The following is a 144179-nucleotide window of genomic DNA, read 5'->3' as shown; positions in this document are numbered from 1 at the left end:
GTTCACTATTTGAGAAGAGATAGGCATAAGTATACCTGCAGTGTCCAAGTCGTAGACGTGTAATAATATTTTGGCATCTTCTACTTCTGGCTGTGGACTTCCATGAAAAAATATCACTTTTGATGGTTCTGAGTTTCGAACTAGAGTCATTCCACTCCCGATTCCACGCACTTAACACCTTATTTTTGAAATAAACTTTTAGATTGCCTGCGATACTCTGACACTCTGTTTCTGATGCGTCACTGGTGATAGCGTTACGCGCACTAGTATCTGCTTCTTTATTCTTTTCTATGCCTATATAAGATGGTATCCATAGGAAGTGGACTCTTCTGAAAGTTTTTTGAGCTTTCATTAATTCGGCCCTGATAATTTTCTCAATGGGATGTTTAGGGTATACATTTTGCATAGTTTTGACTGCGCTGAGAGAGTCAGAAAAGACTAGACAACGAAAACAATCATATTGGTTGGAGTTATATTTTTTTGGGGGATTCAGATTAGTTTACTGTAGGCATATTACATCAGGAGATTGTTCACCAATTAGATGATGGAGCATAGCAAGGCGATGGAAAAAACCGTCAATATTTGGTTTAACTGAGATGTGTCACTTTTCGCTTCTGATGCCTCACTGTTAATATAATTATGTATTTTTTCTTATGGACGTGAATTTACGTTTTATGGATCTTTCCTTTAAATGGAGATACACTTGACTGAGCATATGAGACAAAGCTTGTAGATCTGTGGTATATTCTTGAATTGTGGTTATAGGATCTGTTGACCCCGTGATATTCATTAGGAGCATGTTAAGTTGATCAATATTTAGAGGGAAAGATCGAGGGTGATTTTCTATGAAGTTTTTAGTAGGGTCAAGTAAGAGAGAAAATAAGCATTCAGAAATGCTTGCTGAACTAACTTTAGCTTTTTTAGACTTTGCTTTGACTTTAGGTGGTGGAAAAATGTTACATTCTTTTGAAGATGGATTTGCTTTAGGTGAAATAATTTCATCAAAGTTTCTTTTTGATTGATTAATTATGTGACTGTCATTATTTGATGCATCTACTTTGTTCGGTATCTCCGGGATATTATAAATAGACATTTGTTCACACTGAGAAGGGTTTATGTCATTGGATGCTTGCAAGGATATATTTGTTGCGCTTGATACCGATGCTTCATTGTTTTGGTTGGGGTTTAGTTAAGCTAGTGGTTCGGAGCACTGTGAAGCGATTTGCCTTGGCTTCTTGCATCTCAAGCAAACTAAACTGTCTTAAGAAATAATTATTCTATATATTGTGTTGTCAAAAACAAGAGTAAATGACTCTGGTAGTGTTAGATTGTGAGGACTGATATAGATTTGTCTTCGAAAACTAAGGATGTGATTGTACTCAGGCATAGAAGTACTTATTTTGAGAAAGGTCATGGGGGAGACAGGAACTATGCCGATTTTTTGTAACTCATTGATTAGCAAGTCGTGCGGTATTGAAGGACATACGCCGGAGAGCACAAGTCGTTCTACTGGTGTAACTAACCTTCTTGCTTTGACAATTTTACCTTGTATTTCTATTTGACCATGATTATTCATAAAATCTTCCACTATTTGTTTATTGGACAAATACATACATATGCGATTATAAGATAATCTAGAAGAGAAGATTATATTTTTCGGTTGAATTATATTTCCAAGTGGGAAAAGGTAGTCTTAAAGTTTAGTGTTTTCTAAGGCACTACAGATAATTGCTTGGGACTTTAAAGGAAATTACACTCTCAACGCTGCCGAAGAGTATGACTGTGATGTGTTTATTTGATTTTGATGGTCTTGTATTGTAGAACTGTTGTGTGATTCCATGTTTGAATTCATTTCAATAAACGTTTGTGAAAATTAAGTCCGACCCTGTACACCTGATAAAACAGGTATATCGGTCTTTACTAAAAGCGGTTATTTGCTGGTAAAACTGGATTTGTTTATTGACAACAATAACAAATAATTGCAATTTGCTGACTTTAATGCTAATTTAACTGGATATTATGTAAAGAGTCTGTAAACTTACAGTTTATTTCAATATATCACTACGATTCACAATTTATAACTTACATTAAGTTTTGTTAATCCTATCCTATCCTGCTGCGACCGTTTAAGAAATCGGTCGCAGGAGACTTTCCTTCCATTCCGCTGGTAAAATATACTACACCGGTATTTATTATATGGACGAATAATTTTAGGAGCCATTTGTGTAGTGTTGTTTCTCCATATTTTAGCAGTTTATTGTAAATCTTATCAGGACCAGGTGCTTTTCTGTTTTTTAATTTTTTTATTCGTTCTTGTAGCTATTTTTTTGGTATTAGTACTCTATCGTGCGTTTCGTTAATGATTTTTTCTCTGTTCTCTTCTTTTCCTTCTCCATATAATTTCGTGAAACCCTCAGTCCATTGTTTCTCCGTAATGTTGTCTATGCGTACAAATTCATTCATTTCTGTTTTTTGTATCCTTATCATCTTCCACGCCTTTTTCTGGGATCCATAGAGGTCGTATTCCATATCTTTGGTAAATTTCTCCCAGTGTTCTTTTTTGATGTTATCTATTTCTTGGTTTACTCTATTCCTGATTCTCACGTAGTCTTCTCATATCTCCGGTGTCTTCACTACTCTGTATGTTAGGAAAGCTTGTTTCTTTTCATTTGGTAGTGCTTTTACCCTTTCGTCGTACCATGGTGTTTTATATTTCCGTTTATTTCTGTTAACTTTTCTTTTACCTAAAGCTTCTTCCGCTGTTTGTAGGATACACTTTTTATTAATTTTCCAGGTTTCTTCTATATTCTTTTTAGTCTCTAGGTTATGGCTATTTAGCTTTTCTGTTAGTCTGTGTTTATACAAGTTTTCTGTCACTTCGTCTTCTAAGCTTTCTATGTTTAACTTTTCTTCTACTATTTTACTTATTTTTCCTAGTACCAGGCCATGGTCGGATCCTATATTGGCAGAAGATAGAGTGCGCACATCTATTATATTCTTGGGCTGTATTTGTCTGTTTGGTATACTGTAGTCAATCATAGAGTTACGTCCTCTTGTATCTGACATGTGGTCAGATACAAGAGGACCACCTATATCTGGGTGGTCAAAGTATGTGTTGTTAATTCGGAGGTTATTCATTAAACAAAGTTCTAGAATTCTTTCTCCGTTGTCGTTGAGCGTTTCTTGTTGTAGCATAATATTTATTATCAATCTGTTCAAAACAATATGTTTTGAACGTTTAAGTTTAGACTATATATCCCGAAGCGTAACAAAAAAACAAACTTCAAAATCCATAAACAATAAATAGAGATACAGTTAATAGCTTCTTCCTTCTCCATCCCTCTCACTAGTTTCAAAGTTGACCAATTTTGAGGACCACATTTTTGAAGCTATGTGAACAATTCCATTAAAATGCAATCTTTTTCGAATTTTTCACATTAAGACTTTAAAGTATGTTCTTTTAGACGACCCTACTAAGGTCTCTTAATTGTTATAAACAAAGCTGCTATCAATTTATAAAAAAAGGCACTAACGTCCTCCCAAAGTGTCCTAGGTCAACTTTTTATTCTCTTAAATTTGGAAAAAAAATTAGACTACATAAATATGAAAAAACTAGTTTTTTGTAGTAAATAGTTAAAAAGATATTCTAGTTGTTTATAAGCAAACAATAGACATGTTTTTGCCAAATTATTTTGCAATAATTAAAATAATTTTTCCACATTTTTTTTAAATAAAAATAATAGAATAAATCTTTTTCTTTTAAAAGCTACCCGTATAATTTAATATAACTGTATAATTTTTTGACTTATATTGTTGGAAAAAAATTTATTTAGAATAAACAAATTAAATAACTTTTAAACTATTTGACCGATTGACTTGAAATTTTAATCATATTTTAAGCACTAGAAGACCCAACATTGTATGTAATTTAATGGTTATAAGTTTATTTTTAAAAAAGTTAATAATATTTATAACAAACCAAAATTTTTGACTCATTTTTCAATTGTCTAAACAATAAATAAGGACAGGATCATTTAAAAAACGCAATTTTAAACGTTTTTATATGACTTATAACTTTCTTTCTCTCAAATTTATTTCAAGTCCTTTACTTTTTGCTGATAGACGAAAAAAGCGAAAAATTACCGTTTTTTAACTTTAATTTGTTAATAACTAATTGAGTCCAAAAAATCCACTGCAGGAAACATATAGATTCTTGTTATAGAGGTTCATTCTACTTAAAACAACTGTCGTTTACCTAGCCGAACGAGTGTCACAAAAAAAAGCTTATTTCCCTGGGATAGTTTGCGAATAATACATTTCTTTATTTAAAAAGTGTTTCGCAGTATATCGCCGTATATAATATTTTGTATTTTTGAGTATTTGTTTTTGTATTTTTGAGTTATTTTTTGTATTTTCGAGTGATAAAGTAATACAAATATGTTATTAATATTTGTATGTAGGACTGTTGATACACATCCGTATAATTACAGAAGACTAATGGTATGTGTATGTACCACCACTCCCACCAATACCGTAACATTTTCATTAACATTTTTTTGATAAAGCAGAGTATATTTGTGTATATAAAAATAAAAAACCACAAAAATATGTTTTTAAAACCCGCTAAAAATACCGTCTTGAGAGGGTTAAGTAAAGTTATATTAAGGAAATGTAACATTACATTAAAGTCACTTAACTTTTTCTAACTTGAGTTTTTCTTACTTTTATTTCCTTAACTTTTCCTTACGTATTTCCTTATTTTATAATTAATTCCTACTTTCATAATTTCTTTCTTCAACGGTACCCTCAACTATTTACAAAAACTACTTAACAAAAACGTCAAGATCGCCATATGAGGTAAGTGGTGGTAGTTAAAATTAGTCTATGAGAGGATCCTTAAGGAAAGACTCATAGAATTCCTAGACGCTAACCTCGCAAGTCCAGATTACCAATTCGGATTTAGGGCTGGACACTCCACGCAAAACGCATTGGTAGAAGCAAAAACCTTCATCTCACAATTACTTAATGCAGTGATTCTCAACCTGTGGGGCGCGCCTCCCTAGGAGGTCGCGGTATTATTAATGGGGGGCGTGAGGACCAATTTACTAAAATCAAAGCAAAACAAAATTCTTACAAAATAAAAAATAAAATACACATGAACACTGATATAACAGGTATAATTATAAAGAGCACTGAACACTAAATTATGAACAAGCTTAATAATAAATCGAAAAGTTTATCGAAACGGAGTGTAATATTAGAAATAGACGTCCTCAGTTCTTTTTCTATACTTTTCCACTAAATTTAAGCACTTCCTGCAGTGGTCCTTTTTTGGAACGAAAAATCCAAGATTATAATCATTAAAAACCTGTCTGTATTTTTCCAAACTGACAGGATTATTTGGATTTTTTTCTACAAACATTCTGTACATTATAGAAATGTTTAAGGACGAATCTAAATATTTTTTGGATCTACTTTTTCTACAGTAGTGTGACTCCATGGCAGAAAATGAATTTATATGCATTCTGATCATTTTTTCCGTTGACAAAAGCTTATTACCAGGAGTATGTTTGCCTCTTTTGTCAGATTCGACTAATACATTATTCTGATTCTTTTTTAATGCTGTTCTAATAGATCTCTCAGTAGCGTTTAATGTTTTAAGAAAAAAGTCTCTACAGACTAGTCTTTTTTCACCACCTACCAAAAAGTAATATAAGTTTGTGAACTGCCTTTTAGAGTTCATAACAGTAGTTCTTTTCTTTGGCTGCTGCTCAATTAGTTTACTTAAAAATTGCCTCTGACTGTCTATATTCTCGAGAGATCTATATTCTAAATATATTTACCGCATGCTCGTCATCTTTATTATCGAGTAAAATATTTGTATCGATGTCGTCAGGTTCAATACTTGTAATTAGATAATCCTCCTGGCCAAGTTCCTCCTCTGTAAAACTACCTATGGCAGACTCCTAAAAAAGTAGGTATCTATAGGCACATTGATTTCAACTTCACCTTGAGTTATAACTTAGAAGTAGTGGTAAAATTACCTTACCTTTCCTTCGATTTGAACTGGTAGCTGTGTAATGTCAACTGCTACGTTTTCCATTTCGTTTAGTTGGGCTTGTAAGACAGATTTTAAGGAAATGTTATGTTCTCCTCTCTCTGACAAAGGAACGTCCAGTGTGTGTGTAGAACATTCCAGATTTTCCAAGGAAGTCTAAAAAATAGCAGTCGCAAATTAATTATTAAAAAATCTACATTAGATGAAAAAAAGTGTGAAAATTGTATCATCTTACAACATTTTCTTGGCTGCTACTATTAATCTGTTGTAAAGTCTGAAATTGTACAGTATTTCTTTCAGCTGAAACATCGGCATCATTTGATTTTGTTTTATCTAATTCAACATTTTTAGTGTCTACACAATCATTATCCGTTGAATTTTCACATGATTTCTACAAAATGATAATTAATTTACTTATTTTATTTAACAATATTCGGAATTAGGAAACTTTTTAATAGGTACTCACTTTCTTTCTACAAAGTTGAAGCATAACCTCTGATCTTCTTTTCACCCCACCATGAATTGGTTGGTATCTTTTCTTTCTTACTAATATGAATTAATACGTAAAGGTATTAAAAAGTAATATTTTTTATGGCCACTAAATAGTATAAAACAAACAATAAAACACGAAATAAAATCAACACATTTGTACACTGGACAAAATCAACCGTTAGATACGTCGACTTAACAAGATTATAATATTGTTGCACGAGGTTGCCGTGTCAGTTACAATGACACAATGACGCATCGATACATACGCCACTTTGGTTTTGAAAGGAACCTTGAGTTATCACTAGACTGAAATGGCGTATGTATATGTGTCATTTTGGTTTTGAAAATCACCATTCGTTTTGCTATACGCCAAATGAGAATTGAGGTTTAAAATCATTTTCTTAACTAAATTCAATTGCGTCGTTCTGGCATTGCGAAGAAAATGTAAAATCATGTAAACATGCAACAAAACCCCAAACTAGCCAAATTTGCAGATACGCCACTTTGGCTTTGTACCGACGATATGTAGACCATTTTCTTCAATTATTAATTGACATCTGATGTGATAAATTTTTAAAAGGATATTAAAAATAGATTTAATTTATATTTAAATGGGAATAAGCCACAATTAAAGGTTAAAATACGTTTATTGACGTTTTAATTTCCACTTCGGAAATCGTTCTCAAAATACAAACATTAGTAAATTAAATATATAATAGATTTTTTTATACATATATTTTAACATAAAATTCATTTTAATTAATATACATATATTTGTGTGTAGTTATTTAAATAAAACGGAAAGCATGTTTTTCTACCTTTATTATTCTGGGATAAGTTTTGAACAACAACATAAAATTCTTAGTGCGCTAAAATTAAATGAAATGTAATTTACTGATACTAATACATACTAAGCTTACCTAATATTACAAAATTGACAAAAAAAATCATTTGAAAGTCATGAAAGTGAGCACAAAATAAGTATATATTTCGTCGGTCAAACAGCTAGTGCACATATCTGCCATGTGTTGTTTGCATGCGTAATGGTTGCATTTTACACAAGCTTTTCTTGTAGATTTGTTGCAGGCTTGAGGACAAAATATGACAACGTCCTACGTAATTTTCTGATTTTGCCGGTGAAGCAGGAGGGGCTTCAATTCCAAGAAGAGCACGCGCGCGTCTTCTTAGTTCTACTGACACGAAGGTGTTAGTTGACCTCGCCTCTATCTGAGGCTTGATCAATTCCCAAGCAAATTGCTCAATAAACTCACTTCTCTTGACTTTGGTTTCAAAGGGATGATTTCCTTTATATACGCAAGGAGCGTTTATACCCGATATATTCAAAAGGTCGAAAAATATTACCATTGGCCAACGACACGTGTTTCTTGCAATATTGTAGTTTACACATAACTGATCGACACAATCTACACCAATTTTAGTTTTGTTATATTGGGTGACGATATCAGTTTTTTTGGAATCGCCTGTTTTTGGATCAATGGCATTATCGTGGTGCATTGAAGATACCAAAATAACAGACTTGTTTCTTTTGGGACAATAGGACACCAACGTCATATCCTCCTGAAAACCAAAGATAGAGGTTTTCTTTTCTCTTTTTTTATTATGCAAGAACTCAGCGGAGATCTCACGCTTATTCTTGCGCATTGTACCGAGATAAGTTAATTTTTTTTGATGTAGCAATTTTCTTGTCAATGGAATACTGGTGAACCAATTATCGCCTGCAATATTACGATGAGTTCCCTCTATTGGCTGCACCAATCGTAGTACAATATCTTTAGCAGTATTGCTAACCTTATACGGGCCATCAGGTTGAGTTCCGACATATGTTTCGAGATTGAAAGTGTAAAAGGTTTTTGCATCAACCAGCGCAAACATCTTTATTCCATACTTCGCTGGTTTATTAGGTATATATTGCTTGAATGAGCAGCGTACTTTAAAAGCCAATAGTTGCTCGTCAACAGTCAAGTACGCACTAGGGATGAAATTATTTTGAAAATTAGCCAAGAAAATTTCGAAAACATTTCTAATCGGTGCTAATTTGTCTAATTCCCTTCTTTCTGTTCGTGTATTGATATCATCAAATCTTAAACAACGGAGTAGAAATCTAAACCATTTTTCGCTCATAGCGAGGTAACATGATTCGACTCCATTGCCTTTGGAATTATCCCATACTTTGCGAGCGTTTTTTCTTGAACTTCTCAGTGTTCCTATTAAAAACAAAATTCCTATCAAAGCTCTTATCTCCGTTTCATCAGTTAATCTAACATCCTGTTCCCTACAAAATCGTTATTTTATGTTCTGAATATATATATATATATATATATATATATATATATATATATATATATATATATATATATATATATATATATATATATTCGTTGAACAAACTATTATTCGAATGATTGCGTCAGACAAAAAAAGTTTAAGACAGTCAATTGCAAACATTGCATTGAGGGCATCACGTTTTGGTCCGGGTAAGTATGTTAAAAGATTATGAGAACGCGTTCGCACTTGTACATTACCACAATCCTTTCTCCACTTTGTCGTCATATCCTTACCTTTGTAAAATTTGCCATCACCAATTTGTTTATCGTCGCTTTGTGATTCATCTTCATCTGATGTGAGTTCTAGTTCTAAGTCAGTCTCATGATCACTTCTTTCCACTATATTTTCATTTTCTTCCTCTTCATCTTCCCCCTTTTCATCTACTGGGCTCTCGTCTCCACTTGATTCCTCTTCAAACCATCTTAACCATACAGCTGAGTCTGTGCTTCTCTGTGTACGCCTTTTCTTAGAGTCAGACATGTTTCTTCGAAACAAAGAAGAAAAATACTATAAAATTATGTATCAAAATAATGCATACATTTGTGCAAAAACACAAAATTGCATATTTGACAAATATGAATACATTTCTGAGAAGTACAATTCAAGAAAAAACAACACTTACCTAATTTATGACAAGTTTGTTATATAAAAACACTACGTAGGTACTCGAAAAATAATTTCACACTGTTAGGCGTGTGGTCTACAATCGTAGACCAATCGTGTTTACACGTGTTTAAAGATTAGCACTTCACTAGCTCGCTGCAACGGACATACTGAACTTATGATTACGATGTTATTAATAGCTACTGAGCGGCACAGCCTCATAGTATATCCCAACTCAAGACAATCGTCGTTCAAACAGATGTGGTCTACAGTCGTAGACCACGCGCCTATCGTAGGGTTAAAGGGTTTTAAGTAATACTTTATTCGATTTTTTTAGTGACTAATATATTTTATGGGCCGAGGAATTGTAAATTGGTACTATTATCCAAATCTCCTTTTTATATGTTTAAAAACCGTAAACAAATTAATTACGTTTTATATTTCCCAAGAAATTCCAATAAATGCCCAAGGCGATCGTGAAAAATAGTTTCTCCTTTTGGGGCGATACGATGCAGAGTGCACAAACGGAACACTCTGCCAGCGATAAATAAAACTTACGGGTCTACGTGTCTTACATTTTTATTTCTTTATTTGCGATGAACTATAAAAAGGCTCTTAATGAATATTGTATATAAGTATCCGAAATGAATTGCTTGGTTCTTTTTAATGAACAAGCAATGAAAAGGATTTAACTAACGGAGAACGGAAATTTTAATAGAGCAAAAAGTGTATAAACCTAAGACCCGGTTTAAAATGTCGATCGTTTGTTTCAAATGGGGTTTTGGTTTTTTATGTTGAGAATAGATTACTCTAAAAGGTATAGTTTTTCTTTTATATAATAGAATAATGTGTTTTGTTTTGTTTTGTAGTTAGTTATACAATAAAACCGTTATCATTCTAAATACGTTACTATCGACGTTAAAAACTACATTATTTAATAAAATTATAATATTGAGTTAATTTTAGTTAAAAAATTTGGCGGCTTTTAAATGAAACCATTTATTAAATTTTAAAATAAATCCCAAAATTTTGTCGTATTCATGTTGATGATGAAATATTGAACTTATTTCATAATGCCAACATTGACCAAGAAACAAATTCAAGATAACATCGCCAACATCAACGCGGCGAGCATGAGACTTTTGTGGGTCCTTTTATTCCACTCCTCTGCATTCCGTATGCATACGGTACACTATCAGTAAAAGAAATGAACTTCGGTATAAATGCTTTATTCTCTCATTTTATTAGTAACAATAAGGATCTACATTTTAGTATTCATTGAAGTTACTGTATACAAAATAATCTGTCCTTGTTGACAGGCAAGTACAAAATTCTATTAAAAAAAAATTTAGCTTGTGGTCTGCGGGCTTTTTCCGGTGCTGTCCTGGGTTATCTACAGCTCAAGATCTTCTTCGTGAGGCGTCAGTTGGTAGTTTTCATTTGTTGTCTCTGGAACTGTTGTTTGTGAAACTGCTGGGTTTTAAAAGGATGGATCCATCTGGAGAACTGCTATTACATATATTATATTTCCTTTATTTCTAGGAACTGGTACCTATTACATATTTCCTTTATTTTTGGGCAACTGCTACTATATATTATTTCCTTTATTTCTGGGGAACTGTTACTATATATTATTTCTGGGAACGAAACATCGTAATATCAGGGCCACGCCCTTCTCCTGGGTGCCTAAAAGAAAAATTGAGGTGTAGATAACCCGCAGCATAAATTTATGAAGGGCCCCCACCACCCAAGCCAATAAAATTCTAATACCCCCTGTCAGCAGTACAAAAAATCCTACATGTGACTTCTGAACTAAAAGTTAGAACCCAAATGTTTTATTTTAAAACTCCCCTTAATAACTATTAGAAACTACAATTTATTAAATAAATAAAAATAAATTAATTTAATCCCAAATATTTATAAATTAACAAATTTTAAATTAAAACATGAAACTTGAAAATAATTATTATTTAACATAACTGCTGATATATGAATTAAATAGCATTCACGGAAAATAAATACCCCAAAAACATTTTCATTTCCTTATTGATGCATAAAATTTACAATACAAATAAGTACAAATATAGGTCTGCAAATTCGAGTTAGCCAGTTAATAAAAATGTGAACAGAAAACTAAGCAATTAAATAAAAAAACTTAAAAACTAGGAACGTATTTTCGTTACACCTACTTGGCGACTGGAATCGATAGAAAATGACACTCAATGGGACCAGCGTGGTATTTATAACAGCAAAAGAAATTACCTGAAGGTCAGTATTTTTTTAATAAAACAAATAAAGAAGATAAAGAAGACGAAGAAAATATGGAAAGAAGAAGAAAAAATAATTGAAATTAAAAGTGAAATTAATAGCCATGGAGGAAGAAAGAGAACAAAAACAAAACGGAATAATATATCGGAAGAAGATTCAAAATTCTTATATAACAGTATCCTCAGGAGATTGCAGAAAAAAAAAAATAAACAAAAAGAAAAAAGATTAATCACCACTAACTAGATTTAAAAGGCATTACTCATTTGCAGCACTATCAAGTGAATGAGAAAAAAAATGTAAATATATTCACCAATAAATTATTAGTAAATACAAGAAAAAATATAGTATAGTATAAATTGCAATAATAAAAACCCAAAAACCCCAAAATATTAAAAAAATATTCACTACATAAGTACATGTATTTATCAGTAACCTAACGTAATATAGCATTACCATACAATAAAAAAAATATTTTCACCGTGCACTAAAGCAACACGACTCTAAAATGAAAATTTGACCATCTGCACAATCTAAGGGAAAAATTCCTAGATAATATTTAAATAGGTAAGTGCTCTTCTTACTGTATTTAAAAAACAGGCCGTCCATAGACTAAAGCCTCAGGGAAACATAAATGATACATCCAGTATCCATTTATGCGATAGAGTAGCATTATTGCTTACTCTCAAGTGTAAATTAATGTTCCTAACAAGGATACATCAAGTTGAAGTGTCTAACGACCACTTCTTATAATAAAGACTGTCACAATCGTCACAAGTCTAAGGATTCTCTACAGATATCGTAAAATTTACTCATTCTAACTGAACTGGTAAAGGTAAGCATATATATAAAAACTGATACCCATTATAATACCAGTACAGAATAGTGCATGAAATTTATAAATTTACCACTTATTTCTAAGCAAGTCAAAAATTGAGATAACTAACACTAAACACGTGAGAGAACAAAAACAATAATGAATTTAACAAATTAACGATTTAGAAAACCTCGCTTTGAAATCTATGTCTTGATGAATATGTTTTGTTGTTTAAGAAAAATATAGTCTTGGTGTCCAGATGGAAAGCAAACAAAGTGGATAAAGCTCATAAATATAAGACACAAAACCAGTATCAACAAGAAGCCAGGCGCCAGCATTTAGATGAAAATGAAAAAGTAGTAAGCGAGATTACAAGTATACAAAAAATTCGCAAGAAAAAAAAAATAAAGCATATTAATTCCTGAAAGGAGTGATCGTGATTACACAAGAAGAAAACTATAGCATAATGCACTGAAAATCCAAAAGAATAATACGCAAGTGGGTGTATGGTTTTAGCAAAAACCAACAAAAATGACTCCAAAACGCCATGAAATTACACTCAGAGATCTCAATCGAGTATAGCATAATAACATTTGAGTTTCAGACAGAAAGAGGGAGATAATTTTACGCAAAAATACATCACAGGCCTAAGCACAGTGAGAAAAAATATATAGTGGACAAATCAACCACTAAAAATAAAGCGAGTTAAACGTAACCGCTAAAAAAAACGTAAAATATATAATAAAATGGCCAAAAATGAAAAAAAAACTAAAGCATAATAGCATGGAAGCTATACATACATGTACTAAGCAAAGCTATTCAAGTGTAAACTGAACATCAAAGTACTAAGCGAAAACTACAAGAACAAGCAACTACGAGAACAAATCAAACTAAATACAAATTTATAATTTCAAGCAAGATTGATGAAATCAAAAAAACAAAGAGTAATTGGCAAAATGTTAATCCGCACAAAAAATTAAGTTACTGAACTATCATCATCAGAGTTGGTAACATCTAACTTGATATCTCTCACATAAAAGTTTCCAAGATCTACACCATTAACATCTTTAAGGTTGTAGACTAATGGAGAAATAACTTTATTGATAATACATGGTACAAATTTCGGAGCTAACTTAGCTGAGAAATTATCAACAGCTTTCGACTGAACAAAATTCTTTTTCCAAACCCTATCACCTACATGAAATTGTACATCCCTTTTCCGGAGATTGTAACGTTTAGAATTTGCAACATGAGCCTGACGTAACCTTTTCTGGACCATTGAAAAGAGAGGGGATAACTCGTCGGCAGGCCTAGGAGTAAATAACTCGTTGTTAATTTTTAACGCATTACTCGCTCTTTCCTCAATGATGCCAGAAAAGGATCCGTCAGTTGGGATGTTTCTGGCGAAAGTCAGAAAAGAAGGAGAAAACTTTGTAACTTCGTGTTTGGCAAGACGGATTGCCTGGGCTATTTTGAAGATTTCTGTATCCCATTCTTTATGATCATCATGAATAAAAGAACGAATAGCTGTAACAATGGTTTTATTTAGCCTTTCAGTAGGATTTCTCTCAGGAAAGTATCTAGCGTTATACCATATCTTTTGAACATTATATTTGGACATGAAGTCTTTAAAGTCTTTGGAAATAAATTGTGGACCATTGTCAACTGCAAAAATCTAAGGGACGCCAAAAATGAGAAAAACTTGGTTTTCTATGAACTTGACAATACCCTTAGATGTTGCTGAAGACATGGGATGTACAAATATAAACTTGGTAAACCAATCTACAACCACTAGAAGGTAACGGTTACCATTTTTTGACCTTGGGTATGGTCCTAACAAGTCAGCAGACAAAAATTGAAACGGGAAATTAATATCTCGATATTTTCCAATCTTCCCTGCAGGCGATAGATTAGAAGACTTTGAACGGCAACATATTTTGCATTTAGAAATATACCTAATGACATAAGCTCTCATTTTAGGCCAATAGTAAAGCTCAGAAACTCTAGCTAAGGTTTTAGAAATGCCTAAGTGTGCAGCTGTAGGCTCATCATGATACATTCTGAGAATATCTTGTCTGTGAGATGTGGGAACAAAAATTTTCCATTCCGGAGAAGCGTCTGAGAACTTAGAGTTTGAAAAAACATGTTTGTAAATAACATTACCTTGCACTTGAAACGAAGGATACGAGTCGGGATTACTAATAATTTTATTTAATAATGAACTATACCAAGCATCTGCTTTTAAGTTATTTAAATTAAGAATTGCAATATTTGAATACGTTTCAGGAATCCTTGATAATGAATCAGCCACTACATTTAATGATCCACTACGATGAACCACATCGAACTTATGTGACGACAATTTCATAACCCACCTAGCCAATCGTGGAGAGGGGTTTTTCATTGTAAAAAGCCACTGTAGAGAACTGTGGTCTGAAATCACAGTAAATTCAGTACCTTCGATATAACCTCTGAATTTTTCAATCGATAAAAGAATTGCAAGGAGTTCTTTTTCGGTAGTGCTGTACTTACGCTGACACTTGTTCAATGTTTTGCTAAAATAAGCAATTGGATGTTCAAATCCATCTTCTTTTTGAAAAAGCACGCCTCCAACACCTAAATCACTAGCATCACAAGCTAGGAAAAATTTCTTGCTAAAGTCTGGGCTTGCAAGGATCGGAGCAGTGGTTAGAAGATCTTTAACCTTAGTAAAAGCTTCATCAGCTTGACTATTCCACGAAATGGGTTGACCTTTCTTTTTACCTTTTAAAAGATCTGAAATCGGAGCACAAACTGTACTAAAGTTGGGAAGAAAACGACGATAATAACCAATCAAACCAATGAGACGACGGATTTGAGTAGAAGTTTTTGGAACGGGATACTCGAGAATGGATTGGACTTTCTCTGGATCAGTTCGAAGACCATTTTCATCAACTATAAAGCCAAGAAATTTCAATGAGGATCTACAAAACTGGGATTTTTCAAAATTAATAGTCAAATTGGCAGACTTGAGTTGCCTAAAAAGGGACGAAAGAACCTCCATGTGGGTTTTGAAATCTGGAGTGACCACTATAATGTCATCAATGTAATAGAATACATAAGGATCCAATTTTGGACCTATAACATTGTCCATTAACCTACACATGGCTTGGGCACTATTGTTTAGACCAAAAGGGAGTACATTAAAACAGAATACCCCGCGATTTGGAACAGCAAAAGCAGTCTTAATTTTAGAAGATTCATCTAAAGGGATTTGATAAAAAGCATGACGTAAATCAATTGAAGAAATGTACTTTGCATCTCTAACTTTAGAAATAATAGAGTTAATGAGAGGCATCGGATAGCTATCTGGAACTGTAACCGAATTCAACTTTCTACCATCAAAACAAATTCTATGCGTGTTGTCCTTTTTCTTAACAAGGCACAAAGGATTCAGCCAAGGAGTGGGAATATTTAAAGGTTGAACGACTTGAAGTTGTATCAACTCGTCTATACCAGCATTCAAGATTTTCATCATTGCCGGAGACAATGGGTACTGACGTTGTTTAATGGGTTTTGCATCACCTGTGTCAATATGATGTGTATAGAGACTGGTGCGCCCAATTGAATCCGTAGGGGCTATTTCTTTATAAAGCTGCACCATAGAATCAAGCTGTGCTGATTGCAACGGAGAAAGACTCATCCTATCTATTATAGTATTTACTACACAAGTCGAAAGTTCAGATGAATTAAATGAAAATTTTGCAAAATCAATCTTAAGTTCAAATTTCGAAATAAAATCCATGCCTAAAATTAGCTTATGGGAAATAGAAGGGACAACTAAAAATTTTAAAGTGTGGACAGTACCTAACAAATTCACTGGTAACTCTACAAAACCAATTGTATTCTGAATACTACCATCAGCAGTAGTCAACTGAATGCAAATATCATAATTTAATTGCAAGTTAAATTTTTTAAGTAAATACAAACAAGGAAAACCAATAATAGAAGCATTGCTACCACTGTCTATCAGTGCTGAAATATTTTCATCATGGATAGCGACCGTAATGTAAGGACGGTTATCAGATTCATGGACATCCAATAATGGGTAAGCATGTATATGCTTTGAAAAATTTTCTGCGTCAGAAAACTGTAGCCCTAAAATTTCATTAGAATTTTTATTAACCGAAGGAGCAATTGGAATTGGAGAAAAAGAAGAAGAAGACGAAGAGACAGAGGCATGAGAAATTGAGCCTTTTTTATTGAATATTGTTTCAGAATTTGAAAGAGGGCAAGAAGAAGAACAAATAGAGGACGATGATGATGACTCATCAAAGTTTATTTCACAAGTCGCGAGAGGAAAAGAAGAAGGAGAAGACGATGATGATGATGACTTGATAGGGTTCATTTTCAAAGACGAAAGAGGATGGGAAGAAGAAGAAAATTTAGAGGACCGACTATGGCTAAAGCAAATTGATTTTCCATTTGCAGAAAATCTATCACCATAAATATCGTCATAAAAATTATTTTCCATATTATTTCGAAATTGAGAAGCCCTAGGCGAGTACTTATTTTTGTAAAGATGACAATTTCCACCATAAACTGAATTTTGGGAAGTCAAGTTATTAGAAAACCTACCAGAACGCTAAGTATTTCTATTGCTAAAGTTAACAATAGCACATTTACCTTGTGATTTTTCTGCATCGGGAAAATTAGAAAAAGTAGAATTCTCACAATCAGACATAAAATAACTTAAATTTGAACTACCACACGAGTACGGCGTATAAATACTATTAGAAGTATAATTTTCATTAATATTATTTGACTTTTCACAGTTTGAAAAATTATGTTGCGCAACCTTAAGAGTTCGACTCGAGCAGCCGAACAGTACGGACGTGAGAGAGAAGCGTGCTTAGGTGGGGGCGACTGACCTATTGTCAACGGAGCTTCTCAGCTCCCGGTGGGTAAGACACCGAGTGTGGCATAGGCACTTGTCCTACATATTAGCGAAAAGCGGATGCGAGGTTGTTACTAGTTAAACCGTCGAGGAGCTGTTTTTATAGGCTCCTCGCGGAGGCTATAATAGCTTCGCGTTTGCGAAGAATTCGGGATCACCTCAGTGTGTCGTCAGGGATGACACTGTAAGGCCTTGACATTTGACAAGGTCGGACAGAAACGGCCCCTGCTCCTGAGGTGTGAGAAACAGGAAGAGGATCCCTCACTGTGAATACAGGGAGTGAACTACCGCGAGGTACCTGGGACGGCACCCAGTAAGCCGTACTGACAGCGGTCAGTCGGTGGAAAAAAAAACAGAGTCGTCTAAGTAGAATTTTCTTATATCTTATGAACTATTTGTTCACTGCCTTACGGCAATATGAGTGATATTCCCCCCGCAGAAAGTGTTGTCACGCAGGTGACAACACAAGAAGAAGAAGAGAATGATTTAGCCGAATCATCAAACCCCTCTGTTGACAGCTCGATCGAGCTATATAATAAATTTATTAAATCGACTAATCCCGCGATCGACGACATAGAAATCGTAATATCTGACGATGACTCCTATCTGCCCGAGTCGGAGGAAGAAAAAAGCGAAATCGACACCGATGACGATATCAATACGATGGACGCCATCGACGAAGAGCCGAGCCCAGCTGCAGAATCGCGCGAAGCCCCACCCCCAACTGTAGTAGAGACACAACCCGCCGTGGACAACGTCTCCAAAAATGAAGCCGAGCCCGAAATCGGCAAGAAAATGAAAAGGCTAAGGCCCAAAGAAGACTCTTCGGAAGACGAAGAAGTAAAGAAAAAGGCCAGAGAAATGGCGGAAAGGGAAAAGGCCAATGAGCTTTTAAGGTCGGTCAATGTACTGACGGAACAGATCAAATCCCTTAAAGAAGAAAGCCGTATCCGCGAGGAAAAGGCAAATAAACAAATCCAAGACCTTCTCGCTCAGATGACTGAGCTGAGAAACGAAAACAAAGAAAAGGACAAGGAGATACAAAAACTTGTACAACATATAATGGCATTAACAGCAGTCAAGGAGAAAGAAGAGTCAATAATGGAAATCGACCCGTGGAAAGCCTCCCTCGATAATGACGTTGTAAAGCTAGTGGAACTAGGAATCGGTTCACCTCCCCCCGTAAAGCCATCCGGTAGCAAAGGCAAGCCTAAAGAGCCGGAAAGAATCATAACAACCAAAGAACCTGCAGGTTGGACACAAGTACAAAACCAAAAAGGAAAAAAGACAGGCACCACTACTAAGAAATCAGACAGTAGTGTGAAAACAAAAATAAGCGTCGCCGAAAAGCAGACGCAGATAATAAATCAGCGGAAAGAAATCGAATTTAACAAGGCTGCGAAAGAGGCTCATGAAAGAAGCCAGAAAAAGAAAACTGCCCAAAATAACTTGAGCAAAAATAGCCAAGTTGAAAAAGAAAACGACGTACCAAAAGACTCACCGCAAACAAGCGAGGAGCCTATAGTAAAAGAGCCGAAACCACCGGCGATAATCCTAAAAACTGTAGGAGAACACCAAAAAATCCTGCAGAGAGCAGCCAACCAAGGCATAATATCAGTCAATAAGTTTGCACGATCAGGCAGATCGATTGTTATTAACACAAAAACCAGAAAAGATTACCTAGGAATGGTACACATCCTAGAAGAACACAGTCCAAAAGTAGAATTCATCGCATATCCCATAGATAGCGATAAACTAAAAAGAGTCATTATAAAAGGGCTATCTGCTACTACTAGCACAGTAGCAATTAAAGACGAACTATACAATAAAGGAATAGAAGCAACAAGGGTGATCAATATGATCTCCAAAAAAGCTGATAAAAAAGTACTGCCACATTTTATCGTCACCCTCAAAGAGGAAGACGTTGCAAAAATTAAAAAAATATCTGATATATGCTACATGCGCATCTATGTGGAGGATGAATTAAAAATCACAAAAGACACCCTACAGTGTTATAACTGTCAAGGGTTCTATCACAGCTCAAAGGCTTGCCATTGCGGATCCAGATGTGTAAAATGCGGAGAAAACCACATCAGTAACGACTGTGAAAAAAGCCGGGAAACCGACCCCAAATGTGCAAACTGTGGTGAAGCGCACACAGCAAATTATAGAGGATGCTCTAAGGCCCCCAAAAAGAAAACAGCTGCCCCAACAAGACCGGTAGGAAGACCCATAAACAGCGCTCCAATCAACAAAGGAGTCAGCTACGCACAGGCAGCGAAAAAATCCGCTGAAACCACCTCAGAATCTCCAGCACAACCACAAGAAGTGTCGGTACAGGACGCAGCTACCCTCATCGCAAACTTCCATACAGAGTATAATAACAAAATGATGGAAATGATGTCCATGATGGACAAAGCAACAAAAATGATGACTGCATTTGGAGAAGCCGTCCGAAAATGTTAGCAAACCAAAACGAAGATCTACGCATTGGGTCATGGAATTCCGGCGGAATATTCAAAAAGATCAACCTTCTGGATGATATAATAAACAGATTAGAGCTCGATATCGTAGCCCTTCAAGAAACCAAACTAGTGGAAAGGAAAAAAACAAAATTTCCAGGCTACGATATCTATAGAACGGATCATAGAGCATTATCAGGAGGAACAGCTATATTAGTCAAAAGGGGACTCAAACACGAGCACATCCCAACACCAGACGGACTGGTGACAATGGAAGCCACAATTATTCGACTTAAGGCCAACAACGAAACACTAAAAATAGTGTCAGCTTACGTTAGACCACATGATCCCATTTTCAACGAAGATCTGAGCCTAATACTGAACTCAGAAGAGCCAACTATAATTATTGGAGACCTAAATGCCAGATCTCCCAATTGGTTTGACATTGAGTTCGAATAGGGGCAACCCTATCCGAAGTCGGGACCCTGGAGGCGGGTGTGCCTCAGGGAGCGGTGCTGTCGCCGTACCTGTACACCATCTATACGGCCGACACGCCAAAAGAGCCAGGCTCTCTGTTGAGTCTTTACGCTGACGACACAGCAATAGCTGTTAGCTGGAGAAACCCGGATCATGCAGCTAATCATCTGCAAAGAGCACTAAACAGATTCCAAAGATGGTGCATAAAATGGAAAATAGCCCTAAATCCAGATAAAACACAGGCTGTAATGTTTAGTCACAGAAGAAGTGTACCAAATTGCGAAATTACAATCGAAAACACCCCAGTAGACTGGACCAACCAGGCTAAATACCTAGGGGTACATCTAGATAAGAAGCTAACGTTCACTGAGCACATCAATCAGCAAATACGCAAAGCCAAAGCGTTGAAAAGTCAGCTCTCAACACTTATTGGAAGGAAAAGTAAACTACGATTTAAAACCAAAATCAGGGTTGCGAATAGTATTATCCTGCCAGTCCTAACATATGCATCCGCTGCGTGGGGACACACCTGTAAAACAAACAGGAAAAAGATACAGACTACTCAAAATCAAATAGTCAGAGATGCCCTTAAGATACCAAGGTACGTACCCTTGAGATATGTATATAGAGACTCAGGACAAACAAGAATCCTACGCACGCTAGACGAGAGAGCATATGAAATTTTTAACGGACTAAGAAACCACCCCAGCAGAATGTTAAGAGAGCTGAGTAACTACAATGAAAACACAAGGACGGTACACAGAAGACCAAAACAACAGATAGCTCGATATAGGGAGAACCCGAACGAATAAATAAAGAATGAGATGGTTGCAAGAAGAACGAACAAAGAAATGCAGTTAATCAGAAAACACACCAAAAAAAACTCTGGCGAGAGGGTACGCTTTTCTTTTTTAGGTTTTTAGGTTTTTAGGTAATTATAAGTCCAATATACACCGGGGTGTGTGAGAGCATTATACACTTGGGAATGCACACCCCAATACACGCACACAAATAGGATTAAGGAAAAAAGGAAAGAATTGTTGCCCAGGCATTTTATAGTCCCGACGCCACAAGGAAGTCCACAAAAAAAAAAACAAAAAAAAAACAAAAAAAAAAACAAAAAAAAAAAAAAACAAACAAAAGAAAAAAAAAAAAAAAAAGTGTTTTCTGATTAAATAACGTAAATTCATATTGATACATTCATACTTTTCATTAAACCGTTTAACGTAAATTTACCTTATATAGCAAATATAGAAGGGGCCCGCCAGGCCTTCTATATACCGCTCCGCGGACTAGGCCCTTAAGGCAGATCGAAATGAAAGATCTACTCGCGAAATCCGAGCACTGAGGTCATGTGCGGCATGCATGGGCTTGGTGGCCGGACCCCTCTCGGGTGCTCAGCCGGCGAGGAAAACAAAATTTATTTTGCCAAATCGGCGGCTGAGTGACCGAGCACACACTCTTTTCCGGACATAGAGTCGTCAGCTCAGGCTGATGGCTCTATGGTCGGAACACACGCTCTTTTTTCTTTTTTTAGGGACTCAAGTCCCGACGTAAAGCTAGAGTAAAATCAATTGAGTCAGTAAAGTAAATAGGGAGAAAAGCCTAGATGTGGCTACCCCTACAGTTAGGTGGCATAACCACATTCACTAAAAACCGAGGATGTCCTATTACCCAGGGCATCTTAAGTAAATTTCAGATCATAAGCCTCCTCACGTAAGTCACACGATGAGGAGGGGTGGTGGAAAAGTCTGGGGGTCAGATAGGTACCACTTCGACTAGCGAGGTGTGACCGGTTTGATCTTCGGACATGTGGATCCCATTCTTACATTGGTATACACATGTTCCTAGGGGCAGGGTTGATCACTGCGTGTGTGTGTGTGTGTGTGTGTTGCGCAACCTTACTACATATATCAGGGATTTGGCCATTAACGCAAAAGTTATTTTTATTTGAAAAATCATAATTGCAATTATTATTGCCTGACAAATCAGTACAAATATCATCGGAATTTTCCGGAATACCAAAATTAGCATGGGTCTTCAATTTCGGGACGTTCCTGGAGCGTTGATGTTTGCCCCAGGCGCACGTTTTTTGAACATTTCGGGCAGCTATTAATGGAGACTTCGCTTCTACCACACCCAACACAAAACAAATTTTTTGGCCGTCTACACTGGTGGAATGAATGACCCTGTAACCTACAATTCCAGCATACTAACCTGGAATTTCTCGACTCTGTTGTTCTATTCTGCAAACCTGCATTTGCAGCTGGTTTTAATGTGATTGCTAACGCACCCTCAATTTTTCTACAAAGCGAAGCTAACTCCCCTACAAAGCGAACTTCATGCAAAACTAATGCTTTTACAAAATCAGGCAACAACCCCCGCCTAATTTCTGCCACCATCTCTTCCTCCGGAATTGGTCTGGGAAGACGATGAAACAATGACTCAAAATTTGAAATAAATTGCGAAACAGGCTCTCTAAACTGTTGCTTTGTCGACCGGATTTTGTCCCAAAGATTCCTCTCATAATCCACAGGGAGGTACGTCTCCTTCAAGTCACTGACTAAATCAGCCCATGATGTGAAAGACTGGCGTACAAAATGATTGTGCCACCAGGTAAACGCTGGACCCTCAAAAAGGTATGATGACGACAAAAACAAATCCTGATCCGTGCAATTTCGCGAAATCTTTAATGTTTCCAATTTTTTGAGGAAACCAACTAGATTCTCCTTACCGGTAAACTTCTGTAGATCCCACTTGTAAACAGGAATTGATTTTGGGATTCCTACCTGTGGCAATCTAACAGGCGAAGCAATTGGTGTTGAGGCTGGTGCCTCTGCAATATAATCCTGCTGAGGTGTTATTTTCTCCTCTAATACCCCTTCCAACATTGACAACTTCGTCGTAAGTTCCTTTTTGTCCTCTTGCTCCTGCTCCGTATTTGTTTCCATACGTCGCAGACGGTTGGCAACATGACTTAGGCGATCAATAAGTGCCTTATACTGTGTCGACTTGCGGCTACCAATGAAACCTTCAACAATCTCAGCAATATTTTTGACAGACTCTGAAGTTTGTTTGAGATTTTCAGCAAAATCCATGTCCACGTTAATGGAAGAAGTGCTTCGATTTGAAGACTCCTGTGTTAGAAGACCACGTAATAGTTGTCTTCTCTCATCAACCGTTTTGGGAACATTTTGACCTCTAATTTCAATCTCGTAAGACAATTCACTGGCTTTAAGATGGTTCGGGTTAAAAGGCAAAGGCATTGTGGAAAATGTGTTGAAGAAAAACAATCAATCAGCAAAAGAAAATCCCACCTTAGCGGCAAAAAAAAACAACGACTAATTTAACCCTAATAATACAAACACGTATGTTTATGATCAAGATATTAAAGTAAATGAATTACTGAGTTAATATCAATTATTAAAAATTAAAATACTTTAAATTTATGCAATTTAGTTATATCAGCGAGAGACAAATTACTGACTATGAATTAATACCTTATCAAGCAAAATAAAATGATAGGTTATAAAACAGATATACCAAAATTCACCCAATACTAACAGTGCACCACATACCAAAGAAAACAGAGAGTAGAACCTAAGTTGGGGCGCCAATTTTGTCGTATTCATGTTGATGATGAAATATTGAACTTATTTCATAATGCCAACATTGACCAAGAAACAAATTCAAGATAACATCGCCAACATCAACGCGGCGAGCATGAGACTTTTGTGGGTCCTTTTATTCCACTCCTCTGCATTCCCTATGCATACGGTACACTATCAGTAAAAGAAATGAACTTCGGTATAAATGCCTTATTCTCTCAATTTATTAGTAACAATAAGGATCTACATTTTAGTATTTATTGAAGTTACTGTATACAAAATAATCTGTCCTTGTTGACAGGCAAGTACAAAATTCTATTAAAAAAAAACTTAGCTTGTGGTCTGCGGGCTTCTTCCGGTGCTGTCCTGGGTTATCTACAGCTCAAGATCTTCTTCGTGAGGCGTCAGTTGGTATTTTTCATTTGTTGTCTCTGGAACTGTTGTTTGTGAAACTGCTGGGTTTTAAAAGGATGGATCCATCTGGAGAACTGCTATTACATATATTATATTTCCTTTATTTCTGGGAACTGGTACCTATTACATATTTCCTTTATTTTTGGGCAACTGCTACTATATATTATTTCCTTTATTTCTGGGGAACTGTTACTATATATTATTTCTGGGAACGAAACATCGTAATATCAGGGCCACGCCCTTCTCCTGGGTGCCTAAAAGAGAAATTGAGGTGTAGATAACCCGCAGCATAAATTTATGAAGGGCCCCCACCACCCAAGCCAATAAAATTCTAATACCCCCTGTCAGCAGTACAAATAATCCTACATGTGACTTCTAAACTAAAAGTTAGAACCCAAATGTTTTATTTTAAAACTCCCCTTAATAACTATTAGAAACTACAATTTAATAAATAAATAAAAATAAATTAATTTAATCCCAAATATTTATAAATTAACAAATTTTAAATTAAAACATGAAACTTGAAAATAATTATTATTTAACATAACTGCTGATATATGAATTAAATAGCATTCACGGAAAATAAATACCCCAAAAACATTTTCATTACCTTATTGATGCATAAAATTTACAATACAAATAAGTACAAATATAGGTCTGCAAATTCGAGTTAGCCAGTTAATAAAAATGTGAACAGAAAACTAAGCAATTAAATAAAAAAACTTAAAAACTAGGAACGTATTTTCGTTACACCTACTTGGCGACTGGAATCGATAGAAAATGACACTCAATGGGACCAGCGTGGTATTTATAACAGCAAAAGAAATTACCTGAAGGTCAGTATTAGCTGATAAGGAAGCAGAAATTTCTATTGAGACTGCCAAACTTTGAATGTTTTAAAATTACAAAAAAAATTAACGACTTGATAAATAATTTTGCTTCGGAATAAAATATCGTATAAGAATGACTATTTTACTTGAAATAATGTAGGGATTCAAAATGAAAATGGCAATAGTATTTTCTCAATAAATACTATTCGGGATATTGGAAATACCTTTTGAAATCCGAATCGGGTCTCACTATGTGCATTATAAAATTGAAAATGTATTATACCGGGCGGACACAAAATGTAGATGGACCAACTAACAAATATTTTCTAAAATGAAAATAAACACGGCTAAATGAGAGGACCTCTAATGCAATGTGGGTATTTGAAAATTGATTCTAAAAAGTAGCGGATTTGCACGCTACAATTTCAAACGTTTTTGCTAGGTAGAAATATGCAAATTTTGTGAAGAAATATACTTTCTGTATTTTTACTGAATCGGTTAATCGTCAAACCACCTATAGGAAATTAAATGATAAATTTCTAAACTGTTAAATTCCTGCTTTCCTAATTATTGTACAATAAAATTCATAAGAATTTGTAGAGGACTGAAATCTATATTTGAAAACAAATGTTAAATAAAATTGTTCTAGGACATATTCCACCAAACTTTTGCAAAAATATAGTACAGTTGCCAGATTATTGTTATAAAAGTAAGGCCACACGTAGTACATAATATGCAGCGATGCCAAGAGATCAGAATAATTAATAAGTAAGGCATTTTTAAAATGTCAACTATTTAAGAATACAATACACTAGTCAATTGGATTTTTAAAATGAAGAATATAATCGCATTTTCAAAATTTCTTTTTTCAGTTTTCAATAATGTGGAAAACGAAATACATTTAATCCATAATATTATGAAAGATCACATAAAAATGTATAGTTTTAAATACATTTTAAAACTCTAATAGTGAGGCACTAAATAAATCAATAACTTTTATTATAGCATTTTTCATATAAAAATCCTTGCACATCATTCAAGATTTGGTAACAGCGTTGCCAAAACATCAGAATAGTTAGTAAATGAGGTATTTTAAAACGTTAACCTTTTGTCAAACTATTATATTAACAGTAAATACACTTAGTTATAAGACTACTGTAACACAATAAAATACATAAAAAAACCCACTAGGAAACTAAGTTCCTGTAGCTGGCTGTATACCATGTATCACAAAAAAATTTTTATTTCAAAATTTTTAGTAAAAGTATAAATAAAACACCCAAACGGGCTATAACACAAATACAGAACGTTTTCGGAATATAAATTCCATCATCATCATCAGTGTAACAAAGTGCCCATGCTGTGAGCCACTAAAATATAAAGGTTTTTACCCATATATTTTAGTGGCTCACGGCATGTGCACTTTGTTACACTGATGATGATGATGGAATTTATATTCCGAAAACGTTCTGTATTTGTGTTATAGCCCGTTTGTGTGTTGTGTCGATGTGAGTGTCCAAGCCTTTTTCCACTCTTCATTGTTTGTAATGCGTGTAATATTTCTTCTTTTGTAATATATGGACCTATTTCTTCTGACGTAAGTTCTATGTTCTCCGTATCTCCTCTTTCATCATCGAACAATTCGTCGATATATTATGCCCATCTTGGTACTTTCTCGTCCGTATGTGTTATAGCAGTCCCGTGTCTATCCCGTTTGAGGTAAGAAACCTTAACTTCCAAGATTTCTTTGACTTTAAAAATTTCGGGTCAAACTCCTATAATACTAACAAAATTCCCTTACGTCACATTTGTTGTCTGCGCTATTTAAGAACAGAAGTCACAATAAAAATGTTTTACAAAAAAAATTTTGATGAAGAGTTCTCCGAGGTTGATTGCATTTCAGCCACAAAATATCAAGATTTACAAAAAATGTGTCATGACATGACTACACCAAAAAGTTATCATAACTTTTTTAATTCTATAAAGGTAAATAAAACTGTTACAGATAATCTCCCAGAACCTCATTTCAGCGAAGATTCGGAAGAAGATTAGTTTTGTGTTGTTGAGAAAATTAAATTTTAGGATTACTGTGTTTTTGCTAATATGTTTAGGTGCTTTTTTTATTTGTTTGTGGATAATAACCGCTTACTTTGGCAATAAAATGTACTGCTATTCATTTTTTTCATTTCGCCTAAGTGCAAAGCAATAAAAAAATATTCAATACCTACTTAACGAATGTGACTAGTTTAACAAAAATATTTTTTGAAATTTACTTTGATAAAACGCTTTAATACCCTACGGCCAATTTAAGCTTTTTATAAAAAAATAATTAAGACTTTTGAAAGTTATGATTTTTCATGACATTGTAAAACCTTAAAAATCCATTACCGTGTACCGACGGTATGTTTTTTTTCTATTGTTATAGGCACATGCTTGTTATATGCCTCCTTAAATAATAAATTTGTAGTTTTTTTCTCACCTTTTTTAAATCTAACGAGTCAACGAAACTGTCTACAGTTAGTTTGTTATTCTGAGTATTAGTTTTGGTGTTAACTAGTATGGAACTAAATTAGCTACCAAAATTAAGAAACGTGGAGCTCTGCATTTCTGTAACTAAATTTAATGTCTTCTCTCTACTTTCCGAATTAGTTGAGTCCAATCATGTGAATGTTCTATTGGCCTAGTAAATTGTTTTTTCTTTTATTTTTCTATTGGACTATGATCCGTATTGCATTTTATATGTGTACAGACTTATTCCATATACATATGAATGTGTGCCATATATGCTAGAATCAGAATATTTTATCCTTATTCCTTTCGTTCGCAAATTTCTTAATACTTTGGCTGTAAACCAAAAGCCTAAACTGGCCTAAACTTTTCTTAATGTTAAGGCTGTGAAATATTTTTTTGTACATTAAACTATGAATAGTGAAGTTTTCTTCTTATAAGCTGCATTAATAACGTGAATGTGTAGAGTGAAGCTAAATTTTTGATCAATTACTGCCTTCTTTTATAGTGATTTTCATATAGGCATATACATAAAATATGATTCCTTGTCCTCGTTTTGCCACCATCTAATAATTTCTTTCTATTTACGAAGATACCGTGTACCCTTTTAGTAGTTGTCTTGTTTATTTTTTCTATCTAGATACATTCGTTATATCTGCCCCTTTCACTTGATATGTCGCATGTTAGAATTAGATCAGTTGTTTATTTTTTATACAGCCAGAGGCCTTCTTTCAGTCAATAAATCAAAACTTGTATTTTAATATATATATATCTATATATATATATATATATATATATATATATATATATATATATAAATTATAGTAAATCTATTTTTATCTATTGTGCCCTATGATATCTCGTATGTCGCTATAAGTTCATTAATAATAAAGATTGTAGTACCCTTTTGGTAGTCACCTTGTTTGTTTTCTCTCTCTGAATATATTCGTCATATCTTCCCCTTTTATTTATTACACCTTTAATATGTCGCGTGTTTATCACTCGATCAGTTGTTTATTTTGCATTTAGCCAAACGCCTTTTTAAGTCAATAAATTACAATTTGTCTTATAGTAAATCTATTTTTATTAATAGTGCCTAATGATATTTTGTATATCTCTACGTACGTTCATTATATGATGATACTATGTAATGCCGTTTTAGTAGTCTTGTTAGTTTTTTTCTGGTAACTACACGTTCATTAATAATGAAGACACTATGTAGTGTCCTTTTGGTAGTCGTCTTGTTTGTTTTTTCTATCTTAATATATTCGTGATATTCTTTCCTTTAATATCACGTATCACACGCTCCAATCGAACCAATAACAAAGAAGATGCCCTCTTAGCAATGTCGCAATGTGTGCTTTTTCTATCTCAACAGATTCACTATCCACTTTTCTGTCCAATAATGTATCATACATCACGATCTGACGAACTATTCTACCCTCACAACAAAACTCTCAAAATGAGTAGAATGAACCTTAGTATTTTCTTATGGCATTTTACATTGTAAATGAAGCAGAAAGGGTATAGTAGCATTTTTAAAGGTATAGCTTTTACTTAATTTTACTTAATTTTATTCAATTGTTAGGTATTTCATTCTACCTAATTCTGTTTACCTTGATTTAAATTTATTTAATTTTATTTGCCTTTATTTAATTCTATTTAATATTATTTAGTTTTAATTTTAATTTATTTTGGAAACCGGTTGCCGTTTATCAAACGTTATTTTATTTTTAAAGTAAGTGCGGGTTTATCTTACCCAATGACATAAATAAATATATACATCATACGTCATTGAATTACGTCATACAATTACAGTAACCTACATTTTTAGCAATTTTTGAAAAAGTTAATTACTGTGAAGAAGTAAAATTTAGATATAACTAAGGATATAATTCTGGACAATAATACTATAGAAAAGGTTGAGCATTATAAATATCTAAAATCGAATTAACAAAGCTTAACTTAGTTGACTTAAATAGAAGAGGTTCGTTAGCATGGGCAGCATTCGGAAGATTACAATTTTTATCATAGTTTTTTATCATATCGTATTTAAATCAAAGTTACCAAATGCTTTAAAGACAAAAACTTTCGATCAGTATGTGCTGCCGGTACTGACATATGGGCTTTTAATAACAACATAGTCCACGAACTCGAAGTGACTCAGAGAGCTACGGAACGGAGAATGCTCAACATTAAGCTCAGTGATCGTAAGTCCAATGAAGAAATAAGAAGACGGACAAAAGTTACAGACGTAATCAGAAAGATTATCGTGTTAAAATGGAACTGAGCAGCACACATAGAAAAAATGGAGGACGAACGTTGGACGAAGCGAACTATTGACTGGAAACCAGAAGCAAACAAGAGAAGTAGAGGTAGACCGCAAACCAGATGGACTAATGACATCAAGCGAATGGCTGGTTAAAAACTCCTCACTTATTAACTATTTTAATGTTTTGTCAACGCTGTACGTTTTTGACGTCGTAAATCGTGAATGACGTAAAATGATTTTTGTATGAAAAATGCTGTACTATGTAAAACAAAGCAACGTATTTCCTAATATGCAATAAAGTAATACCTTATTTATAAAGGAATTTAGGATCTGTCAGGAAAAGAAATTGCACCTACATGTATAACGCAATCACAGTATCCACAATGTTATATGCAAGCGAGACATGAGTTATAAATATAAGACACACCAATACCATAACTGCAGCGGAAATAAAGCAACTGAGACAAATAGCTGGAAAGATGGAGCTGAATAGAAAAACAACGAAAATATCAGAAAGGGGTAAAAAATGCAGAAATAGAGACAACTAAAAAAAATTGAATTGGTATGTTCACCTTACTAAAATGGACGAGAATAGATTAGTAAAACAGTTATAGCGACCAAAAGATAGAAAAGAAGAAGAAGATGTACGTTTAAAAAGAATAAATTCAGGAAATCCTGGTAAATGGAATTTACAGAGGGAAAACATTGCAACAGATAAAGGCAATAGCAACAGATTGGTAACAGCAACATCCGATTCTCTTATTTGAGATTATTAATGCGACAAGAAGAAAAAATTATAATATTTTCTGAGAAATCTAGAAATAATAGTTTTCTATGTTAATAATAAATACGTAAATTACGGCTTATATCAGCATTACAAAACATTAGTATCGAATATTTATTTTTAAAACATGACCATCCGTTCTGTTTCTACGACGACGGTTTTGAGTTAGATATTGTGAAGGTTGAGGGGATTATTTCTAAAAGCAAAAACATGTTGTTTCGATTTGAATATTTTAGATCCCAAGAAAAACGAAATATATTTAAATTTTCAAGAACACTAGCCTAATATCGATTTGGCATAAAATTCCGGAAAATGTAAAGCGGTAAAAAAATATATAATACTTAACAGTTGTAAAAAATCTGTAACAGATTTAAAACTTAATTTATAAAGAAAAAGTAAATTTTTTAATATAAATACAGGATGAAATTTGTAGAGAACAAATTTCTTAAATCAAATGGTGTGTATTAACTTTTCATTACTCGCACCTCAAAAAATTATGCCATCACTAACGTTTTAGATTTTATCTAACATATGGGTATAGGTCAAATAAATGAGTCATAAGTACTTATTGGTTAAGTTTATTGGCTATTAACTTAAAATTAGATTTTTTTCCTTTTCTAGGCAGTGGTGGCAAGTAAAATTTGTTAACCAAGTGTGCTCTTTACATATCGGCAACTTACAGTTAGTACAATAATGTTTTGTAAACCTGTTCTTACTTACAGGGCAAAAAGAAGATCTTGGTTTTATAGTTGGAGTTGCCCCTTGAGAAATTGATGGCTTTTCTCCGGTTATATTTTGGATCCTGAGTCTCAACTGAGAAGACAGATTTGGGATATTGGAACGTCGTTGAAGATGGGGCATTAAAAGTTGCTTGCCAAGCTCCGCAATGTTCTTCGAAATGTTACAATATTAGTGTTATTGTTATAAATTATTTAGCTGTTTCTAGTTAAAATATTTAGTAGGCCACAAAAAACAGTAAACGTCCAGCGATTGCTAAATCGAGTCACCGAGTATTCTGCCTTCATTTCTTCAACAATATCCACTCCGCCTTTTGTGAGGTTTTAATCAGTAATAATCTCTGGCTTCATGGTATGTTCTTTGGTATTTTCATCAATGAAACCATCGCTGTGTAGTGTTGAAAGTAGTAGTACATTTTTATTTATTTTTGGTACATATGATACAAGTACACACTTGTTTCCATCATCACCATATGCAAACATTCTACTACATAAAGGTCTTTCTTTTACGTTTGTCAACTCAGGGGGAATTTGTTGTTTGTTTTTACGAAAAGTACCTATGGTTGTCAAGCAATAATCGTTCAATAAAGAGTTGGCTAAGGGTACAGAGAAAAAGTAATTATTCATTACAGGTTGTTTGCCGGAGTAAATTTAGAGCAAGTATAAAACACTCTCATCATATCCAGTTTTTGATTTGTATATTTTACAATATTATTCATAACAATATTACAAGCTTTGGTCTTAATTTTGGGAGAGTGTTTCTTATGTTTTAACCATGGTGTTTTATGTTTGCCTTAAAATCTTGGATAACCATCATCTTGGCCGCTTTATTTCATGATATCTTCAGGATCACTGTCCTTATCAGAATTCAGTGGTTCCACATCGCTGTCTATCTCTTCATATCATTTTAGTAACTTGTTTTCGATGTTGTTATCCATATTTACCTGCAATAAACCAAAATAGCGCTTATAATAACGGATATTGAACAATCTATAGGTATTTCACTAAACGTCTTACCTTTTATGACATTATGAATATTATAATTTTTCTTAAGTGATCTCTCTAAATATCAATACACGCCAACACTTGCTTAGTTAGATTTCTTCTAAGGCTCCGACGAACGCGATCGCTCGCGTGTTCGGCAACGGCAGATTTGTCGATATGTCCTAAACGACAATGGCTTTTATGTTCATTTGTTGAACATGCCTTGGGAAGCGGAGAACATCGAATACTGTTTGAAGAAACGCAGATGCTGGACAAAACTTCACAGTACTACCCGCGGTTGTATCGGGAAGCGGTGAAAATATATAAGCACCCAAATAATTTTAATCGGATAAAAGAGGGACTGAAACTTAACAAGACATGGATACCAATATTAAAATCCACAAACACCCTTCCCGCCAAACACGAAAAAAGAAAAGCTACTACAAACGACGACACGCCCCCTCCAGCCGAAACCAGTGGAGGGGAGGCGAGTGGGAAATATAAATATTGCCTCCGTAATAGGCAAATCAAATGCACCGGGGCCCGACAATATTGCCAGAAACTGCGTGCAACATCTCCCGCTGAGCGTCACTCTATACCTGACGAACATAGTCAATGCCACTCTCAAACTCTGCTACTTCCCAAAAACCTTAGAAAGTAGCCAATACATTTATGCTTTTGAAAAAAGGCAAGCCACGTACCGATCCACACTCTTATAGGCCGATATCTCTCCTTAACGTCCTGGCGAAAGTCTCCGAGAGAATTCTCAAAGAAAGACTCGTAGACTTCACCACAGAACACAATATCATCCCACCTTACCAATTCCGCTTTAGAGAAGGGTACTCAAGCAAAACGGCATTGACAGAAATCGTCACACACTTAACACAAAGTCTGAACGACGGCAAAGTTTCACTAGGTATCTTCCTCAAGGAGTACCTCAGGGTTCCGTGTTGGCACCAATACTCTACTCAATTTACAATAGCGACTTCCCTAATCCTAGATACAATAATACAACTACTCTACTATACGCAGACGATACAGCACTTCTTACAACAATAATAAACGTCGATTCTACACTTAGGTCAGCTCAAAATCATCTGCTCCTTGTTGAACAATGGTGTCAGAGATGGAGAGTCACATCTAACCCAAACAAAACACAGATGATCCTTTTCAGACACCCATATCGCAGTTAATACATCACACCTATCATCACCGAAAGGCACAATCTAAGTTTGTGGGGAGAACGACTCTGACTCCGATACCAGATCGAATATCTCGGTGTGCTGTTTACACAAACATTACGCTGGAGTGACGATATTGACAGAACCTGTAATAAGATTAGGAGCCGACTCGGACTTCTTAACGCTGTTAGTGGCAAATTCGGCCGCACACACTCACGTACACTTATCCATACATACAAAACATTCATCAGACCGGTCATCGCGTACAAATCTTGTATTTGTGCTGTGATGCCCAAACATCTCAACAATAGGCTACTAACACTGGAAAGGAGAATCTTACGTAAACTAAACAGAAAATGATACGACTATACTTCCGCACTCATTCATCGCCTGTCGAACATCCAGCTAATCAATGAGAGGCTTTCCTCTCTGAGCAGGGGTTATACAATTCGCACCATCCGGGGCCAAAACGTCAGAGCCCAAAGCATCCTTAAAACTACCTGCTTATCCCTCGGCAATGTATTCAGAAGAAAACCTAAACCCAAACTCCCATTCCTACCCGCCATTCTGCTGGAACTCGCCAGCAACGAGCTCCCTGATGAATACATTGATATACAGGAGGCAACTCCCCTCTTTTACCGTCGCTTATTATAATACTAAATGTTCACTTCGAACTGTCACCGACGGGGGGGGGGGGGATCGGTTTTCTGTGGTTCCGATCCCATTGCACAACGATACCCCGTCGGCTTTTTGAGGTACCAGTCCACAGCTGCCCTCACGCGTCGCGATATTCATACAAAATTTTATAAATTAATAAACTATAATTCATTTTCATATACTTAATAATTCTGTTTTAGATCAAAACATAATTCTAAAAAGAACCGTTCACTTACATACCTTTCGCCCCCGATTGTCCAGGACTAGATGAGAGCAGCAACCTCCAACAAACAACACACAGCACACCAGTCGACACAACCAAAATCCAGTGCCATACACCCAATACAAAGGAAAACACGTCCTGAAGAGGCAAAAGCCTAAAACAGGACAGCTCAGCCATCCAAACACAAGAAAAACACCCAAAAACCCACACGACCAACACTACAATGGTACAACGCACCGTCATTTTCAGTTTACAAGCGAAGCAGTAACATCTCCAGGAGATGCCAACCCCTAGTGTTGGCGAAACGGCGGGAACTAATCTCACAAGACAACGACCTAACAGCCCGAAGAAATAGTTTAATAAATCTAGATTTATCCGGTTAGTTGATTCTTACATTATTTTTGGAACCACTTTATTGGCTACTTTTTCTTTTACCATTACAAAAATAAAGTTTAAAATATCCCCATCGATCGTATATGGGCTACAAAAATTATTTGAGGGTAAAGGTCAAAATTTCAAGTTTTTTGAATTTTTCTCGAAAGCGTTAGGTTAAAAAAAACCTTAAACCCATATTGTAAATCTTAATTCTGTACAAAAATGGTCTTAACGATTTTTTCCTAAGAGATGCCATTCCTGAGATATCACGATTCTAAGGGTCACATTATACATAATATGCACACATTTCCATGCTACCTGTAAGTACTTCACTAACTGTCATGACAATTATAGGATAATTTAATTTACTGGGTTAACTATTGTTTTGATTTCTTTAGATATTTTAATTAGACACATACTCCTAAAAGTCTACTTTAATAGTCAAGTCGTCTTCGATTTCTTCTTCTTCCTCTTGCTGGATATTCATAAATTGTTCAAGTGTGGCTGAGTCATTGGTCTCTTCAAATCTCCCACAAGTTCTGTTCTTATAAACTCCTTTGCAATGGACACCATCCGAAAGTATTTTACCCATAATTGTGCGGTTGGCTCTAGTTTCTGATATTTAAATATTTTTTTATTAAAACGGATCAAGTAATTCTACTATCAACCACAACTGTTTAATCTTCACTTAAAAATTTATTGCACATAAAACAAAAATGAGCTTCCTGGACCATGTTCCTCTAGTTCGCCAATAGGCAAATGAACTATGTATCTTCCACAGACGTCTGTAGTTTTATCCACAATATCATAAAAGTAATTATCACGTATGACTTCACGTATTATTTGTATCATTGTTGTTTTATATATATATATATATATATATATATATATATATATATATATATATTATATATATATATATATATATATATATATATATATATATATATATATATATATGTATTTATAAATTTCCGAGGTCAGATGAATGAAAATTACTTAGTTCTCGGGAAGAACCGCGTTGAGAATTTATTACTCGACGTTTCGGCACCCATTTTGGAGCCATTATCAAGAGTGATACGGTTCCATTCAAGTTCGGGGTCTCAATCTGCCTACTCCCCTCACTCGAGACGTACCAGTATCGTGTTCTGTATAAATACCAGAACTGTCTCTTGGTACTGAAGTCTCAATCTGCCTACTCCTCAGTGACGAGTGACAACCGGTCTTACCCTGTGTGGCTGCTTTTATACTCGCTGTATGCGCGGGAACGGTATGCGCTGACGTGGTCTGAACTGACGTGGGCTGAATCTTATTTCTCTTTGCCTCCAAAATTTTTTTCAATCAATAACTGTGAATCTCTCTTCTTCTGCTTTACAGAATGTTCTCGATGTTCAATTTTTTTGATATATAAAATGTGGTATTTAACACGAACAACAATACATTCATATCATAACAGAAAACGACTACCCTTTGCTGATGATTCTACCATGTCTTTACTCCTAACAACGTTTCCTTACTTGCTAGTATTGCGATCAAAGAAAAACTCGTCCACGTTTTCCCGGAATGTCTCTGCTCCTCTGCCAAATTTTGTTCTAGTTTCCTTTTACTGCTTCGTACCGTACTCGTTCCGGCTTTCTCCTGATGCAATTTTTCAACTTTTTGAAGCACTTAACACAATAATGGATACTTTAGACTCAAGGATTTATATTATCTCTCGACTTGGCCTATTACTCGTTCCACGATTTGTTTAATGATGCCTTGTAATTTTTCAAACACAAACTGGCTTTTTCCTTTTTTTAGTACACTGCACTCCAAACTGGACTTTTCCTTTCGATCGAACAAAACACACTGCCACACTCTCCCTATTCATCCTTCGACTTCCAAATCGTTCCCCCACAATAAATTTTCCATCCAATCAAAACCAAGTTTCAATCATGTTGCATTATTTACCCAAAACTACCTCTCTCCTTAATCTAAACAAATTTTCAAATTTACGTATCTTGTTGTCTTTATGGAGTTCCAAGAAAGAAATAAAATTCCGTATCCTTATTCTATTTTAAACAAATAATCAAATTTTTATCTATTTTTGAGAATCTTAATACAAAGAATGGATGAGTTTAAGGGAGGCCTATGTCCAGCAGTGGCCGTGATAAATGAAAGCTGGATGGTGAACACAAAGGTAGATTTAAACTTTCTACTATGTACCGTACGGGCTAATGAGTTTCCTACCTGCATATCTCGAAAACTTAATTGTCTTTAATTGTTTACTTGAAATACATTGTTCATGGGGCTAGTAAACAATTCTGCGAAACACTCTCGTAAAACTAGCTATAATTCTTTTTACAAATTTGTCATATACAGGGCGTTAAAAATTTATATGCTCGTGGTTGAGAAACATTAAATTTTTTATTTTAGTTGAAATTTTAAATAGGAATATAGTTTTTATTTCTTATGTCAAATAGGAAAATTAATATATCTGTTAACATTTTGTTCTGATTTGTTCAAATTATACTCGCCTGTTTTACTATTTATTATTTAAATTGTGCTTGTTTTTTATAAATAGGCAACAATCACTTTATTAAATCAAGTTTATGTAGCATGGTAATTAAATGTGCAAATATTTACATTAATATTTGATTGAAACTCAATTATATTTTACCTATTATATTATTATGTTTTGCATTGAAGCGATAAATTACTTGTCATTACTGATAAATTAGTATTGACCGGTAATTAAAATTTGAAGCCAAAAACTATAATTTAGTTCTTCATAAAATTAAAAAATATATGTGGAAGCGTATTACGTGCAGCCATCTACATTTGTGTACTGCAAACGTAGAGAAAAATCGATATTAATGTAGGTTACTTCTCATGAGAAGTACAAACTTATATTTAAAAGAACCAACAGATTACAGCCATAATGAAACTAGTAGCATGTAATAATGTATGGAAACAAGTAACTCCCATTTTCTATTAAAGAACGATTTTTACATGCCATGTTTTGCTATTATGCTATATGGCTGCTAAATCTAGGCCGTGTGAGTAGCCTGTAATTCCTTTTTATTAAGCGCCAAACTAATACACAACAACATAATTAGTTTTCCTTTTTTAAATATTTTCCAATAAGTCAAACCGTCAAATCAAATATGAAATGTAATTCTTAATAGAATTAATTGCGACTCTTAAAAAAAAAGTTTCAGAACTTTTCCAGATCATGTTATACACCTAGACCTAAACCAAGCAGACAGCAGGCAGCAGGGAAACGGGATTAACTCAAATGCAGATTAAAAAACTATGTGTTAATTGTATGTAAAAGGGGACAAGTCAATGTAGATGAATTTGTATGTTAGGTTGATTGTTTCAAAAGAGGCTCTTACAAAATAGTGCATAAAGTTTGGTGTAAAAAGGGATATGTTATTATATTGCTTATATCAGTATTCCTCTTAGTGATTAATGAGACAACTTGACTTGTCCACAAGGATCTAGGTACACCCCAGTAATATCTGCCTGAAAACTTCGTGCAAGCGCAGATTGGCATTTGGTGTAGTGTACTAAACATTGTGCGGAACAGTAGAAGACACAATAATAACATAATCTTTTTTTTTGCTTTAAATTTTTTTTTTTAACTACTAGAATATGAATGTAATATCTATGATTGTGTCCAAAATTATTGTTACGTTACTCAAGAAAGTAATGCAATAATAAAAGTTCTGTAACGACTATTTATAGCCCAGATCACGTTAATCCTGCGACCGACCTGAAAATAGTGAAAAGATTATCTTCAAAGTTTGGGACAGAAAATAAAAATCCAGGGGACAGTGTGCGGTTTGAGTCGGGTAAAAAGGTGTTTGATAAGCAAATTGCAACATTTACTAGAATAAGTCTTTGTACGAGCCAGAAATCTGATTAAACCTTTTTTTGAGGTAGCTAGTAAGCACAAGAACTAATTATTTGAGTTCTTGAGTTAGTTCTTGAAAAGAACTAATTATTTTTTAAACTATCTACAGAAAAAGCCACCTTTATTGACCATAGTTAAAATATGATCTGTTGTGTTTATAGTGAGAAAAATTGTGATTTGCTAATATTCCTGTTTAACCAATATATTGTGGTATATTGCTTTGATGTGCTAATGTAATATTTAAAAAGTACTAAGGTGTTTGATTCTAGCCCTTCAAGTGAATGTGCCAGTTTATTTTGTATAAACACTAAAAAAAGATATAAAAAGATATAAGAGATAGATATATAGGGCGTTGAAAGGAAAAGTGGTGTAAGTCATCTGAGCATCATTTTGAGATATAAAAGGTTTTACTAGAAACATTGTAATTAAATATATGGAACATTTATAAACATGCTTGTGATATTTTTTATTTACCAAGAACATGTTCAACTCTACTAACATTTTTGTACAGATAAAACTAGGTTAAAGGTAGTTTTTAAGGGGTGAAATGACTTACACCACTTTTCCTTTAAGAGTTTAAAGAGAATGTAAAGAAAGCAAAACATGTTTATTGTTTTTACATTAGAAAATTAAATATAAATTCACTAGTTTATTAGTCATTGTTTTCTTCTATATCAGGAAGTGGTCCAGCTTCGTCATTGACTTCATCAGATGATATAAGATTTCTAAAATAAGCGTGGTGGACTGGAGGAATGTATGGTAGTAAATCACACATATCCCATTTTTTAGCTGGCATGACTGGTCGAGGTGCTGTGTACAGGCAATCCAGTTAAAGATTTTTCAACAATGTTGGTCTTCCCTTCTGCTTGCTTCGAAGGATATTAATTTGTGAAAAGAAAAAATCTTCATTTAATGTTTCTTTATAGAACAGTAAAAATGGCTCATCTTTTTTGACTCTAATCCACTGCATTTTTAACCATGACACTGGTTGGTTATCCGTATTGGTTTTTCTTTTTGAAATTGATTAAGTGAGATTTTTTAGATCTTTAAAATCTTCTCTAAGCATTTTTGTGAAAATGAAAGCTTTTTTCTTTCTACACCGAACTATGACTGAAAACCAATATTCAGGCACATAAATCAGTTTGCCTTTAGAGTGAGTTTCAATTTTTTTTTTTTTTTGGACTGAGGTGGAAAGGTTCTAAACCGACTAGGGAAGATGTCCCTAGTACTGTTGGATTCGATCCGGAAAGGAGCACATGCTAGGACATAGCATCCAAAGTATGGATTATATGCGCCACATGCACCCCTGACCAGTCGCCTACCAACTAAAAACCACCCCTTCTTCGGACAAGGCACCCTCGGACGAGTTCAATCGGTGAACGAAACATTAAGATGCCTTGTGCAGTCTGAAAATTTGGGAGAATATTGTAAAGGGGTTCTTACCTAAAAACGATAAGAACCACTTAAAATGATATGCAGAGACGGTAATTGTGGGGAAACAAAATATGGGTTCATAAAAAGTGCAGGTGTGTTCAGCCTGACAAGAAAGGAATGTGAATTAAACAAGGCATGAGGTCGTGAAAACTACGTACGTAATATAATTACAGATCTGGCTGTGCAGGTGCCGTCTATTCCGTCGTGCAGCCGAGCTGTAAAGAACTCATGACAGCGTATTATGTAATTTGTTACCTCAACCACCCTGTTCCTGTCTCGCTCTTTCTAGCGTCTCCTTTTTCTTTATAATTTGCGTAATTATGTCGACAGTAACATCGTAGGATTCTTTGTTTTGCGTCGCTTTCTGTATCAGATTGTTGGGCGTTATCGCTCCTAGCCTTAATATTAGATTATTCCGTTCTCTTTGGAAAGTAGTGCAAGCAAAAATGCAGTGTTCTGCGTCATCTATGACACCACAATCTATACACAAATCATTTGTTGTCTTCTTTATTCTATACGTGTACGACCTAAAGGAGCCATGGCCGGTGAGAAATTGTGTAAAAAAATAATTTAACCTTCTGAACTTACATTTAGACCAAGTTACCACATCAGGGATTAGCATTTTGGTCCATTGTGCCTTCTCCGTTTGTGCCTCCCATTCATTTTGCAATATTTGGAGCATATGTGATCTTACTTCGGATTTTATTTCCGGTAAATGACCGTTTTCTCTGTTATATAAAGTGTCTCTTTATTTAGCTAGGAGGTGAATGGGGAGCGTACCTGTTATGACCTGTAGGACAATCGTAGAAGTAGTCCGGTATGCACTTGCTACCTTTAGTAGAGGCTTCCTTTGTGCCTTTGCAAGCAGTTCTTTATACTTAGCCATTCTCAAGGCTTCGTACTATACGGGAGCGCCGTATAAGAGGGTAGAATGCACAATCTAAAGGTACATTCTTCTTTTGAGGGCACTTGGACCGCCGATATTTGGCATAATTTTTATTAATGCCGCGGTTCTCTTTTCTACTCTTTGGACTACTTTCATCAGGTGCTTTGTAAATCTTATACCTGTGTCTAGTTGGATGCCCAGATATTAAGCACAGTACGTAGGCTCTATACTTGTACTACCTACTACAAAAGCCAGGTTTGGGCGGGCTCTAGGGCCTTTCAAGATCAGAATTTCTGTTTTTTCTGTTGCCAACTCTAGATCTTGTTTCACCATCCATCTTTTGACTTTTCTAGAGCTTCTGTTGACTAACATTTCTAACTCCAAGTTATTGTTACAATGAATGAGTAGAGCTAAATCGTCTGCGTATGCAATAGCTTTGGTCTCTGCTCCATAGTCGATTTCTAGGATTTCATTATATAAAATGTTCCAAAGCATTGGTCCTAGTACGGATCCTTGCGGTACACCTGCTGATGTTTTCAGGTCTTTAGGTTTTGCCACTTGGACATACCTTTCATTGAGGTAGTCCTTAATTATATTGATCAAATAATCTGACACATTTGTTTTTTCCAGTGAGGTGATAATGTGACCCCAGTTGGCTGAGTTGAAAGCGTTTCTCACATCAAACATCACGAGGGCTTCCCATTTCTTTCTCGTCCTTTTTACAGTGTCAACTATTTCTTTTACCGCATCGATTAATGATCTAGATTTCCTGAATCCGTACTGTTTGTCAGATATACTTCCATTTATCTGTAATTCGTCTTCTAGGTGATTTTAAATAAGATTTTCATAAAATTTCCCCAGGCTGTCTAGAAGGCAGATCGGCCTGTATGAGTTGGCAATCTCGGGATCCCTGCCCGGTTTAGGTATTAACGTCAGTCTTGCCTGTTTAATCATTATGGGAAACATTTGCTTCTGGAGAAGTTCATTGAAGATCCTCCGAACCATCTCAGGATTTTTCTCTATGATGATCTTTATTGCCTCAGGAGGCACACCGTCAGGACCAGCTGCTTTTCGTAATTTATTACTTTTTGTCGCTATTGCTATTTCTTCAGTCGAAATATCAACAGGTCGAACGTTGACATTATTTTGAGTGAACTGCTGTGGGGGCTTAGCAGGAAATAGGGTATTAGCTATTTCCTTCCGTTTTTTTTTACAAAGGCTGTATGAGGTCTCTGTTCTTAATGTTTTTGTGACAATTCTATAGGCTTCGCCCCATACATCATCTTCTAGTGCTGTGCAAAGGTTATGCCAGCAAGAGTGCTTCGCCCGTTTAATTTCTCTACCCAATTCTTTTTTAGCTCACTTGTAATTTTCAGTGTGTTGTGGAGTCCTATAACTTTGTGCCGTACGCCTGAGTCTAAAACATTCGGCTCTCTTGCTCTGGATCTCATCATTCCACCAGTATGGCACTGTATATGTGACGTTCTCGGTGGAGCTACTTGAAGTGTATGCATTAATAATTTTCTGTCTGAGATCTTGGAATTCGGTAGTGTCGTCTTCTTGTAGGTTACTTATCTGCCTCGTATAAGCTTCTTTATTAAAGGTTACTTTTTTCCGGCCGATCTTCGAAACCTTGATGCCAGTTTCAAAGACTATGTATCTGTGAAAAGTGTAGAGATTATCCTCCAACACCTCCCAGCCCGCAATCTTTCTGGCATAACTTTTATATTCACAAGGGTAATATCTATGTGACTTCGACTCTCTCCTCTCACAAATGTGGGTTTTCCATTGTTTAGCACTAGAGACCCCCATATGATTGATTTGGCGTTCACGTCGCCAGCAAGTATAAAATCCCGATATGTTTGTGATGTCATTATGATATTCTCGACCTGTTCTTTGTAGCGCATCAGGCTGATATTCGGGGAGATATAGCAGGCAATAATAGCCAGGCTTCCTATTTTAATTAACACGTGCCCCTTTTTCTTGACAATCTTATTTATGCATACTTTCTTATTCATTATGTATATAGCGACATCTGCGGTTATATCCGCTATCCAGCCTTTGTTTTTAGTTGGGCTCAGGGACAACAAGTAGGTCTGCTCCAATCTCGAGGGCTTTTGCATATATCAGATGGTGTGCCATGTTGGCCCTCCCGATGTTTACTTGGAGTATCTTCAGTCTTTTTGTCCCTTGTGCAGCCATTTCAAAATCCTACCCTTGTCTTATTTTTTTTTAGGTCTTAGGAACTAGGGGGCTTCCGTAACTAGGCCCGGCGATTGCTCCACCGCTCGTGGTGCTTGGACTTGATTCTTCTCAGAATTCCGAACTGTTTGAAGTGCAGTCCTGAACTTAGGGCAGTTCGTGGTGCCACATCTGTGAGGTGCATCACAAAGGACGCAACTAGCCGTCGACTGACATGATTTAGTTTCAATTAAACCAAAGTCTGAGTCGTTTGGTAAGTAAGAGTGTCCACTTACCATAAACTTGTGATCAATTATTTCGATACTATTGTTTTCACTTTGAACTAACCGTAACAAGGCCAAAGCAAAATTTTAGTTTCTGTTTTGGCCGGTGCAGCTGTGACAACATGCTTTGAATTTGCTGCACGTAATTCTATGTGCTTTGTGACACAGGCACTGATTTCCTGAGATCCTCTCGAAGCTGTTGTTTCATCCCATCCATACATGAAGCCTAAGCCAGATGATAGCTCATGGCAGTCCAAATTGTAAATGTACATATTACGTTTATAGTATGCGATAGATGTGGTTAGTTTTGGGAAAGGTAGGGCTTTCTCTAAGTCAAAAGTGAATGCATAGTAAGAATCGTCAGTCTGGGCCTTTTCTTTATCTTTTTTTATAGAAGAACGTGCAAGCTCGGCCTTCTTAAGATGGAGTTCGTGCTCAACTTCAATCTGTTTTATCTCATTAGCATCTGTTGTTGCAGCTTTTTTTAATTTGTAAGCATCACACTTAGAGCACGTATCTTTTTGTGGTACATGAAAATGAAGGTTGTACTCATTATTGAATGTACGGCGATAAATATCACTGGAAACGGGGACAGTAACTTGTTCCTGACAGTACTCACTGTACAAACGATACAGCAGGGTAACATTAAGGTTAGAAGATAGATACCTACGATTGGGATTCTTGGTAAGATATAAAATTTTGAATATGTTTCCGGACACAGGTCATACGTTCTTCAGATATTTTATTAGTTGGTATACCATGGCCTTCATTATCTGAACCAGGTGGTCCCCCTTGTTTTATCTTATTAATGGCCCGTGACATTCGGCCATCAGATATCTGAAAGGTTCCAAGAAAGTATTTTTTACATACTTTTGTGGTTTCGATTTGTTTTTGAATGAAATATTGGTTAGACACTGTCTTACCAGGTCGTGACTGATCCCCTAGGACGTTTTGTTTCAGGTTTCTTTTGTTTAATAAAATGCTTTTTTTATGTCTTCACGTGACATATTTTCAAAACATTTTTTATTGTAAAAACAGTTGTTGTTTGAAACAGTTTTACCTAGCACTACTTTTCCTTTTGTTGTCTTATACTCACAACCTGAGTTGCGAAGTCGCTTTATTTTTTCTTTTTTATTTTCATGCCTCTGTCGTTTTCGTGCTCTCTTGGGTTGTTGAACTTCTACTTCTCTATTACTTTTGCTTTCATGGTCTTGCGGAGGGACTTCCTTATTTGATTCACTGTCTAAAACAAACCAACTTTATTAAAATAACACTCAAAAACGTTGTTCTATTTATACGAATTTATTTATTGTTGGTGTAGAGAATTCAACATTTTGAGTTTAGTTTTTATTTTATACAAATAAATATAATACACAAGTTTAACATACCAATACTTTCTTGTTGAGAATCAGAAGGTACCCACTCCTCATCTCCTGAGTAAGCGAAAATACTAGGCTCATCACTCACATCACTTAAACTATCGTCATCCATTGTATTGAAAAATTACAACTACAAAATATTAAACAACTAAACAACTGTCATAGGAATGACGGAATAGTAATGTAAGTCTGACTTGCACCACTATTTCCTCTACTACAACAGAGATTTTGTTTGACTGTCAAGTTTGTGCTGCTATCTGTGAGCAAATGGAAGACTTATGACTTACACCACTGTTGCGTCTGATAGATTTAAATATGGTGATTTTGAATATGCAATTATCTCTATTCTATAAAAAAAGTGACTTGCACCACTTTTCCTTTCACCGCCTCATATATAAAATGCATAATGTACACTAAATTTATTTGCACAATGTGATTGTTATAGATAAGAATTTAATAAAGTACCTACCTAATCCCTCTTAAATTGTTTTATTAAATTTGAAGTGTTATGGGGATTGCCTAATGCTTACAAACAGCACCTAGGTGGATTTTAATTATTGTAACTTCATCATTGTGTATGTTTATTACTAAGTGTCATTCACATGTACATGTATTTTGCAAAAAAATATCATTTGAATAATCAAATATTTATTGCGAATTGTATATAACGTATAAAATGCATGTAACTGCATTTTTTTAATAATATTTTATTCCCATTACAATGATATAAATATAACTGTGATATTTCTCCACGTTTATGTATGAAATAGGTATTATTAGATATATTTTGCAAAACTGAAATACGATGTTTCTTGCTTCACTAAGTATATCTCTTTAGTTTTTCTCAATACATATTTACTATTAAGTCACATTATGTATTTATCAAGCAACTTTTGCATTTTATATTAATTTTTTTTAGATATTTTTCAGCTCTTGAAGAAATTTTGTTACAAGTCACTTGAATTTTGTTTGAGATGCTCTACATTTAAATTAGTTTGGTATATTTGGTCTTATAAAATCAATAACTAAAATTATGACTATTGATACTTTCAACAATTGTTTAACTCGTAATTTCAAAGAGTGATACAATATGGGGCCATTTTCTAATTTCGAATTGTATTTTCTGTTGCTGATTATATACTTTATTAAAATTAAATTAAAAGTTTAATTCAACAAAGAAAATAAATATATACTTACATATTAGAGCATATTGTAGGAGTACAAATAATAAATAAGATCCCTACTATGAAGGGAAATACAAAAATTCATTTATATAAAATAAAAAAGTCTGATTTCATTTCTAACACATTCATGGAGTCTTTATATGTAGTAAGTGTCTACATATGTAGTCATGTCATGTCCGTAATCGTGTTAAAAAATGAAATTTGTACTGATATCTTCAGAACTTAAAAAATGACATGAAGTTACCAAGTAAGTACCCTTTTAGACATATAAAACTTTTGTTTAAGGTGAAATAAAAACACACTTTAGACTTCTTAAAATTTTAGTGCAAATGTGTATATATATATATATATATATATATATATATATATATATATATATATATATATATATATATATATATATATATATATATATATATATATATATATATATATATATATATATATTAGAAGTGATTATTTCGACCAAAAAATAATTTATAAATACGTTGGAATTATCGGGTAAAGTGGTCTCTAATGAAAATCTTTCTTTTTTCTAAAATACTCAATATTTCGCTATTTGATAGCTTCATCAGGAGTAAACTGAAACAATTTGAACATTACAAAAAATGGCGTACAAATACATTTAAAAACACTCATAAATCAAAAGATTTCGCAAATAAAAACTGACATTGAAGTATTTGAAATATTGAATGTCAAGATTAAATTGTCTTAAGTACGTTCGTTACAGCAATACGATAAAAAATTAAAATTACTTCTAATGTAAAAATAAAAATAACAATAAAAGAAACGTTAAAAGAATGATATTTCTTTCATGAATTATTAAGGTTATTTGTTACTAGCGGACCAACTCGACATCGAGTTTTTTAAATGAAATTTTTATTTTGCGAGAAAAATACACAATATATACAATGACCGGAAGTAAAAATATTTTTATCAATAACTCAAACACTATAAATGATAATTTCGTGAACTTACATTTTTGAACTCTACGTTGAATTCTCAATTGATTTGACTAATAAAAACGAAACCGGAAGTCGACCTCAAAACCGGAATGCAATTTTTAGTTCATCAAATGTCGACATGGATATAATTTAGCAGTTAATTTTGCATGCTGATCACGAATCCGGTGTCAGATTTGCTCTCTTGATGTTTTATGCGCGTTTCAGGTCACTTCCGGTGTCGAATCGCAACCGGAAGTACATATTTAGATTCGTCTCGACGAGATCTTTCGATCCATATATACATTGTGGGGTCTAAAACTTAAAGTAAATTTTAACTTCCGGTCATCTCAAAACCGGAAGTGAATTTTTGTACCAAAAATATATCTTGACAATCTCATACGTAATACTAATAATATTCCGAAAAAATATTTTAATTATCTAATATGGTTTTTGAGTAAAGTGGTGGACAAGAAAAGGGCTTAGCGTTTTAGTATATAAAATTCGATCCATATATACATTGTGGGGTCTAAAACTTAAAGTAAATTTTAACTTCCGGTCATCTCAAAACCGGAAGTGAATTTTTGTACCAAAAGCATATCTTGACAATTTCATACGTAATACTAATAATATTTCGAAAAAATATTTTAATTATCTAATATGGTTTTTGAGTAAAGTGGTGGACAAGAAAAGGGCTTATCGTTTTAGTATATAAGATTAAGGTGAATGTTGGCTATTTTGAATATTTATTAATTTTGTTCAATATATCACAATATTATGTTACTTAACTGTCCAGTGTCTGTTTTATAATTTTAAGTGTGTTTCTTTTTGTTAATGTAATACATCTCAAGAAATAATCTACTTTTGTAGTTTTCTTTGCACAGACTGAAAACTATAATAACATGGTGGCCTTTAACAGTGGCCCAAAAATTAGCAAAACAAATGTACTGGCTGATTATTCAGTAGAATAAAAGCCAAAACGAAGAAGAAGAAGAATGTTGGGTATACATTTTGACAGAATTATTTAAAGTATTTTATTTTTGAAAACGATTTCTGGGGAAAAATCGAAACGGCAAACATTAGGTAAAAATATAATTTTCATCTCAATCAACTGTGGTCTAATCCCACCTAAACTTTTTACTTAAATGATAAAAATAGATTTATGTGCAAAAAATATATAACAACATTAGAGATTTATTTACAAGTTATATCAGCGACTTCTTAAAAATCTTAAACGAACCAAAATGTCTTTATACCTTTTTCCATAGAAAATCTGCAAGTTTAATATTGATTTTTCTTATCGCTTAACGCAAAACCACCTAGAGGGCAGCAGAGAAAATATTTTGAAATACATATATAAATTTAATAGCAACTGTAACTTTTGAAACTTAACAGCTTGACACAATCTGTATTGATGAAACACCTTAAGAAGAGGTTTTGTTTTATTTTGGCAACAGTTTATAGTATAATATATAATTCTACAAACATTTGAATTAAGAAAATAGGATATTTGAGGATAAACAATGATATATGATAAGGCTGCTGTTGAATCCCATTTAAATTATTTTGAAACATAATGATTATTAAAAGGAATGTTTCTACCCTTTCTTAAGTCCGCTCTTTTGTCGGATAGAGGTTTACTTATATCGGTATTCATTCCCATACATTTCTTAATATCTGCGTTATGTTATTTATGCTGCCTTGTCTTTTATTTATATTTTATATTAGAATATTATTAGACATTTACCTTCAAATTGTATCAGCGACTTCGTTTCCGGCTAGTTTTTTTCGTTACAAAAACCATTATTGCGGCAAGGTTAGCACCTTAGTGATCAATTACGAATATTTTGCTTATGGAGACAGAGTTATGGGTCAAAACTGGATGGATTTAACAATGACAGCTAATACTAAAAACAGAAAAACGCCAAATATTCTTCGAATCGATACATGGAGCTAACCAAAATAGAACAAGAAATAACCAAACAACTTAAAGAGAAGAATATTGATATCTGTGCCCTTCTAAAGACAAAAAAAAATGGAAAAAGGTCAAATTATAATAGATAACTACTTGTTCTACACTGTTTCACAGTGGTGTTGCGAAAGAAACCAGAGCCAAATAAGGAATCGCCCTCTTAATATGCACTAGATACTTGCAAACCAAGAAGAAGACTATATTAAACTAGACGTTAATGCCCTATATGTGATAGCATTTTATTGCCTGGAGAACAACCGAAATAAAAATGCGACAGAAAGCTTCTACGAACACCTCCAGAGCAAAGTAAACGAACAACCACAGAATAAATAAATGTTAATTATGAGTAACTTGAACGTTTGAATCGAAGATGACATAATACAAGGAATAAAACACTTATTTGTTGAGAGCTGTCGGAATTATTAGGTGAGAGATGAACGGTCGAACATACTACCTATTGTTTTATAAAAAATCGCGTCTTCAACTCCTTTGTCAACAAAACTTTGTTGTATTGGATCTAATGATGTTAAATCTCAAGCATAGTTAACACCTGGTATGCCAAAATCGCTTAACCTATTAAGGCTGGCTGAAGGTGTTTCACTAGTTACTGTAGAACAATACTTTTTCATCGTTTCGCTAGCAATTAAAAGAAGCTAATCTATTTTTACATTTTTGTTTTTTGAACGTCGATATTTTCGTGGCTCTGGATATCTATGAGGTTTTGCAAAAGAGTTTGATTGTAATGAGCCTGGTCTAGTGGATTGTGAATCAGGTGAATGTATTGAAAAATTTATTATTTCTTCGTGAATATCTGGTATTGCATGTTCCATTAGTGGTTCACTCTTACCTTCGGAATTCTATAGACAATACATGAATATTTATTGATTTTTTTTGGTTTCCAAGAACAGAAGAACAATGGAAATAGCTGAAGAGTTAAGAAAAAAAATGGCATTTTAATACTTTTTGCTGTGCTATAGATGGCACGCATGTGAATATTGCTAAACTTCCTAATATCCTATCGTACTTATACAATTATAAAGAAAAGTTTAGTATTGATTTAATGGATAACGTAAATGCGAACTATAAATTTATTATGGTCCATACTAAAACCAATGGTAAACCAATGGATAAGCATACTGCGGGTCTGTTAAAAATCGTCAAATTTAAGATTTGATTTTATTATATTTTATTTTGTTGTATTCTATTTTATTATTTTATTTATTTTATTTAACTTAATTTTATTCTACTCTATTCTATTCTATTTGATTCTATTTTATTTTATTTGATTCTACTTTATTTTATTTTATTTTAATTCATTTAATTTTATTTTTATTTAATTTAATTTTATTGTATTTTATTATATTCTATTTTATTTGATTCTATTTTGGTTTATTTTAATTTTATTTTATTTTGTTTTATTTGATTTTACTTTAATCCATTTTATTCTAATTTCTTTTATTTATTGTGTTTCGTTTTATTTTACTTTATTTTATTTTATTTTTTTCTTCTGTATTGCGTTTTATTATATTTTTCTCTATTTTATTTTATTTTATTCTATTTTATTTTATGTCATTGGAATAAACAGGTTCTGACTTATCGTTGAACTTAAAATCTACCTAACAATGGATATATATCTTGTCAAGCGTCCCTTTAAGAAAAGTAAGATTTCAACGTTGTCGTTGGTAATCGTTTTTATTGTATTATTGTATATCGTTGTATTCGTAAAAATACAACGAAAATAGGTAAACCTATTTTCGTTGTATTTTCTTCCGTGAAATAAAGTGGTTGTCCATTTACCAGGTGAACGGCTAACTTAACTACAGTGGGATGCCGTTTGTGTATGGAACATTTTTCAAACCGCCTCATTGACATATCATCCCAACTCATATGTTGAAACTATATCTTTATTCAAATCTTGAATATGTTGCCTGTGTGGCGGCAACGCTACATGGTAAACCAAATGCTGAAAATACAATACCCCATATTAGGGTGCTGTCTGGTACAGAATATACAGCAATTATGCCAATATTATATCAGGCCACCAGAACCAGAGTGGCCCAAGTGATAGAAATTAGAACTAGAGATATGGACCAAAATAGTTTAGTGAAATTTTCGAGTTAATGTAGAAAATTAAGTAAATATTAAATACATTGCTTAGTTCGCAGCATAATACTTTAAAAATTTCTAAGATTGTAATGGGTTATAGCCTGATGCTAATTTTGTAAGTATTTGTAATTTTTTTAACAGTTGGGCCACTTTGGTATTCGCTGTTTGAGACAAGCATTTCAATAAAAGTAAGAATATTAGGCCGTCGGGTATGAAAACAACCCATCCCATAGAAATAAATGTAATATACCAGAGATAATGACTTTTATCAAACTGAAAAATTACAAATTAAAACTTATTGCTAGTTTTTTTACTTAAGTTGTAATCAAACTTTTACTTTTATTTCTTTTAAATGTTTTCATTATACACTACTCCACCGAAAAATCGCTTATTGCTCCGTCTAATTCATTTCTTGCAGTGTTGGAGTCTGCTAGTTGGTGGGAGAATTGATGATAGATGGGCGTAACATACTCTAGTAAACACAGAAGGTCTTTCTTTTTTTCAGGGTTGATTTTTCTTCCATCCGGATAGAGTGTTTCAAGCTCTAGGTTAGCAGCATCTTGAGAATTCCTTTTACTGAAGTTAACTTAATTAAAAAGGACTTCTGGATTATTCGACTATTTAAAATACATGGAGAATGGATGCATCCTACTATACAGCATCCACTGCATTTTTAGCCACTCTACTTTGGACATATCAACGCTTCTTTCTCTTCGTAATGTTACTTTCTAAGGCTTTCGTCGATATAAAATCGTCTCGTTTCATCTGTACTACCTTGAATGGTGTCTTTTTATCAAGCCAAAAGATCGGTCACAAGATGAATAGGAATGGCCGCTCACTGTAAATGTGTGATCAATCTGTTCCAAAGTATAAGCTGGATTTGATACAATGTACATACCAAACACCGCAATTTTTATATTACGGTTCTGACCGCCACATTGGTCTGAGTACATTATTAGTTTCTTTTTACGTACATTATCCCAAATAAATTTTAATAAACATGAACCTATTTCCTGTGGCCCTCTGGATGTAGTCGATTCGTCCCAAACGTACATAAAAATGTCATCAGTAGCAGCATTGTGAATCCCTAAACAGTAAATCCATAACTGCCGTTTATAATAGCATATTCCAGTTAAAATTACCGGAGTTAAAAGAGTCTTCATCAGATCAAATATAAGTACTGTGGTGTCATTGTTTTCTTTTGCATACTTTATATCAATTTTCATATTATTCATGGCACTTTTACTTTTCTTAAATCAATCTCCTTGGTAGTGGTAAGTTCTTGGAATGTTCACTATTTTCACAAGCCTCTATTTTTACTTAAAAATTATCGCATTTCTTACATGAATCTGTTATAGGAGCATGGAATGATACACGCATACACGGATACATGAACACGGAATGTTATAGGAGCATGGAATGATATTTTTTCAAAGATGTATTTAGAAACAGGTTCGCTGACTTTCTTTTTATATTCGGCATACATTATTGTCAAATTCAAATCAGGTGGCAAATACTGTCTTGTCTCACTTTTGTGTCTGGTGTAGTGTGAATCGTATTTTGGAAAAGTATTAATGAACTCCTTTAATTCATTTTCTTTCACCTCAGAGGTTTTGTTTTTTGGTACATGTTTACCTCGGTTGTCAATAGGGAGTGTATCACCAAGTGACTTATTTTTCAAAACTCTTGTGAGACGTCCATCTGATACTTAAAGGACTAAAGGAATGTTTGAAAAATGACTTGCAAATACGAATTTGTTTTCCATTCATATCTGGTAAATGATACAGTCTGGAAAATTCTCTCGGCTTTTTTGTGGTATCGTTTGCATTTTGTTTACATGATCTTGCTTTAATTATTACATTTACGAGTGAACACAGATATGAGCTTTGCATATTAAAATTTGGTAATCCATAAAATTTGGAAAATATTACTCTTTGTCTTTCAGGGTCGATCTTCTCGTGGCATTTTTCTTTACAGGGACATCGATAATGTGTATTTATCGTTTTAGCGAGAACGAGAACGCCTTTAGTGTTTGTGTGTTCCTCACCTTTAGTTAGTTTTTGTCACATTTTCTTTTCACGTATTTTCCTTGCGAATGCGTTTGCCTGTCATCTTTGTAGAAACTGACGACTGGTCTTCTTCATTAGACAAATCTTCAAGAATATGTTGCAAATTTGGCGAAGAGCTCCTGCTGCGATGATCTGGAACATACTCGGAACTTGAATCCTGATAGAGCTCCTCTAGGCTTGATCCAAGTATATCTCGTAATTCATTATCGATGTTATCAGTAGTTTCATTCCCACTCCTCCCATCATGTGCAGTTGCTACAGCTCCAGGAACATCTGCAGCAAACAAACACAACAATAGTTACTATTTATGTAAGATGTAAGCTTTGAAAAAATTAAAACAGTACAATTAATGTTTTTTTGTAGGTTATGTTAACTTGACAAAGATTATAACAGTTCAATTGTTGGTTAAATAACAGAGAAACTCACCTTTTAGGTTACATGCAGTGCCTTCCACGCCTTAGTCCTTACTTTCATTCATGTTTTTATTGATTTTCTAATTAAAACACTGTTTTAATTAGAAAACCTCCCAATAATAATCACAATGACAGTTAAGCGTTGCCAATACCAGAGTAACCCAAGTCACCTGGATCACTATGATTTTTAAAATGGAGTATAAAATTACAATGGCAAAACAATACTAGTGTCGCCGTCTGTTATTCTCAGAGAAAACTAATCTTGGCCACTGTGGCTTTGAAAATATTATTATTTCACATCGTTTTTTGGGATAAAGTCTAAATATGAAAAAATGTCGCTTGAGCCACTCTGGTTCTGGTGGCCTCATATATGTGTGATTATTAAATATGACTTTAAAATTGAATAAATAAAACTTAAGTGAAAAATCAATCTAGTTAAATTGAAATTAAATAAATAAATATTACTTACATGCTGATACAAGGATCATTATTAACCCTCGAGCGGACGCGCCTATAATTATCGCGTGAGTGGACGCGTGGTGCAAATGTGCTACCAGCAGAAAATTAAAGTTCTAGAACTGTTTAAATGGCTTATAAGTAAATAAAGTTTTAGGAAATTGTTTTAAATATTTATTAAACGTATATTTTACATAACAAACAAATAAACAAACACTGTAAACATAAAAAAGTTAGTCACTTTCATCAGTTTTCACTAAATTGGTTTTACATCGGTGACAGGTAATCGTAGTTTCACTGTCCTCTTGACAGACAAAATTATCACATTTGTCACAGAATTGTGACGTAAATTTATTTTTCTGTCTTCCACATATGGCGCAACGTCCCCGCTTTTTTACTGGTACATCATGTTTTTGTGCCTCTTTTTTAGGTTTGTAAGTCGTTAAAAATAACTGAATATCTGAAGGTAACGACGATATTTTAGACCTTTTCCCTTAGTGGGATTTCATAAGTTGAAATGAAAAATTTTTAAGAAAAATTTTTCTTGGCCTCTTTGCGTTGTTTTGGTTACTCTTATATAAAATGTGGGCATTTATTCCAGCAACATTGAAAAGAGCATAAAATAATGCTAAGGGCCACCTTCTGGTGTTTCGCGAAACAGAATATCCCCCACATAATTAATCGACTGTATCAGTGCCACCCTTGGTTTTTTTTCATCCGGTTTTCCGTTTCCGGTTCATCCCAGTTTTTTCGTCAATTTTTCCATCATCATGCATAGTAGAAAGTAATACTACAGATTTTGATTTTTCGGAACGTAAGACACCATACACACCTCTTTTTAAAAACCATGGCACGAAGATTAAATTACACGATCTTTGTGGAGCAAAAACTCAGGAGGTATTTCTGATTTATTTTTTCGCAGAGTACCAATGGTTGTAATTTTTTGTTTCAAAAGTGAACATGCCAAAGCATAGATGGTGTACCAAGTATCGGTGGTCAGATTTTCTATTAGTACCTTTTATATGCGCAACTAGTCTGTTTACTATATCAGATGGAGAGTTAGATTTACAGTAGGGCCCCTCAGGCTGTTTATCACAGTAAACTTCAAAAGCACTGGTATCATAAGCTTCGGCATCGCAAAGCGCAAACATTTTTAAACCGTATTTGGCCGGTTTATTCGGGATATGTTGGATAAAGCTGCATCGTCCTCTAAAAGGTTCCAGCTTTCATCTATGGTTACATAGTAACTGTCATTATAATATTTCTTACAGTTGTCATGAAACTTAGTCCTACTTCCTTTTTTAGTACCAATTAGAAACAATAATCCAAACAAAGCCATCATTTCAGATTTACTTGTAACTTTAACTGCTCTTTCTCTGCTATAATTAACCCCCTTTCTCTCTTTTTTTTTCAATATACAGATTTGTAAAATGCACGATATCATTTATAATGCTATCATCAATTAATTTCAAAAAAGCCTCAGTCTCGGTGGGAACGTTTTTTGCAGTCCCTTTCGGACCAGGATTCGTTTTTAAAAGATTTTTTAAACTGGTCTTGGACGTTTGTGAATGGTAACTAATTTTTCTCCATTTGGTTTTCTTGCTTCTACCGGTATAAAAGTTATTACCGATTTCGCCAGGCAGACTGTCAGAATCTACTTCCATATCAGAACCGGAGTCACTAGCATAAACAGCCTCATTTTCCTAAATGTCTTCCAACTCTATCTCTGAACCTGAATTATGGTCTTCTTTGGTTACAATCTCTCCGTCTTCTTCGCTCCATTCTCCGTCATCTGAGTCATTAATTTCTTCTATATCAGACATATCTTCTAAAATTTTCCGAAGCTCTTCCTCCGTAAGTCTTTTTGCCCTAAAATAGAGTAAAATTGTAAGTTTTGGCAACGCTGTAATACAAAGAAACTGATAAACGACATTTTTTTAGCAATCTAAAATTAGTAGTAGCAGAAAAAATATTATTATAAATCGCACAAATTCAACTAATACTTCCTCGTCAATTTCTAGGAAGATACTGAGAGGTATAAAAACAAATAACCCAATAGTCACGCGCCACCCACTCACAAAGTAATATTATTGTACCAGCGCCTCCACTCGAGGGTTAAATGTTTAAAACATAGTTAAAAGACTGTTTATGTACTGCAACTATTTAAAGAATTTGGGAAAGTTCTTGAGGGAAAAAAATATTAACAAATTGACTAGGAATGTAGGTATTGTATTAATTGTTTGTTGTAATTAAATGTGATGTGTTATATTATTTAAAAGTTATTTATATTTACTTAAGAGGTATATTTTGACAATGTGTGTAAATTTATCAAAATTATTAATTTAAAATAGACAGCACTGTGATAACGTAGAAAATGATAGATTTCTATTTTTGATATAAGTTTGGGTGTGGGTAAAAAACAAATTATTGTGATGTCAATTAAATTTGACTTTAATTGAAACTAAAAACACTTAAGGACAAACAGAACACATTCAAAAAGATAAAACAGACATTTTATTTAAAAGGAGGTATTTTGTAGCACTACATCACTTGTAAGCAGGAGAAACTTGTACAACAAAAAACTATTCCTTTTTTCAAAGTCTCAACTCTATCTAACCACCTAATTCACGGTCGGCCTCTACTTCTTCTTCCTATAGGTGTTTCTGCCGTTAGCTCTTTAGCAATCATGTTGTCAGACATTCGTATTATGTGTCCAGCCCATCTAAGTCGTTGTGTTTTAATTAACGTTACATGTTTAGGTTAAATAAATGTTTATTCTTTATTAGCGTAGTTTTATTCTTTGGAGTATATTCACTTAACACTGAGTGAGCCAAAATGTTGAACAAAATAGTTCTTTTATCTAAATAGACAATGTTTAATTATTATTTCTAATTTTAAAGATCTTTCCTTTATAATAATTTTTGAGATTGAAAATAAAGCTATTTTACTCTTGAAAAAACATCACATTGTTTGACAAACCTCGTATACAAGTAATAAAATATGCAATAAATATTATTACTTTTTTAAGATTCAAAAATTAAAATAAAATACATTGTTTGCTTTAAAAAATATAAAAATTTATGTCATTGTTCCAAGTTAGGACATCTTATAGGTATATAAATTACTAATTTAAATTTGTAGCTACCGTGAATCGACGAATTTTTGCCAAAATAATTTAGTATCACTGACAGTTTTTCTAGTGGATACCGTATCGTTATCACACCCTGTATATAATCCTAAAAAAAATTTCAAGGAAAATGTTTTTATTAAATTTTGTGTAATTTCTAAAAGTCGTACTTCTTTTTTTTAGCGTTTATAGTAATTCCCATCTCAGCACTATTTTTTTATCCTTAAGCTTTCGATAAGATGTTATATCGTAAGTTGTTAATTAATTTTCCGTCAACGGTAACTCCCGCTTTGGTATTATTGAGAGTGTTTTGGAAAATTTCTTTAGAATATAAGTTAAACAAAAGTGGCGATAAAACACATCCTGTCTAACTCCTCTACATATCTTCATTTCTTCTGAGTGTTGCCCATCAATTTGAACTATGGCACTTTGGTTCCAATATAATGTTTGCACTATATTTATAATTTTACTGTCAATACGCTTGTTCATAAGTATTGGTATTAGTTTTTCATCTCACTTTATCGAAAGCTTTTTCGTTATTAACAAAGCACAAGTGTAGATCAACGTTTACATCCCGGCATCGCTGAATCAATATGTTGATGGCAAATAGTCCTTCTCGAGTACCCATTCCATTTTGGAACCCGAAGTGCGTCTCGCTAATATCCACCTCTAGCCTTTCGTATTTTCTCTTATGTATTACTTTCAGCAGTACTTTTAAAGTATGACTCATGAGGCTCAGTGTTCGATAATCAGAGCACTCTTTTGCGGCTTGTTTTTTAGGGATGGTTATAAATGCTGACTTAGCCACTCTTGTGGTATTATTCCCGTATTGTACACCGTGTTGAATAAATCTGCCAATACTTCCAAGTTATACTCTTCCACTAGTTTTAACAGTTCTACTGGTATTTCATCTAATCCAGCTGCCTTATTGTCTTTAGAGTTTTTAATAGCATATTTGATTTCATCTATCGTGATCTTCTGTATCTCTAAAGGATTTAGTTCTTGTATTTTCTGCATTTCACCTCATTCATATTGGAAAAGTTCTCTAACGTACTCCTCCCATCGTCTTAATTTCTCTGGTAATTCTATTAGTAGTACTCCTTTTTTGTCTTTTATGTATCCTTGCTGTCTATTTCGACCCATTAATGTCACTTCTCTTATTTTTTTGTGCATATTTCTCATATCATATTTTGTTTCTAGTTCTTCTGTTTAAATTTTCTTCTTTCTTCCATCTGTAATAGCATTTCTTCTGTTATCCCCTGTTTTTTAGCCTCTCACCTATGTTATATCAAACTTTCTTGAGCTGGTTTCAGTAATGTGTTTTTAATATTATACCACTTTTTATTTACGTCCATATTTTGTTTGTTGTCAGTTAGTGTTTTTTGCATATTAACGTTCACATTATTTTTTAATTCGTTTTTTATTTCTTCGTTTTTTTTTTGGCATTCTTACATTAATTTTTGTTTGTTGTTTTCTGAGTTCAATTCTTTTAATTTTATTTTCACGTCAGCAACTAACTTATTGTGGTCTGAGTTAACATCTGCTCCGGGATAAGTTTTAACTGTTATAGAGTTTTTATATCTGCTATTTACGAGTATAAAGTCTATCTGGTTTCTGACAATGTGGTTTTCTGTATGTGAAGGAGACGTCCATGTATATAGTCCTCTTAGGAAGCTGAAACCAAGTATTGGCAATTACCATATTCTTATCTTGGCAGAATTCTATGAGCCTTTCTCCTCTCTCGTTTCTAATTCCTAATCCGAACTGTTCAATTATATTTTCAACTGTACCTACTCCATTTTTTCATTAAAGTCACCTAAAATGTAAGTAATATCTCTAGATTTTGTTAAATTGAGTGTATTGTGCAATTCTGAATAAAACTTTTCGATCTCATCTTCGGTCTTATCAGCTGTGGGAGCATAGACTTGGATCATATTAATATTACAGTTCTGTGCTTGAATTTTTAGCATTATTATTCCTTCTGAGATTTGAATCACACCTAGCACTGATTTTCTAATAGTGTTGCTTATGATGAAAGCTACTCCGTATCGATGATCAGTTTTGTCTCCTCCAGTGTAATAGATATTGTGGTTATTTATTGATATCTCTCCATTTCCTGACCATTGTACATCGCTAACCCCAAGCATATCTATATTTAGCCTCGCTTTCTCTTTAATAACATTATGTAGTTTTCCAGGCTGATACATACTTCTTACATTTCAGGTAGCTATTTTTATCTGAAAGGGTTGAGTATTTTTTTTTTGGTTTTTTGTGAAAGGGTTTCGCATGTTCACGACCGAGGAGGCCTTGCGTTCTGATGGTTGTTCTCCCCTGCCGGATTTTGGTCTCCGATTACCGTAATCAATAATGTCTCTTGCGCAAATAGTGCTAGCTATTTATTATAATTTATACTAGAGATGTCATCAGGGACCTTGAATGCAGTGGTTTCTCGTTGCCTTCCGCATTCTGATGCCGTTGACCACTTTCTTGGTTCTTCCGCCTTCGAGACCAATTTTCTCAGTCTCAGGACAAGAGAATGTCCTTCCACTTACTAGCTGATCCGCCCTAAGCCGTTGGCCAGTAAATGGTGGATTGCTTATCCCCGCAAACACTCGGACGTCAGAGCCTCGTTAGATATCTAGCAGGATGTACCAGAAGACCATGATCTAGATCATCATACAAGCAGGTGAAGTTGACAGTTGAGTAGGAGTGGCTATATATTGCGTTTCACTATCCCATTACATCCCAATAGTTACCTAGCTTGCTCTAAGGACAGCACTGAATTCTTCTCGTGAATCCGACTATAGATATGCCACTTTTTAATTAACTTTGGAATTTTTAGAATAAATGTGAGTACTGCGATGTAAGTGCAATGATTTCAAAGGTAATAATTGATTTAATTAACGTTTTTGGCCACAAAAATAAAACTTGTTGCATTAGTCTACATATTTTTATATATTTTTTAAATTTTTTCTTTAAAATATATTATTATTTACAATTCAGTGTTAATGTCCATATGCATCAAACGGAGGTTCCATATAAGCATCTAAGATCTTACTAACTTCTTTGTATTGTCTCAAGTGCTGCCTTACTTCAAAGGTGTTGTTTATATTTAGATATTCCAAATTAAGTGGCGTCGATGTAGGCCATGTTATATTGAAGAGAAGAGGATCTTTTTCTGGAGTTGGGTTTCTAAAATTAAATAAAAAATTAGTGGTTTACCGAGTATCACAAACTATTATTTTAATCATTGTAAATATATATTTTTTAATTTTATTGTGATTTAGGTACTGACCTAATACGGAAAAATATAAGAATAGAAAAAATATGCTGTTCGGGAAACAGAGAAACGAAACAAATATGTAGTCTTTATTAGTTTATACTTAGTAAAGTGTATCCTCAGTAACAACACTAAAGACTAATCGGTAATTAACTGAGATATAAACGCAAAAATCGGCGAAGATTTATCTGAGCTAATGGGACTATTCTTCGGACTTTAGATTTCCGGGAAATTTGATTTTTTCGGTTTCCCAAAGATAATGTTTTTTGTAAGAAATGGGTTCATTTTTGTCGCCGGTCTGGCAAATTCAATGTGCTCACTGCACGAATGTGTTCAGTACATTTTACCAGTGATGGTTTTGAAAGAGATTTCGTGGCAGAATTATTAGGAAATGCCAGGAAGTGTAGAAAAAGTTTAAACAAGTATTCAGTACCTTCCCTTTTAGAAAACAGATTGGAGGAACCCTGTAATAAATAACGTAATGCTTGATTAGAGGAAAGAAATGTTTAAAAACAGTATTGGCAGATATTAGAGAATGAAACAACGTAAGTACAACTTGTTTTCATTGTGTTGGATTTTGTGTTTCTTAATTTTTTCTGAATGTTTTTAAGGAAACTGTAGAAGGTGAAATGTCTGGAAATAATTCACAACTAGAAATTTGGACACATATTGATAATGATGATGGGTAGGTGTCTGGGATGCTTTTATTAGCTTCTATTTACTGTTTATAACTTTTAATATTAATTTTAAAGGAACACTAGAAGGTGAAAAGTCGGGAAATAATTTCTAATACGAATGGTAGTATTAATAATGGTGCTGGGTATTTGTTTGGGAAGTTTTTATTAGCTTCTACATCATTAAATGTAATATGTAGGTGCTTCTATAGTATGTGGTCTACCGTCGCGTTTCTGCTATAGCTTGCTGTCTGTCGAGGTATGCGGTGTATAACCTGTGTTACAGTACCGGTAATAAAATCATAACAAACTGAATAAAACGCATTAATTAGGATTAGATTAGGATTAGATTAATTAAGAATTATTATTTTAATTTTAAAAATTAACATTTTGTCATATCAATTTACTATTTTAGTTAGGAATAAGCAAGAAAATTGGCTTATTCTACACACTATAATAGAAATGCTCAGATATACCGCATCCTTGGTGTAGACCGCATACTATAGGTACTAGTACCAAATTCATTCAGCTGGACCAAGAGCGTACAGATGCTTATTGAAGAAAGGATATCCCTTTCCAGCAGTATTAACGTTAAAGAACTAGGTTAAAAAAATTGACTTTATTTATTTATTTGGACTTTCACAGTACTATAAATATACAAATACAATAATATATACATATATATTAAATATATTATTTAAACACTAAAGATAGAATAAATGACACTAAATATTAATGTCCAATTTACATAGCCATTCAATTGCTTCTGGGGAACATTCCGCAAAGTCCTGGAGGTTTCCACGGTAGGCACGATTCAAGCAGTCGGAAACACAATGGCTTATGGTCTGTCTAGATTGTCCGCAATCGCACTGTGGACTTTCTGCACGACCCCACCTGAACAGCGAATCAGCACATTTACCATATCCGGTACGTATACGATTAAGCCTTGCCCAAGTGGACCGGAGCAGATTTGATTCGATTAAACCCTGAGTTGGGGTGAATATCTTAATATAGTCCGATTCTACTGTTGGCATCCATCTTGTTGTCCATTGCCTATGTATATCATAGGAATTACCAATTTTTCGGGCAGATCGTATTGGAGGATTTCTAGATCTCAGTCGCTGGTGCTCTTTTGAGATGTCTGGGATATCTTGATGTATTGGTAATTGTACGTTGGTTACAATTTTCTGGTACTCTCTTACTAATGCTGCTGTACGGCGTAGATCTGGTGGAGCAATATTGCTCAGAGTAGGCAGCCATCTCACTGGCGTTGGTTTTATTGTTCCAGTGAATATTCTCATGGTTTGGTTAAGTTGGACATCGATTTTGCTTGTATGTGCACTATTTAGCCATACTGGTATACAATATTCTGCCACCGAAAAAACCAAAGCTAGAGCAAAGCTCCGGAGAGTATCTGCAGAAGCACCCCAAGTTGTTCCAGCAAGTTTTGATATTAAGTTATTTCTTGTTCTTAGTTTACCGGCTGCGTTTGTAAGATGACTTTTGAAGGTGAGTGTTTTGTGAGTGAAGGACAGGTTTCAGTTTTGCTTGTGTTAGGACGTAAGCGCCAGTTCTTAAAATAGTTACTTGGTGTAGTTAAGTCCTCGTTTAGAGCTCGTTCTCCTGCTTCTTTACTATTATCTTGGAAGCCAATGGCCAGGTCGTCAGCATAAGCAAATTTTCTCGATTTTGTTTCAGGTATATCTGCTGTATAAAGGTTAAATAATAAAGGAGCTAGCACTGCGCCTTGAGGTAAGCCGTTGTTAAGTTTTCTAACGTTACTCTGTGCATCATTCATATATACCTGAAACAGTCTGTTAGTCAGTAGATCGTTTATCAGCTGACAAGTTTTGAGGCAAGGTATGATTTTCATCAGCTTATAAATGAGGCCCTCTCTCCACACAGTGTCATAGGCAGCCGTGAGATCTATAAATGTTATGGCAGATTTTTCGCGTCTTTCAAAGCCTCAATAAATGTAGTTAAGGACAGCACTTGGTCACAGCAACTTCGTCCTCTTCTAAATCCAGCTTGTTACAGCATCCTCAATGGTGTTACATATTCGGTTATATAAACGTCGTTCTAGTAATTTATAACAGCAACTGAGTAAGGCAATAGGCCGGTAACTTTCAGGCAGCTTGTTGTCTTTGCCAGGCTTCTGGATTGCGATAATTTTTGTTCTTTTGAATTCTGTGGGTAGCACAGCTGTATTCACAATGTCGCTAAAGAATTTTTTGAGCCACTGTCGTGTTTTTGTACCAGTGTGGACTATAAACTCAGGATACATTCCATCGAAGCCTGCTGCTTTTCCTGTTTTAGTTTGGTTAAGCGCTTCGTTTATTTCATCCAATGAGAAGGCACGTGAGTATTCTGATGTTGCGGTAGTATTTGGTTTAAGTTGTTTAAGAGCTCTTTTTACGGTAGATGTATGAGTTTTCTCAGATGAAGCTCGGGAGTTCTCAATTATTCTCAACTATTGGCTATTTTATTTGGCTTAATTGTTGATTTGTTTAAGTCAAAATTTGTTTTTTTGTTAAAAAAATTGACTTGAATCCAGGAATTTTAAAAAATGTCTAACGTTATAAAAAAATTGATATGCTATGTTTGGAAAAAGTTTCATTTCTTTCGTTTGACGAAATGAAATTGAGAAAAGGTTTTTTCTATGATAGACGTAATGATGAAACAATGAAAGCCATCAATTATGTACAGGTAGCGATGATACGGGGTTTATTTGGAAAGTGAAAACAACTAATTTTTTATAATTATGATTGCCGCATGACCAAAGAAATACTTTTTAAGATTATTCAATTCGCTGAATCATCCAGATTTCTAATTGTTGGTATAGTTAGTGATCTGGGACCAGGAAATAAACGCTTGCATACAGAACTAAATGCTTCTTTAGAAAAATCATGGTTTGAAAACACGTTGAACGAACAAAAAGTATATGTTTTTGCTGATACACCCCATTTATTAAAATTAATCCGAAACACTTTTGTGGACTTTGGATTTAATATTAATGGAAAAGAGATCACAAAATATATCGGTAAAGAAGTTTTAAAACGTACAAAGAGTTCTGATTTAACGATAACACACAAAATGACGTAAAGTTTGATGAATTTTCAGGGAATTCAACGACAAAAGGTGAATTATGCAGCAAAACTATTTTCGCACATTATTTCTTAAGCCATTTCAATATAACCGAGAAAGTCTTGGTTATATTGACAACATAAATTGGATAGTATATTCACAATTTTTTTAATTGGTAAGTATTTTAATATTTTGTATGAAAATTTTAACATTTTAATAATGCAATTAGTTTAGGTTAATGATTGGTTTGATTTATTTAATCAGAAGGTACCAGCACAAGACAGTAGGCCCAAAATGCAGGCTTTTGGGTTAGCATTAGATGAACATATTGCCATTTTAGATAGAATGAATGACGTGATATCGAAGTGTAGAGTTGAAAAACGGAAATCACTTATGCCGTTCCAAAATGGTTAGCAAATAATTTAAAATTACCTAGTTAGAATAAAATGCTTATTTTGTGTTGTGTTAGATATTATCGTCTCAAATAATGCATTGGAAATGCTTTTTACAGACATACAATATAGATTTGGATTTAAATATATTTTGACCTATAGGTTGAATCAAGATATTTTGGAAAACTTTTTTGGGGTAATACGTGCTAAAGATGGACTTTATGCTGTTTCAGATGCGTTAGAATTTAAATATCGTTTAAAAAACTACGTTATTGGCAGAAATAAAGGCAATTTGTTAACGGCTGGAAACACCGAAGAAGATGCAACTCATGATCTGCCAACAGTTGATATCAACCTAAGCGATTCATGTTTTAAAAAATTGTAAAAACGTCCAAAATCATGATTTAGACGACAAACTAAGTCAAAAATTGGAAGAATTTAATTATGATGGCCTGGAACATTTTAATCATTGTTTCTCTAGTTTCATCCCCGATTGTACGTGATCAAGAATTAATTCTTCATTAGAGTTGTTTAAAAGATAATCAAAACATTCTAACATTTAAAAAAAAAATATTAAATGAGAACCAGTGCAAAGAAATTTTCTAAATTGTTTCCAAATATCATTTTTGAAAAGTAGGGCGGTTAAATATTTTAATATACCCTTGTATATTCTAATTTTTAACTAGGAACCTTAACAAAGCCTTATTCCGTCCAATATTTTTATGTCCATTGTCATAAAGGTATTGCCTCTTGGGGCGGCCACGGAAAGAGAAATATATTTTTTTCAGAAACCTCGACCTTTTCCACAATGACCGAAGACAGAGACACTGGTAACATATATATTGAAATTAGCTATTATATTATTTTATAGTGATTAATTATCTGTAATATACAAATTTATTTTAACACTAAAATTTTTTCGAATACATTGAAGTTTAATTTGTATATTGCACATATTTGAAAATGTTTATTTTTTGTATGTATCAATAAATAATCTTTAATTAATAGTTTGGAGACATCCGTATGTGTACCATTATTGTAATTATTAAATCTCTTAACTTATTTATGTCTTTTTGTCTAGTTTTTTCTTATAGTTTTTTTAATATTATATTGTCCTTGTCTTTCATAAACAAATAACAGAAAAAAGTCGTTTAATATTATTTTGCTAATTAAATAATTTGATCACAGAATGCATACAATTCCCATTTAACTATAACAAGAATTCAAATTCTATTCTCCAATGACGTCATGCGCGAACACGACCGATTTTGCTCTACGGAAAGATCCTATCTTTCTAATATCTTCATTCCTGATAGGATCTTTTTGGGATACACCACACGCTCTCCTTAGAAAATCCATTTCTACTACTTCTATTCTTTTTCTATCTTTTTTCCAAACTTCTGCCCAATCCAGAGCCTAACTCTGGATCTTCTTCATCATCTCCTATTTTAAGATACCCTGTCTTTGACATATTTATATTGAGACCCCATTTTTCATATTCTTTCTTTAGTTTTCTAAACATGTAGTCCATGTCTTCCTCATCATATATATTTTAAATAAGGTCAGAGATAGACAACATCCTTGTTTAAGCCCCTTTGTTATTGGAAATGATTCAGATATAAATTTTCCTTCTTTAACAACACTTCTTGCATTTTTGTATATATTTGCGAATTTGTCAATGTTTGAAACAGATTTTTCAAAGGTACCGTATCGTATGCCTTCTCTAAATCTACAAACAATAGGTGGATAGATAGATTCCTTGCCTTCCGTTTTTCAATTACCTGCAGCAGAACGAATATACCATCAGTGCACAATCTTCCAGTACGAAATCCATTTTGTTCTTTTTTTGTTTTTTTTTTTTTTTGTTTTTTTGTTTTTTTGAAACAGTTTTTTCAAAGGTACGGTATCGCATGCCTTCTCTTAATCTATAAACAATAGGTGGATAGATAGCTCTCCGTTTTTCGATTACCTGCTGCAGAACGAATATACCATAAGTGCACAATTTTCCAGCACGAAATTCATTTTGTTCTTCTATGTCTTCGTATTCTGATTCTATTCTTTCTTTTATTATTCGATTGTACAACCTCCCCACTGACCTGATAACAGTTATTCCCCTATAATTAGAGCATTTGCGTTTATCCCCTTTCTAAAATATTAAGCTGGTGTATCCAACATTCCAATCATCAGGGATATTTTGTCCTTTTAGGCATTTGTTAAATAGTTGAACCAACATCTCATGTAATATTTTTAGTCGATACTTTACTATATTTTAATAAGTTATTGTCGGAAAATACTTAAATAAGATATTATTGAAGATCTGGAAAGACATTTAAACAAAACACAGAAAAAGTAACATGGGAATAGTCTGATGGAAACACAAGTATCGAAATTGACTATTTTTTAACAAAAAAAAAAAAGATTTATTTAAAGACGTAAATGTATTTAAATAGTTTAGTAAAAGCAGTGATAATAGTTTGTGTACAGTGATATCTTCCGAAAAAAAAGACTCAAAATGATAAATAAGAAACAACAAAAATTGTAATAATTAATTGTTTTAGCGCATACAAATCACTTTTAGATTCTTTGGACAATTATGATTAAAAAGAGTCAATTGTAAAGTTTCTCTTAAGTTGATCGTTTTCGAGTTATACTCGAAAATTTACTTTAACATTTAAAACTGAAAAAACCGCAAACTGACGATTTTCTGAAGGATTAAAAACAAAAGTAAAATATATTATTTTTAAAATCATAAAGCGCCTAAATTCAAGTTCAAGCCTTCTTCTATCAGCTTAAGATAAAAATTCTGGATATTAATCTGAAGAACAAGAGGTACTGTAGTGCAGACTTTCTGGACATCAGTCAAGCTTTCGACAAGGTGTGAAATACCAGACTTCTATAAAAACACAAGAAAAATCTTCCCCATTACTCATGCCTAATCTATATATATATATATATATATATATATATATATATATATATATATATATATATATATATATATAACGAGTTTATTACAGCTGCCGCCGTTTCTCGCAACCTAGCTTGCAACGCTTGCGATCGTTCCAGTCATCTACTTGTAGACCCCTATCTTCCATTGCATCTTTTACTTCTGGTCTCCACGATCTTCTTGGTTTTCCCTTTTTCCTGCGGTTGGTGGGGATCCACTGTAGCATTCTCTTTGGCCATCGTTGATCATTCATCCGTTCTACAGGGCCATACCATTTCAGCCTTTTGCATTCTATAGTTTCCAGGACGTCAATGTCTATGCCCATACGCTCTTTGATTTCAGTATTCCGTACTCTATCTCTTCTAGTGAGTTGGCAACATCTTCTCCAATAATTCATTTCCATTGCTTTTATTTTGGATGCGTCATTTTTATTTATTACCCAAAGCTCTGAACCATATGTAGCAATGCTTTCTATGATACTTTTGTATATCCTAATTTTTGTGTTTCTGGTGATGTGGTTATTCCAAAGTATACTATTCAGTTGACGTATTGCTGTTAATATCATGCCTAATCTTCAAATCTTATATATCCGACCGTTATTCTGTAGTTAAAGAGCACGAACTCCGGTCCGAGCTATTGGAAGTTAAGTCTGATGTGCCTCAAGGCAGCGTTATTGGCCCTGTTTTATATTTGTTATTTAATGCTGACTCACCAAACTATCAGATTAACCACAGTTGCCACATACGCTAATGACACTGTTCTTGCTGTTCTTGCGTTACATATAAGTCCACAAAGAGCAACAAAAAAACTTGCAAATGGATCTGAACAATATTCAAAAATGGCTTAACACATGAAAAAGCATTCCAATGAGCTCGAGAGTGAGCAGCTCGAAGTTAGTGGTGAAGTGCACAGACTAAAGCGGTATAATCAAACAGACCTAATAACTAGATTTTAAGATCAGACTAAAATAGAACCGAATTTATGTTCTATCATTATTGAATGGTTAGTTAAAGGGAAACTTGATTGAAAGTTCTCCTTACATGACAATGTAAAGGACATACATTTAACTTATTGTTCCCATGGAAGGAACAGATTGTTAAAATTAATAGCGTTAAATAAAAAAAAACATTCGAAAGTCGTTAGGATATATACTCCGTAGTTTTCAAATAGGAATAATCATAAATGTAAATAAAAAAATACAAGAATTGAGCATTTGACCATATATTTATTACCCTATTTTTCCCATTTGCACCGTCACAAATTCAAATAGTCCAAATATGTAGCAAAATATTTCGTACTAATTTTCATTTCATTAGAGCCCCATAACTTTATGACCTACATTATTTTAAGTACCTTTAGATGTTACGCAATGTTAACTGCGTAATTTCCTGGCTAAATGTTTTCGTCTTTGTATAGTATTCGGAACATTACCCCACGCAATAACAATGATCCTTTTGAAAACTTATCTCATTCTCGCTACTAACAAATGTGGATCAATAATGAAGGAAATTATATTCAAAAAATTAAAGAGCTTGTTTGATGAAAAGAGTGTAACAGGAAACACTGCATAGATTTAAAAAAAATTATCTAAAAAATTTCCTTTATAAAAGGTATATTTTTTTGTTCATTTTGTAATATTTTTAACATTAACTGTGTTTATATCTTACAACTTCAGGGCTTAATTTCTTTATCATTTCAGGCATATTTTATTTAATGTTATATTTAGAAGCATTTGACTTTTTAGGGTAGTGAGAGAGGTTGCAAAGTTGTCTTTTTTATTAAAGTAGGTACTGAACTATAAGTGACTGTCGACGTCCGGCGCCGATATCGAATCAGCATATTCTATCAGAATAATTTTTATAGTAACAACAATCGTATAATTCTTACACTGCACCATCATAAAGTGTGATAGTGTTAGTTCATTGTGCATTAAAGAAATAAGATCTGGAAGTAGATATTTTAATATTAATAAAGTAATCCGTGATCACAGTATCATAGAAACACATTACATAAATTATACCAGCCATTTATCGACAACAGTTTTTATCATCAAAGGTAATGGTAATTAAAAATGGAATTTGATGTTACTGAGAATAACGATGAATTATTTCAATCTACTTCAGAACCACCTTTATCTTACTCAGCTGCAGCCAGTAAACAGCAAGAACCAATCTATCTATTTAAACTACAAGCAATAGTTTTTAATTCTCTAAATAATGTCAAATTAGAAGAATACTTGTTAGCGATAGGCACTCTAGTTAGTCCAAAACATATTCTTTTTTCGTTAAGGATCACCAATAATCGTATCTGTATTTATTTCTCAAGCAACCAAATCGTAGATAAATTCTCGGGTCTGCGGAATAAAGCACATAAGTCAAAATAGGTTACTTTTCAGGATACACAAAAAAGTAATTTGTGATTTATTGACAATTAGGTAACAAATAATTTTTGTGTGTTATAAGTTACTTTCTTGGCTTCAAACTATTCCTACAATAAAACATAATACAAAACAGTTGGAAAGTATTTTATTTGACTTATGTTCATTGGTTCAATACAACAGAATGACTTATGTGTTTAAGTTTTCTACAGAATTATACATATTATTAACATAGTTTGTTTAAAATTCGGGTTCTTGATAATCTTTCACAATATCTGGATCTGTGCTACGCAAATTTTCTGTTGAAGGTAAATCTTTATAAAATTGGTGAAAAATATCTGGTATCAAAGGCAGCAGTGACAACAAGTCGTTTCTTTTTTCCTTAGAAATTGGCATTGGCTGATTAGAAAGTACGGATATTGTATCAGGGATCGCAGCAGATCCTCTACGTTTCAGATTTAAGGATTTAAATGGCACATCTCTGTGTAAGCAATCTTTGAATAAAATAACACCAAAATCTTTTTCGTACCTTAACCACTTTGTCTGTAGCCATTTAAATTGTTCATTATTTACATCTTTATGTCTTTGAGCCCACGGACCTTTAAGAAGAGAAGAAAAATCTAAAAAGTCTGTTATCTTCATATGAACTACATCAAATTTGGGACTGCTAGATTTTATTAGCTGCATCCAGTCATGGGGATGGTAAATCTGTATTTCGGTTTTTTTCCTTTTCTTTTCAATTATGCTATGGTCGGTGTCCACTTCTAGATGACTATGCCCCGGTATCATAAACTTATGGTCTATTGTATCGATATTGAGTGTTTGTAGAACCCATGTGAACATTGCACTCACGTGGGAGTTTCTATTTTGACCAGCACATGTGTCAGAGTAGAAGATGACGTGTTTTACGGTTGGCGATAAGGAGGTCTGCAAATGTTTGTATAAACAGGGGGCAATTTGGTTAGCCCCTCGAGCAGCAATGGTTTGGTACCACACATAGCACAAGGCTTTTCCAGTTCTGTTGTCATGTATTGTTAGGTTGTAAGTCCACAATTTTCTTTTATAAAAAGCAACTGAGGAACTTAATGATGGTGTCTTTACTTAGTTGTGTATCAAATCTTTTCTCCTGATATGCCTGATCTGCTGATATTTTATGCCTGTCGTGTTCACCAACAAGTTCGGCTTTAGATTGTTCATCTGTACAAAGTTGTATTTGCATGTGAAATTTATCACAAGTGAAACAAGTGAAATTTTATGTTTTGGGTGTGAAATTAATGCCACGCATATCATCAGTCTGTGTACAAGCAACAGATGGTTTTTTTTAACGCCACTGTCTTTATGAAGTTGTCACTTTCATCCAAAATCTTTAATAAACAACCTCGACAAACTGGTTGACGACTACCATTGACAAACAAAAAATATTTGTAAGTTTTCAGTCTAAACTTTTCCTTTTCTGGATCATGTGTGCGCTGTCTTGCTGTAGTTTTATCTTGAATTTCTATTAATGATCCCATAAATGCTGCACGTTTGGAATATGATCCCAATTTCCAGTACTCTGTAAATATAGCTTGCCGTATCTCAACTGATAATCGTTCTTTGAATTTCATTCGACATATTGTTAACTCTTTAACTCGTCTCTCGGGTATTACTTTCCCTTTAAGCGTTTTATATTCCAGACCGAAGTTACGTTTAAATTTTTTTTCTTTTTTCAATATACGTGATTGTGTAGGGTTAGTGCTAAGTTGTGGCGAATGTAAGGGCTGTTCCACGGTTTCTTCATCTGAAGACGTTGAGTCATCGGCCGACAGTTGATACTGAGGATCTTTTGTCGAATCATCACTAGAAAAGTCACTTTCTTCATTACATTTAGTAAAAACACCGGATGAAATTTCCTCTATTTCTCCTCCTTCAATACATTCAGTAAAACCACCTGATGAGGTTTCTTCTGTTTCTCCTCCTTCAATACTTTCTTCAATACATTCAGTAAAAACACCTGATGAGGTGTCTTCTGTTTCTCCTTCTTCAATACAGTTAGCAAAACCACCTGATGAGGTTTCTTCTGTTTCTCCTCCTAAAACAAAAAAAATAATTATAACATATCGGCATACCCCTGTTAACAAACAACCCTACAAATTTCTGCTACGATATAATCATTATCAATGTAAAAGACTTCTAAACCGTTCAAAATTTACAAGAAACGACAAACATATCCAATAGTAAATTTTTCTAGAGTTAAACGAGAGCTAGAATATAAAAAAATACCTATTGTAAATTTTCTAAAATAAAATCATTCCTTTTAGAAGTTGTAAATTAAAAATCGACATGGCACTAACAATCATAATATGATTGTTACATATGTTACATGATATGATACATTAACCTGTGTACTGAATAATTGTATAAATGTTTTCTTAGCATTCTATTGCTGCATGAATCATTCATTAGTAACCCAAGAAATCCAAACACACGTACGTAATAATTACATACTAAAAAAAATACTTACTTTCGTTATTTCCTTTAGATAAACACATTTTAACCAAACGTCTGGGCTCTTTGTCCCAACATGCCGCTGTTTAACGATAACTATTATAACTTAGCTAAACAATGTTCAATATGCAATATCACCACATTCGCACACAAAATGTTCTGTGAGACTACAGCTGAGACCTGTGTTTATCTGAGATTTAAGAACGTTTGACCTTGTAGAATCAACTACGATTTGTGTATAATATGCCTGAGTTTATTAGGTGAATTACATATCTTACAATTTCATTATAACATAAGTCATATATACAGACGCCATTTCGTTTAGGTACAACATAAGTCGAGTTATGTGATTTAGTCGGTATTAGAACTGTAATGTAAGTGTATGTTGAAAAGGTACAATTTTCAGTGTGATTATAAAGAAAGTAGATTGACTTATGTGCTTTGGTCAGTTGATGAGTCGGACCGAAATGCGATCATTTATGTAGAAAACCAAATTTGACAAATTTTGACTTATGTGCTTTAGTCCGCCGACCCGACAATTTTTTTAAAGCAATGGGGGTTTCATTACTGTAAACAATTATCATCATCAGTGGCCCACATATTTATAGCTATACACCTCTTCAATTTGCGTGCCGTTAGTTGAGATGTTTTTCTCCAGTACTAGGTTGATCATATATTGTGTTTTGGAGAAATTAATTTTAAGTCCAACTCGTGTACACGAGCTCTGAAGGTCTTGAAGAAGCTGTCAGGCATGATCTACCCGGTCTGCAATAAGGACTATGTCGTTTGCAAATCTCAAGTTGTTCAGAAATTCTCCATTTATGTTGACTCCAATATTCTCCCAATTATTGTTTCTCATAGCACTCTGCAACAAAGCGGTGAATAGCTTAGGTGAGGTATCTCCTTGCCTAATATCCTTCTCGAAGGGAAATGTATTTGTGTTGCCATAATACATTCTAACGGCAGCTGTTGCGCTATTATAAAATATATATTCCGAAGAAGAGTTGTGTACCTATGATCAATACTGCACTCTGTAAGAGCTCTTGTTGTACTCTGTAGCTTTCTCTATTAAGAATTGTATTACTTGTAGGTGGTCATTCGTTCCAAAGCCACTCCTAAATCCAGCCTGCTTTAATAGTTGGTGAAAATCCAGCTTAGGTTCCAGTCTGTTAGTAATTATTCTCATAAAAAGCTTATATAAATGAGATAACAAGCTGATAGGTCTGTAGTTTCCAATTTCTGTAACATCTCATTTTTTGTGCAATATTATCATAATGGCACTATTCCATTTTTCTGGTGTAACTTCTTCAAAGAGGCAGGCATTATAAAGAGTTTTTAAAGCTTTTATGACGCATTCGCCACCTCATTTTAGCATTTCACTTACAATGTCATCTTCTCCAGGTGATTTGCTGTTCTTCATACCTTTCAATGGTGATTCGATTTCCTCTTCGGTTATATGTGAAAGTTCTTCTGATCCTTGATTTTGTATGGCTGGGATTTCCACCTCTGGAATGTGAGCATCTCGACGATATAATGTTCTATAGTACTCTTCGATAATTTTTATAATTTCTTGTTGTTCATATACAGCATGTCGTTGTCTATTTTTAGCTTATAAATGTTACTGGTACCTGTCTTCAACTTTCGTTTTAGAACTTTAAGGCTTTTATTTTGTTCTATAGTATTAGTTGTTTCTTTAGTGTTAAAATCCCTTATGTCTTTCCTAACAGCCTTTGAAATGGTTTTATTTAAATTCCTCAGCTGTGCGATGTTCACTGTGTGCTTATCTTTCATTTCCCTTCTGTTTGCATTAGCTTCCTCGTGCCTTCTGTAAGTTTTTCATTTTTCCTTGTTTGCTTAACTTGACAGTTCTTCTGTGCCTTCCTTAGAGCGTCCACCAACCTTTCGTTAAATTGGTCAATATCGGTTTTTGTCTTGCACGTCATTGCAGAGTTTGACCCCTTTCGTTTCTGTTTCTGTCGCCATATCAGTGAGGTCCAAGTACAAACTCCGAATCATCCTGCTTGTGGCCTATTGCGTTTAGGTTTCCCATCAGTATGGTATAGTTGGTGGTTGCCTCTTCTAGCGCAGTGTTATCGTCATCGTAGAACCATTCAACTTCTTCGTCTGTGTGGGCACTGGTAGGTGCGTATACCTGAATGATCATTAATCGATTTTTTTCGTTTATTTTGTAAAGATAAATAACTCTATCACTTATGCTTTTAATTGTAAGTATATTCTTCGTGTGTTTTTTATTTATCGTAAATCCGACGCCACCATTAGAAGATTCTTCTCCATAGTGAAATAGATTTCCCGACCAAACTATCATTTGTTCTTCGCCTTTTTGCCGTACTTCAGATAATTAAAGTATATCCCATAATTAAAGTATATCCCTTCAGCTCCTTTTTAAGTTCCTCAAGGTTTTCGTCCTCCATCAATGTTCTGGTGTTATATGTTGCCATAAACCATATTCTTTGCAGTTGTCGTTTATCTAGGTAGCTTGGTCCACTCCGGAGATTCTTAGTACCCTTTGTCCCTCTACCTCCGTGACTGATACCATATCCTAGTTTCAAGGGACTGCCGGAGACTGAGGACCTTACGTCTTCATCGTTTCTCATTTTAAAGGATGTTCATGGCATTGGTAGACGGATGTTAGGATGGGTTAGTAAATTTTGAGGTATTTGACAAGGATGATCGGTTGGGACGTAATACTCGCTCGGTTAAAGGAAGTGAGAGTGAACCACGGCTCACGTAGGCAGGGCAGGGTCGCGAACCTGTAGTAGACCTAACTTCACCAAGATCGTAAAGTGTATCTACCCGTTACCTGTAAACAATATACAACGTCAAGTCCATAAACTAATTACTTTAAGCGAAAGACCATTATTATCCAATGTATCTCTTACTATTCCTCATAAGATCATAGAGAAAAACCTCATCTCACAAATACTTATGCTAAGACTAATATTAGGAGATTTCAATAGTTATAACCCAATATGACGCTCAACAAATTTTAATACCAAAGGCAGACTAATCGAATGCTTGTTAACAACAGAAAAAACATATACTACAAATTAAAAAAACGTGCCAAAATGGAATGAATAGTATTATATATATATATATATATATATATATATATATATATATATATATATATATATATATATATATATACATATATATATATACATATATATATATATACATATATATATATATATATATATATATATACATATATATATATATATATATATATATATATATATATATATAATATAAAAAACTCTTATAACTGCTTAATCCATGTTTATAAAAGCCTAACAAGATCTAATATAGAATACGGTTCCATAGTATATGCAATACGATTAAGATGAGATAAGAAAGTTACAATATCTCGGCCAAGTTATGAGGGGGGATAAATATGTGTTGCTGCAAACCATAATGCAGGTAAAAATACAGAGAAAACGCATCTCCTGGCTCAACAATCTGGGAAAGTGGTATAATTGCAGTTCCGTCGATTTGTTCAGAGCTGCAATCTCAAAAGTGAAAATATCTGTGATGATTACCAACCTCCTTAGAGGAGACGGTACCTAAAGAGGAAGTATATGCATCTGCCAAAGAATCTGTATTACATCACCTTGACGTTATTAAAACTACTGTATTAAGAATAGCCACAGCAGCATTCCGGACCAGCACAACGGAAAGTTTGAGAGCAGTACAACTTGATACAACCTATTCACTGATCGTTTTAAAAACTTATATACTTAAAATAAGAATGTGAAACCACCATTCTACGACACAATTAGGCAAACTTTTATGGCTATACAAATTCCGATACCAAATATCTATTCCAACATCGTAATTATTCCTCATCCTTAAAAAATAAGCATTCCTCAATCCGACACATCCTTAAATATCTTTAGAAAAAACGATATTCCCTACTCCTTAATAAGAAATACCTTCACCAAAAAACTTACAAAACTTTCTAAGTTTTATCACGTATACACAGATGATTATAAAATATCTACTGGAGTTGAGGCAGCTGTCGTTACTTCAAACATTACACTTGAGTATAAACTACCATTCTTAAGCTGCATACATACCGGCAAGCTGTATGCCATCTATTAAGCTCTTACTCATATTAACTCCGGTAATATACCCAAAGCTCTTACAATTACCAATTTCCTCAGTTCCATCAATACCATCAACCAGCTTTACACAACACATTCAATTGCTCTTCTAATTAAAAAAGAAGTAGCTTCCATACAAAACAGGAACCATACTGTACAATTTCTATGGGATCCCTCATGCATGAGACTTCAAGGGAACGAAGAAGCGGACCTCATTGCCCAACAAGCAATACACAGTGAAATCTTGAGTGAAGTGAGAAATGTAGTGCTAAATGACTTAAAATCATTTGTTAGAGTTAAGGGTGAAAATTTGTGGTAAAACCACTGGGACAGTTTAATTTCAAAACTTCGCAAACTAAAAACATTATGTTAAACCGTGGAAATATCAAATTTCCAACAGAGCTCATCAATTACGTTATTACTCGACTTAGTCTAGGAGATACCCGACTTACCCACGGGCATATAATCGGCCACACTAATCATACTTTATGTGACAATTGTAATGTTCCACTCAGTGTTAAGCATGTTCTGGTAGAGTGTCCAAGATACCAGTTGCAAACCAACCCCATCATCGGATCAATAAGTGAAATCTTAGGAGAAAAATTTAAAATTGAACAATTGGTGAAATTCCTTAAAGACATTAATATACTTAACAAAATTTAATATTTATAAGTAAATTATTTTACGTATATGTTTATGTGTCGCAAATAACCTCAGAAGTTGATACGATAATCTTAATAATATAGTAAGTAAAGTAAGTAACTGTCGTCGGTTTTTTTTTTTTTTATTGTATAATGGCTTTGGCATAGCCAAGTAGCCAGACTATTTGTAGTAATTACAATTTTTGATTTTATTACCTAAGCCTATTTATAATATAAATTTACAGGAAGTAATATGTTGGTATACACATTCAATTTTTGACATATTTACAAGTTTTGATTTGAATACCTAAAACTAGTTATAATTTAAATTTACAGGATGTTATGTATTCGTAGATACATTTTAATATCTGTTTATTATTTGAAAAAATAATTGTATTTAAATTGACAGGCAATGAACAATTTAGCTCAATTAGTTTTTCATACATCATTTTGATACTTTGTTTGTACTGTCCACACTCCAATATAAAGTGCTGCAGATCTCCCACTTTACCACAGGAGCAATAGGGGTTATCAGTAATACCTATGCTGTGTTTGTATGCAGGAGTGAGTGCGTGGTTTGATCTTATTCTGTTTATTGTTTTTATAAATAACCTATTTGTCTCATATTTGAACCATCTCTCATTGGGTATTAGTGGTTGGCAAGCTCTAAAGTTTATTCCAGTTGTACTTTGGTTGTATAAACGTTGCCATCTTTGTTTGCAGTTGTTTCTACTGATATTATCTATGTCTGCTACTGGAAGAAGTATGTTGTTTATATTATGTTTGGTTAAAGCTGCAGATTTAGCTAATTTGTCGACTTCTTCATTTCCTAATATTCCAGAGTGTCCTTTTACCCAACAAATAATAATCGAGCTACCTGCGGAAATAATATCATAATGTAACTTCTTTATTTCTATCTCAATATGGTTTAGGTTTTTTGTGGTTTTGATAGAAGTGAGTTTGTCCATAATGCTTCTACAATCAGTCAGAATGATATAATTATTCATACCATTAGAGGCTATATATTTTAACGCAAGAAATAAAGCTGATAGTTCGGCAGTATATATTGAAGCTTCATTGGGCAATCGACATGATTCTTTGTAATCAGAATTTTAGTGATATATTGCACAACCCGTTTTATTTTGAATTTTAGAGCCGTCAGTAAAAATATATTGAAATGCAGGCCACTTATCTTTAATTATTTTATTGATCATACTTCCTGGAAGATTTGAATCCATATAATATGTTTCTATTATCCTAGAGAAGAGAGTCTTAGGAGGTTGTGTATAAATTGGTGGTATTTTATTTTGATACAATTGTTCTTCAAATATTGTTAGTTTCCGATAACTTTCAACGTATATGGGAGTTTTTTTGTTACGCCAATATTTATGGTTTAAGTCTAATATATTCAAGTAACGAATATTTTTTAAATAGCTGGAGTTTTTTGATATAGCTCTAGCTACAAACTTATCTGCACAAAACTGTCTGCGTAGTGTAAGGGGTGGCTCTTTAGCTTCAATTTCAATAATACTAATAGGAGTAGATTTTAAGTAACCAAGACATAGCCTCAAACATTTATTCTTCTGGGTTTCAATTTTATTAAGATGTTTTGTTGGCGCACACCCATATAAATGACAACTATAATCGAAAATTGGTCGAATCATTGAGCGATAAAATAGCAATGCAATATTCGGGTCAGCTCCCCAATTGGTTTTACAAAATGCTCTAAGGATATTCATGGAGTTTTCCGATTTTTTTATAATAGAATGAATTTGATCCTTCCATAACAGTTTACGATCCAAATATGTGCCTAGATATTTTACACAATTTTTGATTGGAAATTCTATTTTTCCTAATTTAAAGTTACCTTGGGGAGTTTGGCGTTTTTTGGAAAAAAAACAAATTTCAGTCTTTGTAGTTGATATTGATAAGCCTAGAGAATGGTAATAACTTTTTACACAATCTAGTGTAGATTTGAGTTGACGTCTACAAATGTCAAGGGTAGTATGAGAGGTATACAACACAACATCATCTGCAAACTGCAATATATTAGAGTGTGGAGGTACTATCTGTTCTATATCTATATTATACAATGAAAAAAGAAGTGGACTTAAAATACTACCCTGTGGTATACCTATATTCGTTAGCCTTGGCGATAAAAGTGCCTCATTTATTTTTAAGTAAGTCCATCTATTCTTGTACAAGGATATAATGAAATCTGAAATTTTAACTGACATTCCAAGATATAACAATTTCTTATGTAGAATATATAAATTTATGTTATTAAATGCAGAGGTTACATCTATAAATGCTGCAGCTGTTGATTCTTGATTTGTGAAATTGACCTGAACAGAGGAAACTAGTGAAGTGAGAGCATCCTGTGTAGACCTGGATTTCCGGAAGCCATATTGAGATTTGGGAAGGATATCTTCGGATTCAAGCCAGTAATCAAGCCGATTTTTGATTAATCTTTCTAGAGTTTTTAGTATACAAGAACTTAAAGATATAGGTCTGTAAGACTCAACGTTGTTATCTGGCTTTCCTGGCTTCTTTATAGGTAATACAATATAGTCCTTCCATGTTTTGGGAATTAAATTCTCATTTTGCCATATATTGTTAAAAATTTGTAATAATAATGATTTGTATTCTGTGGGTAAAAAATATAACATAGAGTATGATATACAGTCCATCCCTGGAGACGAATTATTATTTTGTTCGAGTCCATAATTTAATTCCCACAATTCAAATGGTTTTTCTAGATTTGAATATTCTCTGGAAACGGTGACTGTAACTTCGTTTATTTGATTTGGTACCCAAGGAGGTGAAATTTTCAAGTGGAAATCTATCCATGCAGCTTCGCAGTTTATCGGGAGTTTATTGGACTGTTTTCGGTTTTTGTAGCGATGTACTTTCTTCCAGACGTCGCTGATTGGACTGTGGGAGTTAAGGCTTTCGCAGTAGTTTATCCAACTTTGTTTTTTTCTATTTTTAAAAATTTTCTTTGCTAATGCATCCAATTTTTTGTATTCAATTAAATTATGAATATTGGGATTTGTTTTATAACGTCTATAGGCTGTTTTACGGTTATTTGCAGCTGTTTCACAGTTATTATCCCACCATGGTTTTGGAATCTTTTTTGTAGGGTATATTTTGTTTTTTGATACTTTTGGAATAGCAATGGATGCGCATCTATTTATTTCATTGACTAATTCTTCATAAGTTTGAGGAAGTATTTCTGAAGAAAAGTTGGATGAATACAGATTCCAATTTGCTTTATTTAGATTCCATCTTTTTTGTGTATTGTTACCAGGTGGTGTTGCTTGTTTGGAATTTTCTAAGGAGATGGTCAAGGGTAGATGGTCAGAACCATGTGGATCTTGAATAACAGACCAAGTTAATTTAGATATAATGTCCTGGGTGCAAATTGTTATGTCGATTGCTGATTGACTGGAACTCAGTGCAAGAGTTGGAGAACCATCATTTAAGTATATAAGATTACATTGTTCTATCGCCTCTAATAAAACTTTACCGTGAGTATCATTAGTTTCGCATCCCCATGCCATATTGTGAGCGTTGAAGTCCCCTCCAATGATGAATGGCGGAGGAATGTGTTGAAAAAAATGGATCCATTCTTCAACTGTTACTCTAATACGTGGTTCTTTGTATATGGATATTATATGTATAGGTTTATTGATACAAGAAAGTTTAACAGCCATGCATGTGTAAGTAAAATTATAGTTATCTAATAAATTTATTTCTTCTGCAATTATTTTATCTTTAATTAAAATTGCTGTACCTCCATAGCCATCTGGGCGATCAGATCTAAAGCAATTATAACCAGCGAAGTTATAGAATTTTTCTGGTTTAAACCATGTTTCTGATAACATGGCCACATACACATTTTTTTGAATAAGTAAGGCTTCTAAATTTGGTTTATTAGAAACTGCTGAGCGGCAGTTCCATTGTAAAAAATTTATAGGACTAGTTATGTCTGAGAAGATGACGTTTGTCCATGTAAGTCTTCTTGCAAGATCGATGCCGTACTTAAGTATTTATTAATTTGTTGTATAATCTCTGTTTTTGATGCATCTAAATTTTCAGTGAGTTTTAATGAACTAATTATATTAAGAACCAATTCTAAAATTACATTATTTAAATCTAATGATACTCCTTGTGTCTGCAAATTTGTTGTATTTCTATTCTCTGTATATTTAGAGGTATTATAAATACCACCTTTTTGTCTAGGGATATTTATTGGGGAAATTATTTCTTTTCTAGCTGATTCCAAAGGATCGGGAGTACTTGGACGTTGTCGTTTTAAATTTGAGTTTTCTGGACTACTGCTGGTATAAAACATTTGTGAAGAGAACTTTTTTGCGAACGAACCAGTTTGATTTGAAGTTACTTGATAGGACTGATCATTGGTATTAGAGTTGGTTGTCAAGGAAGAACTATTATGTCTGGCGGCGATATTGGCATATGATTTTTTCGGTATTTGTTTACAGGCATCAAAGAAATTTAAATTTAATGATGACATTGTATTCTTGATTTGTTTTTGCCTAGAGAACTCAGGGCATGCACTTAGGTGTGTCGTAAAATGATTACCTTGGCAGCTGAAACAGCTAGGAGTATATATATTTACTGTACAATCTTTTGTGTTATGAAAATCATGACATTTATTGCACCTGGGACGTGCTTTGCATTGAGATCCAAGATGTCCAAAACGAAGGCAAGAGAAACATAATAAAACTTTTTGAACATAGGGTTCGACTTCTTTAATTACTTTATTAATTATGATATATTTTGGAAGAGTTTGAGCTTTAAAATTTACAATACATGATTTGGTTGGAACCTTGTCTATTACTGTTTTACCTTCGATATGTTTTTCTACCTTTCTATTTATTCTTCTAACTGAAGCTACTTCAAACTTGCAGTGCATATCGTATTGTTTAATTTTATTTTTGATGTATTCCTCAGAAAATTCAGTATCTATATCTCTAATTATACCCTGTCTATGTAGTATAAACTTTGGAACGTAAACATCAAAATTGTTGTTTGTAAATAATGAGCAAGTTTTTTGATTGATTAAAAAATTGGCCGATTGATAGTCTTTTAATTTAATTCTGATTCTATTCTTGCCGATTGAATCAATACTAGTAATTTTGTTATCCAAATTTGGAAAATTTGATAGTATAATATCACCGATTTTGATGGCATTTATCTTAACTTTAAAATCAGGAGTATTATTTTCTATATATACATGAAAAGGACCTGTATCACTGCTCTGATATAGAAATTGTTCTCTTACATTTTCTGTAGAATTATTAGAAGTTTTACTACTTACAGTTTCTCCGTTGTTTTTTGAGTTACCGTCCCAGGTGTTGTTTATATTGGATTTTATTTTTTCTATATTAACATCTTCCTCCATCCGGCTAATATCTGGAGGTTTGTCTGGTGGTCTCCCCGCATAATCCATATCAAGTTTTTAATAACTTAACACTTAACACTTTGAATCTATCTTACACTTATAAACACTTATCGTATCCAAACAGTAACCCCCAACGGGGGTAAAATAAATTCAATTACACTGAACTTTTATATTTTTCTTAGTCTTCTACGTTAATGTGCTTCGAACGACAAAACAACTTCCTCGTACAAAGGCCACAACTGTACTGAGGACTTCTTAAATCACAAAAATTCACGGAGAACTTTTAAATGCGTAATTTAACTTTGACAGTTCCAAACGAAAGTTGCTGTCGTCGGTTGTATCACTGATGTGTATAATCATTTTGTGTATGATCACCTTTGTTTTTATTCCCCAGGTTTTACCTACAACCCGTTTGCATTTCCCGAACAATCGCGTAGCCCTGTTATCGCGGTTATATTGTGAATATGAGTGCTTTAATTGACTTTGAAATCCAGAATGAACCCTAGGTTCGTGATCTCATTGGGTCTATCTAATTTCTCCCAAATAATTTTAGCTTAATTAGTCTAGTAAACTTTCTCTTTTTAGGGAAAGCCACTAATTTTGTTTTGGAAGGGTTCATAGAAAGGTTCCCTTTGAGATAATGAATGATGTAATGAAAGACATATTACGCCTGATTAGCAACAGTACTGAGAAATTTTCCCCTAATCGCTATTACAATCTCTTGGTTTACAAAGCTTGCCTGCTAAGCCAAATCAAGTCATCAAGGACTATATTCCATAATGTTGGTGATCATACATCCCTTAGTTACACTCAGATTTATGGCACCTTCATACGTGTTTGTGTACGTTGTTTTGGCTGTATCTATTAATTTATAATGAGTTCAGATTTATATGCTACTTAGTCTAATAAAGAAAACATGTTTTAATAAATGTATGAAGTTTGTTTAGTCGGAAGTCGCTGTGACAAAGCCATGTTTATAAATAATTATATCGTCTACTTACAAATATTTAACAAAATTTGTCCACATTTTTACCATTCTGTGTAATGTTATTTGGTCTTCTTTAGGAAATATACTTAAATCATTATTATTTAAAAATTCCCAATAATAATGAAGTTCCTCCATGTGACCTACACGTTCAGCACCTGAAAACAAAATTCACAGAAATACAATAATTTACAGACGAAAAGATTAAAACAAGACATTAAGAAGAATAAATACTGGATAGTAAATGACACAAAAGTTATAGAAGCTATCAAAAAAATAACAAAAATGTAGAGAAAATTTCGGAAATACTATTTAACAACCACGACGATAGGCTTATTACAGAATCTACTTTGAATACGAAGGCGAAAAAGAATAAAATACAAGACGAGTAGATAACCTAAAAAAACGGACCAGTTTATGAGATAGCACGTACATTAAAGATATATAATTATTTAGAAATACCTCTTCTTCTTTTTTAGCCTTGTGTCATCCATTTTTGGACATAGGCCTCTTCCAACTCCTTTCATCGATCTCTATCCTGAGCAACATACTTTCAATTTGTTCTGTCTGTTTTTTTATGTCGTCTATCCATCTTATCTGTGGTTTTCTTCTTGGTCGTCTACCTTTATAATGTCTCGAATGTTGTATTTGGCATTTCAACGTTGGTATTTTTATCTAGGAGTCTGACGGAGCTCTAATTGAGTTAGACAATTTTGTTGTGATATCTTCAACTTTTATTTTTAATCTTACTTAGTTGTTCCTTTTTTTATCTGACAGTCGTATACCTAATATAGCTGCTTTCATTGTCCGTTCTGTTGTGGCTAGTTTATTCATATTTGCCTTGTTTAGGGTCCAGGTTTGACATCCATATGTCATGATAGGAAGGATACAATGATTGAACACATTGCTCCTTAAATATTGAGGTATTTTAAGGTTCTTCAGTTTCCAACTGAGTTTTACAAATCCTTTCCATGCGTCTTACTCTTCTAGTGATGTCCGCATTTTGGTTCTCTCTGTCAAGCTTTAGAATTTGGCTGAGTTAGATATATTTCTGTACTTGTTCTGTCTCACTGCCATTTATAGTGACAGGTCTGTGAACGTCTTTGTTGGTCATTATTTTGTTTTGTCATATTTGTTTTAAGGCTAACGTTGTGGGAGGTGTCTGCGAATTCCGTTATTATAATATGTAATTTCTCGAATTTGCTCGCTATAACCATGATGCCAGCAGCGAATCTGAGGTAGTTGCCTGTTGCCATTAACGTTGATGCTATAAATTGATCAATGTGTAGTTTTAAAGACGTCTTCTAGGACTAGATTAAAACGTTTCGGTGATATTACGTCGCCTTGTCAAATTCCTCGCTTAATGGAGATATGTAGGATTTGTATTTTCATCTAAATGTACTATTATAGCTGCGTTTTCATATATGTATATTATGTATTAGTTGCCTATTATCTCGAATATATTCTAAAATTATTATTAGCTTGTTCTATGGCCTACATCTCGATACTATCAAAAGCCTTTTCATAGTCTAATTATCCATTTTGTAAGTCAACCGATTGTTGTTTATATTTCTCATAAATACTTTATGTACTTGACTGAGCAACGATACAGGTCTATAATTCTTGCAAATAGGTCACATTTGCCTCCTTTTTTGTGTAACAGTATTACTTAACTCTCGTTTCACTTTTTAAGGATTTTTCTATTATGAAGACATATATTAAATAGCTCTATTGGTATAAGGATTGTTACTGTTTTGCTGTTCGGAGAGCAAGAGCAGAGCAAGATATCGGCAGTTACAACGTCGTGTCCTGGAGCATTATTATTTTTAGCTCTTTTAAAGCTCTAGATCTTTTAAAACTGATAGTAACGGCATCCCTATTAAATATGAAATTTCTTTCTTAAACCACATACTTAATCCGTTTCCACTTTGTCCTAACTTTCCTGATTTCCTGACAGTGAACATATACCTAGACCACAATTCAACATTAACAGTGGTCGTTTCGTTCACAAAACAAGACTTCTATAACTTTAATATAAACCTCATCAAACAAAAATAGAATTACATCTTGGCGTATATTAATCTAAAGGTAACCACCATTAAAGACAACCAATGGTAGAAGGTCACATCTAGGTTGAACCCTATCACCTGTTGGTGAACAACCAGAACCTTAACTTAAATCATCAGAAGGCTCACACCTTTAAAACACACCTTTAAACCGTATTCACTACTTCAAATGATCTTAAATTCCATCACGCCTTCCAGGATATAAATAACTAAGATATTAATCCAAGAAATGCCCGAAACCCCTTTTGATCCACAGATATCAGTAGATCAACGAACAATGGAGCATATTTGCTAATTTTTTTTTTTTAAGCCTTTCTCTCTATTCAGATTGCCGAATATAGGCCTCTTCTAAGTCTCGCCATTCATCTTTATTGTTTGTAAGACGTTTCCACATTGGCCCTGCAGTTCTTTTAATATCATCGCTCCATCGCATTTGCGGTCTTTCTCGTGGTCTTTTGGCTTCGTATGGCCGCCAATTTTCGATTTCTTTATTCCATCGGCCATCCGTAAGACGTTCGTTATGCCCAGTCTACTTCCATTTCAGTTTTGCTGCCAGTTCGACAGCATCTTTAACTTTTGTTCTATTACGAATGTTTTCATTGGTTTTATGGTCTTTGAGTGAGATACTCAGCATCTATCGTTCCATAGCTCTCTGAGTTTTTCTGATCTTCTCCATGTTTATTTTAGTGAATGTCCAGGTTTGAGCTCCATATGTAAGTACAGGTAGGATACATAAATTAAATACTTTGGTTCGCAGTCTTTGAGGTATATTTTTATTTTTAAGTATGTATTACACGTCTGCTTATTTCGGTAGTCTGATTTTATTTGCCTACCTTGACATTTTGACCCAGTTATGTATATTCATCTACGTGTTCTATCTCTGTCCCTCCGATGTTTATCATAGGTTTGTCATCTTTGTTTGACATTAGTTTAGTTTTGCTGAAATTCATTTTCAATCGTTTTTTAGGGATTCTATGTGTAGCTCCTCAATCATCGTATTCAGTGCATTCCACGTGTCGGCTATTAGTGCTACATCATCTGCGTATCTAAGATGGTTCAAGTATCGTCCTTTAATAGGGATTCCCTTATTTTCCCAGTCTATTGACTTAAAGAAATCTTCTAGGGCAGCTGTAAATAATTTTGGAGATATTGTGTCTCCTTGTCTTACTCCTCGGTTGATTTTTACTGCTCTTTTTTCGATTTCATTACCCAACGTCACTATCATTTCAGCTTGTTCGTAAATATTATGTATTAATATTCGGTACCTGGAGTCGATCCGGTTGTTGACTAATGCTTCTTCTATTGCCCACAGTTCTACGCTATAAAAAGCTTTTTCATAATCTAAATAATCTGATAAACCCAATTTATCAGATACTGATAATATTCGAAGAAACTGTTACTTTCCAAAGTATTGGAAATTAGCCAGTACAATCATACTCCTCAAAAAGGACAAACTATTAACCAATCTCGGTAACAGTTTTGCAAAATGACGTTCCTGGTAAAGCCTTTGAAAGAATCCTCAAGGAAAATCTGCTAGATTGTACCATAGGGAATATAATTCCAACATTCAAATTCTGCTTTCGAGAAGGTCACTCTACTGCCAAACTAATAATGGAATGACTAAAATTATTACACACATGACCCGAAAATAACATAAAAATGATGATTTCCATTTTTTTGCCTCAATTGGATGATATGAACTAAAACCGACATATGGTTTCAATAGGACGGCGTTACGTTCCACACAGCTCAAGCATTATTGGATATTCTGCACGAGCTATTTAAGAACATGGTCTTCTCATATGAGGGTGATATGAACAAATTCATACTGATATATACGTCATGGAAAATTGGACATATGGGATGCGAGCCACCCAGCGGTGGATATTTGGATGTTATATTGCATACAAAATGGCGTTGCGTTGCCTTTTACGTAAATAAAAAAATATCAATATCTCACTCACACTTTGTTTTTTATTTAAATTTAAAGATATAAAGTGCTTGATTAAAGACCGCATATAAATTTAACTATCTATATTTATGTATGAACATACCTGGTACAATAAGATCTGGACTAACACTCCCTCCCAATTCTCCTTTGTAAGAAAATTGGTACAAATAATAAGGAACTGTATCGGCTGCAAGTTCCACTTGTTTTCCAGTTGGTGTAGAAAAGTCATTGTCACTGGCCCACTAATAAAAAAACGAAAATAAGAGCATATACCTTGAATTAACATATAAACGATCATAATAAAGTATTCTCTTGTGGCTTTATTTAACTGAATATTTCACTTATTATACAAGGGACTAAACCACAATAAATTGTAATACAAATTACATTTGTGTTTTGTTTTTGACATTTTGTTTTTTTATCGCGGAACCTTTTTAAAAACTTCCGAAATAAAACTTTGTGTTACTTACGAAACTTATAAATGTTATTCTTAACTAGCAGTGAGAGACATTTTTACAGTTAGACTTAATTGGTCTGGGTTTTAAACACATTAGTCATATTTACATAAAAATAACAAATAATAGAAGTTGACTTTTTCGCAATTAGCAGGCACTAATGTATTGTCGGTATACCCAATACTTTTCTTCCAATATTAAGGCTTCTTTACATATTTCTTCTGTATGCAAGTTAAAAAGTAAAGGCAACAGTAAACAACCTTATCCCACTTCTCATTTGTATACCCACTATATCCCCAATAATCATTATCCAGCTTTCTGCGTCCAAAGTTGAACATAGACTTCCCTTAATTTCTGCCAGTTCTGTCGGTCTTGAGCTTCCTGCTGCCAATTCTCAGCCATCATTTTGACGTTGTTTCTACGAGAATGGTGCATTCTACACAAAAAATGCTTATAAACATTTTTATTAAAAATTATCTCATCTACGTTTTCTATTTGAAACATTTTTTTATATGGTGTACAGATTCTTGGTAAATCGATTTTTTTTTGTGTTTCTACCCCCCTGTGAGGGGGTTTTAGGGGTTAAAGTGGTAAACTTTTGCATCTTTTTTGAGGTCCCAAAATTAATATTCTTTGCAAAATTAAGCTTGTCGTACGATTTTTAGAGGTTTAGTGGCATTTTCATCTCTGAGGACTAGAGTAATATATGTAATTTTCAGAAAACTTGTATATTTGATTACACTGTTGATATCTTGATTACACTAGTATAAATTAAATGATAGCGCATGTACAAAGATCATACAGAATAATATTAAGGATAATGTGAAGCAAGGCAGAACAACCGATAAAGTAGATAGTTACTTAAAAACCTGAGCTCGGTCTGCACTCATGCAGGAATTGTAAGATTATGTTGAAGCGGCAAATTTTAAGTAATGTATGAACATACGCTTTTATGTAAAATCAATATTTAACGCTGATATTATTCAACTAAGAAATAAGTACCACTCATTTTTCATCAAAATATTCATTTTTGTTAGTTACTTCTAATAATTGTATGAATTTATACAAAGATGATGAAAATAATATTACTCAGCTATTCAAAGCTATTATATAAGTTGCATTTAAATACAATCAAAGTGTGTTATAAAAAAATACGTATTACTTTATATAAAAAAGTAAGAACTTTTAATATTACAAGCAGGCAAAGATTAAGCTTACCCTTATATATGCTCCAAAATCCTCAGAAAACCGTTTCGTTGTATACACTTTCTTTAGCAGAGTACCAGCTATCGTTCTATTTTTCAGGGACATATTTATATTAGGTGACACCAGTAAACTAGGATCGTTGTCCAGTTCTTCCAGCAACGTATCATTTCGTGTTAAAGCTAAAAATATTTATAAGGGTTAACGAGTTTGAGAAATATTGAACAACAAAAATGTTTCTACCATACAATGCTAAAAAATAATAGTAGAGTATTCGGTACTTTTAAAAGACATATATTGAGAAGGATATTGGGACCCTTTTGCGACAATGGTATGAAAAGAATAAGATTAAATCATTAGATTAACCAATATTAAAGAGAAACTTCTATAGCAAATTATGCAAAATTACAAAGATTGCGCTGGTCAGATCACCTTGTAAGAATGGATAATAACTGAGCACGTAGTAGAACGCTTAGGAGAACTATAATGGGACGTTAGCCAGTAGGAAGACCAAGGAGGAAATGGATGAACGAAGTGACAACCTATGTTAAAGAGATATTGACGGTAGATAACTGGAGGAGAGCAGCCAAGAAAAAGGATATTTGCAGATGGATGCTGTAGGTGGCCAGAATCCGACATGGGCTGTAGTGCCACAGAAGAGAGAGTAGTATACGATAAAAGATCATAAATAATAATTGGTAATAATTAAAAAAAAAATGCAAAATGATAAAATAATTATAAAATAGTAGATCAAGTACCAAGGGTCTTAAATGATGCAAAGGGATAATAAAATTCACATCTTAACAAGAAAAAGACGAAGAATTAAACAAGTTTAACGAGCTTCCTACGTAAGTAATCTGGATGCGAATACGAAGCGGCGCGACACGACGCGAAAACAACAAACAGTCGATACTTAATTAAAATGTCCTACGTGAACGTGACGAAACTCACGTAGGGTGCTCCTTGGTGCAGTACTAATTGAAGGGCCAAGTGGAAGAAGGTGTTATGTAACATTTTTTTTTAAAACTTAGTTTTGTCATGGAAGAATGTTTTAAGTACCTATTTATCATAAATCGTTATTTCTTTAACTCTATCTAGCATATAAACAGCAATACACAAACGCATAAGGTGTTAAGTGCAGTAAAATTATTAATAGATACTGGAATAAGGAGTCATGGGCACATAACGCCTTCTTCCATTCATAAGCCACGCAGTTTATTATACATTGGAAATGCAACACTGTTTCCTCCTTCCGTCACCTGATGTCTCGAGGTCATAATAAACGTTAAATACAACAGAACTATTCTCGTCATTCCTCTAGTGAATTCAGTCGACTATCGATGAGTAATTTTTAACATAATTTCTCTCGCTTAGAAGGAATTATTTGGTTGCTAAATAAATATTTATATTACAAACATATTGGCGAGATATTTATCGTTTGAACAAAAATATGTCTCAACGTGGAAAAAGGTTGGTTGAAAAGGCGCAAGCACAATATGCTGATTTAAATTATTATTCTTTAAATACCAGTAATGGCAATTAAATAGAAGGTACGTATTTTTTTAATTATTATAAATTAAATTATTGTAAATAAATAAGAGTGATTATTGTAGATAACGAAATTTAATTTTTAGTTGACACTCGCCACATATTACCTGATAAAGAACAGGTTTCAGATTTACCAATGACACATATGTATGGATCAAGTGGCAGTGAATATGTTTCCTGTAAAGGAGTGCCAAAAGGGGTGGAAAATGGAGCCAAAATTCATAAATGAAGAAGATAGAGATTTGATTTCTTCAAATATTAATATTGAAAATAAGATGGAAGGTAATTATTTTTTAATTTTGTGGAAGCATGAATTGTTCAATTTTAAATACTTTAAGTTCTAATACTGGTACTTTTTAGTTGACACTCAACAAATGTCTGATGATGATTGGGTTCTACATTCACCTGCGTCATGTTTATTTGAATCAAGTGGCAGTGAATATGTTCCAGGCGAAGAGGAATCCAGTGACGATGGTGACAGTGTAAAATTGGCAAGTATTGAAGTAAGTAGTTGGGAAAATACTGAACAGTGAGTGGGAAATCTTGAAGCAGAAGAAAATATTACAAACGTAAGCTTAGAAGAGGCCAGTTCAACGAATAATCTTCAGACATTATCTGTAGAGGCAACAAACACCGCTGAAAAGATAAACATTTTTAATTCTAGCATAACTACAAAAGGGACAAAAAGAATTAAAAGTTTTCCAATCAAAATAAAAACTAGCAAGCTTAGGGTAAGAAATCCCGATACATGGAAAAGAAGAAAGGCATTACTTGCTAGAGAACAAGCAAAGCATACACATCCAGCACAGGTAAAATTGTACCAGCAAAAATAGCCAGTGTAGAAAATCTGTGTACGGAAAAGTGCAGACTAAAATGCAGCAGTAAATTTAAGGATGAAGAACGAAAATCAATTATGAACAATTTTTATGCACTTGACATTAACGGAAAAAATGCTCTCTTATTTAAAAGTATTATTCCTAAACCAGTAGCACGTATCAGAAAAAATGCAATAAAACACAAATCTGTATCTTATCGATATACTGTTGTATCCAATAACGAAGAAATTTGTGTGTGCAAAAAAGCATTGTGTTCGCTTTATCAAATAGAGATGAAAAAGTTAGATGTCATTAAAGGCAAGCTGTCCACTGGAGCATCAGCTCCATCTCTCGATAAACGTGGTCGACACTGTAATAGGCCAAAAAAATTAAATGATCTTGTAAAACAGGAGATAGTGAATCATATTTTAGAATTCCCTGCAGAAGAGTCGCACTACTCACGCACCAGTAACCCCAACAAAAAATATCTGCCACCTAATCTTAATATGTCAATCATGTATCGATTGTACATTGCTAAATGCAAGGAAAAACAAAAACCCGAAATGTATTTTATAAAAAAATCATCATATGTCAAAGTTTTTTCTACAGAATTTAATTTATCATTTAGCCATCCAAAGAGCAATACATGCAGTATTTGTGATTCAGGGCAAGCTAGTGAAGAGCACCATGAGAATATTAAGATAGGATTCAACTTGATGAGTAATGACCGCACTAAAGCAAAAAACGATAACACTGTGTGTTACATTACAATGGATTTGCAGCAAACTATGCCTTTACCAAAGATAACAACATCAAAAGCTTTTTATTTGCGCCAAATATGGTTGTATAACTTGGGTATCCATGTTGTGACAGTAAATGGACAGAGATCTGTGTTTCAAACATGGACAGAGGATCTGGCAGGTAGAGGTAGTTCTGAAATTGGAAGCTGCTTGTGGAATTTTATTCAGACATGTGATGATGTTAAATATAAAAAACATCTAATAACATGGTCGGACTCTTGCGGTGGTCAAAATAAAAATTTTAATTTGATTATTTTATATCAGTTAATGATATTTCGAGGTTATTTTGACAAAATAGATCATAAATTTTCTGAAGTCGGCCACACGTATTTGGACTCTGATCGCGATTTCGGAAGAATTGAAAAAATGCTTAGAAGACATGGAACTATAGTTACACCGCAACAGTACCGGAAAATAATTAAATCTGCCATCGGCAAGAATTGTATGGTTAATGATAATATGGAAACCTATTTTCGTGACCTTGATAAATTAGGTACTGAGCTTGGCCTGATAAACAGAAAAAAAAAATTACTTAATCAAAAGGTTCGCTTCAGAGATGGCATTAAGTGGATTCGAATCGATGAATTTGGAAGCTATCTATACAAAGAGTCATATGATGAATATACTCCATTTCTTAAGGTTTCAATATTTAAGAATAAACCAAAGGTACCCACAGAAAATATTCACTTTTCTAGAATCTTAGAGAAGACTGAAAATATATCAGACAAAAAAATTGCTGATATTGTTACGCAGTTGCCATATATTTCAGAAGAACATCGTGGATATTACGAACGTGTGATTCGTGAATATGAACAAAACAGAAATGCTCCAATACCGCAAAAACGTCAAAGAAAGTAGTAATATCTATTTAAAACTTTTTTATAAGTTTCAACAATAATCTAAATCTGTTACTGGTTTTATGAATAAATAAATTATTTTTTTGTAGTCAACTCTTTATTTCGGTAAATAATATATTCCTTTTGGTACTTGGTAATAATAGAAGAAGGTGTTATGTACATTTTTGTTAAAAAAAGAGGGGGAAGATGATAGTATTAAAAGACTTAATATATACCAAAAAACTTATGTCCTAACATAAACCCTATAATATAATAGTTCCAGTGTTTTTAATAAAAAAATGACAGCATCATTCACTAAAAGTGGATTATCTTGAAAATTAGTTTTTGTAACTTAACACCTTCTTCCACTTGGCCCTTCAATTAAAACGTACGCGATAAGTTGGTTTGATATTATAGCGCGAATTTAAGCGAACGCGATCAGTTAGTTTGACATAATGGTATCGGAAATTTTTATTAGTACTATTTAAAAACGTCCTATATTATGGGACAAAAGGACTAAAAATGATCACAACCGTTTATCATCGAACCGTAAATGGGAAGCTATGGCTAAAATAACTGGGATTACAAGTAAGTACAACAATTTCTTTATCATTGCTATTTTTTATACTCTGGCCAAAAAATGGCTGCTACACGGCTGCTCGTGATGTAGCATTACATCTTCTTTAAGAAGTATGTCTTGGTGTTTGTGACATACTGTGAAATGATTATCAGAAAGTCAAAAATTCAGTCTCACTTATTGATTCAAGTATAATATTTTGTAGTAAAAATACAGCTTTGACAATATGAACTGCATTTGTAACATTGTTTTTAATAGATGTATGTAGAATTCTAAATTTAAAAGTATATAAACCAAAAGAACATTTCACCACCATTCTCGATCAAGACAATCCTTTAGAGGAAACGCTGCATCTACTAGAAGAACATATAAAGCTATTATATATGAGCCCGGTAATACTATTGTTCTTTAGGTATTTTTGGCCTTCTTTGTTCTATTGCACATCGAAAAGCGCATTCATAGAAAACACCGGCATCGTTGTCTTTTCCATAGGAACCCACATTTATTATTAGAAACTTATATTTTGCATCAGTGACTGCTAACAACCCAGTCAAAAAAAAGGGTTTATAATTATATTACATGGGACCATTTTTTTTAGTTTCCATCCGTTAGAATGTGCATTCCATCAATAAATCCAAAGCAATTAAGAAACTACCATCTGTCAAGAAAACATGTTTTTAAAATTATCTATTAAAATTAACTAATTGCTTATAGCTATATAGCTATAAGCTTCACAAACTTGTGGTACAATTGTTGAAATAGCAGATTTTGATATCCTGAATGAGAAAAGTAGTTGCTGGAATTGTATGCCTGTGACCAAATACCTGAAATAATTAAAAAATATTAAGTGATAATTCCTTTTTCTTTTTCAGATGAAATCTTATTTCCAGCACCTAGTCTAGAATTTTTGTGTAGAAGTTTGTACAGGTCTTCTGCTTTGTGTGTCCTAAGTATACCCGGATCTTCTCTTGGTTGCCTATACAAATTTTGTCTTTTACGGTCCAGAGCCTGGAAATCGCATAATACATATTTCACAGTTTCTAAACTAAATTCATTTAACAGAAAAGTAGCCGTCAACAAATGCATGTACAGAATACGCGAAACCTGATATTTATATAATTGTACAGGGTTGTATTAAGATTCTAGCAGTCTATAATATCTAAATTTGAAATGAATTAATTTATAATTTTTAGGATTACTGTTAAAATAATAGTAATCAATGATTAATCTTCCAAAGAAGTATACTTTAATATTAGTTTTTGTAAACTGTCATTCACACATCATTAGATAATTGTGGTATTAATCAAAAGGCAAAAAATAGAAAGTTGTTTTTTATACATTTTACGCTTTAGGACCAATATTTGGAAATAAGTAATAATATTATCATTAATGATATAAAAAGAGACCTCTTCTTGTGTAAAAGTTAGGGAAAATACTTATACATATATTATTGGGTAGATAGACTTATACATTTAACATTAATAAATAAAATTTATTAAGTCGATGTTTCGATTTCGATTTAACATTTATTTGTGTCAGCAGAAACGAATGTATATTTAGAAGAATTGTGACGTCATTATTTTTGACTTTGATGCCGGTTATGTCGAAGATGGTTCGACATATCAAAATGCCGTTTTCAGATTTTGATTCAGGAGACAAAACTATATATGAAACCATTGATAGATCGTCCCCAATATTGCATAGGCGACAACGCACAAAGGAAGATACTTTGCGGATGTAAAACGAAAGATTTTCTTTAAAAATGATGAAAAAAACTTTTTACTATTACATATAAGTAATATCCAATTACGAAAAATAAGTACCGGAAAACTACGTAGGTACAATGAGTAAAATGGGTTACAGTTTTTCATTTTTAAAATATTCCATTTTGTTTATGTAATTTCGAATAATTTCGTATCTTTTATTTATCATTGCTACTCATTTCCACATCAAAAGCTAGATCCATCTTCAACCGAATGGGGGCCTTCTTCAAGAGCCACAACCTCTCTCTTGCTATAAAAGTAAGAATGCTGCGATGCTACGTCTAATCTGTTCTTTTTTATGGCGTTGAATCGTGGACCTTGAGCGAAGATATGTGCAGAAAATTGAAAGCATTTGAAATGTGGCTGTATCGGAGAATACTTAAAATCCCGTGGACTGACCGAGTCACCAATGAGGAGGTCCTCAGAAGAATGAAGAAGAACCGATAGGTACTGACCACCATAAAATCTCGAAAGTTACAGTACTTTGGACACATTATGCGAAATTAATCCAGATATGCCCTTCTATAAGCCATCCTGCTAGGAAAAATATTTGGACAACGGGGTCCAGGAATTACATGATGGATTTTTCAGACCTGTCGAGAGTCCATCCAAAAATGCTTGTCTTGATGAGGTGACTGACTTATCAATCCATGTTTTTCATTCAGTATGACCAGCGTTAATCCAAGTCTCATCTAAATAATATATTTTACGATTGCCAATCTTTTATCTGCCTTAAAAATTCTCTTCTCCAGATTACAAGGTCATCTCTGTCTGTAAGCATACTGTTCCTGCCACGTTTTTCAAATTTGAATTGAAGTTTTTTCAAAAGCTTGTAAAAAGTAGTACGTTTGAAATCAGGTAGATTGGGTCGTCGTTGAACTGTTGTAGAACTCTATCTATCGTGGGAATTTTATTTCTAAAAAAGAATTGATGCACTATTCTTCTTATCGCTCTAATAACTTTAAACACAGAACTATCCGATACTCCAAATTTATCGGCTACTCTTTTCTCAACAGTGGACAATATTAACGCCAGATTTTCTTGTAACTCGTGTTTATACACGTTTACAATTATTTCTTTAATGTTTACGCTTAAATGGCCTTTTTTCAATCTCTTTTTGGGGGGAGTTAAAGGTATGTTTACGAGTTCATCGGCAGAATCCGTGTCCGACATATTAATTTGTTTTAGTGACTGTGTATACAAACCTGCAAAATATTATTTACAGGCTAATATTCTAATAAAATAATAGATAATAGATAGATAATAGATAATTGAACAGATATATTAAAAAGGTCAATACTCAAAATCTTTATTTTCAAGGTGTTACAGAAGCGACCGATTTCGAGGCTTACAATATTTGCCTCATCCTCAGGCAAAGCAAAAAGTTTGTTTTGTTAAAAAACAATAATATAGATATCGGCAATAAGAAGTTTTCCGCTTACATCCAGGGTACTGTCTGTCTTCATCTTTTCCTTTATGACTCTATCTGTTGTAGTGAGCTGATATGTTGATCATTATATATGTTGTTGTTGTCAAAGTTTTTTTATTATTAAAAAGGTAGGATTATCTTCTGGTTTGTAATAAAATTAAAAGGAGTTAAAGACAAATACACATACAGTATAAGCTGCCACATCCAGACTTTATATAGTTTAAAAACTTGTGGAAGATGGAAAATCACATATTATGCAGTATGATGTCCTTTTTTTGTTGTTTTTGTCACAAGTTCTTACAAGGTAAAGACCTAAAGCTCTTTACTTAGTAAGACCTTTTATTTACATACGTATATAATGATCAACATATCACCTCACTACAATGATAGTGTCATAAGGAAAAGATGAAGACAGACAGTACCCTAGATGTAAGCGGAAAACTTCTTATTGGCGATATCTATATTATTGGTTTTTAACAAAACAATCTCTTTGCTGGGCCTAAGGATGAGGCAAATATTGAAAGCCTCGAAGCCGATCGCTTCTGTAAAACTTTGAAAGTAAATATGAAATTGTGAGTATTGAGCATTTTAATATATCTTTTCAATTATGGACTGACACTTTCAACCCTTTTATCATCATAACAATTATTATAATAGAGTCAAAATAATATTAAATTTACTTACTTTAGTTGAGAGAAAACAGCAAACACCTTAAAAATGTTCACAGTTCTAAGTTTATTTAAATAACACTATAAATATAAACCGACACTATAATCATACCAACACACACACACACAATATATAGAGCTATTAAAAGTAAAAATTATATTTATATAATTAAAACATAATTATATAATTATCAACAGACATAAATGTGATTCGTAAGGATTACTGAATCCATATCTGTTAAAACTGCAAATTATGCGTCTTTGTTTAGAGGTGTAGATTGTCGTTACTTGTCAGTTTCTACTTGTTACTTTTGATACGCTTTTGTATATAATCAGTTACAGTATAAGTGATTTTGTAACAAGGAGATACCTCTTCAGCATCTCTAGATTTTGGGAATGAATATATCACGCGTCGGTATTGTTGATATTCTACTTTACTGTTAGGCGAATATAATATAGTTCCTTATCACAGAGTCAGAAATTCTCTTACTAGTGCACGCTCGGTCAATATTTCTGTTATCTTTTTCAGTTTGTTCCTGCTCATTTGGAAGCAATTCTTTCGTTCTTTTTCTACATGGTTTACCTATGAAGATTCTTTCATGTGTTTGTTTTGGGGATCTCTTTTAATATTGCGCATGACTTTATTTGATCCAGTCCTCTACAGCCCTATAAACTGCAGCCTTTGGTATTCCCAAAGTTACAGCCGGTTCGTTTAATTTGTTTAATCCTTTTTTTCTAAAAAAGTTGATTTACTTTTGCGCTACCTTCGATGCTCTTTGTACCCAGAAAAGCTCAATCTTGTTCCAGTCTCCCACTTCATTCAGTTCTATTATGCAGTCCCAAATCAGCCTAGACGTCACTTCCTGACACGCCAGTATCTTCAGTGCCGCTTGACTGTTAGAAAATATATGGATATGCTATTTTCAAGATATCTCTTATTATTTTCTTTAGCACATTGCAGCATCGCATAAATCTCCGCTTGAAAAACGATGCACTTCCTCTACAAGGCAAAGCTTCCGCTAATTCTTGAATAAGAGTGTATTCCTGACCCCCATACCCTCTGTAATTTTGGATCCATCTGTATACCAGATCTTACCCTGTTGGTTACGGTACTCCTTGTGTCTCCATACATTCCTATCTGGAATAGACACCCTATATGAATTCTTCAAATTGTATTTTTTTTGTCATGTGATCTGGTTTCTCATTAAAAATGTTCTTTGTCAGTCCTTGTGATACCCATATGTCCCTTTATTGCAAAGTATCAGTAATTATTTTACTCTGTAGGCTCCCAATCTTGCTTCTCCTTGTATTATCAAACAGAAATAGGTTGCCGGAAATTAGTTGTAGTAAAGTGCAGAGGAGGTTCAATGACTTAAATAAAAATGTCATGGACAGAATACGTGGCAAACACGGACACCTTAATAAAAATCAAGAAGAAAAAGAAATACTCAACACTATGGAGGAAAGAAAAACTAACTACTTTGGTCACATACTAAGAAATAAAAAATATAAGTTCTTTTTTATTTTTAAATGCATATTTACAATCTACTTATAAACAGAACATTAAGTAATTAGTAAATATGATAACAATACTGACTTGATTTGGTTACCGTCCGGCGACAGTTCTCCATTGTCACCTATGTAACCAGCTCTTCTGGCCAAGTCCTCTTTAGTCTTCGTTCCTTCATTGGTGGCTGATATAGCAGTATACCTAACATATGCAGCGTTTTTGATTAGAAGGTCTGCAAAATTTTTCTGTTTAAAGGCTTGCTACAGCCCCAGAATTCTACGCCGTAAGTCCATATTGGTTTTAGTACGACTTTGTAAATCAGTATTTAGTTGTCCAATGACAGTTGTGACTTTTTTCCAAGTAACCAATTCATTTGTTTTAATTTTATATTAAGCTGAGATTTTTTGGCGTTAATGTGTTGCTTCCAGGTGAGCTTTCGGTCCAAATTAAACCCAAGATATTTCATAACGTCTCTAGCAGGAATGGGAGCATTGTTTAGACTAACTTGTGGACAAGTACGTCTTCTTGTTGTAAATGTGATTCGGGTTGATTTTTCGTAATTGACTTAAATTTTCCATTTTTTCAACCAATTCTCTAATATATGCCAGTAATTATGCAGCATTTTAGATGCTATGTCTGGGTCTTTGTTTAAAACTAAAACGTAACGTCATCTGTAGTAGGTATGTCAGCAGTAAATATTAGGTACAGAAAGGGACCAAGGACACTTCCCTGAGGAACTCCGGATTGGATTGAGTGATAGGTTGAGAAATTATTATTGATTTTTACTTAGAACGAACGTTCGTTAATACAAAACTTCAGGATGAGGTACATGTCGCTAGGCAATAAAGATTATAGTTTATATAGCAAACCGTTGTGTCAGACTTTATCAAAAGCCTGCTGAATATCGAGATATACTAAGGCACACATATTCCCTTTTTCACACTTTTCTTGATTTTATTTACTATTCTATGACACTGTTAGATTGTTGAATACTTTTGACGGAAACCAAACTAATGTTCGGGTATTATGGTCTCGAGTGGTACAGTTTTGCTTATTCTATTTAGCAGTAGTTTTTCGAATATTTTGGACATCAAGGGTTATAAGCTTATCGGATTATAGGAAGAAGGTTTTGTAGGCAATTTACCTGGCTATCCAATCATTATAATATGAGGTATATATAATATAACTGCAGTATTATATTGTAGATAATATAAAAGCATGAAAACTGCTTTCCTAGGTAAATGTTTTAGGATTCTCTCATCGATTAAATCGTACACTGGGGCTTAATCAGATTTGGTAAAAATACGAGTTGATGCGATTGGTTATACAAGAAAAACTGGAAAGGAAAAGAGGATAGTGGAGACTTTATACGTGATGTACTGATGCGAAGACGTCACAAGAAAATAGCTTCGGAGATATTTTGGCTAAGACTGATGTAATTATCAAAGACGGAACGTAGTTCCTTTTGCTTTTCAACATTGTAAATGTTAAAAACGAAAATGGAACACCGATGATAAACTTCTGCACAAATACCGAACTTAAAATAAACATCACAGTTTTTGACCACAATAACCAACACAAATATTGATTCAATAACACCCATGGACAAAGATCTATGATATATTATGGTATAAACAACACATGCATCAAACATAATCGTCGTAAACGACTATAGTATTATGTAAAATAAGAATAATAATATAATATACACGCAAAAGCGGCCCCAACAAAAACGCAAGTCAGAGTCGAAGAACTAAACAAGAAATCCACGGAATACTTTTCTACAGAAAAAGAATATTAGAGAAGATTGCTGGAAATGAAATATTTAAAAACGATAACATCAAGGAAAGCTGAAAAAAAAACCCAAAAATAACATAATTAAAGCAGCAACAGATATATAAAATAAGACCAGTACTCACATACGGCTCAGAAACCTGGACACTCACTAAAAGAGACGAAACGTTGTTAGCCACATTCGAAAGAAAAATCTTGCGACACATATATAAGGGCACAAAAGAAAACGGAATATGGCGAAGAAGATACAACTCTGAACTATACAAAATATACCAGGATCCGGATATTATAACGTTCATTATAATAGGACAGCTGTGTTGGATAGGACATGTAGAAAGAATGGAAGAAGGCGAAATACCAAACAAAATATTTAAATAGATGCCAGTAGGAAAAAAAACAAGAGGAAGACCGAAGCTGAGATACTTAGAACAACTAGAAAATGATATAGCAACCTTAAAAATAAAAAACTGGAGAAAAAAAATACGAAACAGATCAGAATGGAGAAGAATCCTGAAACAAACCAAGACCCAAAAAGGGTTGTCGAGCCAGTGATGATGATGATGATAAAAGCAGCAACAGAATCACTCAAAGAGAGTAAAGTAACGAACACTAACATATCAAAAAAGAAAACCCCATAGTTAAAGGAGGAAGTGAAGACAAAATGTAATGAAGAATAACTTTATACAATACAGAACACAACAAACACAACAGGTATACAACAACTACAAACGAATAAGAAATAAAACGAATAATTTGGTCAGGCAAATAAAAAAGGAATACTGGCAGAGCTTTTCAAAACCCATGGAATAAGACTTCCATGAAACACAAAAAGAAATATGAAGAATGATGAGAGGACATAGAAAAGAGATAAACGAACTAATAAAAATAAAACACTTTAGAAGGAAACATGGACAGATTACTTTCGATTCCTATTTGCTAAAGGTGACGATAATAAACTACTAACATCATAAGTTAGGACAAACTAAGAAATAAATATTAAGGAAGTAGAGGTAAAGGAAATATTAAGGACCAGATCTGACCAAACAACTATTAAAACTAATCCAAAAATATTAAAACACAACAGAATACCACAAGAATGAAGATCAAGCATCCTAATAAGTACTTCTCTTCAAAAACGTAGACAAATCAGACCCGGAAAATTACAAGGAAAATAATTATTTAATAAACACAATACTAAAACTAGCAACAAAAGAGATAAAAAATAAACTGAAAGAAATTATAACACTAGCAGAAGAAAAAGAAGGTTTTAGGTCAAGAAGATTATGCACCCACGCTACATTTATAATGAGACAGGTTCAAGAGAAATCATTAGCATACAACAAACCGACATATATGTGTCTCGTGTACCTTAAGAAGGCTTTTGACAGGTTTAAATTAAAGGACGTACGTAATTAAAAGGATCGAAAATATATACCAAAACAAAACAATAAAAGTAATAGTAGAAGAAGTACTACTCTCACAAAGTGAAGATTATTTACAACTTATGCTGCACCAACTTAATTTACCCGCCAAAATATTTAGGGCAGCTTTTGCAAGAGCCGCTGCAATATAAAATATGATCGACGGGGTATGCTTCTGGCGGATGAATAATTTAAGGTAGCGGTTGACATGTGCATTGGGGTTGATTGGTGGTGGTAGATTTTTTAGGAGTGAGGAGGTTGGTTAGACATGTTCAGATTTTTTTTTCAAAATTACAAACGTTGGGCGTTTAGAAAGTTAGTTAGTACACAGCAAATATATCAATATTCACTAGAAATCGGATATTTAATGCTGGACTATTATTATTCCTTGTCACATTATCGATAATCAATTAAAATACGCCGCTCTTGTAAAAATAGAACTCATGAATACCTTGCGTATTTAAATAATTTTAATTTACATAATATTAAATGTTCTTCCTTTAATGGATACCTCTATTTGAAGGATACTTTATGCGCCACCAGTGTTTAAGGAGACAAGTCTAGTCCTGAATGTTACTAAGAAAGTATTTTTTGCAAAAAAAATTTTTTTGTTAGGATAAACATAAAACATCTAAATAAATAAAGACTTATAATTACCAAATCTTATCCATTCTTCTGAATTTATTCCAATAAGAACTGGTATATTTTTGAAATTTTTGTCCATAAACGACTGAAGTGGAGGGAAAGAAAAATCACCAGTCTTCTCTGTCACCGTTCCATAAGAAACTCCTGCCTGTAATGAATTTATAAATTGGCAAAAATTTTCAGTGAAAGCATGTCTAGAGCTGCGATTACGATTAATATATGGGAAAAAAGGTTTTTTAATAAAAAAGTAATCAAGGGTTTTAAAAGTTTTAAAATTTTATTAAAATTAACATTTTTACCAAAACTTTGGCATTTCTTGTTTATGTTAAAGTTGGATTTCATTTCTGGATTACTCGGCTACCATATATTTTTCTAATCTTGGCAGTATTTTTGATATATTGATAAACAATTAAATAATAATAAAATATTTATTTTGTTGATAAACTTACATTATAAATATTCTCAGTACTAGCTCGTTGTAGAGTATCCAACAAGTCGTTTGAATCCTCAGAGGAGAAAGAAGAGTTAACAAGTTTCCCAAGTTTAAAAGCATTTTCTCTGGCATTTTTTTGATAAACACCTCCTAACTGAGAACTGCTTTCCATTATAGCTCCATGAAAAAGCTCTGAAAGAACAAGGCACACTTAGCATGTTGTCTTTACTATTTTACTTAGATTTAATTGTAAGATTTTCTTGATTTGTAATTTATTAAAAATATCAAAAAGTATTGTCCCAAATAAAAATAAAATACATAGAGTAATTTACAGAACAAAGCTGTTGATGGAAAAACAAAGAAAACTGTCAGATAGAACTACGCAGTAATACAGGTCAATAAATAGGGAGATACGAAAAGAGATTAGAATACACAAAAGATAACAGAATGCGGTAGCAATTTAAAATGCAATAAAAGAAAATAAAAGCTAAAACGTGCAAAAAATCAAAAATTGAGAAAGATTGAAACAAATAGAAATGAGATCTTACAGGAAATCGGCTGATTCTAAAACAAATGTGTTCGTTAAATAGGTAATAGAAATAACATATATGTGAACAAGCAGTTTTTAAATTAAGATTCGGAACGAATGATCATCTGTTAGTAACAAAAGTTCTGATCGAAAAGCGGATCTGATTTCCGAATCGTATAGTGTGTTTTATTTCAGCTCCGATAAATTCGCAATTTTATACTAGTATTTTCACCATAGTAAATGATATACCTGTTTATAATAGTTAGTGTTATAAGAAGACATAAAAAAGTAAGTAAGAGAACATTAATGAGATTGAATTAATATATTTATTTTGGAAATCGATCTTAATAAAATCATCATATCAACACAACACCGACTGGTTTTTTATCAACAACACTTAAAATCAGAGCCATAATTGGAATATTTTTATAATTATAATAAATTAAGTATTTAAGTAAAATTAAATGACGAATAATAATTTATCATCAATGGATATTCTCACCACTTCTCAAAGCAAACCAAAGTACTCTGCTGTTGCATCTCAACAAACAACTTAAAATTTCCACTAAAAGAACATGTTATCGTCTATAATTAAACTAATAGCGCAAAATTGCAAGATTATCTGTTGCAACTAGGACTATTCGCTTAACAAAAAAATAATATTTATTCGTCAAGAATCTCTAATAATTGAGTATGCACTTATCTTTCCAGTAAAGCTGTAGTTGATGATTTCTTCAATAAAACAAAATCCATCAAAATAAATATTAAAGTACTCTTAGAACGTAGACTAATATCCCCATCAGAACGACTTCTCTTTGTTAATGTTACTTCAACAATCTCACACGAAATATTGAGCAATCTTTTCCAAAATCTAGGCTTGAAATTGATGTCACCAGTAACATTTTTGAGAATTGGAACTACAAATCCTGAATATCGCCACTTACTCAATTTTAGGCGTTAAGTGTACATAGACATTATACCCATACCTGAATTTATCGTGGTCTATCATGATAATGTTAGTTACAAAGTATTTTTATCAAGCGACCAACAAAATAGTAATCTTGCCTCACAATGTCCATCAGAATCCTCTCCCCTAATCAATTCTAATATACTAAATTCTATTTCAACTTCGAATCAACCTCACAATATTACTTCGCAGATTCTTTCAACAGACAGCTACGATAGTAGTTCAACAACTTCTCCACTTTTAAGCAATTTGATGGAGGTGTCAAATCTGTCCGTTCCAATAACGGAAAAATCAACAGAGTCAACCAATAGACATCTATCGCAAACTCTATCTCCAACAGAAAGACTGTCAACCAACTTATTTAACAAAATATGTAATAAAATAATTCTATAATCAAAAAAATAAGGGCCAACATCAATTCTGCACCTGATAAAAACATAATACCATCCATTCAAGACCCACCCCAAGAACAACAGATACAAATAGGCCAGAAATTTCAAAACCAAATTAACATAACAATTAAAGTACCAATAGAAACCGAAGAAGCTGCTAAAAGATTTATTAATAAACATTCAATATCATATGTCTTAAACTACGATCAATTTCGGAATTTACCAAATGAGACATACGGAGTTAAAGATGTTTAATCTTTTTAACGATTATACACCGGATTTAACATTACTGATTAAAATGCTTGTTGACACTCATGCTCATTTTAAAGACTCAAAATTCTTCTTCTTAAAGTGCCTATCCATTCCGGATGTTGACGATCATCACGGCTATCTTTACTTTATTTATTGCAGCGTAGAACAGTTCAGTGGTAGTCGTGTTATACCACTTTCGTAAATTTTGAAGCCAGGAAATGAGTCTTCTTCCCGGTCCTCTCTTACCCTTTACTTTCCCTTGGAGAATCAGCTGGAGAAGGCCGTAACGTTCTTGATTTCTCATTACATGTCCTAGATATTCCAACTTTTTAGTTTTGACGGTCATGAGAATTTCACATTCTTTCCCCATTCTACGCAGGACCTCCACATTAGTAACTCTGTCAACCTAGGATATACGTAAGATGCGCCTATAACACCACATTACGAAAGCTTCGAGCCGATTCATAGATGCAACAGTCAGTGTCCATGCTTCCATTCCGTAGAGCAGAACTGTGAATATGTAGCAGTTCAATAGACGGCATTTTGTTTTTAATGATATGTCTCGACTGTTGAAAATGGTTCTCATTCTAACGAATGCTGCTTTTGCTTTTATTATTCGCTGTTTAATTTCTGTTGAGTGGTCCCATTGGCTATTTAAATTGGTACCTAGATATGTATATTGCTCGACTCTTTCGATATTATGTTGGTTGATTGTAAGTTGAGCGTTTAGTATTGGTTTTTTACTAATTGTCATAAATTTGGTTTTCTTTATGTTAAGAGCTAGTCCGTATCTGTTGCTGACTTCTGTTATGCGATTTGTTAATATCTGTAAGACATTTAGATTATCGGCAAAAACTATAGTGTCATCTCCATATCTAATATTATTCAACCATTCACCGTTTATTAGTATTCCTTTCGCACAACCGTCTAAAGCTTCCTTAAATACCCATTCAGAATAAATGTCGAACAACAATGGAGACAAAATACAGCCCTGTCGTACTCCACGTTCTATTGCAATTTTATCAGTTAACTGGTCTTCTATTTTGATTTTGGCCGTTTGATTGTAGTAAATGTTTATGATAATTCTAAGATCTTTGTTGTCAATTCCAATTTCTTGCATTAGAGTCATTAATTTGTCATGTTTTACTCTGTCTCTGACTCAAAATTAAAAAACCAAATCACACGACTACGTAAAAAACTAGAAAAACTATTAGAACATAAAACATCTGAACCCGATAGTGATTCATGTGTTTCAACTATCATAAATCATTTTCAATAGTATATTACAATGAAATTTAAACAAGTATTATATCAATTTAACCATGCTACAGCTTCTTCTCTCAGATTATACACCAGATTTTATTTCTTTACAAGAAACGCACTTTAAAAATAACTCAACGCACAACCTGAAAGGTTACACTTGATTTTGCACCAACCGACCCAATCAGAACTATGTCAGTCGAGGAGTACTATATATAAAGTCAAATATATACAAAAATTTTTATTAAAAATCCTTTATAAAAGGTATATAATTTAAAAACCCAATCGGGCTATATCACAAAACGTTTTCGGAATCCATATTCCATCATCAGTGCACTAGGTGGGTATACATGTATTGAGCCACTAAATATGTGGGTGACAACCCGTTTAAAATTGTTATTTAAATTTAGTTTACATTATATGGTGGCATATTCTGTGATGTTAAAGTTATCATTGGATTTGGTAACATGGCGACGTATGACTCCAAGTGAAGTTGCTGGTCCTGAGACGATGTGTCTACGAGGACCTGATGAAAGCAATTGATTAAGTTGAGAAAGCAACTCTATGAAATTTACAGAGCGATACTACACGCAAATTCAAATAAGATGAACAAAATATTAATCGTGACAGATTCTTTGTCATCACTACAAATAATCAGAATAATATTCACACAAGTATCCTTTAGCTTTACTAATAAAAGAAAAACTAAATAAATTATATACTAATGATACAAGCATCAAATTTTTCTAACTCACATCACATGTTGGAATAGCAGGTAACGAAGCAGAAAAGAAAATTGCCAAAGAAGCTATAAACGACAACATAATTCCCCATTACCCCAATCTATAAGTATGGATCTAAAAAGCTAGTTTATAAAGCACCTGCTCGACAACTGGAACCAGTTCTCAAACAGATGCTAAATGGTCCTTAACAGGAAGATTGGTCCATGGTATTCACTCGAGGTATCTAGACGAAAGCAAATAATTATTTTCCGTTACGACTTAGACCTACCCAGTTATCTCATGAATAGACTTAGGCAAATATGCAAATAAAAAATTATGAAATATGCGCATAAATATGCAGTATTTTATGCAAAGATATGCAGTATTTTATGCAAAATATGCATATTTATCTAGAAAATTTGCATGTAATAACCAATATTTAGAATATTTTTTTATTTACAAAAATACTTACAATAATATAAATACATAATATATACAATTATTTTAACATAAAATTTTAATTTTAATTGTGGTAACAATAGATTATCAAGTGATGTTCAAAATTTTCTAATAAAAACTTATGGCTCTATCTGGACACATAAATTTGTAAATAGAAAATCTTCTTTTGACATCAACTGATGTAACTGAGGCATTTTTCAAATTTACTATACTAGATGGTTCTAAATTAAGGGGTTCGGAAAATGTCCCAGCTAGTACTTGAACCACTTCAAAAAGAACCTAGTAACTACTATTTTTTTTCCATGGTTACTTTAAATTTTTGAAAAATTTCCTTTCCATTAGTACCTTTAACGTTTTGACACCATAACTCAAATTCTTTTATTAAAACTGTACTCTCTAACAATGATAATTTGGAGGATTCTAATTAAGTTATAGTTTTCTGGACAAAACTATAATTTGATTTTATAAATGGCAGTTGCTGTTAGAGGATGTTATTTTGGAATACTTACTTAGCTTTCAATAAAGATTGGCAACTATCATCTGCTAAAAGGTTAATTATTTTTTTTTTTAATCAACAAAATGATCAGCATAGAAATTAGCTGCTTCCAACCATGTTCCCCAACGTGTTAAAATGGGTTGCGGTGACAGTGGAACTGCAGGAAGCATATCTCTGTAATATTGTGTTCTTACAGGTGATTTCAGGAATACCCTTTTGATGCCCGCTATTTAACTGTTAACTAGTGGAAATTTTGTTCTTACTTCCTCCGCAACTCTGTTTATTCCATGCGCTAAACAACTGACATGTATTAAGTTTAGATAAAATATTTTTAAATTTTGTCCTGCTTTCACCATATATGGTGCGGGATCAGATAAAATAATCAATAATTTATGATTAGGCACAGCAGCAGGAAGAAAAAAGTTCGCTAATGCTTCTTGTAGAAACTGTGATATTGTTAGAGCGTTGGTTTTTTCCACTTACTTACAGGAAATTAAATACGATTTTGGAAAGGTTTCATCGCTCAGTACATTAATCAATAAGTGCACAATGTATCTTCCTGACGAGTCAGTGGTCTCGCCCACACATATGTAAAAGTAATATTACCTATTTCGGCTTTTATGTTGTGGATAACTGAGGAGTATAACAAATTGACTTTATTTTTCTTTAGAGTTCGTTCACTGGAAATGTTTTGTTTGCAATATTTTTTAAAAAAGAACTAAAGTTTTCATTAGATAATTTTGAAAGTGGTACATTAGAAGTACTAATGCACGACAAAAGTCTTCGTTAAAAGTTTCTTGTTCGGTTTGTTTTTTGGAACTTGGCTGAAAGCACTTGGACACTGAAGGTTGATATTTTTCACCGGAAAATTTTTTTTCCGTTTTTTTTTTTTACTTTTTAGGTAAATGTTTCGCGGTTCTGACATGCTGATCTATTGAAAATTTTTTTTCAGATAAAATCTAAACAAGAATATAAATGTTCTATAGTTGTACCCAGTTTTAAAATCTAAGATTGTAGAAATAATTTAAAAATGAATTGTTTTTGCATAACAATTAAAATATTTAAATTAAATCAAATAAAAATCGGTGTAGTAATCTTGAAAATGTCAAGAAATGACTGCAAAGAAGGAAGAACCCCCAAATATTTACAAAAGGCTCTTGGTCTTTTCTGTTTACATTTAAAGAAAAAATACTGTGAGCATAAATTAAAAGCACTTAATTAATTAAGTCCAATATGATATATGTTTTTATTTTGACCTTTCAGTAGACTATTGAATGATTTGAATTTTAAATAGGTATCCTATTTTTTATCTCACGGAGTTTAAAAATTGTGTATTTATTGCGAACTAGCCTTGTGTCGGTACTTTTCTTAAACATAATCACCAATTTTAAAATCTTTGTTTGTACCATCGTGTAAATTTTTAAAATAAAATAAAAAATAATACGTATGTACTTACGGTTTTGCCACAACATGAGCAATAAACTTTATCCATATCCATAGCTCTTTGTAAGGTTTTATCCAAGTTAAAACATTGCTTATTTTAGGCATTTCAAAGCACAATAATTATTCACAATTAGAAAATACACGTTGTTTACGCCTCCAATTTTACAATAAAAGTAACACCAAGTGAAACTGACCTTATAAAAATTTTTACCTAGAGACATAAACTGGCAAACACAAACCCTTAATTCCAGGACAAAACGTGACAAAACTATAAGCCGCTGTCTTTTATTAGTTACTATACCAAGAATTTGAATACCAAGTGATTATAAAACAAAATTTAATATTGGCATTGTCATGCTATCTGTAAGTTTGAATATAAAAATATATAGTTAACATCAAATTTTCAAATTATATGCACTTTATACCCACTTTTATAAAAATATGCAAATATGCAATATGCAAAATTTGCATATCGCTTATTTTTGCATTTTTATGCATTATATGCAAAATATGCAATTTGCTTATTTGCCTAAGTCTACTCATGAACATTTGTTTAAGAATGAAAAACGCCCAATTTGTGATGAGTGTGGTTCACCCCTTACGGTAAAACATAATTATGATAGTGAAAAGTGCGAAAAGTTTATTAGTCACAGAATTAAATACCATTTACCAAACAAACTTAAAGACATTTAAAATTCAAAAAACACTATAGACAAACTACCGTTGTTTTAAAAGACTTTAATTATTTACTAATCAAAGTTTAATTAATTGTTACCGTTCCGCTCATAACCTTATTAGGTTGAAGCGAGTTTTTTGTAAATAAAAAAAAGAGTTCTGATCGAGAAATGCATTGAATATAACACAACTCTTATACTTTTTATTGTAGACTTCAAAAAGACCTTTGACTTATGTCAAACAACAAAAACTTAGCAAAAGATACAAGACTGCTTTTAAGGATATTTTGCATCTAAAATAGAATTAGGCTAAACATGTTGGTCGACGGATGAGCGTCAGAAGAGAACGATGTGGAATGACGTCCAGAACGCTATGGATGTGGACCTATGACATAAAGAGAGACTTGCTTTAAACTGTATGAAAAGGATACAAGATAGAAAAGAGTGGCAAAAACTTCATTCAGGGGGTCTAAGGGAAGCTGTGGACAATTAAGGCATTATAGAGAGATATATAGCGAGTCTCTATTGGGGTCAAACAGCTAAAGTGAAAGTAGGATCTACATTGACCAATAAAATTGAGATCAAGAAAGGGGTACGACAGGGCTGTATCTTGTCTCCTATTCTCTTTAATATTATATACTCAGAAGAAGTATTTAAGACAGTGCTGGAGGAAAGCACAGAAGGCACAAAGATAAATGGAGAAATAATTAATAACATAAGTTATGCTGATGACACTGTGATTCTAGCAAGTAGCATGGAGGAACTGAGTTGCCTTATGAGTAAGATACAAAAAACAAGTGCACAATACGGACTCAGACTAAATATCACAAAAACCAAATGGATGTTAGTAAGCAAAACCCAACAACCACCACAGCAACTGATATTAGACAATGAAAGAATTGAACACGTGGATTCGTACATCTACTTGGGAACAACAGTTAACTCAAATTGGGATCAAGCGAAGGAAATACGTATAAGAGTAGAAAAGTCAAGAGCATCGTTCACTAACATGAAGCAAATTTTTACCTCTAAAAGCCTCACCCTACCTCTCAAAATTCGACTTCTGAAATGTTATGTATTCCCGGTTTTGTTATATGGAACGGAGGCGTGGACAGTCAACATTGATGAAAAAAGTAGAGGCCTTCGAAATGTGGGCTTACCGACGTATATTACGTATATCCTGGACTGAGCACGTGACCAACGAAGAGGTACTACGCCGGATAGGTAAAGAGAGAGAGGTAGGAATAAGTATAAAGAAAAGAAAGTTGGAATACTTAGGTCACGTTATGAGACATAATAAATATAGTGTACTACAGCTGATCGTTCAAGGGAAAATAGACAGCAGAAGGGGTCCAGGGAGGAGAAGACACTCGTGGCTCCAAAACTTGCGGCAATGGTTCGGATTGTCATCTGCTGAACTATTCAGAGCTGCCGTAAACAAAGTCAGAATAGCCATGTTGATTGCCAACGTTCGGAACTGACAAGGCACATGAAGAAGAAGAGAGATATATAGAGTACTACATAAATAGATCAAAAACATCAAAGACGCATAAGATATACTACATTTTTAAAGACACATGGAAAATTTGTCTATTGTTTTTATTAATTAATTATCTTTCTTATAAGTTGCGTAGTTTTTGGGTTTAAGTATAATGTAATTTATTTAAAAAAATTGTGTAGCTTCTAAAGTTTACTAAGAAAGAAAACGTTTATATCAAAGAAGAGAGAATCATAAAAAAAGGTAAGAAAGAGAGAAACACCTAATATAAGACGATAGTGTTATTACACCTGAACGACATAGTGAAAACGTCAGTACTTATGTCTGAACAATTATCCAAACTTGTAAAAACTCATATATGAAAAATAGAAAATACAAACAATTTAGTACTTACTCACTCCATCACTAAACGGGCCCATTAGTAGCATTCCGACCCCCATGGAACCGCAACTTTCTCCAGCTATTATAACTTGATTTGGATTGCCCCCAAATCCACGAATATTTTTGTTTACCCATCTTAAAGCAAGTTGCACATCCTTCATGCCAAGGTTACCAGGAATAACATCATCTTCTGTTGTAGCAAAACCTATTGATTGTTTGGATAATAAGCTAATTATTCACATACATGAGATAGGTTTTATAATTTTTTAATTAATATCTAAGAAGTATACATATGCTTGAGATATTGTTATGTGACTGTAATTAGGGTCCTGTAATTATCTCGAAAATTCTACCTAGTATTTTATCAATGCTGTAATCGGGATTTTTTTCTGAGAATTCGTGTTAAAAGCGCTGATTCGGTTCATACCTTCGCTATCGATCTCTAGAACATCTGTTCGTGTATAAAAACAGCTGAGGAGTCTCTTGGATGACAGTAATCAGACAAGTGTGTTTGTAAGTGATACCCATACTATTGTAGGCAAAAATTAATAATGTATTTATAATTGTTAATGAGATATTAGTTATTTAGTTTATTTAGTTAGTCAGTTTTTTTTATAGTAAGTGAGTTAAATAAAGTTAGTCAATCTAAGTGAACTTTACTTGATCCCCAAACCATCAAAAAAACTAAACAATTTGGTATCCGAATTGGAATAAGAAGATTGGTTTAGTAAGGATGGCCAACCCAAATGGCAACAAGATCATCACCTTTAAAAATGTGACCAGAATAAAAGATAACCTGCCATCTTGTAACAAAAATTGTGCTTATGTAACAAAAATTTGCTAAGAAGTCTGGGTGACTCTATCCAGTGTAGCAAAAGGGTGAACTCTAAAATGCACCTTGATACACCAACGAACTAATATGTGGAATAACGGAAGATGGAAGGGATTAGATAGAAATAAATTATGTAAAAGAAATAAATAAAGGGTAAATATGAATTTTAAAATATAGCAGAATTAAGTGTTGGCTAACGACTATGCAGGAGAATGACCACTCGACACTCAAAGAAGGATTCGGCCAATTTGCATGCCCTACAGAGACCGTAAGATATAAGAACTAATGACAAGAAAACCACCAAGAAATAAACAGATGAAAGATAAAAGTTGCTCTAATGAATGCTTGGGCGCCAGGAAGTTAAATGTTTTCTTCCGAGATATCTTGTATTGCTGAAATATGAAAGATAGGTACTAATTGAAATATTAAATTTTAACCACAACTTTAATAATTACCAAACTTAGGTACAAACTATTTTAAAAGCTTATATACTAAACCACCACCTCTTATGTACAGTTAACTATAGCTATATTTACAGTAAAATCCCTGAATATAATTATAAAACAATTTGCCCCTGATATACCCCTTAATTTCAAATCGTGACAAAAGTTATATCCAATAATAATGTATAAATAATAAATATAATTATATACTACTCACTAATAGTTTAGTTTTCGTTCAATAATTGTTTAGGGTTTTAAGGGAAAATTCTCCGGATATGTGTGCACACGATAACCTAACAAAGAGAAATTCAAGGGAGAGTTATAACCTCATCCCTTGGTAGACAATAAATAATTAAATTAAATTACAATGATAAATGTTTTTTTTTTAAATTGAAGATATTTATTATTAAGGATATTTTTAAATTAAAGTGAAACCAAAAGTTAAAACCTTGAAGAGGACGTAGCAAAAGTTATTTAAAATAATTGAATGATAACAAAAATAAAAGTCAGTTCTTCCTGCCGGTTTCCGTAGGTTTCCCTCGAAGATGATCCGGTGGAGAACTAGACTCAGGTGGTAAAAGGTACCAAACCTGGATTCCCTGTATCAGGTACTCTTAGACAAATTCTAAACTCCAACTTCCAACTAAAAATTCTTTTTAATTTCCCATAAACGGACGTGGAACTTCTTCCCCCTGTCCTAAGAAAGTATAACCCCAAAACTAAAAAAGATTTCTTCCCCTGACTTGCAACTGGATTCTGGGAGTAGGCTAAAAGGAACAATTGTGTTACTTCATGTTCTTTGTATATACAAAAGGTAAGGAAAAACACAAGGGTTATCAACCTTGAAAGGCGATATAAAAAATGTCAGCAAGTGACCTTAAATTGAATTAAAAACCTTAATGGTTTTCGGTAAATAGTGACCTTCGAATGGTGTGACAATGTTTTTATAATGTATGGATATATTAAATAGATAATTTTAACGGAAAACATGATCTTTATATATTATAGAATAGGAAAAAAAAAAGAAATATTAGCCGGTTTTAACGGTATGAAATTGATATAAATAAATGTGTGCTTTCACTCTTGAAAGGAAATAAAAATTTGAGATATTGAATCTAATACTTATAATTTATTTAGGTATAAAACATTTTCCTTAATGAAATAAGGTGAACTATGACATGTATAAAATATATGAAATACCTATCAAAGACGAAATTAAAATAGGTCTGAATTTTACTAACAATGGCGGATGATATGAAGGATTTTTCCTTATAATTTATTTGTAATTTTATCTTACCGGCTAGGGTGATCCAACTGAAAATATCCTCGTACAAAACAACAAAATAACTCAAATGATTTCTTCTAAAATAAACAGCTCTTCACAATAAAATAAACTTAAACTAAATTCGGGAAAAAGTGGCACTCCCAGACGCACTACTCTGATTGAATCGATCCTCTTTCGATCACATCCAGTTGACAAGTAAGCGTTAAGGTCCTACACGTCTTAGAATGAATGTACTTTCAGAATCTTGCCGCTGGGGGCGCAGTTTAATGCCAACCTTAGAAAATAAGATTTACTGGGAGTTATTTAAATATTTAGTTTAAGAATATTTTAATATGAATTTAATTTAGGATTAAATTAAAAGATTCCAGTCACAAAAAAAGGTAAACAATTATTTAAGTAACGGACTCGTTACATTCCCCTCTTACTTGGAGAAAAAAATTTTAAGTGAAAAAATTTTTTTTTCTTTTACTTGACTGATTGTTTAGCTGTAGGTTAACCAATACTTCAACGATTTGTGGTGCAATCAAGAATCGAGAAAAAAAAATAAACTTATATATAAAAAATTATAGCCATGGCACCAGTTTGCCAAATGCAGCTATAAACTATATTAACTCACTAAAATACTTCCAAAACAATCTACATCGATTCACACGATTATCATTAACCACAGATTATGAGTGATGTAGAAATAAAGATATGGTTTCATCTAAAGAAACCCACATGTAACTAAGTACAAAGTCACATACTATCTAGAGTAAAATTAAAGTAGAGTAAAGCTTTAACATAGCATAGTATAGACTAGTACTACAAATACTCAATGCAAATAATCCAAAATAATGTGCAATCGGACCCTGGTTCCAAAATTGACTCATCAATGGACAACAGATTTATAGAAGAGCATATCCAAGGAATAATCAATCAGGCAAATGGGTGGACCGATACACAATAATAAGTAACAATAAAAATACCAAACGTATATAAAACAATATAAGTGTCGAATTGATCCAAAATTGACCATACAGTGGACAACAGATTTATAAAGTAGCATATCCAAAGATAATCAATCAGGCAAATAATGACCCAATTCACACTATAACCAACTTAACCAAATATGGTAGGTCCACATATACCCACATCCGGTAATATGTGCCTAACCTTAAAATTCATCAAATAAATTATTGGGTCCAAATGTGGGACTAACGGCTTAAACAAAAGGACAGCCATAAAATCGATTCCATCCTGATGATCTGCCATCAGTACATTTGGGATCCAAAATAAAGACCAAAAATAAAAACTAGTAGGTGTTATAAACTTAATCATCCTAGCAAATGCAAAGCTGAACAACTTGAACTCAAAAAGGTAGAGTACCAAAGCATGTGAACTGCTGTGGTAACTTCTTACAACAAAATTAACTTATGCTGATACTCGATAACTATAGCAGGTAGCTACAACAAATTCATAAGAATATCTAACATAAGAGCACTAAAAGGAGTTTAATGTGCCAGTAACTCTAACAACCATAGCAAAATAGTAAGAGTTAAGGTAGAAGTAATAACAAAACAGAACATCAAGAACGAGTAGACCAATTTCTGAAGAAACTGCAGATTTATAATTTCGTTCTGATATTAATAAAAGAGAACAGGATAATTCCTAGTTCAATATACCAAAATATAGATAAGTGCCTATGGAAAGGAGTGAAAATAACTATAAATGGTCGTTTGTTGCCAAAATATGAAATACTATCCATAACTGTAATCTAAACATGCTAGCTGTAAAGGGAGCAATCCATGTCTTGAATAAACTATATTATAAGTAAGAATAATAAATCAGCTAAGGAACAATTCTGTTATTAGACCAAAGTCTGAAAATATTAAGGATTAAAGCTAAATGTTCAAATCCTAATTAATATTAACGATAATTTACTATCTATGGAAGACGTTCTATTGCCTAGATAACTGTACAACTTGTTATGAAAATGGTGAATTCCGAAATTCATTGAACAACTGAGGCCTCTAATTGAACTAAAACTTCGAACCCACATATTCAGTCACATATACACAGGCAGAATAGTCTATATAATATAGGAGTGTACTAAAATTATGCATACTGATTATCTATATAAATTCCTAATGACTGATAAAAAAAAACCATCCCACATAGCAAATCCAGATACATGTTCCTATATAACTTGAGCATGACCAATAAACGGAATCAAATCCATAAAAAAAATTACAACATTCTTTCCAACCTGGCAAAACAAGTAAGTAAAATGAGAACATAGGTTATACAACACATAAACATATAGCACAGTATAGTAGCATTACAATATTTAGTTTCATACCAGTGCAACATCTAATATAAGTAAATACTCTAATGGCCTTAATAATTTTACCTTATTATAAACAGATACTAATCAAAGTATAAGCTGTAGGTATACCAAATCTGGTGATTAATAACAAAAATCTAAGAAAATACCAAATCGTAACCAAACCGAGCCAAAACAATAACAATCAAAGGAATAGGTTAGCTTAATAGACATTAAGCTAATCTTCCTCTGAAGATGAAGATGTTGCCTCATCTGTTGTATTATCAGGGAGTAAATCCTTTATATGAAATTGACCAATTCGTCTATTTGTCGAATTGTCTTTTAATTCATATACTAAAGGAGATATTATCCTAACGACAGTACAGGGAACATATTTCTGACAAAACTTAGCAGAAATGGCATCACCTTTATTTGATTTTACAAAATTCCGTTTCAAAACTCGATCGCCCACAAAAAATCGCAGATCTCGTTTCCTCAAATTATACTGATGCTGATTTCTACAGTAAGAAGCTTTCAACTTCTTCCTAATGTCAGCGAATATTGGAGGTAAGTTTTGGAGATCTTCCATACGGTGAAGTTTCTCAGAAATTTGAGGAAGAGTTGTTAAATTTTCAGAAATTAAACCGAAATAATCACCTGACAATGGAACATGCCTACCAAAATTAACATAAGCTGGAGAGCACTGAGTGGTTTCATGAACAGAAGTTCGAATGGCTTGAGCAACTGAATGAATGTACTGATCCCAAGCTCTATGATCAGTGTAAGTGTAAGAGCGAAGAGCAGTAACAATGCTACGATTTACACGTTCAGTGTGGTTAGCTTGCGGATGATAAGCTGCATTGTAGAATATCTTTTGGACCTTATATTTACTTAAAAGATCTTTAAAGGCTTTAGAAATAAATTGTAGACCATTATCACATGATACTATTTGGGGTATAACAAATAGTAAGAACACTTGCTCCTCTAAGAACTTCAAAATAGCTGGAGTTGTAGCCTTACGAAGAGGGCAAACTAAAGGAAATTTGGTGAAGTAATCGACAACTACCAAACAATACGTATTACCTGAATAACTACGTGGATACGGTCCAATAAGGTCTAAAGAGATCATTTGCCAAGGAAAATTAATGTTCCTAAACGAACCCATTAATCCAGCTTGAGGTAGGTTACTCGGCTTGCATGTTGCACAAACTCTACATCTAGAGATGTATTTCTTAACTGAGTTGCGCAGACCAGGCCGGTAATATAACTTAGCTATTTTACTAAATGTTTTATAAAAACCAAAGTGACCTGATGTCACATCATCATGAAAAGTTCTCAAGACTTCACCCCTATTTGCTGTTGGGACTACTATTTTCCAATCAGACATATTCGATAAAGATTCAACTGGACTGATTACATGTTTATACAGGATATTATTCTCTACCTTGAAATCAGGATATCTAGTAGGTTCTTGGGTGACATTATGAATCATCTTTCGATACCAATTATCTGGAGATAAAGTGGACAGATCTAAAAGATTGATATCGAATGTACGTGACAACGCATCTGCAACCACAACACCATTGGCTTTGCGATGAACAATATTATAATCAAAGACAGAAAGCCTACAAATCCAACGGGACAAACGTTGTGACGGATTTTTCATGGAATGTAACCATAATAAAGAACTATGATCTGTGATGATAGTAAACTTACGACCCTCAAGATAGTACCGAAAGGCATCAAGACCATGGATAATTGCAAGGAGTTCTCTCTCTGTGGTGGAATAATTTTTCTGTGCTTTATTGAGCTTTTTGCTGGTATAAGCTATTGGATGTTCCGAACCATCCGTCATTTGAAATAGTACACCACCTGAAGCAGTGTTGGAACAATCTGTCATGAGATAGAAATGCTCTTTAAAATTTGGAGATGTCATGACAGGTGCACTAGTAAGAGCTTCTTTTATACGCCGGAAAGCATCATCGGCTTCTGAAGTCCATGTAATAGTTTGGCCTTTTTTCCTATTTTTAAGGAGATCTGTAAGTGGGGACAACAAAGTAGAATAAGACGGCACGAACCGAAAATAATATCCACACATGCCTAATATCCTACGGACTTGGGTAGTAGTCTTAGGTATAGGAAAATCCTTGATAGCAGTAACTTTATCAGGATCAGTCCTTAAACCTTTACTATCGACTACATATCCTAAAAATTTAAGACTAGGACGACAAAACTGACATTTATCTAAATTAATGGTTAAATTAGCCTCTTTGAGACGTAAAAACAACTTATCCAAAATTTCCATATGAAGAGAAAAATCAGGAGTGACAACCAAAATGTCATCCAAATAATAAAAAACATAGGGCTCTAACTGAGGACCAATGACTAAGTCCATCAGACGACACATTGTCTGAGGAGCTGAAACAAGACCAAAAGGCATAGTGACAAACTGAAATAATCCTTTCCCACTAACTGCAAAAGCTGTATACTTTTTACTTTCCTCACTTAAAGGAATTTGTAAAAAAGCTTTAGATAGGTCGATAGAAGAAATATACGTCTATTCGGGGAATAGGATAAGCATCCCGATTTGTAGTAATATTATTCAACTTTCGACCATCGAAGCAAACCCTAAAAGATCCATCCTTTTTCTTGGTTAACCACAAAGGACTACAGTAAGAAGACGTGGAAGGTTCAATGATCTTCAACTCTAACATGGAATCAATTTCCTTTTCCAAGTCAACTTGCGAAGCCTGAGGAATAAGATACTGGTATTGTCGAAAAGGTGTGGTATCTCCCACCTCGATAGTGTGAGATATTAAGGATGTACGACCTAACTTGTCTTTCGACGAAAGAGTTATAAATTTAGAGATCATATTCTCTAATTGCCTTTGTTCGGAACTAGATAAACTAGTAAAATCCTGAATAGCACTAAGTAAGGACAGATTAAATTGAGAAATAGAAAAGGAAAAATTTGAGCAATTTAGTGTGCTATTAAAAACATTTAAGAAATCCATACCTAAAATTATGGAATTCTGAACTGAAGGAATGATATAGAATGTAATTTGCTTACATAAATCTGCTACTGTGATTTCGGTTTCAAATTTGCCTGTAATAGACTGAACTGTACCATCTGCAGTAAACACTTGCAGAGAAGAAATGGGCATAATGGAAACCTCAGCATTTTTCAGTAAAGCTAATGAATGTGAACCTATCACAGAAATGTTCGAGCCACTATCTAAAAGAGCTAAGCAAGATTGTCCTAAAATCTTAATAGGAAGATAAGGTCTATTATCATTATGTTTTCTCACTAATAACGAATTCAAATCAAAACAATCATTATCTGATTGGTCAAAAATTTTAAATGGTACTAAACTAAACTTATTATCTCTACTAACACAATCAGAGGATACGATAGGCAAACAAGAATAATCAGAAATAAAAGAATTCTCCTGAATTGTGGTAGACTCTGGTATAGATACTGGAACTACTACACTGCTACTATTATGTTTATTACTAAAATTTGGGAAGATATTTGGGGATGATAATCTATGCAAATCAAATATATTATATTGAGAAGTTACTTCTTGGAATGACTTGGTGTGGTGTGTGTTGGTTTTTTGGGGAAAACCCCTTTCCCTTTCCGACTGGAAGACGGGTTTGGGTGGCTTGACGTGGTTGGACCAGTGACTTCGCTTGATGTAACGGTTTGATTCCCTGATGGGGGTGTGGACGGAGAAACGCTCAGGGGACGGACCTCCGATCGTTCGTTTCCCGAACACTTAAAACAATTTCGTTTGAGGGTATTTTCCCTACCACAACCGTGGCAGAAAATACGGGTACGAGGGATGCCGCAATCATAAAAAGTATGACCCGACTCACGACAATTCCACAGAAGTTACAACTGAAATATTACGCTCAGGGCCCTTAGGTTGCCAAGAACGGTGTCTAAAAGAATTTTGGTGACCGAAAGAGTCAGAAGAGTGTTTGGAAGTGGTTGGAGGTTGAGAAGACCAAGATAAAGTTTCCTCGAAACGTTTACACTTCTCGGTTATGTCTGCTATACTGTTGATGTCTACTAAAGCTAATTGTTGATGATAAAATGGCAATAGACATTTCAGAATAATCCTAATTTTTGCAGAATCTGTTAAAGGAGTCTCAAGGCGACTACACATACCCAAAATGTTATTGATAAACATCGTAACAGACTCATTTGGCTTCTGTTTACGATTTTTGATTTGGTCTAGAAGGTCATCTTAAAAAGAATATGGTAGAAAATCAGACTTAAGTTTCTGAGCCAAATCAGACCAATTAGAAAAATTATTGCGATTGTTTCTAAACCACGTAAAAGCTGCGCCTGTAAACAATTCAGAAGAAGCTGCAAAAAGATCATCTTCACTCACTCCTCTCGATACACGAAGACATTCCACCCTATCCAAAAAGAAAATTACTTGGTCATAATGACCTTCACCAGAAAATGAAATGCCCCATTTATATACCTGAATAGGTTTGGGGTGTAGAAATGAGTTAGCTGCTTGGACAGAAGAAATAGGAGTTAAAGTAGCAATTGGATTTACTCGTGAATCAAGTGCACCCTCTAGGCTAAGAATTCGGATTGAAATTGAGCGTTTATAAGATTGCTGCTCCTCATTTGAACACGACAATAAATGAACACGGCCTGAGACATGAGCTAGACGTGATATCAGCCTGGAGTATAGGCTATCTTGGACAGTCCCTCTAAAATCGGATATTTTTTTTAGCCAAATCATCCACAGTCTCATCAATCTCTTCTTGCTGCTCTAGAAAAGAAATACTTGTGGCAGAAATTTGTCGAAAGCTTCTGTTTCCTTCTTCTTGCCTTAAAGCTCCACGCAATAGTTTGCGTTTTAAATCCACATTGGAAGACTCATCAATATTGATGTCCCTAATCCTTAACTCGTAATCCAATTCCTTCACTAACAAATGTTCTACCTTAAATGCAGACATTATGAAAACAAAAAAAAAATAGATGACTAGATAGGATAGACAAAAGAAATAATATACTAACACACCACAAAGTCAATCGAAGAATAATCTAAAGTTTCCAAAAAAATATGAATATATATGTACCAACACACCACAAAATCAATCCAAGAATAATCTAAAGTTATTCACAAAAAATTTCAAAATGGTTAAGTAAAGTTAAGTAAATATAAATTTGAATCCTTGAAGCAACACACAATGGTTTCAACAAGTATATGGTTAACAAATAATTGAATATAAAAAAACTCACCAATATTGGCTAATATATATATATATATATATATATATATATATATATATATATATATATATATATATATATATAATATATATATATAAAAATAGTAATATCTAAATTATTAAATTTTATAGTTCAATAATAGTAAAATAACTTGTTAACTGTACACAATGAGATTAAAAAGGTGAGGGTTTAAATATGAATGTAAGTAACCTACAGCAATACAAGTATACCTATAAATGTAAATCTAATAAGGAAAAATAAATAAATAAAGAAGTTAAAAAAAATGAACAAAGAGCAACAGGAACAAATTAGAAATAATAAAGAATATTTTGCAAAGAGAAATATACTACAGAATGTACGGTCTGAACTGAAAATAGGCACCACGTTGGGCTCGCCAATGTAACAAAAATTGTGCTAATGTAACAAAAATTTGCTAAGAAGTCTGGGTGACTCTATCCAGTGTAGCAAAAGGGTGAACTCTAAAATGCACCTTGATACACCAACGAACTAATATTTGGAATAACGGAAGATGGAAGGGATTAGATAGAAATAAATTATGTAAAAGAAATAAATAAAGGGTAAATATGAATTTTAAAATATAGCAGAATTAAGTGTTGGCTAGCGACTATGCAGGAGAATGACCACTCGACACTCAAAGAAGGATTCGGCCAATTTGCATGCCCTACAGAGACCGTAAGGTATAAGAACTAATGACAAGAAAACCACCAAGAAATAAACAGATGAAAGATAAAAGTTGCTCTAATGAATGCTTGGGCGCCAGGAAGTTAAATGTTTTCTTCCGAGATATCTTGTATTGCTGAAATATGGAAGATAGGTACTAATTGAAATATTAAATTTTAACCACAACTTTAATAATTACCAAACTTAGGTACAAACTATTTTAAAAGCTTATATACTAAACCACCACCTCTTATGTACAGTTAACTATAGCTATATTTACAGTAAAATCCCTGAATATAATTATAAAACAATTTGCCACTGATATACCCCTTAATTTCAAATCGTGACAAAAGTTATATCCAATAATATTGTATAAATAATAAATATAATTATATACTTCTCACTAATAGTTTAGTTTTCGTTCAATAATTGTTTAGGGTTTTAAGTGAAAATTCTCCGGATATGTGTTTTTTTTTTTAAATTGAAGATATTTATTATTAAGGATATTTTTAAATTAAAGTGAAACCAAAAGTTAAAACCTTGAAGAACGTAGCAAAAGTTATTTAAAATAATTGAATGATAACAAAAATAAAAGTCAGTTCTTCCTGCCGGTTTCCGTAGGTTTCCCTCGAAGATGATCCGGTGGAGAACTAGACTCAGGTGGTAAAAGGTACCAAACCTGGATTCCCTGTATCAGGTACTCTTAGACAAATTCTAAACTCCAACTTCCAACTAAAAATTCTTCTTAATTTCCCATAAATGCACGTGGAACTTCTTCCCCCTGTCCTAAGAAAGTATAACCCCAAAACTAGAAAAGATTTCTTCCCCTGACTTGCAACTGGATTCTGGGAGTAGGCTAAAAGGAACAATTGTGTTACTTCATGTTCTTTGTACATACAAAAGGTAAGGAAAAACACAAGGGTTATCAACCTTGAAAGGCGATATAAAAAATGTCAGCAAGTGACCTTAAATTGAAATAAAAACCTTAATGGTTTTCGGTAAATAGTGACCTTCGAATGGTGTGACAATGTTTTCATAATGTATGGATATATTAAATAGATAATTTTAACGGAAAACATGATCTTTATATATTATAGAATAGGAAAAAAAAAAAGAAATATTAGCCGGTTTTAACGGTATGAAATTGAAATAAATAATTATGTGCTTTCACTCTTGAAAGGAAATAAAAATTTGAGATATTGAATCTAATACTTATAATTTATTTAGGTATAAAACATTTTCCTTAATGAAATAAGGTGAACTATGACATGTATAAAATATATGAAATACCTATCAAAGACGAAATTAAAATAGGTTTGAATTTTACTAACAATGGCGGATGATATGAAGGATTTTTCCTTATAATTTATTTGTAATTTTATCTTACCGGCTAGGGTGATCCAACTGAAAATATCCTCATACAAAACAACAAAATAACTCAAATGATTTCTTCTAAAATAAACAGCTCTTCACAATAAAATAAACTTTAACTAAATTCGGGAAAAAGTGGCACTCCCAGCCGCACTAATCTGATTGAATCGATCCTCTTTCGATCACATCCAGTTGACAAGTAAGCGTTAAGGTCCTACACGTCTTAGAATGAATGTACTTTCAGAATCTTGCCACTGGGGGCGCAGTTTAATGCCAACCTTAGAAAATAAGATTTACTGGGAGTTATTTAAATATTTAGTTTAAGAATATTTCAATATAAATTTAATTTAGGATTAAATTAAAAGATTCCAGTCACAAAAAAAGGTCAACGATTATTTAAGTAACGGACTCGTTACAATCTATCCAAATAAAAATACCAAAAAGCAGAATAGTTTATCAAAAACGAAATCTTCTTTAAAGGAAAAATAACTGGCAACACTGACTTAGTCCAACATTGCATCACCACTGACAACTTTAACCCCATAATGCAGGTACCAAGACGTTTCCCATTTGTAAAACAAGAAAAAGCTGTTGCCATTCTTAAAGATATGCGGACGGAGAATGTCATTAAATAGTCGAATAGCCGCTGGTCTTCTCCATTAGTATTGTTAACTAAGGAACATGGTTTGACAAGACTATGTATCGACTACAGAAGATTAAATAGTGTCACCAAGAAATACAGCCTCCCACTGCCAGTATTGACAATACCTACTCTTAGTGCCTTATGCTAGATGGAATTGATTTTTCACCATGGATCTTAAAAACAGCTATTGACAAGTTGCAGTCTCTACCATCTACGGATGCCTTTCAAAATGGCATCGAGGCGGTGCTTTGCCAAGTGCAGGAGGGTAAAGAAGACGTCATAGGATACCTCAATAAAACTATGGTAAAAGCGGAAAGGATCAACTGAGTCATCAGAAAAGAGTTATTGGTGGTCGTTAAAGCAGTAAAATACTACCATTCGTTCCTCTATGACAGAAAATTCTTGATAAGATCCGACCATTCTGCCTTGCAATGGCTCCTTAACTTCAAGACATCTGAAGGCCAGATAGCTTGATGGCTAGAGCAACTACAAACCCACAAAATTCGCCACCGAACGGAACAAGCCATGGAAATGTCAACGACCGCTCGAGAAGACCATACAAACAGAGGAACTGCCGATTCTGCGAGCGGCAGGAAGCACAAGAAGAGCGAGAGGGCCAGATTCTACAGTTAAAAACCCTTAAGAACGGAAAAGACGAAGAAGCTCTAGCCAAAGAAAATCTACAGTATAAGCAGAAGAAAGATCTAGATCTAAAAAATAGTCAGTGAGTGGCTGGACAACGAAGCTAGTCTACAGTGGCGAGAGATTGTTAAATATGGGCAAGCAGTGAAGGACTAGTGCCTTCAGTGGGACTCCTTGTGCTGTGAGATGACGTCATCATTCATAAATGGTAGAGTTTAGATGGAACAAGAACAGTGCCATAAGTTGTTCTCCCAAAGTCATGTGTTAAGGACGTAATTTCAGAGCTCCATCATAGCCGCTCCGGTGGCCATTTTGGGATCAATAGGTCTCTGGTCCTTGAGATGTATTATTGGGTTCTTCGTCGACAAGGTGTGAAAGAATGGTGCAAACGATGTGACCTGTGTGTATCCAACAGCGAACTCAAAACAAGACTTAGGTGAAAACTCAAACAATATATCCCCGAGATCAAGTTGCTGTTTTCATTCTAGAACCATTTCCAGTAACAACATCAGGAAACAAGTATTTGGTAGTTGCTACGGACTATTTTTCCAAATGACCAGAAGTAGGTGCACTACCCAACCAAGAAGCAATTACACAATTACAGTTGGTGAGGTCCTGCTTGAGAATGTCGTTTATCGACATGAGGTTCTACTTCTGCTTCGTTTGGACCAGGGGCGCAACTTCGAATCAGAAGTCTGGAAGACCACAATGGCTTTGCTGGGAATTAAAAAGACCAGAATGACCTCAGTCCGATGATAGTAGAAAGACAGTACCAGATCATTAACAACTACCTGTTCGTGTCTGTACATAAAAACTAGAGATACTGGGACAAACTGGTGCCTCTATTTCTGCTAGCCTTCCGAAGCTCCCAACATAAAGCAACTGGTTACACCCCAACAATGTTATTAACTGATCGAGAAGTAAAGCTTCCCATAGATCTCCTACATGACAATCTACCAGATAGATTCTGAGTAAGAGGAAATCCCTTAGTATGTCACCGGCTTAAAGCTTGACTGGTTAAGGTCCACGATTTTGCCAGGAATAAGCTACAACTTACCAGTGACCGGATGAAGGTTAGGTTCGATCAGAAATATACTCCCGTTAGCTTAAACGAAGATGATGCAGTTTATTTCTACCAACCAAAGATCAGAAAACAGTCTAAGTTTTAAGTTGCAGTTGCCCTCTGAGGGACCGTACCTGGTTACTAAAAAGGTAAACGACCTTTTACATAGGATGCAACTAACGCTACGAAGTATGCTGAAGGTCATCCACTTAGAGAAATGACTATATCTTTATGAAGTATAGAATCCCTCGATCAGGTCCATTAAGGTACTGTTTGGAGCAAATAGCCTGAAAGAAGGGGGCGATATTATGTGCCTGTAAGTACGGTCCTGTGATTATCTTGATAATTCTACCTGATGTTCCATAGATGCTTTAGTCGCGATATTTTTCTGGAATTTCGTGTTGAAAGCGCTGACTCGGCGTTCATGCCCTCGCTGGCGATCTCTAGAATGTATGTTCGTGTATAAAAACAGCTGCGACGTATCTTTGAAGGCAGTTATCAGACAAGTTTGGTTGTAAGTAATGTTCATATTATTGTAGAAGAAAATTATTAGTGTATTTATAATTGTTAATGAGATATTAGTTATTCAGTTACTATTAGTGCGTTTTTTGTAGTCAGTTAAATAGTGAGTACTTAACTTAATCACCGAACCAATAAAAAAACGTAAAAATATACTTTTCAAATCTTATTTTTTTACTTATTTTTTTTTAAGTTTTTTTAATGGCTTGGACTAGGTGTCACAACATGACTAATATATCAATCATTCAAGTTTGATGACCGTAAAATCCATAAAATATCACCAACACTAAGTTGTATAATATTTAAGAACCAAAATTAAGATAGGTAGAAAGTATTGATAGTTTATCAAAAAAACTATCTACATATAAGTAAGATAATATATCATTCAAAACACTTTTCTTTGTAATAGCTAATTTTTTTTTAGTTTTTATACTTGTAGAACGGTATAACTGTAATTTAATCTAAAATTTAAATTAAACATAATAATTGAAACAGTTTTTTTAATATCTGAATTGATTGATACATTCTCAAAAAGATAGAATAAAATAAATGTTGTTAACGTCATATTTTTGTTTAACTTGTTTTTTTTTAGAAGGTTTAGTAAACAGTAAATAGAAATCCTGTAAGATGTGTTTTATAAAGTAACCAATTAATTAACTTAAAAATATTTGACAAAAATATTATAATTACACTTGGACTTGAGCATTAACAGAGAATGAGTTGAGTTTTTTTATTGTTAGATTTTCTGGCGATTTTAACTATTTACAGAAGAATCTTTTTTTTTTAGGGTGCTATGCTTATAATATTATTATATTGATCTCTTGGCTCTATATTTTTGGATTTAAGGCCACTCCCTGTAGGCCACTAGGTGTAGCCCAAGGCAGACATTTCTCAACCAACAGACTTTCTTTGGCACTATCCATACCTTTAGTTCAATTCTTTCGTTGATAATTAGCTGAAGAAATTCATATTATGATCCAGTGATTAAATATCCAAGATATTCTAGTTTACGTCTCTTAATAATATTTAATTGAGTGTTGAATGTCCTATTCTTTACAGAACTTTTTCTTTTCTGGTTCTGTTGATTCATGATATTTTCAGTATTCTGCGATACAACCATATTCTAAATACCTTAAGTTTATTTAGGACATTAACGTTGAAAGTCCAAGTTTCAGATCTAGACAAAAGCACAGACCTTTTCATGGATTTCCAAATTTAATGTGAAAAGGGCCCGAATATTTGAAATATGCTTCTTGTCTGTTCAATTCGATTGATCTGATTAAGAAGGAGGAAATTACATTTTGAGTGATCCAACACCCAAGGTATTTGAAACGTTGTACACTTTACAGCTGAAGGTTTACCAGTTGAGTAAGGCCGATATCCTCTTTACTGCTCATCGTATATTTAGTCTTGTGGATGTTTATCGACAATCACTAATTTCTGCACTCTTTGTCAACTCTATTGATTAGTTCCTACATGTGGTCGATGTTTTCAGCTAGAATTACAGTATCTTTTATAATTATTGTCAATTATTTCTTTTCCTATGGTAGTTCCTCTTTGATCTTTTAAAGCATCCCTTAATATATTCTCAGAATACACGCTAAAAAAGATGCGAGGGGATATACAACCCTGTCTTACGCCTCGTTTAATATTGATTGTCTTCGATTTTCTGTTGTTTGTCTAATGACTGTTTGGTTCCAGTAAAATTTGGCAATAAGTTTAATGCCTCTGGAATCTTAAGGAGGATTCATTTGTCTACAATTATTTTTGTGAATCTTCTGGCAAAATTTTCCGCTATCTGTGTGAAATAAGAAATGTTTACTTGTTATTATTTGACAGCCAAATTTTAATTTTCCATAATATTAAGATGTTCTTATGTTATTTATATACGGGTTCTGCTGGTCCGTTTTATATAGATTGTATTGTAATCTTCACAGGACAATAATTATTAGTTTAGATCTTTGGTTTTACTTTAAGAGTAGTAATTTAACGCCTTTTTTGGTTTTAGAAAAAATATTTATATTTGTGACTTTACTGCACATCTAGCTAAACTTTTACAAATGGGATCCCCTTTGCCTTTGAATTACACAATTATTGTATGAGCAGTTTTCTGATGCTAGCTATTTCTCTGCTATTTTGAACGTATTAAATGTGACGAATTTATATTCTAACTCTTCCATTTTAATGCATTCATCTTTAATCCTATTATTTTCTTGTCGGATGTTAAAGTAATTACTATTAAAATGGGAATAAGCCACAATTAAAGGTTATAGTAAGTATATTGATGTTTCAATTTCCACTTCGGAAATCGTTTTCATAATACAAATATTAGTAAATTAAACAAATTTTGTTTTTTTGTTACTTGGTGAAAAATTCGTCTTATAATTTAATTTTATTTAAATCATTTATATTAACAATTCAGACATACATTATACATTTTAAAGTAGACGACTTTAAAATGATATTGCCAATATTGTTGAGTTGCGTTCCTGGGACGACTTTACTTGTAAGATATTTCATTCGATTACATGAAATCAACTTGAGAATATCCGTCAGAAAAAATCATAACATGTAATTCGTCTTTAAAAAGACAAACACATGCCATGATGACAGTAAAAATCTCCTACTAGTGATTCCATAGTAAATTATGAGGGAAAAACCAGGAAAAAAACCTTATAATACTATCCCGATATGGTAAGTATTTGGTCGTGCATATAGTTGACTTTCAATAAACACCAAATTCTGATTTTGTATGTTTGTTATTTAAAAAACAAAAATGATGTATCCTCTATATGTTACCTACTTTCTTTCTTTCTTTCTCCCCTTCCTTTTACCCTAATGAGGGTGTCGGATAATTGTTACCTACTTACTAATACTAATATTTTCCTTTTAGTACCTTCCTCTTTTAATATCAGATCCTACTACATTTTGCCGAGGAATTTGTAACACAATTGGTCTCATTTAGCATAATTAAAGCCGCTTCTTTGATTTTTCTCTGTTTACCATCCGTTTCATTTAGACTATATTTGAATCATTCCATTAAACCCTATGTTCTTTATCATTATATTAGTAAACACGCATGGGATAATGAATATGGGGTTCAATGGAATGATTCAAATATAGTTCTGAAAAAAACGGATGGTCAAAAGAGAAAAATTAAAGAAGAGGCTCTAATTATGCTAAATGAGACCAATTGTGTCGCAAATTCCTCGGTAGAATGTAGTAGGATCTGCTTACCCCTATTAAAAGAGAAAGTTATCAAAAGAAAAATACATGTATTAGTAAGTCGGTAACATAAAGAGGATACCTCATTTATGTTTTTTGGTGTTTATTGAAAGTAAACTAAATGCACGACCAAATACTTACCATATAAGGATAGTATTATGAGGTTTTTTTCCTGGTTTTTTCCCTCCAAATTTACTATGGAATCACTAACAGGAGATTTTTACTGTCATCATGGCATGTGTTTGTCTTTTTAAAGACGAATTAAATGCTATGATTTTTTTTGACGGATATTCTAAAGTTAAAGTTGATTTCATGTAATTGAATGAACTATCTTACAAGTAAAGTCGTCCCAGGAACGCAACTCAACAATATTGGCAATATTATTTTAAAGTCGTCTACTTTAAAATGTATAATGTATGTCTGAATTGTTAATATAAATGATTCAGATAAAATTAAATTATTAGAAGAATTTTTCAGCAAGTAGCAAAAAAACAAAATTTGTTTAATTTACTAGTATTTGTATTATGAGAACGATTTCCGAAGTGAAAATTTAAAGTCAATAAACTTACTTTAACCTTTAATTGTGGCTTATTCCCATTTAAATAGTAATTAAAATTTAATAAATTCGTATAAATTTGAAAAATACAATTTCACTTTCACCTTCAATTTTCATAGATGTGTTCAATACTTTAATAATAATTTTAATTATTTTTAATTATAACAAAAATACTTACCAAATGCGTTTAGTCGATAATTAGTTGATACGACAACTATCCCATGACCCATCAAATATTTTGGACCATAGTCATCGTAAGTGCCTGAACCCCAGTTAAAACCTCCTCCGTGAATCCAAAATAATACTGGTAAAGTATTATTACTGCCTGGTTGCTTAAATAAAAAAAGACTAATGAAAACCTTTTGTAACTTACACACTTGCTGAGAATGTTCACAAAACTGCTGCAAATTCTAACGAAATTACAATCCTTTTATATTCTTTTCAGTATACCTACTTTACCTTTTTTAAAATACAGTCATTCTTATGCGTACACTGGCGTGTAATCTTCGTACGCTTAAAAGCTTCATAGTGACATAGTTAATATTAGCAACTATTTCATATTCTATGAGCTATATATTCTATAAGCGATTATATTTGTTGCTATTGGCACTGCATCTTACAGAGTTGCAGACTTTAGGTCTCACATTTTAGTTAATAGGTATTTATTTTTACACAAGACTACATATTAGTAAGAAAAGTAAAATTATTTTGCTAAATCGGCTGCTGCTCGACCGGTGTAAAGTTAAATTTTTACTATAGAGTAAAGTTATACCTATACGAGCCCTAAAAACTTAATGTTCGGACAAACGAAAATTTATTGAAAACGTTTATCTTCACAACTTTGCTTATTAAACCAAAAAAGGGGATCAGTAATAAATTAAACTCTATCATTAATAACATAATATTGAAATGGCCCGGTCTCTATAAACTTGGCGCAGCGTTGGCGGCAAAATAAACGAAAATGTTGCATAACATCGTGACAACTAAATGTTCAGACAATTCAAGAAATTATTATTTCCGTCGACCGTCCATTTATGATCAATTTTAACACCCTCAAAATCATTGATTAATGACCTCTATTAATGAATGATTTTCTATTAATGAACGATTTCATTATAGGCAACACAACATACATTGCTTGCATAAATTAATTAAACGCTCTGTGATTGGCAGTGACCTGTGGTGTAGGCAACCAAACATATACCTATTTATATTCCCACTAAAAAATTTAAAATGAAGTAGCCGCTGTTAGTACTATCTGTCATTGTATGTCATTATTTACTTTACATTATTGTTTAAAATTCTGTGTATTTGAAAAATCAAAAGATGGATATTGAAGAAGAGTTTAATTCAACTCCACCAGAAGTGGCAGAAACTGCAAATGAAATATCTTTAGTTTACTGCCTGAAAAAAGCAGAGTGTTGTACGAAAAAACATACGCTGAATTCATTGCACGGTGTGACGAGAGAAAAATAATACGATATTCAGAATCTGTATTTATACATATTTTTCAAACATTGCCGAAAAAGGACTAATAGCAAGTTTGTGGCACAAATATTCGATGCTAAAATCAACCTTAAGTTTAAAATTAAACATTGATATATCTAAATATAATAAGTTAATTATGTTTATCGAGAAAAAAAGAACAGGTTATGTACCAAAAAAATCAAAAAAACTTGAGAAAGAACAAGTCCAGAAATTCATCTCTGATGAATTAGGAACAAAGACCGTTCAAGACTTGGGGTCAAAGTTTCTTGTCACAATAAAAGTATCAAAAACACACACAAATATAATATTTACCATAGTAGATAACGAAGCAAATACCATTCTCAATGCGATAAAAAACTATATTTCTTTAAGACCGGCACACACACCACATAAACATTTTTTCATTTTTTATAAACATAACAAATGTTCTACACAGCCAGTTGACATAAATACGTTTTCCAAATTTCCTTCCATTATTGATAAATTCTTTTAATTAGAGCACCCGCATCTCAACACTGGGCATTGCTTTAGACGTTCCTCTGCCTCAATACTGTCTGACAGTGGTGCAGACTTTTCAGCTGTTAAAAGAAAAGGTGGCTGGAAATCGACTTCTGTAGCTGAAGGTTACATAGATAATCCAACGCAGAATAAACTTGAGACGGCTGAAAAACTTTTGGGACAAAATACCACTACACCTTGTCAAATTACTTCCTTCATCACCACCGCTTCTTCTTCTATCACAGAATTTACAGAGGTCCAAGAACACTTAAATATAAATTTATCAAAATGCTATACAGCAGATAATCATTTATCAATACCTTCCCTTAATTTCAGTAATTGTACTATTTTGAATTTTAATGTTTACAATAATAAAACTACCACTAAGGAAAATTAAACTTTGAATAAAGTTAATAAAAGCCGAAAAGATTGTTGTTTATCGTTAAGTAAATAAAAATTTAAACTAAGATATCTTTATTTCTGAAAAGTACAGTCGACGGAAAAGTTTTGTAACGAACTCGTGAATTAAAATAGCGGTTAACAATCTCGAATATTAAGGCGCTCGCTCCGCTCACGCGTTAAAATATCTCAATTGTTAATCGCCCTTATTAATACCCTTGTTGGTTAAATATCTATTTTAATATTGGGTTACATCGCCACGCGCCTTTACAACCGCGGCAGTCCTGTCTGGTATAGTTCGTACTATAGATTTACACAAGTAAGGGTCGAAACTATCTCATAATTCAACTAATTTATTCTTCAAATCGGCAAAAGTACTCTGGGGATCATTACGCAATTTCTGTTTTATCTTACTCCATAATGTCTCAATACCATTAAGGTCTAGACTTTTCGAAAGTCATGAGAGGATGTTAATGTTATTGTCTTCAAACTATGTTTTAGTTGTTTTACCTGAAGGCATGCAGCACCGTCTTGCTGATAATATTTAAAATTCAAGTCATGCTAGAGATCGTGACCACTTGGTACAAGACGATTTTTCAAAATTTCTTGATAACTTTATTGTTACGTTAATTGTGCCTTCCACCACCTCATTTTCCTAGACCAGCTGATGACACGCACCCCAAATCATAATTACTTTGGAACACTTGACAGTTCTTTTGAGGCAATCTAGGGAATTATGTATTTATAGTTCTGATAACCCGTTTACATATATACTACGTATAATACTACATACAACGATAATACATACGATAATACTACAATACAACATTAGAGACATTACGAAAGTAAACGACCAAGTTCAGAGGAAGACCGTAGATGAGATGGGTTGATGATATTAAAAGAATAGCCGGAAGAAATTGGAAATATGTTGCTCAGGATGGACGCTCAAACATGGACGACAGAAGGCTAAGAAGAAGAAGAAGAGAACCCGTTTTCAAAATCTTTTATGCAAACATCAAATTTCCATTCCTCACTTAATATAAATCTGGATCGGTCATCAATGATCCACGGAAATATTCCGTGTCGAATTAAAATTTTATGTTTGTGTGGGACACTTTCGAGAACGAGCTATCAGAACTAAAAATGTAGCACTTCTTAAAGATTGTATTAAAAGAACTGTGAAGTATCCCAAAGGAATTAAGATTTGAGGGTGCGTGTCATCAGCTGGTCTAGGAAAATATGAGGTGGTGGAAGGCACAATTAACGCAGCAATGAAGTTATCAAGAAAATTTGAAAAATAATCTTTTACCAAGTGCTCACGATCTCTAGTAGGACTTAAATTTTATATTCCAGTAGGACGGTGCTGCATGCCATATAGCTAAGACAACTAAAAAATGGTTTGGAGACAATAACATTAAAATGCTGTTATAGCCTTCGAACAGTCCAGACCTTAATGTTATTAAGGAATTGTGAATAAAACAGAAATTGTGTAATGATTGTGTAAAGGCACCTGGCGATGTAACCCAATAAAGTAGTTTCTTGAATTTTCCAAATATTTAGTTGTCACGATGTTACGCAACATTTTCGTCTATTTTGCTGCCAACCATGCAATTTCAAGTTTATAGAGACCGAATCAGTTTAATATATTGTTATTAATGATAGAGTTTATTGTATTGTTGACCTCGTTCTTTGGTTCAATTAGTAAAGTTGTGAAGATAAACGTTTTCAATAATTTTTCGTTTGTCCTAGAATTAGTTGTTAGGGCTGATATACTGTAGAGTAAAATTTAACCGTTAATTTTTACTCTGTATTTTAAAATTTCACTTGTTTTCTCCTATGTTTAATTAAATTTAATGAGCATTTTTGTATTAATAAATGTGATTGTTTTGAATTTAACAAATGTTTTTTTAGCTAATTCTGGTTAATAATAAACAAAATCAACTTAAACTGCTGAGCTCTTCATGGAATGCAGCAATATTTTTTAAATACCGAAATGTAAGTATCGAATGGTTCAAAGAATAGAAGCATTATAAAAGAGCTCCTTTAATATGCTCTGGTATAAACTAAAATAGCTAACAACATCTTTATTTAATATTTATTTGCTATAATAAGATTCATTATCTGTCACAAGATATTTCTTGCACTGGCGTCTAAAATTGGCTTTTTCTGTTGGATATATACATACTGTATCGGGGTACTTTCTCTTTAATAAAAAATTTTTGACTTCAACAAAATCAACTTTTTATATTGATTCTTCTGATCCATTACACAAAACTGTATGAAACTGGAACTAGGAACGATCACTTCAAATATCGGTGCGTGTTTAGTTTCTTCCATGATTTTTTGTTTTTTTTTATTTTGTAAATGTAAACAACAAATGCGAACACACAATTTTTACACAAAAACTATAAACAACCTACATGTAGATTAAATACTACTCATCGTTTTTTTCACAATACCGTAGGTATGTATTCTACAGAGACATTGGGAATGAGAGAAGTTGCGGAAATAATCATCAAGTGATAAGGAAGGCTGGTGAAGGTAAATTGTTCTCTAATTGTTCCACTGTTGGTCATTTTCACAAATCAGAGAAGAAACAAAATGCTCCTAAATATCTTTCGTTAACATAGGTACATCAACTTTTCTAATGTGGTAGTTTTTTCGAATGAGAGGGTAAAATTTAAACACACAGTTTTAAAATATAACGGTAAAATTTGACTCTAAAGTAAAATTAAAAAGTAAAAATAAAATGTTAAAATTTAACTCTAAAGTAAGAATTTAACTTTATGATTTAACTTTGGAGTAAATATTTAACGGAGTAAAAATTTAACGTTACACCTGCAGACACTCGCTGGACAGAGAGCCAATAACCAAGGTCGTTCGTTCTCTGGACGGACAAACGTAATTAGATTAATAAAGAGGCATTATTAAGAGTTATAAATTTAAGTAAAGAAATGAAGGGAGAAAGGTGCGTAATGCAACCCCTTAGATTAAGCGGCTCCATTCCAACAAGGCTTCTCGGGTGTTCAATTTCACAAGGTATTCAAGAAAAAAAACTACATAGTAAGCCTTCTAACGTTATGTCAAGAGATTGAGTCTGAAAAGAAAAATCCCTTAGCGGTCAGAAAGTACCGTCCCCCATGAAGCGATAGTGCGTTGATCGTCGGACATCATGAGAACTTCTTACTATGAGAAATCTCATGACACTATGAGCCGATTCCCCAGTGCGATAGAGAAAGTGCTTCTCTGTGTAATGAGTCAGGTTTATCGACCACGTTTCCTTTAATTGGTCATTTAGGTCACGCGGTCAATAAACTTATCAAATTATAAAAAAGGGACTGCTTTGCGTCAGTTCTCTCTGTCGTACTGGAGGGAAAGGACTGCTATTGCAATTATCAGTCTATCCTATATTATATATCTATGATAAATACGCTCTGTTACCAAACATGTTTAGGTCTATTAATTTTTTTCGGTTAATTTTTTAACACTCGTTAAAAGATCAACACCCCTGTGGTGACGATTGTTGCGCATAAGTTACCCATTTTTATGATAGCACAGAACCGTCAATTTTAGTGACTTAACTTGAAGTTTAGATAACAAAGCATCAACTTTTCTCGTCCGAAAAGCCCACTTAGCATTTTCTTCATTTTATAACCCAAACTAACCTTATCTATTCCAATTAAAATGGATTCACGGTTTACATGATTGGAAATAAAAAGTTAATGAGACACTTTAAAGGAACTATTATTTTTCTTCATTTACTGGTTACCATTGTCCGTAATGGCTATACCAAATCCTCTATTTTCGGTGACTATTAAAACATATTATTTAAAAAGCTCATAGTATAAATATATAACTTACCACAGGTGTATAAACGTTTAAGTAAAGGCAATCTTCAGTTTTCGTCAGGTTTGGATAATAACTTCCTTGATAGCATACTTTAGTATTCTTAGTCGTATTTAAAACACCTTCCCAGTTCTTGGGTTCTTGCGGTAACTAAAAATTATTTTATTTTCTTACAATTCTGACAAATAGTAATTCTCTAGTATATGTCCATCACAATTTGACCCTTATAGTTAAGGTTGTCGATAGCATTGGTGGTGGTTATAGTTACGATGTTAATTAATAAAGACTAATTATTGTATCTCTTACCCTAAATCGATTTTTTCCAAAAGGTGGCGCAGCAAAAGGGATTTCCTGAAATGCATAATAATCTGTACCTTCAGCACTTTTTAGAATATGTCCTCGTATCTGTCCATTGGATATTTTGACTATCGTTCCATCATTATCCTAAAAAAATGTTAGAATTATCATTACGATATTAAGCTTGATAGATATTAGATTTTATTGAAGTTTTATAATAAGATATTAAACAAAAATTTTTATTAAAAATTGGATAAAAAAAATAAATTAAAATATTAAAAAAAGTTAATTTTATAAGAAAATTATTAATTTTTAAAGTAAAATATAAATTATGCAAAAACGACAACCTCGACATTAAAATTTGATAGAAAACCTTAACTGTGTTGACAAAATCTGAATTTTTTAAGCAAAAACGTCAATTTCGTTTGTAAAAATGTTAAAATATTGTAGGGAGGCACATAAGTATACATCCAACATTTATACCAATGGCCGGTGTCAGTATATCATTGCCTTTCAACACTGCTTAGTGTTTCCAACAATAGCCAAAAAGTGAAATTAACGGCTACTTACAGATTCAAAATTAAAAACGGGTGCAACTAAAAATATTAATATTACAAACGTTTTCATCTTAACAAACTGTTATCGACTCAAAAATATTTTAAAACAATACGAAAAATCTGCATAATTATCAATTAAATTGATAATAACGATTTGGAGTATAAAATAAATATTTTAAAGTGGATATTATCAGTGATATAAAGTTACCTTTATCATTCGGCTAAAATGCGGTGACCTTACATAAACATATTATATTTTGAATCTGAAATTTAAATATCAATAATTAGGTACTTGAACAATATTTACTATTTTTTATTGCAATTTATATCAGGGTTTAGATGCTACAAAGTAACAAAAAAATAAATATAAAATCAAGTATGTACATGACACATGTTTCTTTCTATTGACATATCATCAACTGCGAGTATTTGATTCTATTTTGTTTTTAACGCTTAAAAGGCCGTGTATTCCTTAGAAAAATTAAAAATAAATCATTATATTATTCTCCAATCGTCAGAGACAAAAATGCCAATGAACCTCTAAAAATCATACGAACAAGAAATTTTACCGAGCATAAAAACACAAAAAAATCAATGGACCAAGAATGTGTAAACCGTAAAAAAAAATGTTTCAAATAAAAATGTAGCTGAGATAGTTTTAAACAAAAATGTTTTTTAAGCATTTATGTGTAGAATGAACCGCTCTCTTCACCGCTCTCTCTTCACCTTTCGTATGCAGTTTTTGTCGTCTCCGGTGTAATTAATAAACGTATGAAAAACTGATTGCAACTTGGTGCAAGTTTCCATGTTTATTAATCTGTCCAACTATTGCGCAATATGGTGTAATATTGCGTAGTTGGCCGGTACGCTCTTATTGTGGCATTGTCTTAAAGAGGTCAATGCCCTTGTGGTTTCATTTAGGTGGTGGAAATAAAACACATTCTTTCTAAGAAGAAAAAAAACTCAGCTTCAGAGTCTTAGAAAGATTCAGAGCCCTTCGAGCAAAGTGCTCTAGGGAGCTACCCTACACGGGTAAAACCATGTGTTGACACAGACTGACCTGAGATCCGAAAATGTCCCATATTTAAAGATAAATTAACTTTTATATGAAACCTTTTCATTTCTCAACCAATTAAATTTAATTATATGTTCCAGAAGGAAGGGCGATGAACATCGAAGTGCGTGATTGGTGGCACTTGATGACATCCCCCCTGCTTTGGAGACTCTGAGGCTGATAAAAAAAGATGATTTTATTAAAAAACTTAAGAAAACAATTTTTTTTACAAATCACATATAGAAAAGAAAAAAAAATGCATAAAATATATCAAATATAACATGAAATATATCAAAATGAATATGTCTATATTGTCAAATTACTTACAAGTCCTCTAACACTCGCGTAGCGCGCACTTACACTGCACAAAAACACTCACAGGCGGTGGTCGGTGTCGTGGACAGCATCTGCAGGTCCATCCTCGACGACGTGCTCCTCTACGGCGGCTTCGTCCTCTCTAGCTGTACATTTCCCATCTGCATGTCGCCGGTGTGTCGTAGGCGAGTTTGCCTGGGCCTCCGTGGTGCTCTGGACCACATAATGGTAGGGCAGGCAGTGACTGGCTACTGCGGAGACATCCATTGCATCAGGTACTTAGCATCAAGTAGGCTGGCTCGTCGGAGATGCGGCACATCGACGGTTTCAGGGCTGCAGAAGGTGGATATCGGCATGTTAGTTTGGTGTACTAACATCCGATGCTTCTCCCCGCTGTTTTCTTGAGTGGTTTTGATGCAGGCATCGTGTTGGAACTTTTTGCGATTTTCGATCGCGGAGCATGAGAACTCTAACATCTCGGAGTCGTGGTAGAGTTCGTTGAAGGTTGGGCGCCATGTCGTCTCCGGTGTAATTAATAAACGTATGAAAAACTGATTGCAACTTGGTGCAAGTTTCCATGTTTATTAATCTGTCCAACTATTGCGCAATATGGTGTAATATTGCGTAGTTGGCCGGTACGCTCTTATTGTGGCATTGTCTTAAAGAGGTCAATGCCCTTGTGGTTTCATTTAGGTGGTGGAAATAAAACACATTCTTTCTAAGAAGAAAAAAACTCAGCTTCAGAGTCTTCGGAAAGATTCAGAGCCCTTCGAGCAAAGTGCTCTAGGGAGCTACCCTACACGGGTAAAACCATGTGTTGACACAGACTGACCTGAGATCCGAAAATGTCCCATATTTAAAGATAAATTAACTTTTATATGAAACCTTTTCATTTCTCAACCAATTAAATTTAATTATATGTTCCAGAAGGAAGGGCGATGAACATCGAAGTGCGTGATTGGTGGCACTTGATGACATTTTTGTATCTTGCCGCAAATAGAAAAGCGGCAAATTTAGCAATGGAGGGCATAGAAATTATTGCGAGGAAAGCTTTATTTGTTTTTAATTTAAAAAAGTATCTTAATGTTTTAAAAACAAATAAAGTAGAAACAAATGTCGATGTCAAAAGAATATGGTGGATGACAGCGATTCATAGCAACAAAACGGTGTAAGTCTTTTATTTGGATAATAATCGGAAAATGGCTTTAAAATTTTTTTTAAAGAGGAAATGTGACAAACTTTTTCAATAAATTGGCTTGTGAGGAAACCGAAAAATTTTTTAACTTTTGCAGAATGTCACGCATAGATTTTAAATTTTTGCTTCAGGAAATTTGAGCCCATGATAAAAAACAGACTAAAGTAAGAATTCCAATACCACCAAAAATACACTTGGGTATTTTGGGTTAACCATAATTTTAATAATGGTTAACTTATGTATAGCAACAGTTGCTATCAAGAAGTCCTCATAGACACTTCGCCTACGGACTAGTAACCGCAATCGAGTCCTATGTTGTCGTGTGATCAATTCCTTTTATAACTTAAACATCATAGATTTTAAATATCAAAGATTTAACTCAAAGATAATTAAACTACATTTAAAGGGTTTTTACCCAGATATTTGGTGGGTTCAAACATGTACAACCAGATAGCACTGATGATGAAGTAGTTAATCCGAAAATGTTCTGTGATATAGCCAGATAGCGTTTTTTATTAATAGGTTAAGCGCCAAAGATTTTTCACCAAAATGTTCCCCTGGACCAAAGAAACATTAAACAAAATTTTAGCATTTAATTCGCATTCAAATCGAATCCCCATCATTTCAATCATTTTTTGTTAACAGTTTTTAAAAAAAATAGAGCGGTTATCGGTGTCCGCTTTGCCCTGGCGCAAACTACGTATGGACACCGGTGTCCGCCATGGCCCACCGGAGAGGTTCAACACGAGCGGACACCATATTCATCGAGGTGTCCGATGACGCGACGAAAGGAAATTGCACAATTTCTAGGTTTACTGGGCTACATGGGAATAGTGCGAATTAATTGTCAACGAAGTGGATGTTCAAAAATAACGTTTCTCCTAATATTATGAGCCGCAACCGATTTGAATTACTTCTGAAAATGTAGCACTTCTCAGATAACTCTGTGAAGGGACGTGTAGATACAGTAGACAAACTTTGTGCTTCTTACAATGTTGCCAGGAACACCAGAAGATGGCCGATGATAGTATTTTGTCCATGTTAATTGTACCCGCGATCAATAGTTATATAATCTATTCCACCAATAATAACGAAAAAATACTTGGAAGAAAATACCTTTGACTACTTTCAAATGCTCTTGTGGAAGGACACGTCGAACAAAGAACACAATACTCACTTCAAAATGAGCTTAAAGAAAAAAGTTCAAAAAGAAAAGCAGAATTAGGTATCGAGACAGTAGAGGAGGCCACAGCAAGTAAAAGAAGATCTAAGCTTTGTCAAAATGATAAACCTTCAAGGACCACGCGCTTCAGCTGTGAAATTTGTCAGAAATTCATATGTATGGAATATTCAAAGCTTATTTGTCAAGACTGCAAAACTGCGATATGATAATATGTGTAATGTGCAATAGCTAGGAGACATCTGGGATTTATGACACCGTTGTTGTTTTTAATGAAATTCAATAAAAACTTTTAAGAAATACAGTGTATCAATCTTCCACCGAATATATTTTGTATTAATATTATTTATTGACAACGAAGTGGATGTTCAAAAATAACGTTGCTCCTAATATTATGAGCCGCAACCGATTTGAATTACTTCTGAAAATGTAGCACTTCTCAGATAACTCTGTTCCTAGAACGAGACGGACTGTATAAAGTGCAATCACTTATGGACCAAAGTATAAGCAACTATCAAAAAATATTTACACCAGGGAAAACATTTTGCATCGATGAAACCATGGCACCGTTTCAGGGACGTTTACTCTTCAATCAGTATAACCCACAAAAGTGCCATTAACCCGCCGTTACACGCGCTATGAGGGAATACCTCACCATATTTATTTATAACCAATAAAATGGTCTTGGCTAATACGATAACCTTGAGCACCAAGGAATGCCTTTATCATCGTTCATGAGAGGGGATGACAAAGTTGTAGAATATTTCAAGCGGTCAGTGTTCTCTGATACTTGAAAGAAGTGACATCCCTCTTCAGGTGAGAGTATTCCTCACTGCGCGTGCAATCACGGTGAAATTACATTCGTATTATCTCAAAGAAACTTTTAGGTTTTTGTTTAATATTTGGGTAAGTTTAATTAAAATATTATTGTTTAGGTTAGGTTAGGAACCATAGGTGCCCATACCCATGGGCAAGTGGGGGCCGTGGCCCCCCTAGCTTTTCGGGAAAGAACAATTATATTATACAATTATAACAAATTATATTATATATTTATACGTATTATACCTACATATTTAGACAAACATTTTGACAAAAATACACGTCTGCTCCCCCCCCCCTACAAATTTCTATATGGGCGTTCTAATTTCTTGTTAGAAACCCTTTGTTAATTTTAATTTGAATTTTTAGTAAAATGGAATCACGTAAAGAACGTCAATTACTTCAGTGGCTTGCTGAAATTGAAAATGAAGAAAACAGCGAAAGTTTGAAAAATCTCGATGATAGTGAAGAAAGTGAAATTGATGAGGTAGAGATACAAAATTATAATACGGATAGTGAAATGTCAGCAAGTTCTGAAGACGAGGGCCCCCTATATTCCTTGCGTTCCCGTTAGTGTATCACGCAATCCTACGTATTTAGGTATGAAGCTTATTCAAATACTTGATTATAGACTTGTTACAATAAAGTTGTTTAATTTTAGGTAAAGATAATCAAACCGTTTGGAATGTCCACCACAAAAATCGTTATTCTAAAACTCTAGTTAGGAATATCCTTACCAAAAAACGTGGAGTAAAAGGTTCCGCAAAAGAAAAGAAAATTCCATCTGAGTGTTGGAGTTTATATTTTCCAGATGATCATATTATTTTTGCTTTATGTATTTGACATTTTTATACTTTTGATCTATATTATTTTATGACTTTTGTTTTGTTAAATTAATAAAAAAAAATGGTTTATGAGACTTTCTATGATATGTGAGT

General features: G+C 33.4%; 1 protein-coding gene across 1 annotated transcript; it reads right to left on the bottom strand.

The window, feature by feature from the left end:
- Window positions 1-60295: 60295 nt before the first annotated feature.
- LOC140450196 (pyrethroid hydrolase Ces2e-like) lies at window positions 60296-138817 on the bottom strand. The gene is made up of 11 exons (XM_072543661.1): window positions 138692-138817; window positions 138131-138268; window positions 137840-137974; window positions 131772-131925; window positions 112782-112973; window positions 103712-103887; window positions 103275-103410; window positions 89472-89638; window positions 87902-88040; window positions 83798-83939; window positions 60296-60551 (listed from the first exon to the last, which is right to left on the bottom strand). The coding sequence occupies exons 1-11, from the start codon at window positions 138746-138748 to the stop codon at window positions 60365-60367; spliced, it is 1623 nt and encodes a 540-aa protein (XP_072399762.1). The 5' UTR covers window positions 138749-138817; the 3' UTR covers window positions 60296-60364.
- Window positions 138818-144179: the final 5362 nt, after the last annotated feature.

This window comes from Diabrotica undecimpunctata, chromosome 1 (assembly GCF_040954645.1).
Source record: "Diabrotica undecimpunctata isolate CICGRU chromosome 1, icDiaUnde3, whole genome shotgun sequence".
Classification (NCBI taxonomy): Eukaryota; Metazoa; Arthropoda; class Insecta; order Coleoptera; family Chrysomelidae; genus Diabrotica; species Diabrotica undecimpunctata.
Note: the sequence above shows the minus strand (reverse complement) of the source record. Positions and strands in the feature narration are given on the sequence as shown.

Coding starts and splice junctions, on each gene's coding strand:
- LOC140450196 (XM_072543661.1), bottom strand. CDS start 138,748: ATGAAAACGTTTGTAATATTAATATTTTTAGTTGCACCCGTTTTTAAT. Junction 103,411..103,711: donor GTACTGAGAATATTTATAAT/GTAAGTTTATCA, acceptor AATTCATTACAG/GCAGGAGTTTCTTATGGAAC. Junction 83,940..87,901: donor TCCAGATCTTATTGTACCAG/GTATGTTCATAC, acceptor TTTTGTTTTCAG/GTGCTGAACGTGTAGGTCAC.